Genomic DNA, 121896 nt, shown 5'->3' with positions numbered 1-121896 from the left:
CAACATGAATTGCTTTAACATAATTGAAGAATTTAGACAGTTATTTGTAGAACACAAACTTTCCTTACCTGTATTGGCTATAGTGTGATTCTGGTCCCATTAGTTTAAATGGCATGTCTACTGCATGATTTTCTTATAATGCGAGATCACACGGGAACAGAATTATCGCATTATATCAGAGCCAACTGGAAACTCAATGAGTATAGTGAAAAGTTTATAGGTCACCAATTCCAGCATCAACTTAGATACGAAGGTACCTAGGTACAGCTTCTTTAGTTAGTGTATCATACTTTGCAGATGAAGTGAAAGCCTGCAGAGGGATATAAATAGTCTCAGTGGGTAGGCAAGGATTTACAAATAGAGTACAATGTTGGTACATGTTAGGCTATCCATTTTGATAGGAATAACAGCAAAATGGACTGTTGTTTAAATGGTGAAAAGTTGCAGCATGCTGCTGTGCAGAGGGACCGGGATGTCCTTGTGCATGAATCACAAAAAGTTTGTTTGCAGGTGTAGCAATGTAGCAAAATTAAATATTGTCCTTCATTACTAGAGGGAGAGAGTATAAAAATTGGGAGGTTATACTGCAGCTGTACAGAGTGCTAGTGAGGCCACACCTAGAGTACTGTTTACAATTTTGGTCTCCTAACATGGGAAGGGATGTACTGGCACTGGAGGGGGTGCAAAGGACATTCACTAGGTTAATTCCAAAATTGAGAGGGTTGGCTTATGAGAAGGGATTGAGTAGACTGGGGCTGAAAAAGCGCAGCAGGTCAGGCAGCATCCAAGGAGCAGGAGAATCGATGTTTCGGGCATAAGCCCTTCTTCAGGAACTTCTGGGACTATACTCATTGGAATTTAGAAGAATGAGGAGAGACCTTATTGGAAAATGTAAAATTATGAACGGAATAGATAAGCTAGAAGCAGTGAGGTTGTTTCCATTGGCGGGTGAAACTAGAACTGGGAAGCATAGCCTTAGAATAAAGGGAACAGATTTAGGACTGAGTTGAGGAGGAACTTCTTCACCCAAGCCATTGTGAATTTGTGGAATGCCCTGCCCACTGAAACAGTGGAATGTTTTTAAGGGAAAGATGAATTGGTTTTTAACTAGTAAGGGAATTAAGGGTTATGGTAAACAGGTGGATTAGTGGAGTTTAATCCAAGAAAAGATTAGCCAAAATCTTACTGAATGGCAGAGCAGGCTCGATGGACCAAATGACCTACTCCTGCTCCTATTTCTTATGTTCTTATGAATGCTTTGATCAATCAGTGTCATCTTGCCAATTAATCAGCAGTCTTTTCTCTAACAGTACACATTGTTGCACCTTTTGAGATTTAATATTCTTGCATCTGTCCTGATGCATGCAAGACAAAAAGCTTTAATAGCATTTTATTTTTAACAGCAATGCACTGTTATTAATGCATAAAAACATTTAGCAATTCGGGGTTCTGAACTGTTAGTCCAGGTAGAACTGATAATTTCTGCATAAGTGTCAAAACATTGTTATATTTGAACTGTAAAAATTAAGAAAACTCATCACAGAGACTTGGGGCTGCTCTATCTCTACAAAGACTCTGTAATGAGATGATGTATGTTCTCAGTGGTCTCCACTTCTAAACTGATAATATGTAATTATTGACAGTTATTCAATGTTACATTGAGGACATAAGTTAAACTGGGGGAAATTATATAAAGAAGACGATCCTTCAGAAACAAAAAATGTACTAATTAATAGCTAACTAATTAATAATAACTAATAATCTAACTGAGGGATTGAAAGCAAACAAAGAGATCAAACTGGATTGTGCTTAACCAGACATCAATGTTACTAATTAGGAATACTCAAGGTAAAAATAACTGGAAAAGGAAGAAATGGTTTCAACGAGTACAGAGTAAAATCATCAAATCTGGAGTATTCTGAATTGCTGTAATATATACTGCTTTCCTGTGTTGGCTGCAGTTGCCTTTGATTCATCACTTTTATAAATAAAAACATAATCTGATCATGGACAGGAATTTGTCTTACTTGAACATTAATGAGGGAAAAATATTATTTGGGGAGGCAAAAATCTAGTGGTATTATTGCTGGAGTATTTAATCAGAGATCCTGAGTAATTTTCTGGTGATACAAGTTTAAATTCTACCATCGTGGAATTTGAGTTCAAGTTTTTTAAAAAGCAGTCTGGAATTATGAGCCTAATTACATGGTCAATTGTTGGAAAAGCCCATCTGATTCACCAAGGTCATTTTGGGAAGGAAATTTACCATCCTTACTCGGTCTGGCCAGCATATGACTCCAGACCCACAGAAATGACTCTTAACTACCCTCTGAGCAATTAGGGATGGGCAATAAATGTTGGCTTAGCTAGTGATAGTGGATTAGTGGTGCTGGAAGAGCACAGCAGTTCAGGCAGCATCCAAGGAGCTTCAAAATCAACGTTTCGGGCAAAAGTCCTTCATCAGGAATAAAGGCAGTGAGCCTGAAGCGTGGAGAGATAAGCTAGAGGAGGGTGGAAGTGGGGAGAGAGTAGCATAGAGTACAATGGTGAGTGGGGGAGGGGATGAAGGTGATAGGTTAGAGAGGAGAGGGTGGAGTGGATAGGTGGAAAAGGAGATGGGCAAGTAGGACAAGTCATGGGGACAGTGCTGAGCTGGAAGTTTGGAACTAGGGTGAGGTGGGGGAAGGGGAAATGACGAAACTGTTGAAGTCCACATTGATGCCCTGGGGTTGAAGTGTTCGGGGGCGGAAGATGAGGCGTTCTTCCTCCAGGCGTCTGGTGGTGAGGGAGCAGCAGTGAAGGAGGCCCAGGACCTCCATGTCCTCGGCAGAGTGGGAGGGGGAGTTGAAATGTTGGGCCACTGGGCGGTGTGGTTGATTGGTGCGGGTGTCCTGGAGATGGTCCCGAAAGCCCTCTGCTAGGAGGCGCCCAGTCTCCCCAACGTAGAGGAGACTGCATCGGGAGCAACGGATGTTCTGCAAGGATCTGTTTTGGGACCATTGCTGTTTGTCGTTTTTATAAATGACCTGGAGGAGGGGCTAGAAGGTTGGGTGAGCAAGTTTGCGGATGATACGAAAGTCGGTGGAGTTGTTGACAGTGAGGAAGGATGTGTCAGGTTACAGCGGGATATAGATAAGCTGCAGAGCTGGGCAGAAAGATGGCAAATGGAGTTTAATGTAGCTAATGTAGTGTGGAAGAGCAGAGGGATCTTGGTGTCCATGTACACAGATCTCTGAAAGTTGCCACCCAGGTAATAGTGCTGTGAAGAAGGCATATGGCGTACTGGCTTTTATTGGTAGAAGAACTGAGTTCCGGAGTCCTGAGGTCATGTTGCAGTTGTATAAGACTCTGGTGCGGCCTTATCTGGAGTATTGTGTGCCGTTTTGGTCGCCATACTATAGGAAGGATGTGAAGGCACTGGAACGGGTGCAGAGGAGGTTTACCAGGATGTTGCCTAGTATGGTAGGAAGATCGTATGAGGAAAGGCTGAGGCACTTGGGGTTGTTTGTATTGGAGAAAAGAAGGTTTAGGGGTGACTTGATAGAGGTGTACAAGATGATTAGGGATTTAGATAGGGTTGACAGTGAGAACCTTTTTCCACGTATGGAGTCAGCTATTACAAGGGGGCATAGCTTTAAATTAAGGGGTGGATGTTAGGGGTAGATTCTTTACTCAGCGAGTCGTGAGTTCATGGAATGCCCTGCCAGTAGCAGTGGTGGACTCTCCCTCTTTATGGGCATTTAAATGGGCATTGGATAGACATATGGAGGATAGTGGGCTAGTGTAGGTTAGGTGGGCTTGGATCGGCGCAATATCAAGGGCCAAAGGGCCTGTACTGCGCTATATTTTTCTATGTTCTATGTTCTATATCCTGTGAATGTTTAAAAAATGCTATCATGTTCTCCATGCATAAAACCAGAGATTTATGCATTTTACTGACTAATTCAATTACATTTTAATATATTTTATTTAAATTGCCAAATGTTCAAGCTGCCCCTTCCACAGAACAGTGCAGCAAGGAAGAGGTCCTTTGGCCCATCATATCTGAGCTGACCATATTGCATTATAAACTAATTCCATTTGCCTGCACATGCTCTAGATTCCTCTCTTCCCTGCCTGTTCATGTGTCTATCTAAATGCCTCTTAAATGTAGCTAAACCACAAAGCAAGGTGAAAAATCTGAATGACATAAGAGAATAGCTTGTTGCCCTACTTCGATACATTAAGTGCATGTTTTCCCTTTCTGTACAGAATCATAGGAAGATAAGAATACGTGTCGGCCATTCTGGTTATTGAACATATCCCTCCATTCAATATGATAATGGCTGATCCGCACTTCAATGTATTTTACCTGCCCATTCCCACAACCCTGTATATCACTGGTAATAAAATCCATCAATCTTTAAACAGACTCAAAGACGGTCTTCCACAGGCATTCCAGGCAGAGAATTCCAAAGCTTCACAACCTGAGTAAAACAAATTTTCCTCATCTTCAACCTCAGTAATATTCTAATAAAAGTGGACCAAAGACCTCAGTAGAATCAAGGTGAAATTAACCACCTATCCTCCTAATTATCAATGCCAGTGAAAAGAAGAAAAATGCTCTCCTCATCTCAGCAAAATAAAATTGGAGCTATGCACTGGATCTTTGCTGACAAAGAGTAGATTTGGCACTGGCCCAAACATTTATCATCTATCTTGTCCCATTACGTGCATCCTTCAGTCTTTCATTACCCTTGCTACTTCCCATTCACCTCATCCATCCCCTTCGTCTCCATTTCCCATCCACTCACAGTGGAGAAATGACTCATTCCATGCATTCTTATATTTAGTTCCTCTCTCTCCCCTCCATTCCTTTCACTTGATCTATTCCTCATTTCCCCTCTTTCCTGTCTCTCATCCTTGCTATCTGTCACCCACTACTGGATCTATTTGACCTCTACTTTTGACTGACTTAATCAGAATACTGAACATAATTTTCACTCCCTGGTTTTAACATCAGAGGACATCAAATAAAATGGAATCAAAATGAAAGTATAAATGGAACTTATTTTAATTTAGAATATTTACTGCATGAAGCAAAAACTTAGACATTATTATTTTGGTACACAACACAGTAATAATTTATAACTGCACTGGTAGGAAATGTAGCAATCAAGTGAGTTGAGTTTTGCTGGAGTCATCAGCACCCATGACCTCCCCCCACCCCCCCTCCCTCCCCCCCCCCGATGGAAGAGGTTTAGCCATATGTAGCAGTTGCAAAAAACTGTGTGTGTGTACTATATTGATGGAACACAACTTTTACCATGCACAAGTGCTGATAGACAATAACTGTCAGGATTCTGGATAAGGTTGCTTTTGCCTCTTTTAATATTTGGAAGACATGCACAAGAATTTTCATGCATAAGTGATCCAACTTCTTCTTGTTTGTTAAAAAAAAAACAACTGTTTAAAAGGAATACCACAACTTGCATTGCACAATATCTTTGTTCCACATAAAAACTCCCAATTTGGAAATGAAATTCAGGATAATATATTCTCAGAACACATGCATTGCAGGTTGCTATATTCCCAGCACAACTGAACAGCTAGGTAAGTTCAAATACCTCTTCAAATGCAATTGTTTTAACTTTAAAATTAAGTGTCTCTTCCTGATTTCACTCATCTTGATTTCAACACGTTAAAATCCATGATCTTTTCAGCTGAGATAAATAAGGACAGGTGACAAATGGATCACCTCTCAACCCACACACCATCATGACTTGGAAATGTATCATGGATCTTACGTCATTATCTTCTTTCCTAGAAGGACATGGTATATGTACTGTGGAAGTACAGATACCATGTGGACTTGTTGTGAGCAGCTCATTGGTATCAAAAATGATGCCTATCAGGCTGGAGGAATCAAACAAAAATTCCCAGCTTCATGTGGGCTTCCTTCTCCTTCCTTTGAAGTACAGTTTTCTACACTCCATAGAGGCTCAGAGTACAAGAGCAAGGAGGTAACGATGAACTTGCATCAGATACTGGTTAGTGCTTAACTGGTTAGTATTATGTACAATTATATAGTCCTCATATATTACAATAATTCTGTGAAGATTTTAAAGAGGGTGTACAACAGGTCTTTGAATGAATGGTTACAAGGCTGTGATACTCCAGTAATGAAGAAAAAATGGATTAGATTCGATTAGATACCCTACAGTATGGAAACAGGCCCTTCAGCCCAACAAGCTCACACCGACCCTCCGAAGAGCAACCCACCCAGATCCCATTCCCCTACCCTATATTTACCCTTGACTAATGCACCTAATGCTATGGGCAATTTAATATGGCCAATTCACCTGGCCTGCACATCTTTGGATTGTGGGAGAAAACTGTAGCACCCGGAGGAAACCCACGCAGACATGGGGAGAATGTGCAAACTCTACACAGACAGTCACCCAAGACAGGGATCAAACCTGGATCCCTGGTAATGTGAGTCAGCAGTGCTAACCACTGAGTCACTGTGCTGGAGAAGTTGAAAATATTTTCCCTTGAAGTGAGCAGGCTAAGGAGAAATTTGATTGATGTTTTTCAAAATCATGAGGGAACTGGATGATGTGAATGGAGATAACTGTTTCCACCTGAAAATGGGTGGAGAACCAAAGGGCACACTTTTAAAGTGCTGAGCAAAAACAGCAAAAGTGAGATGAGAAAAAAAATCTGTGGAATTTCGATATCTTACAGATAAGAGAGAGGCAAGAATGAACATTGGACTGTTGGAAAATGAACTTGAGGAGTAGTAATGTGAAACAAAGAAAGGGTGGAGGAAGTAAATAGGTACTTTGCATCAGTTTCACAGTGCACGAGAGCAGCAGCATACCAGAACTTCAATACAGTCAAGGGACAACGTGAACGTAGTTGCCATTACTCAGGAGAAGGTGCTGGGGAGTTATCTTAAATTGGATAAATAAGTCAAACCAGATGGACTACACCACAGACTTCTGAAGGATATGGCTGAAGAGTATGTTGACACATTGGTCGTGATCTTTCAGGAATCACTGGAGTCAGTGAGGGTCCCAAAAAACTGGAAATTAGCTGATGAACACCCTGTTTAAGAAAGGAAGAAGGCAGAAGACAGAAAACCTTAAAACATTTAGCCAGACCTTGATTGTTGCTAAGTGTTTAGAGTCCATTATTAAGGACGAGATTGTGGAATACTTAGAAATGCATGGTAAAAATCGAGCTGAGTCAGCATGACGTCATCAAGGGGAGATCATGCCTGACACATCAGCAAATTGGACAAAGGAGAGCTAGTAAACATGATTGATTTGGTTTTTGACAAGATGCTGCACAGGAGGTTGCGAAATAAAACAAGAGCCCATGTGTCAAGAATAAGACACTTGCATGGATGGAGCATTGGCTCACTGGCACAAGGCAGAGGATAAAAGGGTCTTTTCAGGTTGGTAGCTGGTGACTAGTTCAGGTTTGCAGAGACCACAACTTTTCATGTTATGCGTTAATGATCTGGATGAAGGAACTGAGGGCATTGTTGCTAAGTTTGCAGATGTCAGAAAGATATGTTGAGGGACAGATAGTGACAAAAAGTGTGGCGCTGGAAAAAGCACAGCAGGTCAGGTAGCATCTGAGGAGCATAAGAGTTGATGTTTCAGGCATAAGCCCTTCATCAGAAATAATGGATGTTCCTCAGATGCTGCCTGACCTGCTGTACTTTTTCCAGTGTCACACGTTTTGACTCTGACTCTCCAGCATCTGCAGTTCTCACTTTTTCTCGGTAGGAGAGATACTGTTGAGGAAGTGGGAAGGCTACAGAAGGACTTAACAGGCTAGGAGTGGCAGATGGAATACAGTGTTGGGATTGTGTGAGGCTATACACTTTAGCTGGCAGAATAGAGACATCGAGTATTTTCTAAATGGTGAAAGGCTTCTGAAATCTAAAGCACAAAGGGACTTGGAAATTCTAGTTTAGGATTCTCTTAAGGATAACATGTGGGTTCAGTTGGTACTTAGGAAGGCATATGAAATGTCAGCATACATTTCAATATGGGTAGAATACAAGATCAGAGGCGGACTGCTGAGGCTGTATAAGGTTCTGTTCAGACTGCATTTGGAATATTATGAGCTGTTTTGGACCCTTCTTAAACCCTTCCTATTTAAGAAAGGATGGGTTGCCCATCGAGGGGGTCCAGAGAAGGTTTACAAGAATAATCGCAAGAGTGAAGGGCTTGTCAATATGATGAGTGGTAAGACACCGCATGTGTACTCAATGGAGCTTAGAAAGATTAAACTTATTGAATCTGATTGAAACTTATAGCATACTGAGAGGCCTGGGAAAAGTGAATGTAGAGATGTTTCCATCAGAGGGAGAGCCTCAGAGTGAAGGGATGACCGTTAAGAACTGAGTTGGGGAGGACTTTCTTCAGCCAGAGGGTGGTTAATCTGTGGAATTTATTGCTGCAAAGGGCTGTGAAGGCGCAGTCACTGAGTATATTTAAGACAGAGATAGATAAGTTCTTGATTAGGATGGAAATCAAAGGTTACAGGGAGAAGGCAGGACAATGAGATTGAGAAACATATCAGCCATGATTGAATGGTGGAGCAAACTCAATAGGCTGAGGAAGGGCTTATGCCTGAAACATCGATTCTCCTGCTCCTCGGATGCTGCCTGGCCTGCTGTGTTTTTCCAGCACCACATTTTTCAACTCTGGTCTCCAGCATCTGCAGCCCTCACTTTCTCAATAGGCTGAATAGCCTAATTCTGCTCCTCTATCTTCTGGTCTTATACAATGTGTGGGACGGAAATGTCTTTCAAATGAGACACTTAATTATTTAGAAACTGCAGGTTCTGGGTAAAAGGCAGGAGACTGACAGTAAATTAAAATGCTCAGCATGCTGGGAGGAAATTGTTCACAAATTGCTTTCTCACAATCTTGAATGAGTTTTTTGAGGAAGTGCCAAGGATGACTGATGAAGGCAGAGTAGTTGTTATGGACTTTAGCACAGCCTTTGACAAGGTCCTTCATGGCAGGCTAATACAGAAGGTGAAGTCACATGGGACCTGTGATGAGTGGTAAGATGAATACAGAACTGGCTTGGTCATAGAAGACGGTGAATAGTGGTGGAAGTGTGTTTTTCTGACTGCAGATCTGTAACCAGTGGTATTGCACAGGGATCACTGCTCAGACACCTTGTGGTTTGCAATATGTACAAATGATTTAGAGGAGAATGTAGGTAGTCTGATCATTGAGTTTGCAGATGACACAAAGATTGGAGGAGCTGCGGATAGTGAGGAGGATTACCAGAGGATACAGCAGGATATAAATAGGCTGGAGACTTGGGTGAAGAAAGGCAGATGGAGTTTAATCCATACAAATGTGAGGTGATGAAATGAAGACAGTCTAATGCAGGAGGGAAGTATACATAAATGGCAAAACCCTTAGAAGTATTAACATACACAGGTGTTTTAGGTGTACAGGCCCACAATTCACTGAAAGTGGTGACATAAGTAGATAATATGTTCAATAATACATATGGCAAGCCTGTCTTCATCAGTTGGGGCACTTGAGTATAAAAATTGGCAAGTTGTGTTGCAGATGTATAGAATTTTAATTTGGCTACGTTTGGTTTATTACATACAATCAAGTTTATTACACTACCAGAAGAATGTAGAGGATTTGAAAAGGGTACTGAAAATGTTTACCAGGATATTGGCTGGTTTGGGGCGCATTATCTATGAGGAGAGATTGGTCAAACATGGTTCATTTTCACTTAGATGTCAGAGGCTAAGGAGTGACCTAATAAAAGTTTACAAAATTATGAGAAACATAGATAGAATGGATAATCAGAGTCTTTTTCCCAGGGTAGAAGTGCCAATTACTAAGGCATAGTTTTAAGTAAAAAAGGGGAATGTTTAAAAGAGCTGCGAGAGGCAAGTCTTTTCCACAGAGGATGTTAAGTACCTGGAATGCACTGCTAGTGAGGTAGTAGAAGCAGATACAATAGCATTATATAAAAAGTATCTTAACTGCTACACGAATAAGCAGGTAATACGGACTGCTTAGAGGAAAAAGCTTCATATTTTAAATTGGCATCACGTGTTGGTGCAGCCTTGGTGGACCAAAGAGCTTTTTCCTGTGTGGTACTGTTCTTTGTCAGAGTGTTGCGGAAATTAGATCTCTGAAAGTATTTAAAGAGAAGATAGATATATTTTTGAAATATCAAAATAAACACTATGAGGAGCTAAAAGAGGACCTGAGGCCTAGGCAGATCAACCATCATCTTAATGAGTGACAGAGTGGGCTTAATCAAGTTAAATTCCTCTTCCTGCTCTGATTTCTAATCCTATTTCAGACTTGAGTTCACAGGCTCACCATTTCTGAGTTCTTTTACTGTTGTGTGACACTGTTCCTTGATTATGTTGTCATCAAATTTCAAATCCCTGGCTAATGCCAGTTTTGAAATTATCGCAGGAAACTGTAGAACGAGGCTAAAAAAACTCTTGTACATCAAATTTCCAATGCAGACTTCTCTCAGCTCCATTCAGCACATCCTCAATTAGGCTGGCTGCTTCTTCATCAAATCTTGGAATAGTTTTAATGATATTGTGACAATTGGCTGCTTTCACAGCTTGCACCATATGTAGAAGCATGAACACAACTGTTTGATGATTATTCATTCATAAATAATTCTCTGAAAAAAGTATCACTGCTACATTTTCTGGAATGAAAAGAAACATGCGGAATGCACAGCAGGTCAAACAGTTACTGAAAGAAATAGACAGTTTGATGCCGCATGTTAAACCTCTCAACAGCCTGTGAGTTCTTCACAAGGTTTCATAAAATGACTAACCTTTTCACATGTCAGTACACTGAATATCTGGTGTGATTTAAACCAGGAACAGTAACATATGTTAAAACCTTTTCACATAAACACTTTGATAAAAAGAGGTGGTATTATTGACAAGATTCCAACAGTAAACCATAATGTGAGGTGAGAGGCAGATTTTGTTTCTGTGAATAATTAAGTTTATTTAAAATACAAAAGCTGCATGTGAAACAGTTGTGCTTTGTAACAAGGCAAAGTACGGAGTAGGAGGATTTAATTGGAATCTCAGCAGCAAAATTGGATAACAATATAATGCATTAGAAGAGCACTTTTGGGAGAAATGGCCACTTCAAAACCATAGGTCATGATTCATCATTGTACCAAGCATAACTGGCTGCTCAATAAACGCCACCAATTAAAATTGAAATATAATTGTAACAAAGTATGTCTTTCACTCAATCTTAGTTTGATGAACAGTATTTCAACGTCTTCCCCTTTGAAAATGGATTTCTTTTATTCATCTTTGGGATATGAAGGCTGTTGACAACATATGTATTTAACACTCATTCCTTATTTCCCTGGAGAATGTGATGTTCAGTTACCTTCTTGACATTACATTTAGTGCAGTCACACCAACACTAATGTTTAGATAGGAAGCCCAAGATATTGATATGTGAAAATGATTGAATGGCAATATTGTTCCAGTGAAGGATTGATTTGTAATGGTACTTCTAGGATGTGATGTTCCCATGCATCTGTTGCTTTAGTATTTCTAAGAGAGCACAGAATTGAAAGGTGGTTTGGAAGGATCCTTGGTGAGTTTCTGCTCTAAATCTGATGGCTGGTGCACACTACTGTCACTGTGAGATATTAGTGAAGGCAGAACGTTTAAGGGTGTGGATTTAGCTTCAGTGACCTGGTCTTACTCCTGTAATGTCAGAGTACACATTGAATCAGAGTTGGTTTACTGATATAGTAAATTGAAGGAAATGCCAGGCCATGAGGTTACAGGTTGAGGCTAAATACAATCTTGTTGCAGCTGATAGCCAATAGAGCCTTGAGAATGATTAGTATTGAACAGCTGGACCTACTCTGAATCCATCCTGTTCAGCATGGTGAAAGCATCACACAATACATTGAAGGTTGGCCTATCTCAAAAATAATGCCTTTTCTCCACAAGGACCGTGAGGTGATGATTCCCAACAATGTTGTTATGGACAGATGCATCTGCAACAGGTAGAATGTTGTGAACAAAGTTGAGCAGTTCTTTCCTTCATATTGTTTCTGAAACAGCTGCTGCCAACCAGTTTGGAAAATATGTCTTTCAAACTCAGCCACCTCAGTTGTTAGTCATGATACCAAGTTATGCTTCATGATGATCATTGAAGTAAATCACCCGAAGTGCTCTTATTACTTTCAGTATTTCTTCCAAATCGTGTTCAATATGGAGGAATATTGACTCATTAGTTAAGTGAGGATAGTGGCTGGTAATCCTCAGGTTTCTTTTTAGCATGCTTGACCTGATACCATAAGACTTCATGGGATTGAGAGGCAATGCTGTCTACAGTCAAAGCGACTCCCTCTTGGCTCAATACCACCGTGTCACCACATTTGGTACACCTGACTGGTGGTGTGACATGACTTATTTAATGATGGTAACAATATTGGTATAGGAACAGTCTTTGGGAAAATGCTCCCAAGTTTGATGTGTTTCCCAGACATTAGTGATGAGGACCTTGCAAAGTTTATTGTGTAGGTATGCTTTTGTCACTTCTGATCCCTGAGTTGACATCTGGAGATCCACTAGTTTTATTGTTCATCTACCATTCTGTACAGTTTGACGTAACTGAATGTTTTTAGAAAACTAATTAATGGGATGTGGGTATTGCAGGCTATATCAGTATTTATTACCCATCCCTGATTGCCTGAGAAAAGGTAGTAGTCAAGATTAGAGTGGTGCTGGAAAAGCACAGCAGGTCAGGCAGCATCCGAGGAGTAGAAAAATCGATGTTTTGGGCAAAAGCCTTTTGCCTGAAATGTTGATTTTCCTGCTCCTTGGATGCTGCCTGACCTGCTGTGCTTTTCCAGCACCACTCTAATCTTGACTCTGATCTTCAGCATCTGCAGCACTCACTTTCACCTGACAAAAAGTAGTAAACAGGCAGGAGGCTGGAAGAACACAGCAAGCCAGGCAGCATCAGGAGGTGGAGTCAACGTTTTGGGTGCAATCCTTCTTTGACTCCACCTCCTGATGTTGCTTGGCTTATTGTGTTCGTCCAGCCTGTCTACTTTGGATTCCAGAATTACAATTCTTTTGTCTCTGAGACAAGGTAGTGGCAGTCTGCCCTTTTAAAATGCTACATCCATGTGCTGTATGTACACTCAGTGTTAAGAAGGGTGTTCATAATTTGATCAAGTGGAAATGAAATAACATTGATATAGTTCCAAGTTATGATAGTGAGTCACTTGGAGGAGAATTGGCGGTGATGGAGTTCCTACTTGATTGCTGTTGTTCACAGTTTTTGATCATGGAAATGGAAGATGCTCTCAATGTGCCAGTGGATGGAGCAAAACTGAAGCTGGTCAACGATTCACCAGTCAAGCATGCTTGTATGGAAGGCTTTAAGCTTCTTAAGTGTCATTGACCCTGAACTCATACAAACATGTGGAGAGTATTCCATCACACCCCTACCTTGTGCCTTGTATATGATGATGAGGCACAGAGTCATCCAGAGATGAGTTATTCACTACAGAACTCCAAGCCTGACATCATCTTGTAACCGCAGCATTTATATGGCAGGTCCAGTTCAGTATCTGGCCAATGGTAACACCCAGGATGTGAATAGTGGGATTCAGTGATGGCAATGTCACCAAATGTCAAGGGTGACAGTTCATACCTAGCATTTGTTAATGGCATTAGACAACTACTGAAATATTACATTGGACAAACAGGCAGAGAACTAGCCACCAGGATACACGAACATCAACGAGCCACAAAAAGACAAGACCCACTACCACTTGTATCCTTACATACAGATGAGGAATGACACCACTTCACTTTGGGACAACACATGCATCCTAGGACAGGATTAGTGGAGACATGCACGAGGTGGCAAGGGGGGGTGGGGGGGGGAGAAAGAAGCTTTGAAAACTGGTGAATTCTATGTTAAGGTAAGCTCCCAAGGTGGGAGAAGAGATGTTTTTCATCCAGCTTGTGTGGCCTAATTTTGACAGTGGAGGCAGCCCAGGATATGTTGTCAGGGGAGTGGGTTGTGGGGGAAAGACTTGAAATGGTTGGCATCCAGAAGATGGGCTTAATTGGAGCATACAGACTCTAGGTGTTCAATGAACTGGTTCCCGAATTTGCGGTCGGTCTCTCCGATAGAGAGAGAGACTACACCGGGAGCAACAGATGCAATAAATCAGGTCAGAGGAAATGCAGGTGAATCTCTGCCAGACTTGGAAAGATTCTTTGGGGCCTTGGATGCTCAGAGAGAAGGTGTGTACCCCAATCTTTTACTTCTCTGAAACTACATTTTGAAAACAAACTTTGTTCGTTGTTTAATGTGATGCTAATCTTCTACCACTAGGAGGAAGACTTCCGAGTATTCATCAATTACGAGAAGGGATTAAACAAACTTTTATGTCTATTCTGGTTGAAGATCAGATCAATAATGGGAATGTTATCTATTTATTGTTATCACGTCTGTTACTTCTCCATTACAAATACTTTGCATGCTGATGCACAATCAAGTACAACCCATTATTATACATTGGAATTTAAACAAGCAAAGCAATTGAGTGATCAAATTGTACTGTACATTAACAACTTTTCTGAGAAATATTTTTTCTAATCATGGATGTTCATGCCCTTTAAGCAAAGTAAATGTTCAAAAACTGCTCTTATCAGGACTGAATAAGACAAATGTGTGCACCTCATGAGTAACTATTAATCTCTTCATTGCAATATTGCCCTACTGAATTAGTATGTGCCAAGATCCTGTTTATCTTTGCAACAATAACTTGCCTGGTAAAATTGATTAATCATAAATTAGGAGTAAACATTATACATGCTTTCAGCTACTTGAAAGACACTGACAAAACATTTGTCCACCATGCTTCAAGAAAAGGGAAGTATAATTTATTGCTGAATGAGAGAATCAGATAGTTTCAATTTTGGTTTCTAAAAATCTTAATAAATAGAAATACATTTTTTTGATTTGTACCATCAATAAACAAAAATTTATCAATGCCACACCAGCAGCTTAAACCAATGAAAATGCGTGAGCAGGCATGGTCTCCATAGCCCCAGCAGAGCATTGCACTGCTCGCATTAGAGAGATCCAACTGGTGATGGTTTAAGTCGAGAGCTTGATACTGGAAAAGCACAGCAGGTCAGGCAGCATCGGAAGAGCAGGAGAATCGACATTTCTGGCAGAAGCTCTTCAGCAGGTATTAGGCCTGAAACATCGATTCTCCTGCTCCTTCATTGCTGCCTGACCTGCTGTGCTTTTCCAGCACCATACTCTCAACTCTGATCTCCAGCATCTGCAGTCCTCACTTTCTCCCTGGTGATGGTTTAACCTGAGGGTCACCACACGTCAGGCAAAGGGTGATGTTGAGAAGGTGGGGCTTTCATGGTGATGTCTTAAATATTATTTAATATTAAAGTTTAATGTTATTCAACTTTCAAAAATTGATACAGATGGCAATTCATATTCAGTTAACATGATAATATCATAATTTGTAGTTTGTTTAAAAACATGACGTTTCAGAATTTTAACTTTTAGTCTCTCAGTAATCCACTTTTGATAAAGGAAATCTGCTATCAAAAGGAACTAAGGGTTGTTGCATTTTTGTATAAATTTACTGTCATATCATATTAGTACATGTTAATTCATTGTGATTAAAAACACTGGGAGTAAATGTCTCTATTGTGTCTGCTGCCAATCATAAAGTCTATTGGCGCAACATTGGATTACAATCTTGCAAAAATAAATCAAGTATGCATTTATATATATTTCATTATATTTGCTCTACACTATTAATAATAAAACAATCAAACGGTATCCAGATTTTTTTTTAAACAAAGCAATAATTTAAAGTGGAGGCCCAAAGAAATCAACATCGAGTGTTTGCAACTAATGCTGTTGCCACACAGCAACCTGCCATGTTGGAATTACTTATCAAAAAGCCTTTGAATATGCTGAATGCTCCATGTGAATTAGTTTCTCAGTTTCACAATAAACTTTAAGAATCTTGAGTCACTAATCAGTCCCTGCACCAGTCATCTATCCTGCATGATGCTCCATCACTGCAACCGGACTTGTTGTAGGTGGAAAACTTATGATATTAATTGATCATATGGATTACAAATCCAATCTGAAATCCCTTGATAAGACTGATCGTTTTATGACATGAAACTGTGTCTCTAAGCGAAAACAGGTTAAGTATTTTAGTTGTTGTCTAATGCCTTTAACTAACTGTCTTGATTGACAATGTGTGCTTAGTATGTTGTCTTTTGGAAAATTGCCAATGATATGAGCAGTAGTGATGGCATTGAAAGGCACCAGGAAAACACATTGGTATTTGGCATCACAACTCCATATAATAGCATCTATCTGTAGTAAATATGCTGTAGAGGATTTTAAAATTGATTACTTGGATTCTATTTATATTGGATTAGTAAATTGCCAGGTATTTTGTGTAGAATAAAAATGAACAGCTACATAACCAGCAGCTAAATCTCACAGTAGGCAGTGCAAATTATCTCACTATTCCTGGGCACAGATTGCCTACTTGGCAAGATATGGCATAGATTCTGAATGTCAGTTTCAGTGTTGCAGTATCACAAACCAATTGCTACAGAAATTATTTATAGCATAATAGTTAGCATTTTATTTACATGAAAATATGGGCATGCTAATCCAGACTGTGGGCTCAATGGTTCCTGCAGCTAATTATGTTAATATGAATGTATGATGACTTATTATTACTTGTACTCTCCAATGAACAACACAGTAAAATACAGTGAAAACTTCAACTGTCGCCACAATCTGGCACCATTCGAATACCTCAAGAATAAAAAGACAAAGCTGAAAGAAAGTTCATCTTTGTTCCTCCATGAGTCCTGAACCCTGAGCTGGCTGATTGATGACACCCATACCATCATTTGCACCAGACTCATCAACGTCCGAGTCGTCACTCTTCAGGTGCCATCTCTTCATAGCTGGGCCCACCCTGTCGGTCAGGTCCCATTCTGGACCCACACTCTTCCCGCAAAGATAAGCCCCCCCCACTCTGCTGCTACTATTACCACACTGAGAAACCAGGAGACCCGAACTATGGGACGAGCTGCCACTGCCATGCTGATAACCAGGAATCCTTGCTCCGAGCATACTGCAACCAGAAGTCCATGGATCTGCTGCCGCCTTGCTGTTGCTGAGAGTCCCTGCTTTGTGCCCACCACCAGGAGTCCTTTGCTCTGCTAAAGCCACAACCTTGCCACCACCTCAAGTCCCACTCTAAGCATACCACACCACTGCCACTTCAATCACCACGTCACCAATGCTTGGAGCCCCCACTCCAGGTTCACAACCAAGAGTCCCTGGCTTTTCTGCCAGGCTAGGCCACCGCTTTGCCACCTGTTCCCCTCCATGATGTTACTCTTACGCTGCTGACAGGAAGACAATGAAGAAAAAGATGACAAAAAAAGAGTTAGGGAGGAAGCAGCCATCTGGAACAGATGGGTCCAGGAGCCCAAACAGTGCCTACTTTGCCAATGCTGCCATCTTCAATATGACAGTGCTTCAAAGTGGCATTGATGAATGTTTTAAAGGCACTAAGGTTGGGATAATTCTAACACTGCTGCTGGATTAGGTGACAGTTCTCAGAAATTGTTTTCATTTCAACAAGTAATGTTTCATTTGTACTTCTCACTAAAATCCAAAGTTGTCTCTTGTTATAAGCCCTGTGGGGTCAAATGAACCATAATAACCAAAGCTATGAACTAAGAGTTAAACAACATTTCATTTCTTTCAACTTTCACATGAATTAGAATCAATGCAAATTAGTCATGAATTAGCTGGTAATTTCTCATCTGTTACAAAAAACAAATTACACTTGGAATAGAAAATATAGCAGAGTATCCAAGGAGAAAGACTATCCACTCCACCTATGACCTCAGCTTCACCACACTGTTCTTTTAAGTAGAATTGTAGTCTCTCTCCTGAACAATCCTCTGCAGATATCAGCTTCTGGGTTCCCTTAATGCATGCAATCTTACTTAAGTGGCATTCTTCCTTCTGGGACTTGGTCAACTCTTAGCCCTTTCTTCAATTGGTCTCTGTATTCTTATGTGCATGCCAAATGATGTCCATACTCCCATGTTCTTCTTATGACACTGCTTCCAGTGCAAGCATCCAACCTTTTCAAAACAATTACAAATTCTCCAGTCATTTTAAAGTAATTACAACTTCTCCTGTATCAAGGGATGTCACAGTGTTCAATGTGTCGACCGAATAATTATAACGTTTACTGCCAGTAAGTTGGAGAAATGCAAGACTTATGGCAAACTGTCCATTTTACACAGCAAATGGAATCTACACCCCAGACAAGAGCCAAGTTGGGTCTTATGGCAAACAGACAGTCTTACAACAGTTTGCAGTCTGTTTCTTTAAAAAGTATTACCTAGGCCAAAACAATAATAACACCCACCAACACAATCAAGGTGATCTGATCTTTCAGAAACAAAATCTTACATGTGGTAAACTGTGTGCGCATGTGGGGTCACCATGCAAGTTCCACCTACTTCTTGACCTTGACCCTCTCCTGAGGTGTGATGACCCTCTGATTAAACTCATCACCAGTCATCTCTCTTTCATGAGAGCAGCCCTATTGTCCTCTGGACTTTGCTACTAGCGCTGACTGTGTATCGAAAATGCCAGTCATTTACAGCAGAATGGTTTCCAGATGTGATTAGCTAATGCCACTGTTAATCATGTCTATTTTGGCTGGGAATAGGGTTGTCACAATATCAAGCAAACAAAACCCATTGCATGAAGCACGAAGTCAAATATAAATGTAGATATAGTTTAATATTGTTGTCTCCCCCCTAATCAGTGAGAACAAATTGTTGTGGATCATTTGGAATCAAGTAGCCATTTTCAAAATTTAAATAACTCATCAATTGATAATTCATAGAAAAATTGATGCATATTCCTTGAAATACAATGGTTCTATTTCAAAAATCTGTCTGTTAAGTAGTGAATGCACACACGAATATCTGCAATAGTTTGGAAACTGAAAGATTTAGTCATGAATGGCATGAATTCAGTTAATATTCACAACTTCCAAATTATACTTAAAAACCAACCTTAAAACTGGAGGCTTCCATGGTGGTCCAGCTGTTTTTATTTATGACTTCTGAGTTTTACTCTTTGCTATGGTTTGGATGGTTTTTTCAGCTCAACTCTCACTTTTTGATCCATAATCTGTCAGATTTTGCTTTCTCTGTCTATTTTAAGCTTGCACTCTTTTCATGCGCGTGTAACAGAATAAACCAAAATTAATAGAAAACAAAAGTGCCTATTTTCAGATAGATTTGATATCTGATAGCGTCAATATCTTTTATTGCTCTGTTTTTGAAAACCAATTTGGCTTTAAATAAAAATATTGAGTTTATACTAAGATGCTTACAATTAATTGATGAGGAACATGGTGGTGTTTAAAGAAAATGATTTAGAGCCTTAGCAGTTTAAAATAATGTTGGAAATCTGTAATGAATGGAGATAAATTGAAAAATAAATGAAAACTTGAAGAACTGCAGATGCTGTAGAACAGGAACAAAAATTAAAAGCCTGGAAAAGCTCAGCAGGTCTGGCAGCATCTGTGGGGAGATATGAGAGTTAACGTTTTGGGTCGAGTGACTGTTCCTCAGAATTTTCTGAGAAATGAGTTGAGTGGATTTTCGAAGATGAGATAGGTCTTCCTCACAAAAAAATCCAATTTACAGCTAGTTGGAGTTTTTAAGCATAAAACAAGAACACTGAAAGGAAACATCCATAAGATCAGCCTAATACTTTTATTTCTTGCAGCCTCTTTGACATAGAAAAATGTACCAATGAGCTCAACAAGTGCGCATTTGGACAAAGAAATTAGTTTTGAGGAGGGTCTGAAAGGAAGAGAGTGCTGGACATGATGAAAAATTGAGGCAATGAATTCTAGTATATGAGGTCCAAGTAAGGGGAAAAGAAAGTGGAGATATGCCAAAAGAACACGGAAATATTACGATGCAGGAGGCCATATAGCCCAGCGTGCCCATACAGTTCTATGATCTAGTGTTAATTTCCTGGCTTTTCTCCAAATCACTTGTACACCATGTCTGTCTAAATAATTATCCAAAGCTCTCTTGAATGCTTCAATGGAACTGCCTGCACACAGTCCCAGGCAGTGTGTCCCATACCTTAACTATTCACGGTGTGAAAAAGTTATTCCAGTATCACCCTAGCTTCATTCACACATCAGCTTAAATCTCTGCCATCATGTTCTTGTTTTTTTCTTTTAAAGTAGAAGCAGCTTCTCTTGATTTATACTGTCCTGCCCACTCACCTCCTCTCAGACTTCTCTCCAAGGAGAACTGCTTCATCTTCTTCAAACTATTCTCAGAAGATTATCATTTCCTGGAAGCATTCTTGTAAATCACTTCAGCACTTTTTCCAATGCATTCACAATTGTTAAGACATCAGCTACAGTATTGTGTACATGTGTCATACAAGTCTACAAACACTGTATGCTTTTCCATCCATTAACTGCCCTCTCCACCTACCCTGTCACCTTCAATTATCTCTGCAAATATACACTCTGATCCCCTGCTCCTGCACCACTTATAGAATTTCACATCTCAATTTTTAAAAAGTTCTTCCAAAGATGCATCATCGCACATTTTTCTTCATTGAACCACTTATCTGCCCACTTCACCAACTTGTCAATATCCTTTCGGAGTTCCACTGAATCTTCCTCACAGTTGACAATACATCCAAGTTTTGTCTCATCTGAAAATTAATAATACATATCAGGAACAGTGATGATCCAAATACCAAACTCTGGGGAACTCAATTACAAGCCTTCCACCAGCCTGAAAAATACTCATTAGCCATTACTCTGGGTTTCTATGATTTAGCCAATTTTGTATCCATTTTGCCACTGTTCCTTTTATACCATGTTTTCCCTGGCCAGTTTGTTGTGTAGTACTGTGTCAAACACCTTCTGGAATGTATCAGCAGCATTACCCCCTATTTGACACTTTATTATCTCTTCAAAGAAATAATAGATATTGACACTGGAGCAGTTTCTAAAATAAAGTGATAGACATTATGAGACAATAAGACTACGGGTGAATTTCAATACCTGGGTTAAACTTTAAGTCACTGAAAACCAATAGGTGTTGTTGGATAAGATATAGGCAGCAGAGATTTGGATGAGCTGGAACATATGTAATGTGGAGAATGAAAGGCCAGCCAGGAGAACATTGAAGTTGTCAAATTGAAAATTGAAAGTTACCAAAGCATTCACAAGAGCAATGGGATTAATGTTATTGTTATGCAAACAGGTGGTATTGTTTTGAAGAAATTATAGGGTCAGATACTTGCAAAAGGCAGTAGAATGGCCTCGAGCTATGGAGTTTGTGTTAGAGTATGAATACAATGATTTGTTCCTTAAGTGGTTTGCCATAGGAAACGGGAGACTTGGACCTGCATCATCAGCATTTTTGTGGAAGCTGACTCCTTACAGATGATGTCAATTAAGAGAAACCTTGTTTGTGAAGAAAAGGAGAAGGACAAAAGCAAATCCTTAAAACTTGAGGTAATAGTAGCCCCAGAAGCGGTTGGTAGAAACGTTACAGTGATGATTGAATAGGCAAGGTGTTAAGTAGCTGCGGGCTTCCACATCAAGCTGGACAAGAGAGAAACCTTGGTAGGAAATAGAACATTGAAACACACATTCTGAATTAGTGGACCTCATTGAAACACACAGACCAATCAGCATCTGGAAAGCAAAAAGACAAGTTAATCTATTCAATGGAACCCTTCGTTGGAGTATCTGTGACTGAATAACCAGGCCCGGTGTGTTAAACAAAGTTGTTCCGTAACCAATCGCAAGGCAGGCAAACAAGACTAAGATCATAAAGTAGCTCGGTGACAAAATACGGGCTTTAAAGAAGCAACGCGTTCGTTTTTGCAGTCAAGACTAACTAACTAACTTAACATTGTTTCACCTCCCCCGCAGTTCTACCTGTCTATTTTGTATGTTAACATGGATCTTTCATCGTCTCCTGATGCATGCTTTTAACTGTTGGTTCACAAGTGAAATAGAAGCAATGACATGTTAACACCAATCAGGCGTTTGAGGTAAAATTTAGAACCGCAACTATCGCTCATAAATGACAGGGGAAGAGGCTTAGTTTTAATATTTGAATGGATTTCGCAATCTCAAGTCGCAGCTCTGCAACGACTCTTCAGTTCTTTGATGTAAAGCCACTGAACTGCCCGCATTTGAGCCGGTGGGGATCAGGGGACGAGTTTGTGATGGCTTGGACGCGGCTATTCTCTCTCTCTCTCTCCAAGAGGCAGGAAAATTAGTGTGTGTGTGTTTGGAGGAGGGTGGGAGTGAGAGAGAAGGATGGACAGCTGAGAGAGACGGAGCTGGCAGGAGAGTGAGGCAATAAGGAGAGTGGGAGTGAGGATGTGAGAACAAGTGGGGATTGGTGGAGGAGAGGGTTTCGGATTGGGAGTAGGAGGAGAGGGTGACATGGGGTTAAAGTGAGGGGACACAGGGGAAGACAGAGGGATAGGGAGGAGATTGCCGAAGTCCTTGAGGAACATACTGCCCCCTCCCCATGTACCTGGACACGCAGTAAGGAGTATGAAGCTCACCTGAACTCCAAACAGGAGAAGTCTCCAAAACTCTTCCACTACTGGCCCCACCCCGTCCCATCATATCCAGGAAGTGAGGTAACAGTGCGGCTCCCACCCCCTCATTTCCGCTCGGCCGGGTAACCCCGGAAGCTGAGAGCGCCAGGCACCCACCAAGATGGCCGCGAAATCCGACGGTGTCGGGGTTACCGGTTTCGCCCAGCTGCACAACCTGGACGAATCGGTGACCGAGGGGGGTGACGAGCAGCAGCTGGACGGGGGGCCGGAAGCCAGCAGCTCATTCCACATCTGTCACTGCTGTAACACCTCATCGTGTTACTGGGGCTGCCGGAGCGCCTGCCTGAGGAGATCGCTGTGTAACCTGAAAGGGGGGGACCATCCCGTCTTGGACTGTCTCTGGATCGTTATCGCGCTGCTCGTCTTCTTCTCGGACGTAGGCACAGACCTCTGGCTGGCGGCCGACTATTACCTGAAGCAGGACTACTGGTGGTTCGGCTTGACGCTCTTCTTCGTGCTGGTGCCGTCCGTCCTGGTGCAGATCCTCAGCTTCAGGTGGTTCATGCAGGATTACGCCGGCGGGGGACTCGGGGGTGTGGAGGGACTGAGCAGCAGGCGATCCGGCGTCACCGGCTACAACCGCTGCTGCAGGACCTCGGTGTGGATCTGGCAGTCGGTCATTCACATCCTGCAGCTGGGACAAGTGTGGAGGTATTTGTGTGCGTGTGCGCGGGGGTGGGTGAGGGGTATTTAAAACAAAGCATCAAATGTGTACTTCTGGCGGGGGAGATGTCCTCAGATCTCATCGTCTAAATTGATGGAGGAGGGTCATGTCTCCCGAGTGAATGGGGAAAAAGGTAATGCAAGATTGCTTTGGAACATTGGTTGGACGTTCGTGTGCTGCAGCTGGAACAAGTACATCGGTACTGTGAAAGATGAGTGATGGATTTTTTTTTACTCTCATTGGAGATTTAGTCTGAAAAGTCACTGCAATTTCTTATCCGTCAAAAACGGTATTTGAGTTTAGAGTTACCGGTTCTCACCACAGGTACTGAACGTTCTGCAGTTAGCATAAAAATGGCGCAGCGGTGAGAATGAATCATAGAACATGAACGGTGGTTCTCATTCTGGCTTTTGGAATATTATGTGATGACTTCCACTTTAAAAAAATGCTCATTGATCCATGTGAGCTTAATCGAGTTTACCGTAAATGCGTATTAATAATAAATTCTGGTAGTGAGATGAGAATAAAGGTAATAAGAGTGCGTAATATTGCAACGGTCTCGGATTTGCCTTTGGAGAATGAAGCGATATTTTAAATATGACCGTTGCATATAACCATTTGAAAGGTGGCCATTGTGATTTAATAAAAAAAAGTATATTTGAGGAGGATTTTAATGGATTGAGCAAATGATTTCTCAATTATCACTGTTCATGTATTAACTTTAATAATTGCAGTAAGTTATTAGCATTAGTCATTAACAGCATACTGTTGGGACAAGAATAACAAACGAAAAAAGACGCAGTTTACTTGCTATTAATTTATTGAAGCGGAATGTACGATGCAGGCATTTGCAGCAGAGTTAGGTGGGGACATTACACACACAAGTTGGGGGATAAAAGGGAAATGTGTGAAACTGCATTCTGACTGATCTTTGGAAATACGTGGGTGGCACACCCATTGAGAATAAACTGAAGAGCACTGCCGTTGTTTTCTTGGAATATTTCACCATTTATGTGGAGAGAATGTGTGGGAAGAAAAAAATGACAAAATGTATTGAAACTGTTTCTTTGCAATAATCGAAGTGGAGGAGTGAGGTGATATCCACTTGTCATGTTACATTTGTATACAGTAGTGAGTGAAGGGGATTTTGGATAAATGCATGAGATTGTCAGACCCCTCACTTTTCTTTACCCAACTAAATTGCATTGAGTAGCAGTGCCCAGTGTAGAAATTGGTTACATGAGAATCATCCACAAGTGCAGTATCTGGATGGGCAGCTTAAACATCCTAATAAGGATTAAATTGAATATTATGGACTGACAATGTTATTTTTGCTGCAAAAAAGTAGTTTAGTTTTATGCAAATGTTACACATTTCATGTGTTATTTTGAAGTGAAGCTGCCTTTGATAAACATTCCTGTAGCTATGACTATTTGAGTGGAATTCATGACAATCATTGCTGTATATGGGCTATCAAAAGATTTTGAGAATACTGTATTTTCTACTTGACCACAGCATGTCAATGATGCTATTTGTAGCATGAATTTTGAGAAAGTGTTATCCTGTTTCTCCATCAGGAAATCTAAATATATGAACTCACCTTATTGCCATTCTTTTTTTTCCAAGTAAGTCACAGGTTCTTCTAGCCTGTGCAGATGGAAGTGGGTTATAGCATGGCTAAGTAAACAAACCATGGCACAAGAAAAGCTTGAGTGGGGAGATTAAATAGCATTGTAGTTGTTACTAGGGGCAGTATTGTCTAAGGGTATAGAGTTCTCTGGAGCCATGATGGAGAGTCCAGAGACTCTTGACTGCTTGATGGTGAGGTTTGGGACATCTGTTTGGAGACTAACTTTAGAATGGGAAGAGGAGGGTGCAATGGTCACGATCCGTGTAGGTAACAGAAAATAACCTGAGTTTGGAGGGTGTGGGGGGGCATGTGGAGTGTCTCTGCTGAAATCTTCAGAAGTAACTCCTCAAATGGCTATGTTATATCAGACACATCTACTTTTCTGCATGTAAGTTTGCTTGCTGAGCTGGAAGGTTCAGTTTCAGATGTTTCGTCACCATACTAGGTGACATCATCAGTGAGCTATCTTTCATAATCAGATCAAAGTTTTGATGCCATGTCGGTATGATTATTGAATTTGCATTCCACTCTTAGTGGTACTGCAGTCATCCTGTGCGGTAAGTGCAAACTACTGGGAAAATACTATGTTCTGTCCTTGGCCCTTTAAATATCCTGCTTCTAATATATATTGTGAATATCAACATTTTTGTTCATACTACATGACTGACGTGCTGATAGGGAGTAAGAAATGGTAATTTGTGTAATCACTTTCTTTATTGCTGCTTTGCATGTATGAATGTAACTTAACAGATCTAAACTGTTTTGATGGTTTTTATTTAAGAGTGCAATATTTGGCATTATCTTTTAAAACTTGTTTGAAAATATCATGCCATTTTTAAGTTAATGGTCTGCAGTTTCACATTTTGTATTACCATTTCTGGTGGACAATGATCCATAGCAAGGGCATTTGAAGTAAGTGGCTTGGTCTCACAGTCAATGAACTAGAGGCAGAGCTGCAGACACACAGACAAGTGAGACAGGTAATGAGCGAGAAGTTAGAAATGGAGGACTCACATTTCTTGCAATTGTGTAATGAAGTCGAGGTTTTTGCAGCTTATCTGAATGTAACTGGGGGCTGCTGGACTGCTGAGTCAAATATGCTACATGATGTTGCTCAAATCAGGACAGCAAATTGGAATATGGTGGTAAAGTAAAATCATAATGCTTCAGGTCCTGGAGATCAGAAATGCAAACAGTTTTGGGAAATTCAATAGATCTGGCAACATTTACCAGATCACCTGAATTTCCTTAGTGTTTGGATTTCAGGAATAAAGTGATATTAGGGGGATAGGCTGGCTCCAGAAAACAGAGTTCAGAAGACTCTGTTGCCTGCTTTGTGGCAGGATTTGCAATATACGGCTGGAGAGGCACTTGTATTTGTAAGGGGAAAATCCAATCATTGCTAGCCACATGGTACCAACAATGTGGATAGGTATAGGAAAATGGTTCTGCTTGATGAGTATGGGGGCTGAGGAGCTCAGGAGAAAGGTCATGATCTATGGTTTGCTAATTATGGCAATGGGTAATCAAAAATGTGTTATGATTCATGGGCTACTGGGAGTGTGGGAACTGGATCATTGGGATAGTCTTCACCTGAACCATGCTGGGCGCAAGCAAGGGATCAACGAGGAAAGATGAGATAAAAATAGAAGCCAAGGTAACAATAATGGAAATGATAATCAGAATGTGGCTGTAATGGACAGAAGAAATCTCAGCAGATATAGGTTGCAAAATTAGTAATAAGATAGAAAAAAAGGCTGTGTTTCTGAATGCCTGTAGTTTGGTAACAAAGTGGATAATTCGACAGTCCAAATGGATCTGATGCTCATTGTAGAGGTGTGGTTACCAGGATCTGGTTATTCAAGAATATGTTCAGCAGGACAGCAAATTAGGAAAATGTTGCAAAGTAGTTTTATTAGTGACAGAGACATGATTTTAGTCCTAAAGATCAAGATGTAGAATCATTTTTGTTAGACACAGTTAAGTTTGGAAGTCACTTGGGTGTAATTCATTGTCCCCTGAATAATACCTACACTGCATACAAGAAGAAATATTTGGGAGCTTGTGAGAAGGGTATGTTGATAGTCATGGATAATTTTAGTGTAATGGTTGGATGAGTCAGATTGTCAAATGTAATCTGGTACGTGAGTTCATGATGCTTCACAAAACTGTTCTGAAAACAATATGTTCTAGAGCTAAACAGGGAACACACCAACTTGTGCAACAAGACATCAATTAATTAATATAGGGGCAGTCGGGAGGATATGAAGACAGCTGGTTGAAATTAACCTGAAAATTAGATAGTTGGATAGTTCAAAGATGCAATTGGAGTTTTTTGATATATGTTATACTACTCTGGTGAAGTGTGAAAAACTGCGAAGAATGACTAAAAATACGTGAGGAAAAATGCAGAGAATGAGAGAAAGCTAGCGAGAATTATGAAAGCATTCAAAGTTCCTAAAGGTATTTAATAAGAAAAGAACAAGTAACACGAAGCCTCGTTTGGGAAATTACTAATGGAAAATAAGGAAATGGTGAATGAATCCAACACCTATTTTTCATTAATGGATGTAAATAACAACTGAAATGATTCTGAATCAAAGGGTCCGAGGGAAGCAGAACCCAGGAAAAGGTATGAAGAAGATTAAAAGGTGACAATTCCCAGGAAGATGACTTTATCCCAGAATTTTTAAAACAAAAATGGTTGCTGAGAAAGGAGGCATATGTAATAAATTTCAAATGTTACCAAGGTTCCTGAAATGTCCAATCGTACTTGAGAGGAGGGAGACAGAAAAACAGGTATCCCAGAACGAGATTCTCAAAAATTAGTGCTTTGGTGCAGCAGATGATTAGAAATGCAAATTTAATGTTGCAGGTTAATTTGATCTGTGATTAAAAACTCACTTCTGTGGTGACAAAAGGCATACATTGTCATTCAAAAATAAAGTGTAATTTTGTCCTTCTGTCTTTTGTCTGTAGGCTGGCTCATGATCGCAGATATTAATTAGGAGACAGTTAAGATTGAGAGGAGGTGTTTCCCTTGAAGTGGAAAATGTCGGTTGTATCATCCTGAATTGTTGGGACCTTTTAATATCTATTTCAGCTTATTTGCTGAAGGCTACTTTATGATGTCTATCTCACCTACTTTTTAACTTGGTAAAATTGTGAACCATGTCATTGTCACTTCATTCCATTGCTGCCTTCCTAACATCCACCTTGCAGAAGCATAACTGCTCCAGCCCTAATCCATATCTCTGTTATCCTTATATTAGCATGTTGCACTCATATTGTGTATTTTTTGCCTACATTGCCTACATTGACTCCTGATCAGGACATTGTATTGGTTTCAGCTTTATCAGAAAAGATAATACTTGCTCAGTACTGCATCAAATAAACAGACATGGTAGTGAGGCCTGAACAAACCTTTAGCATTGATGCTACTAACTGAGCCAGACTGTCACTTCAGAATGAGGTGGATAATTATTACACCTACAGAAGAGTTCTCGATGCTGCTTTGTGTCATTTGTTTGCACTCGCATCCCTCCTTTTTTTTTGTAGATAGTGTTCTCTTTAGTTTGTTTTGTATTTCTCAAAGGTCAGTCTTTTTTGATAATGGTGTGACATTGGTAGTTTTCCTGTCCTCTGGGAATTTTCCAGAATCTGAAGGATTCTTGGAAGATTACTGCTAGTGCATTCATTATTTTTGTAGCTACCTCCTGAAATATTCTATGATGCATCCCTTCAGGTACAGGGGGCCTTTTATTTTCCCTTTTTCTCTGGTGATGGTTATTGTATTTACTTCCAGTCTTCCTTTATTTTCCTTGGTTTTGTAGTGATTTTGTGCATTTTTCAGTGAAGGCTGGAGCAAAGTATTTGTCCAATCCCTCTTCTATTACTGGCACCCTATTATTATTTCCCTGGCCTTGTTCTCTTGGGGATCTATATTAACTTAGGCTTCTCTCTCCCTTTTTATGTATTGAAAGAAGCTCTGTCTGTGCACTTTGATATTACTTACAAGTTTATCCTCAAAGTTTATCTTCTCTCACTTTATTTTTTGATGTCTTTTGTTGGTTTTTAAAACTTTCTCAATTCTTCTGCTTACCGCTAGTCTTTGCCACAAAAGTTTACTTTCTATTTCAATATGATGCTGCTTTTTAACTTCCCTAGTTAACTGTTTTTGACTTATCCTCTTCCTAGAAATCATCTTTCTCACTGGGATATATCTATGTAAGCATGAACTGAATTCTTAACTATCTATTATTGTTCCTCAACAGTAATAGTTATCTGCTAAACTCCTGTCCCACTCTGCTATAGCCATCTCTGATCTCATTGCTTTTTAATTATCCTTATTTAAGCTTAACCTTTGCAAGCCTACATTTCCTCTCTCTCAAACATGCAATGATTGTTGGATTATCATTATTTTCCACAAAAATTTCAGCATGTAGCATGAGTGCCATGATTTTTGCCGAAGATGAGAGGTAGTTTCTTCTTTGGGATATTATGGTACATGACTGAGTGGAAGATTGGATTTTTCTTGACAGGGAAGTTTATGGACAGCTGTGTTGCAATAAGCATGTCCATCATGAGTCAATGAACAAATACAATCACTGTAACATATTGTGAACTCCTGTGATCTGCGATAAGCCTTGTTTTTGATCTTTGTGTTCTTGAGGTGCAGTATATGACATTAAGTTTGTTTTATTTGTCAAGGATGAGAAAATCCCTCCTCTTCTTTTTCACTGGGTAGTCCTACTGTACAAGTGTACTCTGGGGATAGATTTGACCAACTTGTTGCTGTCAAAGAGAGGGATCAAACCAGCAATTTAACAAGGCTGTTGAGCTTTTGCTACAGTCCATAGTTGAAAAGTAGAGTTAAATTTTCATCTTAAGCTCTGGGTAGATACCTCCATCTTAAGCTCTGTGTTTTCTCTCAACTTTGTGTTGTTTGAAACTATTTGTAGGTTTGGAATTGTCTTTATCACCTTAGATATGGCCTTTTTAGTTATTGAACCTATTGAAATTGAGGGTGGTTTATCTCTACAAAATTCTTGAGTTAGGTCCTACTGTTATATGCATTCCATCCCTTCTTTCAGCTGCTGCCTGACAAAGTTTCTCTTGACAGAACATTGGAAGAATCCCTCCCTTTAATTGTGGATGCTTTAGCCAAATGGCATGCATTGACTGAAATGGTTTGATGTCAGCTGCCCAAATACGGACCGTCAGTAGTGTTCACGTTTTTTCTCTGCTCTCAGCCCTAATACAAATTATTGTATAATTTTAATTCAAGCATGCATGGTTTGAGAAGTTGTTTAACTCTTAAAACTGAAGAGTATTTTAAATGTGGCTCTGTGTGGTTGAACTGTAACCTTGAGGCAATCTCCAAATAAGTACATGAATAAATGGCATTGTGTTTATTGTCATTTCATTTAAAATCAATTGTGAGCAATGATTGCTGTGCCTCAAGCTGGGTAGTACTTGTGTGGTAACTTCTGCAGAAAACTTGTATTTTTGGAATAAAATATAAATGCTAAGATGTTGATATTTTAGTTCTCTGGACAATTGTCTAACCAAATGAAATTGCAACACTGCTTAATTATTTCCTGGCATTTTGGCTGCAGTCGATGTAAATCAAACTCCAGCCTGCATTCTTGTCTTTGTTCAGCTTTCTGGTGAGCTCGCTTCTGCTCAATATAAGCATTTAATATATGAAAATATTAAACCGGAGTGGGAATTTGTTTTGCACAAGTACACAAATGGCTTGGTCTAATTTAAGTTAACCTGATAACAAAAGTAGTGTCCTGGAGGAATATAACAGGTCTGCAATGAGAAAAGAGTTAACATTGATTGCATTGACCCTTCAACTTAAAACATTTCATTCTGTTTGTTCATCACCAATGCTGCCAGTTTGTTGTGTTTCTCTAGCACTCTATTTTTGTTTTAGAATTGAAGTTCCCTGTGTTTATTTAAATCTACCTCGTATGAGTGTGGGAACAAAATGGTGCTTGTCTTCTGGTTTATTGAACTGATACCATGTTTTTCATTATGTAGCTGTTGAAATAATGGTTGATGTGTGGGTTCCATCCTATTTGCATTCTTGTGCAAACTGTACTGCCACACAAAAAAAAGACTGAACAGTTATCTTGTGGTCACTTCTAGGTGCAAAAGGCATCTGAATCCTGATTTTTATATCCATTGGATATAACAAAATGTTACTTTTGATAGATAGGGAGATGCTGCCATTTAGTGAGTCCTACTAAAGTTTTAGTTTTGGGTGTGTTGGATGATGGTCCTTGAATCAATTAAATTAAAAGAAACTTATAGAATACCTAGATTTTAAAGCTTGCCCTTCACAATTTCAGAGTGGGCTTTCGTAGTGGTGATAACATTCTTGTTAAGTTCAGATATTTATAATGCTTGAGCAAAGTACTGTTAATGGAACCCAAGTGAGGTGATCAGGTGAAAAATGTTGAACACTTCATTTGTTGACACATTATTGTGTTTTATTGATTAAGTATTTATTAATGAGTAATACTATGCTAAATGAGGGTCAGTTAGATCAATTGGCTTGTGATGTAGAGTGATGCCAATAGCATGGGTTCGATTCCCACACCAGTTGAGGTTACCGTGAAGGTCCTGCCTTCTCAACCTCGCCCCTCACCTGAGATATTCTGACCTTCGGATTGAACGTGCCATTAGTTGTCTTGAAAGAGAGAACAGCCCTATGGTCATAGTCATAGATATACAGCATGGAAACAGACCTTTTGGTCCAACTCGTCCATGCTGACCAGATATCCTAAACTAATCTAGCCCCATTTACCAGCACTTGGCCTATATCCCTCTAAACTCTTCTTATTCATATCCCATCTGGATGCCTTTTAAATGTCATAATTGCACTACTCTCCACCATTTCGTTTGGCAGCTCATTCAGTACACATCACACCCTCTGTGAAAAGGGTGCCCCTTAGGTCCCTTTCACATTTCTCCCCTGTCACCCTAAACCTATTAGTCACCTATTAAACCTGTCACCCTTTAGTTTTGAACTCTACAACTCAGGGTAAATAGACAAGGTCTTTTCCCCGAATCCATGCTCCTCATGATTGTATCAATCTCTATAAGGTCAACCCTCCGACTCCTTTGGGACTATGGGGACTTTACCTTTGTTAAATAATCTTAGTGACAGCAGTATTAGTGGATCTTCTGGTTTCCTTTCAAATCTGCATAGATTGCATATCAACACTTCATACTGGCTGGAACTGCACTTGACAACTCATCTAGATAGTTTAAGTCACCAGGAAATGAGAATTCATCTCCTGCATTGCTGTCAGCAGCATGAGAGAAACCTTTTCAGAGTCACCTTTGTTGTACCTTGGCACAGCTTATTTTTCCCATCCTTTTCCCTCCTTAAGTACTGATGCTTCCATAGCCATTCCAGAATGCAATTGCATATGTGACCACTCTGCTTGCTGAGATCATTCATGTAATGTGATACCTTCTTGGTATCCATTTCTACTATTGTAGCTTCATTTGTTTTTGTATTGGAAAACAGTTCAGTGGCAGGAACCTAGATTTGGGAACACAAATGCTTGCAGTTCAAAGAGTGAAAATAAGTGAACATTATCCCCCTCTCATTCCCTACTCATCGCCTTCCAAGCTACCTTCCATCCAGCCCCACCCCTCTTACTATTTATCTCTCAGGGCCCTTGGCCCCCCACACCCCACATTCCGAATGAAGGGCTTCTGCCTGAAATTCAAAATATCAAAAACGAGGAATTCCATTGAAATTCACAGAATACTGAGAGACATGGATGGAGTGGACTTTGATAACATGTCTATGATACTTCTTAGTTTCTCTACAGTTGCAAACAGGCATTTTCTACTAATTCAGGAAATTAGTGACTTCTGAATCAACGTAACTTCATATTGCTCTGATGACCAATAGTGTTAGGTAGTGTTAAGTAAGGGGTAGATGTAGATGTAGGGGTATGGGTGGGTTACGCTTCGGTGGGGCGGTGTGGACTTGTTGGGCCGAAGGGCCTGTTTCCACACTGTAAGTAATCTAATCTAATCTAATCTAATGACCAAGTTCATCAGAAAGTGGTCAGCATGTAGCATCCTTGACCCTGTGTGAAAAGGCGAGGGTGGATTCTGTCATGTGGTTCCCTGAGCATACTAATCAAAGTCATTTGGCAGAATACTTCCTGACCAGAACTTTCCAACTAGCACCAAGACCGAGCTTGGCTGGTGGTAAGATGGGCAGATCCATCATGAATGCTTAGTCCATGTACACTACTGCACACTGCCCTCAAAGCAGCTGCACTGGTGAAGAGACTGTCACACGTCTCTTGGTATGTGCCTTTGCAAAGAAGTTCTGGAGGGTTTTTAAGATGCATCCCGAGCAGCTCTGTAATGCAGGACTATGTGCTCTACGGGCTGTTCCCCAGGATGTACATCAAGTCAAATGTTGACTGCACCTGGAAGACCATCAACTTGATGAAAGATGCTCTTTGGTCAGCCCAGAGCTGGTTGGTCTTTGTGCGAAAACTTGACCTTGACTGAATATTGCAGAATGGGACATTCCAATGTCCCTGACTATGTTCTGTGAGATGCACAGAAGTCTGGGGCAACTGTTGCCTCGGTGCAAAGGGGAAAGACTTGTCTAGAATCCTTCTGTCAACATAGAATGAGAGTCTGATCAGTTATCAGATTCTCTGGGTGCTTCAAAATTAACATAAATAGTTTCCTGAATTAGGAGAAAATGCCTATTTGCAACTGTAGAGAAACTGAGAAGTATCATAAACATGTTATCAAAGTCCACTCCATCCATGTCTCTCAGTATTCTGTGAATTTCAATGAAATCCCCCCTCATTTTTGATATTTTGACATTTCAGACATAAGCCCTTCATCCGGAATGTGGAGTGTGGGGGAGCCAAGGGGACTGAGAGAGAAATAGTAAGAGGGTGGGGCTGGGTGGAAGGTAACTTGGAAGGCGATAGATGAAGTTGGCAGAGTGATGGTGTTAGGTCGGTGTGGAAGGTGCAGTGGATAGGTGGGAAGGAAGATGGACAGGTAGGATAGTTCAAGAGGGCACTGCTGAGTTGGAGAGTTGGATATAGGATAAGGGGAGGGGAGATGAGGGAACTGGTTAAGTTGGCATTGCTGTGTGGTTGGAGGCTCTCCCAAGTGGAAGAAAGTGTTCTTCTAAGCATCAGGTGGCTAGGATTTGGCAGTGGGAGGTGAAGTTGAGGTGGTCGGCCACAGGGCATTGGGGTTGCATAGCGCATATGTCCTGGAGGTGTTCTCTGAAATGTTCCCCACACACTCCAAACAACCGCACCATCCTGTGGATGACCACTTCAACTCCCCACTCCACTATGCAATTCGTGGACCGCCTCTGTCGCCAAATCCTAGCCACCCGACGCCTAGAGAAAGGACACCTTATCTTCTGCCTTGGGACACTCCAACCATATGGCGTCAATGTCAATTTCGCCAGTTTCCTTATTTCCCCTCCCCCCATTTTATCCCAGAAACAATCCCCTTCATATTTATCTCTCAGCCCCCTTGGCCCTCTCTCCCCATTCCTGATGAAGGGCTTATGCCGAAATGTTGATTCTCTCCTGCTCCTTGGGTACTACCTGATCTGTGCTATTCTAGCACCATGCTTTTTGATTCTGGTCTCCAGCATCTGCAGGTCTCGCTTTCTCCTCTTTTTCTTCTACTTGCATACACCTTTGCTTGAAACGAGTCATATACTGCACTCTTAATTCTTTTCTGGAGCCTTATTAGTATAGTGCTTCATGTTTATAGTTTATGCGTGCGTGTGATGATTTCTGAACATTTCTTGATGACAAAGCTGTGGTTGTAGTTGTGTCTTCAAAGTGTCTAACCTTTACAATAACATTTGCAGTTATTGTAATCAGATGTTATGACCCACATCTGGGTCAGGTGCGACCTGGACCAGGGCCTCCTGCAGTAACAGTTGTGAATGCCAGATAAATATCATTTATAAGACTGTATAATAGAGAAGCAGAATGAAGCCATTTGGCCCTGTTGAGGCTTCACCAATTGATCAGGGCTAATAAGTTTCTCAATCCCATTACCCTGCTTTATCCTCTCCGCACTTGATCTCCTGACCAATCAAGAACCTATCAATCTTTGCTTTAAATACATTTGGCCTCCACAGCCTTCTGCAGCAGTGAGTTCTGCCAATTCACCATGTGGCTGAAGAAATTTCTCTTCATCTCAGTTCTAAAGGCTTGTCTCTTCACTCTGAGGCTGTGCCCTCAGGTCCTAGTATCTCCTACTAGTGTAAATATGTTCTCAAACATCCACTCCATCCATGTATCTTAGTATTCTGTAAAGTTCAATGAAACTTCCCCCTCATCCTTCTAAACTCCATTGAGTGCAAACCCAATCTCCTCAACTGCTTCTCATATTGCAGGCCCCTCATTCTTGGGATCATTCTTAGAAACCTCTGCTGGATGCCTTCCAATGCCAGCTCATGCCTCCTTAGACATGGTGCCCAAAACTCTGCACATTATTCCAATTGTGGTCTGGCCAGAGCCTTATACAGCCTTACCATCTCTGCTCTTGTGTTCTTACCCTCTGAAAATGAATGCTGACCTTTCTTTGTCTTCCTAACTGCCAACTGAACCTACATATTAACCTTAAGAGAATCCTGAACTAGGTTTCCCAACTGCCTTTCTCCATTTAGAAAGTAGTGCCTCAATTCTGCCTGCCAAAGTGAACAGCCTAATGCTTTCCCACATTGTATTCCATCTGCCACTTTGTCCACTCTCCTAGTCTGTCGGAGTCTTTCTGCAGTTTCACTGCTTTCTCAATATTATCTATCTCTTTGCCTAGCTTCGTCACCTGCAGAATAAGCAACAGTTCCTTTGTTCAGGTCATCAATATATAATGTGAATAGTTGTGGTTACAACACAGGCTCCTGCAGAATCCACAAGTCATTGTCTGCCATCCTGAAAAAATACCCCTTTTATCCCTATTCTCTGCCTTCTGCTGGTCAGCCAGTCTTCTTCATGTTAGTACCTTGCCCTTAACACAGTTGGCTCTTTTCTTATTTAGCAGTCTCCTACGTGTCACCTTGTCAAAGGACTTCTGGAAATCCAAATAGATCATGTCCATTGGCTCTCCTTGGTCTAGCATCTAGGCACACATAATGATCAGATCCACATAGACTGCAGTGATTCTAGAAAGTGGCTCAGCAATCACTTTCTGATGGGCAATTTAAGAAGAGGCAATTAATGCTGGTCAACAAAATAATACATTTTGAAAAATCGAGGCATATATTCATTTGAGAGTCACCAACCCTGTAGAACAAGGAATGAATGCAGAATGTTACGAACAGCTTTATCAGAAGGTTGCAGTGTGCGCGATATATATTGTGGCATTGAAATACACTTCAATTTATTTTCAAGATTTCCTCTTAAAGCACGCATGCCAGTTAAATAACAGTGACAGTGCTGTCAGAGTAACCTTTTAAAAGGGGGTTTCCTTCATAAGGTTGGCAGCAAGTAATAACAACCACACTGAAAGCCTTTAAATGAAATGTTCATTCTTTTGACTCTCCCCATCCAGTCTGTCTTGTGCAGTTATCCGTGGAGGCTGAATCTTCCTGCAGTGTAAATGGGGTCACTGTTGCAAGGCAATGATGTCATTGTTGAAGTGTGAACATTACAAGGCAGGTAAATAATGAGTTTTGTACCTGATTTATATTGAGAAATGTATATGATTAAACAGTGAAACTGCCTTTTGTATTATTTTTGTAAGTATAAGGAAGTGAGAACGTTTACAGTCTGAAGTAAGCAATTACTCTTGTAGCATGTTTTGTAACAATCTGTGTCATGTCATATGGGGGTCATGTCAACAAAGGTTATTCTTATACATGAGTGCTCAAAGAGTTGGTTACTATTACTGCAATTAGTTTTAATTGCAGTAATTATGTGAATTAGGTGGCTCATGATATCCAGCTGTGACAAACATTGTTACTGTGGTAAATAACACATTGCAGGGCTTTTTCTCAGCTGACTAAAAATATTGTTTTGATTTCATGTGCATAAATGTGATGTCCGATTTTAATACGTTTTGAATTTTTAAATGAATGTACATGGATTCTGCATATTCTGGGATTTGGGTCAGCAGGATAGTTGAAAAAGTGACAGCCCAGTTATTTTCTTGTGTATGTGTAAATACAGGTCCAAATAAAGTACAAACTCCTGTCTTCTATGAATGCTGTAATCTTGCTTTTATTTGCCAGAACTATATCCTTTTTTGAGAATTTAGTTACAGATTTGTGCTGTACACTTCAGGCATTTATGTCGACTGTCATTAATTTGGCAATGAGATTTCTTTTACTATGTTTAGTATAAATGCAATTCTCTGCAGTAATTCAGAGGTTTGACAGTAGATGATAAAGAGAATGAAAGCAACCATTAAGGGGTGGGCCAAATGTAGACGCACAACTTTTTTAAGAACTGGGAGAGAGCTATGAAGATTGAAGTGTTTAGAGTGTAGAAAATACTGGTTGCCAGTGGTTCAACAGATCCTAAAATAGTAGTTGAGTGAATCATAATTTGGAAAGTCAAGGTAGGAAGGCTGATGAAATTCATAAAGAAGTTGAACTACAATTGAGAGAATTATCAATTTGGATTTTTGATCCAATGAAGGGCAGGAAATTGAACTTCAGTTTGAGTTGCATGCTGAGGTTCTGCATGAAGTATTGAGTCTGGGGGCAGTTGCATATAGATAAGTTATGTTGCAGCTTGTGGGAATCAAAGATGATGGTTTGCTTGCCTCAAGTGAGAATGTGTATAAGGTTTGAGCAGGCAGGGAAAGAGTTAAGTTTAGGGTTACATGGCAAAGGCTGAGCTAGCTTGACTTTTGACCAGATAAGGACCTGCAGTAAACAATGAGGTACTGGAGGCAAGGGTAGCAGGTTTAACAAGGTGAAAAATATCTATTGTGTAATGATTGTACCAGTCACCCAATAGGTATTGATGTTGCCTTATTTGGATAGTGATTATATAATTCCTTAAGAATCTGCTGCTTCTGCAGAGAAGACAGAGAACTCGTGTCCTTGAGTACATGGGCGATCACTCTCTCTCCAGGGCTCGGAATAAAGATGAAGAAGGTCAAGCCATACTGTGTCTCTGAGAGTTTGCTTCAACTGATACAGAAATGGGATAGTAATATTGTCAAATCAGGCAGGAGTCCAAACGAATAGTTGCCATCAGACGGTTTCAGTGATTGCCCAGAACACCATTATCTCGAGACGGACGGGCTCACTAGGTAAGATTTTAAATCTTGGAACCTCTCGATATTTCTGTGTCTCTGAAATGGTCCCCTCGTTCAACCGCTTTATATTCTACCAACTTCTTGAACCATAATTAGTTTAGTCGAGAGATGCAGTTTCATAAACGTACTGACAAGCAGGGGTTTGAGTCCCCTGGGTTTTAATTGGGGTTTTAGTCCCTGGACATATAGAGTAAGAAAAGGGGTTCGAGTCCCCGTGAGAAGTAAAATGAGAAAGAGTTTCGAGTCCCTTGGACTTAATTGGGGTTCAAGTTTCCGAGGTAAAAGAGGGTTAAAGTCCCATGTGTAAAAGGAGTTTGGAGTACTACAGACACGAGGTCTGAGGCTCAGAAGCATTAAACCAAAAGTTAGAAATGATGAACTTCAAAGAAAAGCATTTAAACAATATTTGGTGATACTTAAAGTTTGTTCCCCACACCTCCCCTGAGAAGTACTTTGAGGACAACATGGCGTCACTGGGAAATGGAGGAGAAAGTGGAGACGGTCTGCTTGGATCCTGATAGTGAAGAGCATTGACTACCGAGGAAGCTTTGTCCGATGTTTTGTTGAGGGAGTGTCAGTTTATGGGCTGTGGACTCGACTCTGCGTGCCCTTCTTCTGGGGGAAGGGAGTGGCTTGGACTGCGGCGCTGTGTGGTCCACTGTGAGGCTTTTCTCCTCGTATAAGTGTAATTTCATCGAGAGGATGCAAAAACAAAAGAGAAACATAGAAATTAAGGTTGTACTAATACTTGGGTCGAAAAAGGAAGTTTCAATGTAAATTATGCCATGCTTAGAGTTTTTGCTATTTAAATATTTTGGTTTGCTAAACTAATGGTTCAGAAAATGCTTTTAAGTGACTTTTGCATTGTTTGAATCAAGATCTCAATTCCCTGTGTTTTGTGGGCTATGCGATAGGGCATATTTTGTTTTTACATCAACATTATACAACATTAGGTCCTTTTTTAAAACAAAATCAAGCATTTGACTTTAAAACAAATTGCATGCCTTGAGCTGCTGATTTGTTTGAAATTCTACAATGTCTGTTTTTAAAAAAGTCATTGTCAGTGGTCATGCTTTAGCCAAATGAGAGTATTGTATTAAAATATCTTTGCTTTTTTGAAATGCAGTGTTCACATATAGAAGAGTGCATTTTAATTTTGATGTGTTACAATTTTAGAGAATATTAGAGCTTGAGGCCGAGTGGTTTAAGTTCTGTCAATTACTGTTAAGACCTCATTGGCCCGCTTCATATTGCAACTTCAGAGAATATTGATCTCAAGCAAAGTTGTACAGTTACTGGTCTGTAACCAGTATGATTCCAACTGTCTTATTTGGAAAGTTTCATTTGAAGAACATATTTTAATATATGCTGCATTTGTTTCCCACAACTGAGATTTAAATCCAAACTGAAACTGCCTCTTCAATGGCTAAAGCTCAGGAAACATTTTGCTGTTTTTTTGCTGTTCCAGATTTTTGAAATATTTTTCCTGACAGCTTTCACATTAGCCAAGTTTTAATTTGTCAAAGAAAAATCATTTTTGAATAACCTGAATGGGGTCCCCTGAGGGTTTGATTTTAGGGCCACTAATTGTTATTTGTAAATGACTGAATTGTTTAGGCTGTACAATTTAGAAGTTTATGTATTGTATAAAACTTGATAATGACATAAATAGTGAACAGAGTAACAGACTTCGAGAAGATTGAGAATGTTGAAAAAGGCAGACACAGTTTAGTCTTGTTAAATGTGTGACTGTCTTCATTCTTTGGCAAGGAAAGAATGAGAGAGGAAATCACAAATACTTTCAGCAGCTAACATCTTCGCTGAAGTTTCTCCATTCACAGGTAAAGCACACCTTCGGACCACCACCTGCTCCTCCACATCGTGATCCAACTAATTCAATCAGCTCCCCAGTCATGAATGTAAAAAGTGTAAAAGCTAACAACCGTGAGGAGGAGGTCTATGCACTTTTTTTTTGTCAGTGGCCTTCCTATGGACATTAACCCATGTGAACTTTACCTTTTCTATCTTTTAAGAGATATGAAGGTACACCTTCAAGCTAACATCAAAATACCCGTGATTTGGAGATGCCGGTGTTGGACTGGGGTGAACAAAGTTAAAAATCACACAACACCAGGTTATAGTCCAACAGGTTTAATTGGAAGCACACTCGCTTTCGGAGCGATGCTCCTTCATCAGGTGATTGTGGAGGGCTCGATCGTAACACAGAATTTATAGCAAAAATTTACAGTGTGTGTAACTGAAATTATACATTGAAGAATTGATTGTCTGTTAAGCCTTTCATCTGTTAGAATACAGTGATAGTTTCACTTCTTTCATGTGTAAATCACAAAACCCTTTTTTTAAAGTTGCATTCTCGGGTTAGCTGTTAACAATGGTGATAGCTAGACAATATGTTGAAAGTGTTAGCCCCCTGTGTTCTCTGTCTATGCCATGATGTTCTATGCTTTGGCATAGACAGAGAACACAGGGGGCCAACACCTTGGGCTTTTGCCCGAAACGTCGATTTTACTGCTCGTTGGATGCTGCCTGAACTGCTGTGCTTTTCCAGCACCACTAATTCAGAACCTTCAACATATTGTCGAGCTATCACCATTGTTAACAGCTAACCCGAGGATGCAACTTTAAAAAAAGGGTTTTGTGATTTACACATGAAAGAAGTGAAACTATCACTGTATTCTAACAGATGAAAGGCTTAACAGACAATCAATTTTTCAATGTATAATTTCAGTTACATCACACTGTAAATTTTTGCTATAAATTCTGTGTTACGATCGAGCCCTCCACTATCACCTGATGAAGGAGTGTCACTCCGAAAGCTAGTGTGCTTCCAATTAAACCTGTTGGACTGTAACCTGGTGCAGTGTGATTTTTTAACATCAAAATATCCAGTTGGCTTTGTTACATTTGACTGCAGAGCAGGAGCAGCAAAGAATGCAGCTTTCACCTACTCTGTTGCTGCAGCCGTAGGTACTGCACTTCATGCTCAGCTGCGCTGTTATCCTCCATCTGAAGCATCTCTGCAAGAATGGAAGTCTCCTCGGCCTCATTGAATATTTAATTGCCCTTATCCAAGAACTCAGATTTCTCCGTGGAATGGTGTGCAAAGACAGACTGGATTTTGTTTTCAGGTTGGAAGGAGATTTTGAATAATTAGCTGGTTTCCACTCTGTTTGAAGGGGGTGGAGTGATCACTAAGGACAGTGGATTGAAGAACTTTACTCGAGCATTGCTTTTCCATGTGGAGAGGATGCTATCTACTACATAGACTAGTAACTTTTGTTGTAATAATCGTACGCTGTGTGTCAATAACTTGCTTAAATACTGGCTGTCAGAATCTTATGAAAGCTGATTTTACCATCTAGGTGGTTAACATTGAATGATAAAAGGAGGGAATGAGAATGTGTATAAGGTATGAGCAGGTAGGGAAAGAGTTAAGTTTGGGGTTGCGTGACAAAAGGTCAGCTAGCATGACTTTGACTAGATAAGAACTTGCCATAAACAATGAGGTCTTGGGAGCAAGGGTAGTGTTTAACAAGGTGAAGACCATCTATTGTAATGCCAAATGGCTTAATCTTTACTGTTGATGCTTGCTGATTGTAACAGTCACCCTGTTAGGTGTCGCCTTATTTGGATGCTGCTCCCTGTAAGTGACTATATAATTCCTTAAGAATCTGCTGTTTCTGCAGATAAGACAGAGAACTCATGTCATTGTGTACATACACGATCACTCTCTCTCCAGGGTTCGGAATAAAGACAAAGAAGGTCGAACCATACTGTGTCTCTTGAGTTCGCTTTGACTGATACGGAAACTGGATGACTCAAGGAAAGTTTTTAGTTCTTTGGAAAATCTAGGTGGAATGTCAATGATGGATGTCAATGATGTTATATCTGGCGCTTTTTCTGTAGTTCTTGAACAATAAAATTTGTTTTCTGAAATCGGACATGGAACAGTCATTTTAAGAATAAAAACTTTAATATGCAACTTATTTCTGCAATAAAAGCAAAATATTATAGATGCTGTAAAATTAAAATCAAGAAAATGGTGGTCATGTTCAGGTTTGGAGTATCTGTGGGGAGAGAAACAAGTTACCACTTCGTCTTTGTAAACTTTCATCAAAGAGCTATAGAGATGTACAGCACGGAAACAGACCCTTCGGTTCAACCCGTCCATGCTGACCTGATATCCCAACCCAATCTAGTCCCACATACCAGCACCCGGTCCATTTCTCGCCAAACTGTTCCTATTCATATACCCATCCAAATGCCTCTTAAATGTTGCAATTGTGCCAGCCTCCACCACTTCCTCTGGCAGCTCATTCCATACATGTACCACCCTCTGTGTGAAAAAATTGCCCCTTAGGTCTCTTTTATATCTTTCCCCTTTCACCCTAAACCTATGCCCTCTAGTTCTGGATTCCCCGACTCCAGGGAAATAACTTTGCCTATTTACCCTATCCATGCCCCTCATAATTTTGTAAACCTCTATCAGGTCACCCCTCAGCTTCCGACGCTCCAGGGAAAACAGCCCCAGCCTGTTCAGCTTCTCCGTACAGCTCAAATTCTCTAACCCTGGTACATCCTTAAATCTTTTCTGAACCCTTTCAAGTTTCACAACATCTTTCCGATAGGAAGGAGACCAGAATTGCACGCAATATTGCAATAGTGGCCTAAGCAATGTCCTGTACAGCTGCAACATGACCTCCCAACTCCTGTACTCAATACTCTGACCAATAAAGGAAAGCATACCAAACACCACCTTCACTATCCTATCTACCTGTGACCCCACTTTCAAGGAGCTGTGAACCTGCACTCCAAGGCCTCTTTGTTCAGGAACACTCCCTAGGACCTTACCATTAAGTGTATAAGTCTTGCTAAGATTTGCTTTCCCAAAATGCAGCGCCTCACCTTTATCTGAATTAAATTGCATCTGCCACTTCTCAGCCCATTGGCCCATGTCAAGATCCTGTTGTAATCTGAGGTAACCCTCTTCGATGTCCACTACACCTCCAATTTTGGTGTCATCTGCAGACTTACTAATTGTACCTCTTGTGCTCACATCCACATCATTTATGTAAATGACAAAAAGTAGAGGACCCAGCACCGACCCCTGTGGCACTCCACTGGTCACAGGCCTCCAGTCTGAAAAACAACCCTCCGTCATCACCCTATGTCTTCAACCTTTGAGCCAGTTCTGTGTATTCTCCCTGTATTTCATGAGATCCAACCTTGCTAATCAGTCTCCCATGGGAAACCTTGTCGAAAGCCTTACTGAAGTCCATATAGATCACATCTACTGTTCATCCCTCATCAATTCTCTTTGCTACTTCTTAAAAAACTTAATCAAGTTTGTGAGACATGATTTCCCACGCACAAAGCCATGCTGACTATCCCTAATCAGCCCTTGTCTTTCCAAATACATGTACATCCTGTCACTCAGGATTCCCTCCAACAACTTGCCCACCACCGAGATCAGGCTCACTGGTCTATAGTTCCCTGACTTACCATCCTTCTTAAATAGTGACACCACGTTTGCCAACCTCCAGTCTTCTGGCACATCACCTGTAACTATTGATGATACAAATATCTCAGCAAGGGGCCCAGCAATCACTTCTCTAGCATCCCAGACCTGAAGTATAAGCTGTTTCTCTCACCAAAAATGTTGCCAGATTTGGCATTTGGCAAATTTTTGAAAATTACCACTTATTTGTGTTCCCTGTTCCTGGGATTATCTGTTCTTTTCCATTCCTACATAGTCTACAATTCATGTGGAATTAAGTTTGTAGTTGTAACTTCTGTTCATGAGATTGAGACAAAGGAAGACATCTTTTGAGATATTTCAGATAAAACCGATCCTCTGTAATGACCAACATGTGGATCATATCATGGGCCAGTCTAGTCCAAGCTAATGCAGTCTAAGTGATGCTATCAGTGTTATGGCTTTTCGAAAAGCTTTGGTGCATATTATGGGCAAGTGCGTTTGCCAATTACTCATCTACAACCACTTGATGAAGGAGCAGCGCTCCGAAAGCTAGTGCTTCCTGTTGGACTACAACCTGATGTTATGTGAATTTTAACTTTGTCCTACCCAGTCCAACACTGGCACCTCTGAGTCACGATCCCTCTCAATTTGAGTTCAGAACACCCACCTTAAATTCTTTCACTTCTGGCAATTAATTACATTATTGGTTTGAGTGCAAGCCTTATTTTTCTACATAATGCTGTCTATGTTGTGTTATAAAAATAGTTTTTTTTCAAAATAAGAGATTATTTCTCTGTATATTTTACATAGTTTTAAATGACATTTTGGCAAACGGCAAAGCCATCAGATAATGCATGTATCCAGCAAATTTACCATTTAAAAATAACAGTGCTCCATACTGTCTAATTGTTTCTGATGTATTTTCTCCCTTTTTTTTTGATACAAATTTTCTTTTAAAAATTAAGATTTTATCTCTGGTGAAATGCTGTATCAAGCAGGACAATGTTAAAAGCAACCATGTGAAACAGAACTTTTGGGTAAAGATAAATAATCCTATGGATAGTATCAGTTTGTCACATTCTTTGCTTTAGTTGGTCTCAATATTTACTCTGACCATTCAAGAAATGTGTTGGTAAATTGGAGTTAAGATGCTGATCTGATGTTCTTAGCTGCTCAGGTCAGAATCTTTGTTTCTGCTTTACATCTCCAGCTTCGGTTTATGAGTTCTTTTTAAAATAGATCCTGATTTGGTTACATCAGGTTAATTTGCTATTAACAATCTGACCAAAGCTGTGAAAAATACCGACAATTCATACGTTCATACTGATTTGATTTTCAAACACTATATTAGTATATTATTAATTTTTATACTTTGGACAATCTTAAAGCTTAATTTTTTTTGTTTCCACTTGTGAAATGTTTCCTTTTATAATGAGCAGATACTGCAATTTCAAATTGTTGATTGATATACCAATGGATATTTTATTATACTGTATGATAAAATGCAAACTGGCTTTAATATTTGATGTTTTATGTTTGTTAAAATTATATGAATACAAAGAAAATTTAATTTGATGTCTTTACTGAGCTTAACATATTACATTAATTGTGGATGATACTTAGGAAAGAAAACTACCAAAAAAAGATAGAAACTTACTCAGCCTTTTGAGAAATTGTCACCATGCTGAACTCTTTGTTATGGTTCCAAAGCTGACGGTTTTCAGAAAGTTAACTGTACAGACTAATGACTATTACTTAGCAGTTGAATTTCAAATGCCCTGCACTCCAGCATTCCTGGACTGAATCTTGCTCATGTATTAGCATCCCAAGAGATTGTATGAAATCTTGCTTATTTTATAGCATTGTTATATTGTAAAGCTGATGAAATATCAAGGACCTGTGAAATTGATGTAGATGCTTTGGATGCAACCATCTATTTTGTAATTATAGATTGCACAATTCTTAACAGAAAAACAATTTCACTTTTTGTATGTCATTGTTCTCTTGGAATTTTTGACATTTTTTGTTTTGTATTATCAAGAACCTTGGCTATTGTCAAAGTTGCTAAATATTAATCAATAAATTGGATTACAGCCAACGTTCTTTTGCTCTTTTGCCAATCTGTTGAAGTGTGATGTTCTTTGTTGCCTCAAATTGCACCACCCACTTCCATCAAACATGACACACTTCTGACTCCGGTTGGTTCTTTTATAATGCAATGCTTGCATTCTTGTGCAATCCTGCGTTATAGAAAAATCATACTTTAGAAACAGCGCTGAAAGTGTTGGCACTATAATTACATTTCAACCAAACACATATTTTAAAAGTTTGCGCTGTAGAAACAGTGTCCCTAATTCGTTAATTGTGTTACAGCAAATTTGCGTTGATGAAATGCGCATTATAACAGTATGTAAACTTAGTGTCATGGGGTCAAAGTGCTTTTTCTAAAAATTACCCAGGTTTCAAATAATAGGACTCATGAATGCAACAGTAGAGCTTTTGCAGCTTCATTGCTGGGTGTGAATGTGTCTTTTTAAAAAAAAACTTGCATCTTATTTAGATCTGACCAACATTTCTAATCTTGAAACCCAAGATTTGAATGGAGCTGTTTTTGTGAGGTGTGCTCAGGAGGGTTTCCTAACTCAGTACGTTGACAGGCCAACGAGGGGAGAGGCTATTCTAGACTTAGTGCTCGGAAATGAGCTGGGGCAGGTATCAGATCTTGTGGTGGGAGGGCATTTTCGTGATAGTGACCACAACTGCCTCACATTCTACATAGCTATGGAGAAGGAGAGGATTAGGAAAAATGAGAGTATATTTAATTGGGGAAGAGGAAACTATGATGCAATTAGATGTGAGTTAGGAAGCATGGATTGGGAGCAATTGTTCCATGGTAAAGGCACTATAGACATGTGGAGACTGTTTAAGAAACAGTTGTTGCAAGTGATGAATAAATATGTCTCTCTGAGACAGGCAAGAAGTGGTAAGATAAAGGAACCTTGGATGACGAGAGCGGTGGAGCTTCTTGTCAAAAGGCAGTCAGGCAGGTTTTTTTACTGCAAGACCGCTACATTTAAACTAAGTAGCGGGGGGAGGGGACAAACTGGATGTTTAAAAAGGAAATTAAAGGGAAAGTTCGAACAAGAGAAGTCGAGAAAGACAACTGTATCAATGAGGCAGAAAACTTGGAAAGGAATCATGCTGTAAGGTTGAGGGAAATAGGGGTTGATGGGAAGGGTGAGGGCAGTAACAAATTAAAAATACTATACATGAATGCACAAAGCATTAGACATAAGATAGATGAGCTTGAGGCTATTTTGGAAATTGGCAGATACGATATTGTGGGGATAACTGAGACGTGGCTTCAAGTGGACAGGGCCTGGGAAATGAATATTCAAGGCTACACGTGCTATCGTAAGGACAGACTGACGGGCAGAGGGGGTGGGGTGGCCTTGTTGGTAAGGGAGGATATTCAGTCCCTTGCGCGGGGGGACCTAGAGTCAGGGGATGTACAGTCAGTGTGGATAGAGCTGCGAAATACTAAGGGTAAAAAGACTCTCTTGGGATTCATCTACAGGCCCCCAAACAGTAGTCTCGATGTCAGATCTAAGTTGAATCAGGAGCTGAAATTGGTCTGTCGCAAAGATGTTACTACAGTTGTTATGGGGGATTTTAACATGTAGGTAGACTGGGAGAATCAGGATGGTATTGGACCTCAAGAAAGAGACTTTGTGGAGTGCCTCAGAGATGGATTCTTAAAGCAGCTGGTGCTGGAGTCGACCAGGGAGAAGGCAATTCTGGATCTGGTATTGTGTAACGAACCAGAATTGGTCAGAGACCTCGAAGTGAAGGAGCCATTGGGAAGTAGTGACCATAATACATTAAGCTTCAATCTGCAATTTGAGAGGGAGAGGGTACAGTCAGAAGTGACAGTACTTCTGTTAAATAAAGGGAACTATGGAGTTATGAGGGAGGAGCTGGCCAAAGTTCAATGGTGCAGTACCTTAGCAGGGATGACTGTGGAGGAACAATGGCGGATATTTCTGAGTATAATGCAGAAGTTGCAGGATCAGTTCATTCCTAAACGGAAAGAAAGATCCCAGGAGGAGGCATGGGCAGCCATGGCTGACGAGGGAAGTTAAGAAACATATAAAGTTAAAAGAGAAAAAGTATAACATAGCAAAGATAAGTGGGAAAACTGAGGACTGGGAAGCTTTCAAAGAGCAGCAGAGGATTACTAAGAAGGAAATACACAGAGGAAAAATGAAGTACGAAGGTATACTGGCCAATAATATAAAGGAGGATAGTAAAAGCTTTTTTAAGTATGTGAAAGGCAAAAAAATGGTTAGGACTAAAATTGGGCCCTTGAAGCCAGAAACAGGGGAATATATTACGAAGAACAAAGAAATGGCAGAAGAATTAAATGGGTACTTCAGATCTGTGTTCACTGGGGAAGACACAAGCAATCTCCCTGAGGTAACAGTGGCTGAAGGACCTGAACTTAAGGGGATTTATATTTGCCAGGATTTGGTGTTGGAGAGACTGTTAGGTCTGAAGGTTGATAAGTCCCCGGGGCCTGATGGTCTACATCCCAGGGTACGGAAGGAGGTGGCTGGAGAAATCGTGGATGCGTTGGTGATTATTTTCCAGAGTTCAATAGATTCGGGGTCGGTTCCTGAGGATTGGAGGGTGGCTAATGTTATACCACTTTTTAAGAAAGGTGGGAGAGAGAAAGCAGGAAATTATAGACCAGTTAGTCTGATCTCAGTGGTGGGAAAGATGCTGGAGTCTATTATAAAGGATGAAATTATGGCACATCTGGATAACAGTAACAGGATAGGTCAGAGTCAGCATGGATTTATAAAGGGGAAATCATGTTTGACTAATCTTCTTGAATTTTTTGAGGATGTAACTCTGAAGATGGACGAAGGAGATCAAGTAGATGTAGTGTACCCTGACTTTCAGAAAGCTTTTGATAAAGTCCCACACAGGAGGTTAGTGAGTAAAATTAGGGTGCATGGTATTGGGGGCAAAGTACTAGATTGGATTGAAAATTGGTTGGCTGATAGGAAACAAAGGGTAGTGATAAACGGCTCCATTTCGGAATGGCAGGCAGTGACCAGTGGGGTACCGCAGGGGTCCGTGCTGGGACCGCAGCTTTTTACAATATATGTTAATGATATAGAAGATGGTATCAGTAATATCATTAGCAAATTTGCTGATGATACAAAGCTGGGTGGCAGGGTGAAATGTGATGAGGATGTTAGGAGATTACAGGGTGACCTGGACAAGTGGGCAGACGCATGGCAGATGCAGTTAAATGTGGATAAATGTATGGTTATCCACTTTTGTGGCAAGAACAGGAAGGCAGATTACTACCTCAATGGAATCAATTTAGGTAAAGGGGCAGTACAGAAAGATCTGGATGTTCTTGTACACCATTCAATTAAGGCAAGCATGCAGGTATAGCAGGTAGTGAAGAAGGCTAATAGCATGCTGGCCTTCACAACAAGAGGAATTGAGTATAGAAGCAAAGAGGTGCTTTTGCAGCTGTACAGGGCCCTGGTGAGACCACACCTGGAGTAGTGTGTGCAGTTCTGGTTTCCAAATTTGAGGAAAGACATTCTGGCTACTGAGGGAGTGCAGCATGGGTTCATGAGGTCAATTTCTGGAATGGCGGGATTACCTTACACTGAAAGACTGAAGCGACTGGGCTTGTATACCCTTGAGTGTAGAAGACTGAGAGGGGATCTGATTGAGACATATAAGATTATGAAAGGATTGGACACTCTGGCAGCAGGAAACATGTTTCCGCTGATGGGTGAGTGCCGAACCTGGGACACAGCTTAAAAATACAGGGTAGACCATTTAGTACAGATGAGGAGAAACGTCTTCACCCAGAGAGTGGTGGCTGTGTGGAATGCTCTGCCCCAGAGGGCAGTGGAGGCCCAGTCTCTGGATTCATTTAAGAAAGAGTTGGATAGAGCTCTCAAAGTTGGTGGAATCAAGGGTTATGGAGATAAGGCAGGAAGAGGGTACTGATTAGGAATGATCAGCCATGATCATATTGAATGGCGGTGCAGGCTAGAAGGGCTGAATGGCCTACTCCTGCACTTATTGTCTATTGTCTAAAAGGAAAAAGGTAGCTTACATAAGGTGGAGGAAGCTAGGGTCAAGCTCAGCTCTACAGGATTACAGGCAGGTGAGGAAGGAGATTAAAAATGGTCTGAGGAGAGCCAGGAGGGGGCACGAGAAAGGTTTGGCAGAACAGATTAGGGAGAACAGAAAGGCATTTTACACTTATGTGAGGAATAAGAGAATGGTCAAAGAAAGAGTAGGGCCGATCAGGGATAGCATAGGGAATTTGTGTGTGGAGTCTGAGGAAGTAGGGGGAAGCCCAAAATGAGTTTTTTGCTTCTTTCTTTATGAAAGAAACAAACTTTGTAGTGAATGAAACCTTTGAAGAGCAGGTGTGCATGCTGAAATGGATAGAGATAGAGGAAGCTGATGTGCTGAAAATTTTGTCAAACATTAAGATTGACAAGTCGCCAGGCCTGGACCAGATTTGTCCTTGGCTGCTTTGGGAAACAAGAAATGCAATTGCTTCGCCACTTGCGAAGATCTTTTTATCCTCGCTCTCCACTGGAGTCGTACCTGAGGATTGGAGAGAGGCAAATGTAATTCCTATCTTCAAGAAAAGAAAAGAAATAGGGAAATCCCCGACAATTACAGACCAGTAAGTCTCACGTCTGTCGTCTGCAAGGTGTTGGAAAGGATTCTGAGGGATAAGATTTATGACCATCTGGAAGAGCATGGCTTGATTAAATGCAGTCAACACGGCTTTGTGAGGGGCAGGTCATGCCTCACAAACCTTATCGAGTTCTTTGAGGATGTGACTATATGGACTTCAGTAAGGCATTTGATAAGGTTCCCCATGGTAGGCTCATTCAGAAGGTCAGGAGGAATGGGCTTCAGGGGAACATAGTTGTCTGGATACAGAATTAGCTGGCCAACAGAAGACAGCAATTGGTAGTAGAAGGAAAATATTCTGCCTGGAAGTCAGTGTTGAGTGGTGTTCCACAGGGCTCTGTCCTTGGGCCTCTATTGTTTGTAATTTTTATTAATGACTTGGATGAGGGGATTGAAGGATGGGTCAGCAAGTTTGCAGATGAAACAAAGGTTGGAGGTGTCGTTGGCTGTTGTAGGCTGCAGCGGGACATTAACACGATGCAGATACGGGCTGAGAGGTGGCAGATGGAGTTCAACCTGGATAAATGCGAGGTGATGCATTTTGGAAGGTCGAATTTGAAAGCTGAGTACAGGATTAAGGATAGGATTCTTGGCAGTGTGGAGGAACAGAGGGATCTTGGTGTGCAGGTACATAGATCCCTTAAAATGGCTACCCAAGTGGTCAGGGTTGTTAAGAAAGCGTATGGTGTTTTGGCTTTCATTCACAGGGGTATTGAGTTTAAGAGTCGTGAGATCTTGTTGCAGTTCTATAAAACTTTGGTTAGACTGCATTTGGAATACTGTGTCCAGTTCTGGTTGCCCTATTATAGGAAAGATGTGGATGCTTTGGAGCGGGTTCAGAGGAGGTTTACCAGGATGCTGCCTGGACTGGAGGGCTTATCTTATGAAGACAGGTTGACTGAGCTCGGACTTTTTTCATTGGAGAAAAGGAGGAGAAGAGGGGACCTAATTGAGGTATACAAGATAAGAGGCATAGATAGAGTCGATAGCCAGAGATTATTTCCCAGGGCAGAAATGACTAACACAAGGGGTCATAGTTTTAAGCTGGTTGGAGGAAAGTATAGAGGGGATGTCAGAGGCGGGTTCTTTACACAGAGTTGTGAGAGCATGGAATGCGTTGCCAGCAGCAGTTGTGGAAGCAAGGTCATTGGGGACATTTAAGAGACTCCTGGACATGCATATGGTCACAGAAATTTGAGGGTGCATACATGAGGATCAGTGGTCAGCACAACATAGTGGGCTGAAGGGCCTGTTCTGTGCTGTACTGTTCTATGTTCTAAAACACTGCATATTTTGAAATGTAGTTATTTTTGTTCTACAAGGAATGTTGCAGTCTATGTGTTACCGTGTTTATGCAAAAATAGCAGAGCAATAGTGATCTGGTAAGCTGCTTTTCGGTGCTGGCTTTGGGATAAATCAGTACTGAACAGAATACTGCGAGAACTTTCCAGTTCCCCATGACATGGGATCTTTTGCATCCAGCGAGAGGTCAAGCAAAACTTCAGTTTAATGTCTCAGACATGGCAGTTTATTCAAATCTGTATATTAAAATTCATGCTATTTGTGCAATTTGTCTGTTCATTATACTTTTCTGTTCATGTTTCAATGAATTCAGTTGCATGTATTTATAGTGGGCTTATAAAGCATTGTTAGAGTAGAATGCAGGTCAAATAGTTCCCTTGTTTAGGTAGTCTAGAATGAGAAGGCATGATTTAAAAATAAGGACGGCTTTCGGAGCAAGATGGCAATTTTCTTTTTGTTCAGATTGTCGTGAATCTTTGAATTCTCTACCCAAGAGGCCTGGAAAAGTTCACTGAGTGTATTTAAAGTAGAGGCTGATGAATTTTTCATCAGTGGTATGAATGGTTATTGGGGTAGTTTTAGTAAAGATGCAGTCCTGCCACAAAATTTGAATAAACTGTCTGAAATTATTCCTCATTCCTTCTCATACATAGCAAAAACTGCCCTAATTGGAAATTTTTCATGTCCAAAATAAATAGTTAACCTAAAATATGGATATTGCTGTTCAGTTTATTCACTGCATTTGCTTTTTAATGCATTTACTTAAGTTTTATTTAAATATCTTAGTAGTGTTGGTCAGCATGGCCCCTGACTCCAATCTCCAGCATGTGCAGTCCTCATTTTCTCCTCGTTGTTATAATCTTATTGCAAAACCTCTTCCAAGGATGTTCACCTTGAAGACATTCTCCTCCTCCCTCCACAAGGATCTGTAAGTCTCTATCTGTCAGCCCATTTGCATGTCCTACCTCCAGCCTACCCAACCCACATTCCTGAAGAAGGGCTTCTGCCCGAAATGTCGACTCTCCTGCTCCTCAGATGCTGCCTGACCTGCTGTGCATTTCCAACGTCACACCTTTTGCCTCTGACTCCCTGCCTCTTGGCCTAAAGGACGTCCTCCTGGTGGACCGACGTGGCATCAGTAGAGAATTCCAATCTCAGGGTATCTAATGCAATCTCCCAGCCTCGAGGTGAAGCCCAGCAAAACCCAAAGTCAAGGTCCGATGTGGACTGGGTTTGAAGACTGTTGTTCTGAACTTTTTATTCCTTTTTTCCAATTTGTTCCTATGATCTGTCATGCTGGACTTTTTAATTTCATTATTGTTCATTTCTTTTTAGTAAGGACTTAAACTGAATAAATCTATACCTAGCTACCTTGTACTTCAGATGACACTGCAAATGGTGACTTGTAAAGTTTTCACTCTACTCGTTTGAGTACACGCGACATTAAAGCCAAGTCATTGAAGTGTTCAATCAGCCAGGATGGTAATAAATTGTGCAGCAGTCTTGACGTCTTGTTCCTATGTTCCTGACTTGACAAACTTGCACTCTACAGTCCAACAACAGTTTCAACAACCTGTCTGAAATTATGGCTGAATTCCTTTTGTATTTGGCATATATGGCCCCTATTGATTTGAAATTTCCCATGTCCAGAATAAACAGTTAAACTAAAAAATGTATATTGCAATTCACTGAATCTATCATTTGAGGCATTAATTAAAGTTTTATCTGAAGGCTTGGTTTCTTTCAAAAATCTGTACTTGGCTTTGATATTATTAATTTAGAATAAGGTATTTAAATTGAATTTGGATTGTTTAACATTCTTATTTTCCATGATGCTCTAGTACAATTCAATTAACTGCATACAGTGGTTATTTCTTTTCAGTTTTGCATCACTTCCTACTCAGTAACTTTCCTTTGAATAATATTGACAGCAGAAGGATGATTTGACAAATAAAATTAATTCCAATAACTATGTTTTGCACTTAATTTATCAGCAGTGTGATATGCTTGTTTAGTAACTATAATTGACTGACTATCATGTACTTTGGGATGTCCTTGTGTCCTGCAAAGTGGGGTGTATTTTTGTTGTCACTGGACATGTAATTGAGAGACTCCGACTAATGTTCTGGGGATATATGTTAGAATCCCATCACGACAGATAATCAAACTTAAATTCAGTTAATACATCATGTCCAGTGGTGACCAGGAAGTGATTCATGTTTTCAAAGAAGAAAAACATCTGATTCACTGTCCTTCAAAGAAGGAAATCTGGCCAACATGTGACTCCAGATCTACAATAATGTAATTGATGCGTAAATGCTCTCAAATAGTTAGCAAGCTATGTATTTAACTGCGACAATGCCTGATGAAAGGAATTAAACCAGGTGAATCACCCAGCATTTACAAAAGCACGGGACATGACAACAGCACAGATATCCTGCAAAGTCATCCTTTCCTAACATTTGGGACCTTATGACAAAATTGGGGAACTATTCAGAGAATATTCCTGATGAAGGGCTTTTGCCTGAGGTGTCGATTTTCCGGCTTCTCGGATGCTGCCTGACCTGCGCTTTTCTAGCGCTACTCTAATCGAGACTCTGGTTTCCAGCATCTGCAGTCCTTGTTTTTACCTATTTGATGGATTAGTCAAGCAACAGACTAAGATATTTCTCTCATTTATGATTACATGAGCATGACTCTGTCCCAGATACTGTCACCATCTCTGGCTATGTTCTGTCTGGCTGACGGATATGAGAATGCATACAGGGTGTACATAGGCAGGGAAAGAGTTAAGGTCTGAGTTTTGTGAAATAAGAGGGTTAGCTGAGCATGACTCAGATCAGATAAGAACTTACAGTTAACATTGGGGTGGTTGAGGCAAGGGTAATAGGTTAATAAGGTGGAAAAGCAGGCATTATGTAGAGCCATTTAACAATATTGGAAGACAGTGGGTTTTGAGAAGATTTGTAGCTCAGGTTGAGGTTCTGGATGTAGGTTTGTTCACTGAGCTGGAGGGTTCATTTTCAGATGTTACATTACTATCCTAGGTAGCATCGTCAGTGAGCCTCTGAATGAGGCACTGGTGATGTAGCTTGCTTTCTATTTATATGTTTGAGTTTCCTAGGGTCGATGACATAATTTCCTGTTCTTTTTCTCGGAGTGGTAAATGGGATCCAAATCAATGTGTTTGTTGATAGAGTTCTGGTTGGAATGCCGTGCTTCTCGGAATTCTCACATGTGTCTTTGTTTGACTTGACCTAGGATAGATGTGTTGTCCCAGTCGAAGTGGTGTCCTGCCCCATCTGTATGAAAAGATACTAGTGAGAGTGGATCGTGTCTTTTTGTGGCTAATTGATGTTCGTGGTAGCCTGGTGGCTAGTTTTCTGCCTGTTTGTCCAATGTAGTGTATGTTACAGTTCTTGCAAGGTATTATGTAAATGATATTAGTTTTTGCTTGTTGTCTGTATAGGGTCTTTCAAGTTCAATTGGTGCTATTTTCATGTGTTGGCAGGTTTGTGGGCTACCATGATGCCAAAGGGTCTGAGTAGTCTGGCAGTCATTTCAGAGATGTCTTTGATGTAGGGGAGAGTGGCTAGCGTGGTTAGTCTGGGTGTGTTTTGTCTGCTTGTTTGAGTTTGTTGCTCAGAAAATCAGCGGACTGTTCATTAGGTGCCTGTTCTTTTTGAATACACCGTATAGGTGATTTTCAGCTTCCAGCTCAGTGAGCAAACCTACATCCAGAATATTGGAAGCATTTGGTATGCAAGATCAGCTTGCAAGGGGTAAAGTATCCATTGTATGAATCCAGTTAATATGGTTAAGAATATTCATTGTATAACAGTAAAGGGGCTTCGTCTCTGCTATTGACACTTGCTGGTTGAATGGGTGACCATTATAATATGTATGTGGCCTTATCTGGATGCTCCTCCCTGTGAAATGACTATACAATTCATTAAGAATCTGCAATTTCAGAGGAGACCAGGAATCCATGTCCCTGCGCCCATGAGCGATTATTCTCTCTCGCTCCAGGGCCCGGAATAAAGATTGAAGTAAAACTATACTGTGGCTCTTAGCATTTTGTTTCGACTGGGGGGGAAATAGGGTGACAAACCCACTGGACGTGTGGTACAATGCAATGTAGTCAAGGTGGTGTTGCCATGGGGTTCCTCAATATTTGACTTCAGATCCCTAGGTATCAGGGAGACAGTGAGGGCTGTAGATGCTGGACCGTCAAAGTCTGGAGCTGGAAAAAGCATAGCAGGTCAAGCAGCATCAGAAGAACAGGGGAGTTGACGTTTCAGGTCTGAACTTTTGATGAAAGGTTCCAACCTGAAACGTCGACTCGTCACTCGATTTCCAAGGTATCAGGTCAAGCATGGACAAGGAAACAAGTTACTGATTATTGCAGACTGCCCTCTGTCTTGGCTGATGAATCAGTACTCCTCTGTATTGAATATCACTCTAAGCTACTCCCTATTCTGACTGTTATGAACTAGACCAGACCACTCAAAACATTGTTAAGCAGGTAGCCCTTGACCGAACTTTGCAATTTGTTTCGGTAAGTGTACAATGAAAATTATCTGGAGTAAGATAGCTAGGTTGACTACTAGATTTTAAAACAGACAAAAAAATATATTCACAAAATTACACAATGAAACACAAAGAACAGAATAAAGAACCCCTACAGAACTCAACCTATCCAGTTAGACTTAATTATGCTGTTCTGAATATACACAACAGCCCCAATAAAGAAACTCCCTTTAAAAACCAGTATACATGGAACATCTGCTTACAGATTGAAGTTGAAGGGCAGAAAAGACAGCGAGTTTCCACACAGCTCCCTGTTGAACTCCCAGTTTGAGACCAAATTAAAAACTGTTCAGCTCAGCTAGCTAAAGAGCTGACCACTCCCTTTTCATTATACAGGTCACTTATAAAACATGACCACTTTGGCCTGAAGTGTCATTTGTTTACATATGAATAGAAGGCCTTTCAAAATCCTTTTCATCTCTGTACCAAACCAGACTGATCAGAGTCTGACCTGGTTTATTGCCTTTCTGAAAAAAACCAAGAACATAGACTCCTTGAGCCAAGAAACAGCTTTTGGGGGAAAAAAAGGTACTTGGCTTTGTGACATGACTTGGAACTATTCTGCCCTTCCTTCACTATTGCTGGGTCAAAAACCTCAAACTGCCTCCTGATGAACAATGTTGTGGATGTACGTACACTAAATTGAGAGATATGGTTTAGGAAGGAACTTTACCACACTGAAGATGGTCAATAAATGCTGGCCCAGCTGGTTAGAAAACTAATTTTCAAGGGCACAGTCTGTACTTTGTGTGGTGAACTCAATGCCAATACCAAGGATGAAATGATAGCACCACTACTGAACCGGCTGCCTAAGTACGAAAGACTGTAGTGCTAGATGAGGCATACAGCTGGTGTACCAAAGAGAAAGTTATATTTGACATTGCCCTCTTCAATCTAGCTTTAGCAAAGATATCTGTCCATTATTGTGAGAAGATGAATTCCTGCCTTTAAATTGAGGATACTTTGGTATTGTGTGGCACTACTGTCCTGATGAATCGGATGGTTTGCAAACAGATCTAGCAACTTGAGACTGGGCACCTATGAAGTGCTCTTGGCTATCACCAGTCGCAAAATTTATACAGCCTGTAACTTCATGGCTTAGTGTATCACTCACTCTGCTAATATCATTCAGGCTAGGGATCTATCCTAGTTTGATTAAGCCATGCCAGGAGCAGCACCAAGCACATCTAAAGAGGAGATACCAGCTTGGTGAATTGACAACACCTGACTGCTTGCATGCCAAACAGTGTGGGCAGCATGACAAACCATTGTGAATGTTAGTGGACATTGAAGAACTCACTGAAGGAGGAGGCTGCACAAATGTCCTTATTCATTAATGATTGGGGAGTCCAGTACATCAGTACATGAGGTATGGCTGAAGTATTTCCAAATACCTTCAGCTACAAGTGCGAATTGAATCACTAGTTTTGGCTTTTCCCTGAGGTTCCCTGGCATGTCAATTCAATTTACTCCATGTGATATCAAGCAATGGCTGAAAGCACTGGATACTGCAAAGGCTCTGGGCCTTTACAACATTGCAGAACTAAATGTGTGCTTCTCAGCAACCTGTTCCAGTGCAGTTACAACCATGACATCTATGTGGCCAATTACCACCCTGCCAGTTTACTCTCAAGCATCAGTGAAATGATAGAAGGTATCATTTGATTAGAGTAATAGAAATGTACAGAATCCATGGAAGCAGACTGTTTGATCAGCATGGAAGAGATGGATCAGATATCCTAAATTAATCTAGTCCCGTTTCCAGCATTTGGCCTATATCACTCCAAAACCATTCCTATTCATATCCATCCAGATGCCTTTTAAATGTTGTAATTGTACCAATTCCTCCACTTCCTTTGGCAGCTCATTCCACAAACCCGCCACTCTCTGTGTGAAAATGTTGCCCTTTAGGGCACTTTTAAATCTTTCCCCTTAAAGGTGTACCCTCTAGTTTTGGACTCCCCAACCCTGGGAAAAGACTTTGCCTATTTACCCTATCCATGTCCTTCATGATTTTATAAACCTCTATAAGGTTTTATAAACCTCCATCAGCCTCCAATGCTCCAAGGAAAATAGCCCCAGTTCATTCAGCCTGTAGTTCAAACCCTCTAACTCCTTGCAAATATTTTCTGAACCCTTTCAAGTGTCACAACATCCTTCTGATAGGAGAGAGACCAGAATTGCACATACTCTTCCAAAGCTGCACCATGACCTCCCAACTCCTATACTCAGTGCACTTTGGCAAGCATGCCAAACCCCACCGTCACAATTAATACCACCTTCCCAATCCTGTGCACCTGTTGTGTCCCCTCCTGTCCTGTCTCTTCTCTTTCTCTCGCCCCCCCCCCAAAAAAAAAGCAAAACGCTCAGAGAGACAGTATAGTTTTACCTCCTTCATCTTTATTCGGGTCCTGGACAGAGGAAGAATGATCACCCGCGTGCACAGAGACATGAGATCACGGCCTTCTCTGAAACAGCAGTTTCTCAATGAACTAAATAGTCATTTTATAGGGAGGAGCATCCAGACAAGGCAACATACAAATTAATTGGGTGACCATTACAATCAAGAAGTATCAATGGCAGAGACCAAGCCCTTTACTGTTATACAGTGAATGTTCTTAATCTTGTTAACTGGATTCATACAATTGATACTTTCCCCTTGTTAGCTGACTTTGCATACTGAATGCTTCTAATATTGTTAAATGGCTCTATATGACTGCTTTTCCACCTTATTAACCCATTACTCTTGCCTCCAACACCCCATTGTTAACTGTAAGTTCTTATATGGTCTGAGCCATGCTCAGCTGAACCTCCTGTTTCACAAAACTCCGACCATAACTCTTTCCTTGCCTGCTTATACCCTATATACATTCTCACTGTGGCTCCACTTTCAAGGAAAAATGAATCTGCACTCCAAAGTCTCTTTGTTCAGTGCAACACTCCCTAGACTTTATCATTAAGTGTTTAAGTTCTGCCCTATTGTTCTTAAACAATGCAAAGTTAGCTTTTCTCCTCTCATATGGCTGTGTTCATTGTCAGACTTAAATAATTCAAAATTAGAACTGGCGTATGAAATATAGCCACCAGAAGGCAGCCATCACCTATAGATATAGTCCAGTCTAACCGAGACCTAAACTGTGCACAAACAGAAATTACTGAAGAAGCTCAGCAGGAGTGGCAGCTTCCACGGGAAGAAAGCAAAGCCAATGCTTTGTTATATCTCACTCAAATCCCTCATATGTTTTTCTCTTTGGGCTTTGTGTCCACACATTGTTGTTATCAAGTGGCACTTACTGAACAATAACATGTCCACTGATACTCAGTTGGGTTCTGTCAGGTCTTCCAGCTCTTGAGCTCGTTGCAGCTTTGATAAAAATGTGAACAAATGAGAGGGGAAGTGAGTCTAACTGTCTTTGACAGAAAGCTAACATTTAATTGAATATGTTGTCAACAAGGCAAGGGTGGGGAGGCACTGTCAAGCTGTTGATCAATCATTTCCATCTCAGGACTTTTCTCCAGGAGCTCCTCAAGGTGTTGACCTAGATCCAACCAACTTTTAAGGTTAGAAGTGGTGATCCTCACTGAGGATTGTGCAGTGTTCAGCATCATTTGCAATTCCCCAAATACTGAAGCAGTTTGTCTATTTGCACCAAGTTCTGAGCAGAGAAGCTACAATGAAGTGGAACTGACGGGTAGAACTTCCAAACACCTTGGGACAGAAAATTAGTGTGGGGGTTGTTTATAAATATCCAAGCTGGGATTGCCATTAAATAAGAAATTACAAATACAAGCAATAAAAATTTCGTTAGTGAGAGTGATGTAATTGGTTTTGAGATAAGTGTCCTGATTCAAAATAAAGGAAACTACGATGGTGTGAGCTGGTTACAATAAATTGGGGACATTTCCGTAAAGGGATAAATGTAAATAAGGAAGGGTAAACATTTTGAAGAGTGCATGGAGGAATTATAACAATTGTTTATTCCTGGAAAAGGTGACCTGACCATGGCTAACAAGGGAAATTAGGGATAGTATTAGATCCAATGAAGGGACAAAGAAATTTGTGCAAAAAGCAACAGATTTAAAGATTGGGAGCTGTTTAGATTTCTGCAAAGGAGGACAGAGGAATTGATTTAAGCAGCAGAAAAACATTGTGAAAACAAATGTCAGTCCTTTTCAGTGAGAAACAGGAGGCCTTATGATAGAAAACAAAGGTGGCAGACCAGTTAAGTACATATTTTGGTTTTGCCTTTACAAAGGAGAGAGATCATGCCTCAAAAATGTTGGGGAACACTAGTGAGAGATAGGAACTGAAGGAAATCAGTATCAGTTGAGAAATGGTGTTGGGGAAATTGATGAGATTAAAGGCAATAAAACCTAAGGGCATGGTTTAATTGAATTTCTGGAGTACTTAAGTGGTCCTAGATGTAATGGATGCATGGGTGGCCATCGTTCAAGATTCTATAGACTCGAGAACAGTTCCAATGGATTGCAGAGTAGCTATAGAGAAAACAGGGAATAATAGGCCAGTTAGCCTGACATCAGTAGTGGGGAAATTATTATAAAATATTTAGTAGACCACTTAGAAAACAGATACAGGATTGGACCGAGTCAGCGTGGATTTACAAAATGGACACTGTTTGACAAATCTACTGGAATTCTTTGAGGATGTAATTAGTAGAGTTGCTCAGGGAGTCAATGAATATGGTTTGTTTGGACTTTCAGAAGGCTTTTGATGAGATTAAGCATATAAAATTGAAGCTCATGGCACCAGGGGCTCGTGTATTGAGACAGATAGAAAGCTGTTTGGCAGACAGGAAACAGAGTTGGAACAAACTTTTTTTTTCTGAGTGGCAGGCAGTGATGAGTGAGTACCATAGGGATCATTGCTTGGACCACAGCTATTTGCAAAATGTATTTATTGTTGAGTAAGAGAACTGTATGTAATAAGTTTGCAAATGATACAAAACTGGGAAGAACAGTAAACTGTGACGAGGATGCAGGAATGCTTCAATGTGACTTGGACAAGCTGAAAAAGTGGACAGAGACATGACACGTAATGTATAATGTGGGTATATAGGGTAAAATAGAAGACAAATTATTATCTGAATTGCAATACATTGTATACTAGTTGCTGAAAGTAAACATGGATGTACAGCAGATGGTGAAAAGGCAAATGGTATGTTGGCTTTCAGAACAAGAGGATTCGAGTGCAGGAACAGGTCTTGTTGTAATGGTTACAGGGCTTTGGTGAAACCATATCTGGAGTATTGTGTGCAGTTTTGGTCTCCTTTTGAGGAAGGATGTTCTGGTTATTATGGGAATACAACCAAGTTTCACCAGACTGACTCTTGGACAGCAGGTTTGACATTAAGAGAGACTAGATTGGATAGGATTATATTCACTTGCTCAGAGGAATAAAGAGCATCTCATTGAAACCTATAAAAATCTGACGGGACTAGACATGGTAAGCTTTGGAGGGATGGCCCTGATGATTGGGGAGTCCAGAACCAGGGATTACAATTTAAGGATTAGTGTCGGATATTTAAAATTGAATGAGAATTTCTTTCACCCAGGGAGTGGTGAGACTGTGGAATTGTTTGCCGTGGAAAACAGTTGAGGCCAAAACACACTGTTTCCAGAAAAATTAGATATGTTCTTAAGGCTATTGTTCAAAGGGTATGGAGAGAAGATGGGAACAGGATACTGAGTTGGATAATCATCCATGATCATATTGAATGTCAGAATAGGCTCAAAGGGCTGAATAACCTACTACTGCTTTTATTTCCTGTGATAATGGGGACATTCACATTTGGATTAAAAATAAAATAACATTCATGTCTTTGAAGTACCAGGGAATGACTATTGCCAACAAGCGAAAATCTCACCATTGTACCTTGAGATTCAATGGTATTGCCATTGCTGAATCTCCCACTAGCAGAATCCTGGGGACTTCCATTGACCAGAAACTGAACCAAGAGCAGGTCAGGAACTATGGCTCCTACAGCAAGTAACTCTTCTCCCCTCTTTGAGGGACAGCTTAACAATCTGTTAAGCTCAAATCCGGACTGTGATGAAATATTCCCCACTTGCCTGAATGAGTGTAGCTCCAACAACACTAACATATCTTAGATAAACAAACTGGCTAGATTGATACCACATCCACGTTCACTTCCTCCACCACTGATGCACAGAGGCAGCGGAATGCACAAGGTCTACTAGATTCACTGCAGGTACTCACTAAAGCACCTTAGTAGATTCCAAATCCACCACCTCGAAAGATGGCACTAGATGCATGGGGCCATCACCAACAGTAAGTTCCTCTTCAATCCACGCACCATCTTGACTTGAAACTGTATTTCCATTTCTTTACTGTTGCAAGGTACATCTGAAACACTCTGACAGCACTCTGGATCTACCGATACCACAAAGACTGCAGCAGTTCTGAAAGCATGTCACCACAATTTTCTTGGGGCTATTAAGGATGAGCAATAAAATCATCTGATGCCTTGTGAGCCTAGCCAGCCGCATCCTCATCAAATGATTGAATCAAATATGTATGAAAATTTAATAATAACAATGCTGGAAGGACTCCAGATCTGACAACCAAATGTTCCCTCTAAGCTATGTGAGTACACAGCCTCTCCAAGGGTTTGCACATAGCAGTCAGCATGCCAACACAGCTGACACCATTGACTTCCAGTTCCAGAAGCTGCTGTCATGAATGGAACATGGCAGACCCCACAGAAGATGAATTAGCAGGAATGCCATTGAAAACATCTGTGAAGAGAAAAACACCATTGACAGTTCAAGTCTAAAGAATCGTCTTGGAGATTTTTTCATCCGATACAAGCCACAGTGCCATTTCACCTCTTCTCCTCATCCACTCTGGTTGCTTCTCACCCTGTGTTTTCACTGGGAAATGGGTATTTTGAAACATTGTTGAAGTGTTTCCTAAGCAAGACAAAATTAAGGTGCCAGAGTGTGATAGGACTTGTGGCAGTGAACCAGCCAACTTGTGTTTCTCAAGATCAAAGTTCTGACCAGCCTGAGAATTGTAAGGATCTCAGCAACCTGTGAAAAATAATCCAAGTTTTCCTGTGTCCATACCTATTTTCCACTGTTTTTGTACAATCGTGTGTTTGTAAAGGGAAGTTTGTAAGGGGATTAGTGTTTTAATTTGTAGTGTTAATGTGCTGAAGGTTTGTAACTTTTTACCTGTGGCTAAAGTCTAATTACTTGTAATAATCAGTAATTCTTGTTAAGTACAGAAACCTGATCCATGTTTTCTATCAATCTTGATCTGAAAATCAGGTAAATTGAAGAATTTTGAGTACTTATAAATTATTTTACGATATTTTAACTTTTGTGGTGACTCTGGAATAGTGTGGCTTTGATTCTAGTGCGCTATCCCAGTGGGTCATGACATGAGTATTTTTTTCACTGTACTTGCTGCTTATTTTAATATTGGATTAGTGGTGCTGGAAGAGCACAGCAGTTCAGGCAGCATCCAACGAGCAGCGAAATTGACGTTTTGGGCAAAAGTCCTTCATCAGGAATATGAAGGGCTTTTGCCCGAAACGTCGATTTCGCTGCTCGTTGGATGCTGCCTGAACTGCTGTGCTCTTCCAGCACCACTAATCCAGTATTTACTTTCCAGCATCTGCAGTCATTGTTTTTACCTCTTTTTAGCTTATTTTAATATGCAATGTGAGAATTATCAGTCTGCTCAGACTTGGGTAGAGCTGTTCATGATATATAAATTTGTGAGTCGATCCCAAATGACTAGATTTAGATTTTGGTTTCATTGTCATGTGTACTCAGTTTTTAAAAAAGTTCGACACTACAGTTGTATTTGCATAAAAGTTGAAGTGTCAACATTACAGTCCTTTCCTGAGCCATGGACCTGCAGATGCTCCACATTGGACTTCCCTGAATGGGCATGCATTCATTCTCACTGGGCCAAGATCTGTCCAGGCTTTGCTGCTGCTTGAAAGACTTTGGCCCTGGTCGCTCAGCCACTGTCCCTCATGGCCGATTGCTGCTGCTGCCATCCATCGTCGCTGGCTATCAATCGCCACTCGCCACCATCTAGGTTCGAGCTCAGCCACAGCCATACGCCGTTGCCGCCACTGCTTCCACTGCTCCAATTTTACAAATGCTCAAGGTCCAAACTTTAGTTTTTTGTGTTTGTATGTCTAGCTCCATATCTTGATATGAGAAACAGGATGTTAAAATCACTTAATAAATTAGTTAATACCATACCTCTATTTCATTTCTAAGTAAATTTAATTAAACATGAGCTGTGATGTTAACACCATAATAATTAACGCAGTTAGCACCAAATTAATGAATGCAGGAGTACACTTATTTGGGTTGTTGGATACAAATTTATGGGACTATGTCAGAGATTTGGAACATAGTTAACCACTTCTGAGAGTTACTAATCTCTTTAGTTGGGGCTAGCTGTTTCTAGCCTACAGGAAAAGGGGGAAAAATCTTTTTGATAATACCTCCGGTTTCCTCCCACAGTCCAAAGATGTGCAGGTCAGGTGAACTGGTCATGCTAAATTGCCCATAGTACATCAGTCAGAGGGAAATGAGTCTGGCTGGGTTACTTTTCGGAGAGTCGGTATGGACTGGTTGGGCCGAAGGACCTGTTTCCACACTGTTGGGAATCTAATCTAAGCTTGCACTATGTCAGAGCTGTGAATTTTACCTTCCAAACAGCAATATGTGGAATGTTCCAAAGTGCTTCAGAGTATGATTCAATTATCAGGAAAATATCTTAATGCTGAATTAATTGAAGATATTATCTCTCTGGATGCTTTCAGTTTTGTTTGATCTAAATCTGATTCCCAGCAAATGAGGTAATGTTGAACATGGTAAGAAGTCAGGTCTGTGATGTCCTGCTGAGTTATTACTGTTGCCTATCCGTTGCTCACAGCAAGTGCTTTCTTGCATATCCTGGTAGGACGCAAGGCTCCCATGAGCAGCAGTGAGCACTTGCCTAGTGAGATCTTAGAGCACCTAGATTCCTTCTCATTTATGATAATGATGATTAGTTGTACAATTGATGATTCAGAAACAATTTTTACGGCTCTGATACTTCCTGCCATTTGAATTTTTGCATTTTCTTGGAACTTTAATTAGTTGAAAATTAAAATTTTAGATTTGAATTTTTCCTCCCAAAAATGTTTTTGTTAATGAAGAAAGAAATATTTTCAGAATGTTTGCTATTTTGCAAGTTTAATGTTTCAAGTTGAATAGAGCAATGAAAATGTTTTTTTAACATTATGGAGCAAGCCACTTCACAGTCCATCAAACCACAGCTTAGTTTATGCCTAGAAATCATTGTTATTAGCATATAATAGCTGTCCAGGAGTGGGGTGGAGAGACAGCTGCACCAGGAACTGATGTGTCATCTAATTGATACATGAATTATAATTGAGGAACAAAATGTTTAAGGCATGAATTAGTGTATGTTTTTTTCACTCAGTACGGACGAGGACAAATTTAACTCGTTATTATGTTAAAAGAATATTAAGTCTAGATACTATGAAATCTACATTGATATTTTGGCCAAAATAAGGTGCACACATTATCTGCAGGAAAAGACTCCATTGAGGTCTTGGAATGTAGCTTGGAAGAGGTAAGGCCGGGATTATGGACAGATTTCAACAAGCTCGAACTAACAGTCAACTTTTTTTTGAACAAGGTGAGTTCTCCTAGTGTCTTTATCAACCTTTAGTCCTCAATCATTATCTGTTGCCTATCTTGCTTTAAAAAAAAATCCCTCCATGAAACAATGCAGACATTCTTTTGTTTTTTGTTTGTAGTATGCTTTGGGACTTCCAGTGGTTCTGAAATATTCAGTGTAAAGGGGAGGTGATGATCTTATGGTATTGTAGCTGGATTATTAATCCAGAGATCCAGGTAATGTTCTGGGGACTTGGGTTTGATAGTGGAATTTGAATTCAATAAGAATCTGGAATTAATAGTCAAATGATGACCACGAAGCTATGTTTGAATGGTGTAAAAAATCTAGCTGGTTTACAAATATCCTTAAGGGAAAAAAAAACAGCTGTCCTAGCTTAGTCTGACCTAAATCTAGCTCTAGACTCTCAGCAATGTGGTTGATTCTTAACTGCTGCCTGACCTAGCAAGCCACTCAGTTCAAAGGCAACTACAGCTGGGCAATAAAAGGTGGCCCACCCTGCAATACCCATATGCCATGGCTTTTTTTCCTTGCACGAGTAAGCTTCCCACTACTTACAATGATTGGTTAATTACGAGTTGAGTCACAGGTCAATGACCTAAGACTAATGTCTAAAGACTGCTTGGCAGCAGGAAGCATCCCACTTTTGTGGTTTGGAGAAATGGAAGAGCTTCAGCAGGCACTTCAAAGCACTGGCAAAACCATATGTGCCTTTGAGGATCCTTCAAATTTGATAGGAAAAAATGTGGCCTAACAACAGCATCCTCACTCAAGCCACTTTGCTGGTGCTAACCACTCAAAGTCCTCTCCACTGAATGGGATGTATCACTCATGTGCTTGCCAAAGACTCCCAAAGCAATTGGTCATCTTGGACCACAGTTGGAGCAAGTGACTCAGAACATTTGAAATTCTGAAGGGACAATCTCTAAGCATCTCCTCTTGTGGCCACCAACTTGATGGCCTGCAGCCCATTCAATTCACTCGATTTAGCATAATAAATGGCTAAGCACAGTAGATACAGAAGTTATGGAAGACACTGGTAGCTCAGTTGCAATGCTGAAGATCAGTCTTGTTGAACACCTGTCCTTTAGAACATTTCAGCATCCTGGAGGCTTCAATTAACTAGAAATGAAACTGGACCATCTATGTACATACTGTGGCTCCATAAGCGGGACAGACGCTTGAAATTCTGTTGGGTGTAGCCTAGCTTCTGGCTATCATTACTTGTCTATCATCTGCAAAGCACGTGACAGGACTGTGATGGAATGCTTCTCACTCACCTGTTTGAGTGCTGTCACAAAGTGACTCCAAGAGGCTTGAAGCCATACTGGAAAAGTAGCCTGCTTGATTGATATCCCACCTTCAAAATTCACTGTCACCATAGCTGTTACATCGTGGTAGCAGTGGCTGACATCTGCAAGAAGTGCTGCATCAAGGCTCCTCCAACTGCACCTTCCAAACCATAATTTTGACCATCTAGAAATGCCAGGGCTGCAGTTGTCTGGGAACATGGCCACTTGTAAATTTCCCTCTGAGTGCAAGCTAATTTGACTTGAAACTATATCGCTGTTCCTTCAGTGGCCTGACAATAAAATACTAGAAGTCCTTTTCTAATAACACTAGCCCCGAGTAGTATTTCATTTAAGCTGCACAACAGTGCAGCTGTTTAATGGTTCTGCATGCGCCAATTGATTTTACTGTGCATTGGCTTCCAATTCCAGGGGTCAATGCTGCACGTAGACCTTGGAAAACCATGCAGCAGAAAAAGTCATGAAAGCGAATGTAGGTCTTTCTATCCAAGGACTACAGTGGTTAGCTCACCATCACACTCTCCAGGACAATTGGGGATTGCTCAGCCAGCAATGCCCATGTTTCATGTAGATTTTAAAAACAAAAGGTGTGATGCTGACCCAACTCTGCCAGCATTATTGTAATACAGGTATTTAATTATTTGACAATGTAAGGATTAAAAAAGTTTTATTGTGCCCTGTTCACCAAAACCAGGATAAATTCATATCAGTCAGTTATGATTCTGCCTAAATCATCCACGTGTTGGAAATAATTATCAGTGGTGCTAACAGGCAGAATTTGCTCACCAAATTCAGTTTTTCCTCCACTCTAAACACTTGGTTACTGGCCTCATTCTGATATTTTGGCCAAAAATAGACATGACAGCTATATTCCTATGAAATACAAGTGACGAGCCTTGTTATTAAGGTGATATTGAGAAGGTGTGACATCAAGTACCCTGGTAATGTGGAAATCAATTGAAGTTATTAGAAATACTCGACTGTGATTTGGGTCATATCTGGCAGAATAAAAAATCAGTGTCGCTTTTCTATCAAAACGACACAGCTAGTGTTCCTTAACATTCTTAATTTAACTATGCAGATGCTTCATCAACAAAAAAATTGTCTCTTCCAGCATAAGGTCAGAAGTGAGGATGTTTGTTGAAAGCAGCGCCATTCATTTCCTCATCTTAAAGCAGTCCATGCCAACATAAGGTAACATTGCAAAAACAGTCTATCATTTCTTTACATGCATGTTTTCAGTTGTGCACACCATCCATTCCTTCCATTCGCCCACACTCCTGCTTTGTTGTCTGTTATGTCTCTCTTGTTCTTATCAATGTATCTTAGATAAACCATGTGTCCTGATACTACAATGGTTTGTTGACTCTTCCGCTCTTGAAACTCATCTCCATGGCTTTGTATTCAGGTACAGCCAATACATAGTCACTACAGATTTACGAGCCATTGTCTCCAGGTGGAAACAACCTGTACCTGCTTCCTTGCAAAAGGCTTCCCATTCTCTTTTAAAACCAAGCAACCAAGCTTGTTGGCTGAGTTCAGAACAAATTGTACGACTTCCTTTATTTTTCTATTTTGCCTGAAATTGGAGAGTTTCAAAATGTGTTAATTTTATAAATTTTTCATATTGGTAACAAGAGCGATAGTGCAACGTGAGAATAGTGGAGTTGAAGTTCAGCCATGATCATATTCAACGCTGGAACAGCTTTAGTGACTATGGCCTGTTCCTCCTCCTCCTTTCCTGAAAGCCTCCACCAAACTCTAAGCACAGTTCAGGGTTAGTTTAACCTTCTATCACCTCCACTGCTGATTAAATCACCATGGTTGCAGTTTAATTCTTCTTTCTATTCAGATATATGATTGATTTCTTTAATTTTTTTAGTACAGTTGTACAGCACAATAATTTAAAAGGGGGCTGATTTATACCTAGTCTGCATATGAAGGAATGTAGGATATATGGTAACTACTTTTCATTCACGATGCATTCATAAACAACAAAATTATGATAACCAGAGTTTTTCTAATGATACTGACTGAATGAGATATTGGCAGGGCACTTTGGAGGAACCTTTTGCATTTTTGCCCTCAAATATTCATGTTCACTGAAGAAGACATTATTGTTTGACACACGGTGCAAATTGATAATGATGTTGATAGATGTTACAATGACTAAATACCAGTGTAACACTAGAAATGATTTTATTAAGGATTTCAGTGTGTTAATCCTTTGTTTCCCAAATTCTGAAATACTGAACTAATCAGTTTATTGCATTTAAGGTGCTTGACACTGAGATGAATAGAAATAGGCGGTGGGCAAGTTGTTGGAGGGAATCCTGAGGGACAGGATTTAAATGTATTTGGATAGGCAAGGCCTGATTAGGGATAGTCAACATGGCTTTGTGCGTGGGATATCTTGTTTTTTTGAGGAAGTAATGAAAAGGATTGAAGAGGGCAGAGCAGTGGACATGATCAATATGGACTCCAGAAAGGTGTTCGACAAGGTTCCTTATGATGGACTGATCAAATGGGCCAAAGGGCTGAGGAGTGGCAGGTGGCGTTTAATTTAGATACATGTGAGGTGCTGCATTTTGGAACGACAAATCAGGGCAGGACTTATACATGTAATGGTAAGGTCCTGGGGAATGTTGCTGAACAAAGAGACCTTGGAGAGCAGGTTCATAGTTCCTTGAAGGTAGAGTCGCAGGTAGATAGGATAGTGAAGAAGGTATTTGGTATGCTTTCCTTTATTGGTCAGAGTACTGAGTACAGGTGTTGGGAGTTCATGTTGTGGCTGTACAGGACATTGTTTTGTCCACTTTTGGAATGTTGTGTGCAATTCTGGTCTTCCTTCTATAAGAAGGATAATGTGAAACTTGAACGGGTTCAGAAATGATTTACCAGAATGTTGTCAGGGTTGGAGGGTTTAAGCTATAGGGAGATGCTAAATAGACTGCGGTTGTTTTCTCTGGCGTGTCAGAGACCAAGGGATGACCTTAGAGAGGTTCATAAAATCATGAGAGGCATGGATCGGGTAAATAGATCAGATGTTCTCCCTGTGGTTGGGGGAGTCCAGAGCTCGGGGGCATAGGTTTTTAGGGTATGAGGGGAAAGATTTAAAAGGGACCTTAGGGACAATGTTTTCATGCAGAGGGTGGTATGTGTATGGAATGAACTACCAGAGGTGGAACCTGGTACAATTACAACATTTAGAAGGCTTCTGGATGGGTATATGAATAGGAAGGGTTTAGAGGGATATGGGCCAAATGCTGGCAAATGGGACTAGAATAATTTAGGCTATCTGGTCGTTATGGACGAGTTGGACCGAAGGGTCTGTTTCCGTGCTATACATCTCTATGACTCTATGACAATGCAGTGAATTTAGTTGTTAGACTGAAAGCGGATTTGATTGTAGAAGCTAATATAATTTAACAGATAGACAGTTTTCTGAAGCAAGTTTCTGTGTGAGTTCAGTCCTTCATTCTGTGTGTGAAAGCTACCTGAACTTGAGCTTCTCCCACAGCAAAATAAGTGGTTTCATGTTTCTCCACCAAAGCAAATTATCTTTTTTTGGATACTGAGTGATGGTATTTTCTTGTAGCTTCACTTTTCACAACTGATATTTAGATTACTTAGTGTGGAAACAGGCCCTTCGGCCCAACAAGTCCACACTGACCCCGCCCAAAGAGCAACGCACCCAGACCCATTCCCCTACAATTACCCCTTCACCTAACACTACGGGCAATTTAGCATGGCCAATTTACCTTACCTGCACATTTTTGGACTGTGGGAGGAAACCGGAGTAAACCCACACAGACACTGGGAGAACTCCACAATACAGTTGCTTGAGGTAGGAATTGAACCTGGGTCTCTTGTGCTGTGAGGCATCAGTGCTAATCACTGTGCCACTGTGCCACCGTGCCGCCCACCGATGATATTCTTCATCAACATGCTGGTTATGAACAGGCAATTTTCCTTGAATACTTAGAGGTGGTTTTCAATTTTAAAAAGAAGTTTTCCAGAAACTTTTTTTAATATGCCACGCAATGCACAGAAATATTAGCACTGGAAGAAGCTAGTTAATATGGACTCTGCTCAATCTAGGTCCTTCTCAGGAGCTGACTACAAAAAGGTTTGACATGCAGGGCTTGTATGAGGCAGTGGTAGTGCCCCTACCTTCAGGCCAAATGGTCTAAGTTCCTGAGGAAGGGCTCCTGCCCAAAACGTCTATTTTCCTGCTGCTCGGATGCTGCCTGACCGGCTGTGCTCTTCCAGCACCACACTTTTTGACTCTGATTTCCAGCATCTGCAGTCCTCACCTTCTCCTGTTTTGTGTTGCACCAGTGCAAAGTTGTTGCATGTTGCACACTTATATATATTTTATTTTCCAAAATAGTGTCTCGCTTATTGAGGGTCACAACCCCAACCAGGGTCACAAGCTGAAGTTTTGGAGGTGAGAGTGGCTATTGATATCTGAGCTGTGGAGCTCTGACTAGGCTAGAACGATTGCAATCCTGCACTAATGAACTCTCTTAATTATCATTGAGGGATCAGTTAGCTCAGTTGGTTGGACAGACTGTTTTGACTCAGAGTGATGTTCAATTCCACACTGTTTGAGATAACCATGAAGGACTCTCCTCCTCAACCTGTTCTCTTACTGTAAGTGTGGTGACCCTCCGGTTAAACCACCACCAGTCATCTGTATCTCTAATAAGAGAACAGCCCTACAGTCTAGTAGGATAGTAACAACTTTACCTTGATTTTTCACTAAAGTGTTGCAACAATTGTCTAGTCCGAAAATAGGGTCATTGTGTGGAAAATGTTGGGAAGCACTGTTCCAGAAACTCAGAATAATCCTTATTGTGCGCAAAATGTTGGAGCTTCAGTGCGTTATTTCTGTAGCACTCTGTGGCTGATCTTGTTCAGCAGCTAAGTGTAGTGTCGCAGTAAAAGTGGCATCCTAGATGCATGTGCTCAATTAGTTGCTCTTAATGTTTTATAAATAACGCCAGGCCCTCCAACCCTGTGCTGATCATTCTGCCCAAACTAAATTTAAATAAAAACCTTCTGCACTTTATTTGATCCATATCCCTTTATCCCCTACCTATTCATGTCTCTTAAATATCACCAATGTGCCTGCTTTCACCACCTGTTCTAACATTGCGTTCTAGACTCCTACCATCTCTGCGTGAAAAACGTCCCTTGCACATTTCCCTTAAACTTTCCCCCTCTCACCTTGAACCTGTGCCCCCTTGCAACTGAAACTTCAAGCCTGGGAAAAAGCCTGTGATTATCCACCCTATCTATGCCCCTCATAATTTTGTAGATCTCTATTAGGTCTCCTCTCAGCCGCCATCTTTCTGATGAAAACAATCCCAGTCTTTTTAACATTTCCTCATAACCAAGGCCATGACCAGGCAATATTCTGGTGAATATTCTCTGTACTATCTCCAAAGCTTCCACATTCTTCTGGTAGTATGGTGACCAAAGATGCGCGCACGTACTCCAAATGTGACCTAACAAAGTTTTTATATAGTTGCAACATGGTTTGCCAACTCTTGTACTCCATGTTCTGGCTGATGAAGACAAGCATGCCATTCGCTTTCTTAATCACCTTGGCCAACTGTGTTGCCACCTTTGGGAACTGTGAACCTGCGTGTCCAAATCCATCTATATGTTAATGTTCCTAAGGGTTCTGCCATTAACAGTATAATTCTCACCTAAATTTAATTCCCCAACATGTATCACCGCTCATTTTTTTGGATTACACTCCATCTGCCATCTCTGTGCTCAAGTAGCCAATCTATCTATATTCGGTTGTATCCTTTCACAATTTTTGGCACTAACAGCAATCCACCAATCTTCATGTCATCTGCAAACTTTTCCTAATCGGATCACCCACATTTTTCTCCAGATCGTTTATATATTCTACAAAGAACAGAGGACCTAAGACTGATCCTGTAGTTGCAGAATACCTGTAGTTGCAGAATACCTGTAGTTGCAGAATACCTGTAGTTACTGGTCTCCATTTTGAAAAACACCCTTTCACCGCTATCCTCTGTCATCTATGATCGAGCCAGTTTTGTACCTATCTAGCCAGCCCACCCCAAATCCCATAGGATTTTAGTTCTTGTAGTATTCTACCGTTGGGACTTTATCAAATGCCTTAGGTAAGTCCAAATAAACTACATCCACAGCCCATTCCTTCATCAGTTATCTTTGTCATCTCTTCAATAAAATTTCATCAAGTTGATGATATATGATCTTCCCTGTTCAAAATCATGCTGTCTATCACTAACTGGTCAATTTTCTTGCAAATGTGCAAACATCTTGTCCCTCAGTATCTTTAAGAGCTTTCCCACCACATACGTCAGACTCACTAAATCTATGATTTCCTGGATTATCCCTGCTTCCTTTCTAATCAAGATTACAGCTTTGGTTAATCTCCAGTCCTCTGGTTAAAGAGGATGTGAAGATATCTGCTAATGCCACAGCTATTTCTTCCCTTGCCTCTCGCAGAAACCTGGGATAGATTCCCATCAGGCCCTGGGGACTTGTCTACCTTAATGCAATTTAAGATACCCAAAACTTCCTCCAAATATATTGACATTCCCAAAAGTATTCGTACACTGATCTGTGACCTCAACATTAGTCATGACCTTCTCCTTTGTAAATACCAATACAAAGTACTCATTAAGGATCTCTCCCACTTCCTGTGGCTCCACACATAATACGAATAATAAAATTACATAGCACGTCCTATCGCAAGAGAGAAAGGAAACCTTTCAACATAGCTGTCTTGACTGGATTTGACATTGATGGATGTTGGGCAGAAAAACAACCCATTTATTAGCCACTATATAAGAGTTTGTGTGGCAACAGAGTGGCTTAGGCAAACTAAAATTTAAAAAGGGTCTATTAGAGTAAGCCTTTCAGCTAAGTAGTTTGGCCTTGTGTGTCCCTGAAGTTGTTGATCAAGTGTTTTCTAAAAACTCCCCAAATGCTCTATTCAAACTATTTTTCAATTTTCAGTAAAAGAGCCAATAGTTTTCCTTTGCTAAACTTGGAACTCGAGTTAAAAGTGGCCATTGGAAGAGTTACTTCTGTCCTGTTTGTTAAATTATTGCTCCATTCTTGTTAGAAACAAAGAGATCTTTTTAATTATGACAATGTTTGACAATATTATTCAAAATAGCTAAATATGTTTACTTCTGCACACTGCATTTTTAGATATTCTGTTCAGTGAACTAAGACAAATTGAAGTTAGTAGTGAGAGAATCAAAGAGAGCATGAAATTAGTAGGTGACCCTTTGAAATCAGAGTTACCTTTTGATTTGGAGTTTTGGGCTTGCAACCAAGAAATGATATCAATTTCAAAGTTTGGGAGAAGATGTGTAGCTCGGGTGCTCGTTGTTGTGGTTCTGTTCACCGAGCTGGGAATTTGTGTTGCAGACATTTCGTCCCCTGTCTAGGTGACATCCTCAGTGCTTGGGAGCTTCCTGTGAAGCGCTTCTGTGATGTTTCCTCCGGCATTTATAGTGATTTGTATCTGCCGCTTCCGGTTGTCAGTTCCAGCTGTCTGCTGCAGTGGCCGGTATATTGGGTCCAGGTCGATGTGCTTATTGATTGAATCTGTGGATGAGTGCCATGCCTCTAGGAATTCCCTGGCTGTTCACTGTTTGGCTTGTCCTATAATAGTAGTGTTGTCCCAGTCCAATCATGCTGCTTGTCATCTGAGTGTGTGGCTACTAAGGATAGCTGGTCATGTCGTTTCGTGGCTAATTGGTGTTCATGGATGCGGATCGTTAGCTGTCTTCCTGTTTGTCCTATGTAGTGTTTTGTGCAGTCCTTGAATGGGATTTTGTACACTACATTGGTTTTGCTCATGCTGGGTATCGGGTCCTTCGTCCTGGTGAATTGTTGTCTGAGAGTGGCTGTTGGTTTGTGTGCTGTTATGAGTCCTAGTGGTCGCAGTAGTCTGGCTGTCAGTTCAGAAATGTTTTTGATGTGTGGTAGTGTGGCCAGTCCTTTGGGTTGTGGCATGCCCTCATTCCATTGTCTTTCCCTTAGGCATCTGTTGATGAAATTGCGTGGGTATCCGTTTTTGGCGAATACATTGTATAGGTGTTCTTCTTCCTCTTTTTGCAGTTCTGGTGTACTGCAGTGTGTTGTGGCCTTTTTGAACAGTGTCTTGATACAACTTCTTTTGTGTGTGTTGGGGTGGTTGCTTTCATAGTTTAGGACTTGGTCTGTGTGTGTGGCTTTCCTGTATACCTTTGTGGTGAATTCTCTGTTCGGTGTTCTCTGTACCATCACGTCTAGGAATGGGAGATGGTTGTCCTTTTCTTCCCCTCTGGTGAATCGGATTCCTGTGAGCGTGGCGTTGACGATCCGGTGTGTGTTCTCTATTTCTGTGTTTTTAACTCATCCACAGATTCAATCAATAAGCACATCGACCTGGACCCAATATACCGGCCACTGCAGCGGACAGCTGGAACTGACAACTGGAAGCGGCAGATTCAAGCCACTATAAATGCCGGAGGAAAGATCACAGAAGCGCTTCGCAGGAGGATCCCAAGCACTGAGGATGTCACCTAGACAGGGGACGAAACATCTGAAACACACATTCCCAGCTCGGCGAACAGAAACACAACAATGATATCAATTTGTCTGATATTGATAGCTAGAACTTTCTCAGCAGAAAGGGGAAGAATGACACCTGCTTAAGGATAGGCACTTGGGAAAGTGGGTTGGTAGGTTTGAAGTAAAAGATGTCTAAGTTAACAAATAAGCTGAGGTTAAAAACACAGCCTGCAGCATGAACCTGAAGCAATGGAATCTGAGTTTTTATTATATTTAATTAGTTGTAGTCAAATCACCAACATGACAAAATATGTCTAATTAATGAACTGTTGTGTCAAGTTTTTTCAAGTTAGCGAGAACTCTTGTTAAGTATTTTATTTCACTTGTTCTCCCTGTTATGATTGCATTGTTTGAAGTGATGATTATCTTTCGTAATATACTATATCAGAGATTGAAGGATCATGTTATCGAGCTTTATAAAAACATGAGGGCCATGAATAGGATAAATAGTCAAGGTCTTTTCCCTGGGGTGGGGAAGTCCAGAACTAGAGGGCGTAGGTTTAAGGTGAGACAGGGAAGGTATAAAAGGGAGTGAAGAGGCAGCTTTTTCACACACTGGGTGGTGTGTGTATGGAATGAGCTGCCAGAGGAAGTGATGGAGGCTGGTACAATTACAGCATTTAAAAGGCATCTGGATGGCTATATGAATAGGACCGGTTTTGAGGAATATGGGCCAAGTGCTGGCAAATGGGACTAGATTAGGGTAGCATCTCTGATCGGCATGGATGAGTTGGACCAAAGGGTCTGTTTCTGTACTGTACATCTCTATGACCCTATGAATGGTTATGACAGTGTTTTATACAGTGTGGGTTTGCCATGTACAGTGTTTTTCCGTTTGATATATATGTGTATTTCCACTCTGAACCATAATATAATGAAAATAAAAGGTCTGAATAGATATGAAAATGTATTTTTCCTCACCGCACTCAAGTTTCATTGTGTCCAATCATGCAGGAATTATGATGGGATTCTGAATGAATATTTGGTCTTTGTCTTCATTTTCAAAGGCATTAAGAGAATTGGCAAGTTACAAGGTAAAGAGGTAGACAATTGGACTGACTAACTATAGGTACGACTGAAAAAAAGATTATCATGGTAAAATTGGAAAAGGCACTGAGCTCTAGTTTTAAGCATTGTGAAGTGCTGAGGGGTTAGAGAGAAAATAGCAGAAGCTCTGAGAACAATCTTTTAAATATCTGTGGATATGGACATAGTGACAAGTTCAATTTCAGATAGCAAATCTGCTCAGAAGTTGAGAAAGTTTAAAACTTGATAATTATAGATCAGCTATTCTAACAATGGAGTTAAGTTCTAGAGATCAAAAATACTGGATAGAATTCAAATGCTTTACAGAGGGTCCCCAATTTACAAATGTCAATCTTAGGAATGCTTGTACTTGCCTCACGTGCACCTTTAAATATTGGAACATATTTCCTGTACTTATGAACTGCTACTTTTATGTTGTCCTGCATTGGGTTCAGACTTGCATATAGATCAACTTGTGAACATACTGAGAATTGGAACTCGTTTGCAACGCAGAGGTTGCCCATGTGTTCATTTAGGACAGCTAGCATGACTTGTAATAAACAAAGCTGTGACTGGCAAAATCAGAGTTCTTTTTGCAAATCATAAAAGGTGTTAATAAAGGAAATGCAATGGATGTTGTCTGCATTGAATTTCAAAAACATATGGTGCTATGTAGTTTTTAATATTTATTTGAAAATTTTAAGTGGCGTGCAGAAGACATTCATAGGCTATAGTTAATGCACAAAAGAAATGAAGTTTTGATCAGATTGAATGGTAGCACAATGATTATGCTTCTGAACAAGTAATCCAGACGCCTGGGCTCGTAATCTTGTTACATAAGTTTAAATCCATCAGCTGGAGACTATGAATTCACTTTCTCAATCAATTGGAAAGGCAATTCATTCATAACCTTGAGGTAAAGAAATCTCCTAATCTGGCCTGGTTGAGATGTGACTCAAGACTGCACACAATGTATCTTTCTCTTAATCACCCTCAAAAAGATCTGGCAAGTTATTCATTCAAGGACATTTAAAATTAGCCTTGTTAGCAACGCACACATCCCACAATACTTGGTTGGTATTGCAAGCTGAGAACTAGGCTGAATATAGAAACTTCAAAGAGGAATTGGAAAAAGATTGAGAAACAGAGGATGTGCCTGAACATAAAAAGAAATCCAAAAACTTTTGTAGGCATACAAATAGCAAAAGGTAGTCAAAGGATCTGAATGTTTTGCTTTTCCTTGGTAAAAGGAGCTGGAGAGTCAATTAGGGATCAAAAGATGGATTTGTGCATAAAGACAGTATAGTTAAGGTACTTAATGCCTACTTTGCATTTATGTTTACTGAGGAAAAACATGTAGTTCATATCATTAAAATGAATGATGAGGTAGTTGAGTCACCGGCTGGACTAAAATTTGTTCAAGAGGTATTAGGAAGGCTGGCTGCACTTAACATTGATGTCACCAGGGCCAGGTTAGACATATCTTTGAGTACTGAGTGAAGCAGCAGTGGAATTTGTAGAAGCACAAGCCAATGATGTTGCATTCATGACATTGATACAACAGTTTTGGTCCCACCAGAATTGCTCAACTTCCAATCTCATTGTCATTTTGGTCCAAACAGAGACAAAAGAGTTGAACTTGAGGGGTCAGCTGAGAGTTGCCACTGTTTTTTGACCTAATATCCAAGAATCCTAGGCAAAGTTGGAGTTTCACAGTGATCAGGGGAAAGGTTCTCCAGTGATTGAAATCATACCTAATGTAAAGGAAGATGGTTGTTACAAGCTTAATCACTTCAATGCTCAAATATTGCTACAAGAGTTTTGCAGAGTAATGCCCTAGGCCCAGCCAGCTTCAGTAGATACTGCTGATGGCACAACCTTCAGTATCATTTCTGATTTTTCAGAGATGAAAGCAGTCCATGTTCACCTACAGCCAGACCTGCAAAACATGCTGGCTTGGGTTGATAAGTAATATTTAAGCCAGCCACGCAATGACTGTCTTCAGTAAACAAAAATTTGAATATCTCACCTTGACATTTATTGACACAAGCATTGCTGAATCCCCCCACTGTCAATATTATGGGATTATAATTGACCAGAAACTGAATTTGACTAACTTCATAAACATAGTGGCTGCAGGAACATTGGAGGCTGAGAATTCTGCAATGAATTATTTATCTCCTGACGATGTAAAGCCTACCCACCATGCACAGGGTACATTACAGAGTATGATGGAATACCCCCACTTGGTTTGTGAATACAGCTCCAACAAAACTCAGGAAGTTCATCATCCAGGACAAAGCAGCTTGCTTGATCGGCACTTCATCTACCACCTCACATATTAACTCATTCCACATAGAATCATAGAGAGGAACTGCATGGAAACAGACCCTTTGGTCCAACTCTCCCATGCCGACCAGATATCCCAACATCAATCTCGTCCCACCTGCCAGTACCCGGCCCATATCCCTCCAAACCCTTCCTATTCATACACCCATCCAGATGTCTTTTAAATATTGCAATTGTACTAGCCTCCACCACTTCCTCTGGCAGCTTATTCCATACACTTATCACCCTCTGCGTGAGAAAGTTTGCCCCTTAGGTCTCTTCTACATCTTTCCCCTCTCACCCTAAACCTATGCCCTGTAGTTCTGGACTCCCCCTACCTCAGGAAAGCGACATTGTCTATTTATCCTATCCTTTTCTCTCTGGAGAGGAGGAGGAAGAGAGGTGATCTCATCAAGGTGTACAAGATAATGAGAGGCTTGATAGAGTCAATAGTCAGAGGCTTTTCCCCAGCAGAGTCATCAGGGACATTTAAGTGACTGCTGGACATGCACCTGGATAGCAGTGAATTAAGGGGTGTGTAGAGTAAGTTATTTTATTTTACATTAGGATCAATCCTCGGCACAATGTCGTGGGCCAAATGGCCTGTTCTGTGCTGTACTTTTCTATGTTCTGTCTACGCCCCTCATGATTTTATAAATTCCTATAAGGTCACCCCTCAGCCTCTGACGCTGCAGGGAAAACAGCCCCAGTCTATTCAACCTCTTAAAGCTCAAATCCTGCAACCCTGGCAACATCCTTGAAAAGATTCAGAAAAGATTTACAAGTTTCACAACATCCTTCGGGCAGTAGTATGTACCATCTATAAGATGCACCACAGCAGCTCTGCAAGGCTGTTTCAACATCATTTTACAAACCTATGGCCCCTACTATGTAGAATAACAAGATGTTCATTGTATAGAAACACCACTATGTGCAAGCTTCCTGCCAAACTTCGCACAATTCTGATTTGGAGCTCTGTCACTATTTTTTCATTGTCACTTCAGCAAAATCCTAGAATTCCTTTCTGAGCAGCGCAGTGTTTGGGTACATATATCAGTTAGACTGCAGTGGTTCAAGAAAATGAATCACGATCACCTCCATGTGGACGATTTGTGATGAACAGCAAATGCTAGCCCTTGATGCCCACGTCCCATGAAAGAACATATTTCACAAAAGAACAGGAGAGATCTACTCTAAAAGCAAGGAAACCTTCATAATGCATTGGTTTATTCTCAACTGAAGTATTATATCTTCTGGAAATTTATGAAGGCATCCTAATTGCAGGATGAGTGATGTCAGTTATGTGCATGGACTTATGTTGTTGAGGTGGTGGTTAAATAATGGTTGATGGAAAATTTGACAGAAGTGTTCAAAGTCATGAGGGGTGCTGGACAGAGTAGTTGGGGAGAAATTGTTCTCATTGATGGAAGAGTTGAGAACCAGATGACACCTACTTAAAATGGTTAGCAAACCAACTGGAAATAACATGAAGAAGAACTGTTCCACATACTTAGCAAATGGTTATAGTCTGGAATGTTATGAAGACCGGTACAACAGTAGCTTTCAAAAGAAAATTAGATAGTAATTTGGAGAGAACTTTTAAAAGACGAAAGGTGAAATAACTTAACCATGCTATGATTCAGATTCTGTTCAGTTCCAAACTTTCTGTCCATTCGAAGAATGGTGTCCAATCCATTTAAATAAAAGGAGGTAGTGTGTTGTTTGTTTTTTAATGCCTTCTGACAGATTAAAGGACAGATTTGCTTGCAGTTTAGATTTTTATTGTGACGTATCTGAAATGGATTAAAGTCCATGTCTGTCAGCTTGTTTGAGATGACCATAAATTTTTAGAATGAGCTTTTATCTTTGGTTGACTGGCTTACAGTTTAAAGTGGGGAAAAATTAAGGTCTGCAGATGCTGGAGATCAGAGTCTAAGAATGTAGTAGTGGAAAAGAATGGCCGGTCAAGCAGCATCCGAGGAGCAGGAGAGTTGACGTTTTGAGCATAAGCTGACGAACAGTTTATGCTCAACATGTCAACTCTCTGGCTCCTTGACTGGCTGTGCTTTTCCACCATTACACTCTTAGAGTTTAAGGTCCCTAGCCAACAGAGAATGTGGAGTACGTTTGACTCCCTTGCAGCAGTTCACCACATTGGAAGGAACTGTCTACCTTCCAAATGTAGTATTTGTTGAAAACACATGGGAGTATCTATACTTAATGTTTTGAAATCTGTTGACGGGCATTGTAATATTGACTTCTCACTTACACTAACTCTTATTCATTTCATTGAATCATGCAGCAAAAGGTGAAGGGAATGTGACCCATCGTTTTTATACAGCTCTTGAAAAAGCAATTATGCCTTATCTATTGGGTTTTGTCCATAACCTGGTAAATTCCTCATCTTCAAGTACCTATCTGATTCTCTATTAAAAATATTTATGGAAACTGCTACTGCCATCGTTTCACATAGCATGTTTCTAATCCTGACAATTTGGAGTGAAATTATTTCTACTTATCTCCTTTCCAGATTTTTTGTCAGTTATTTTAAATTGATCTTCTCCATCTATTTTACGAAATCTATCTGCATCTTGACAAGCTCTACTAAGTCATCATTAGTCTTCTTTGTCCAAAGGAGAGCAGCCCTAACTTCTCCCACACTCTGCTCGTGACTTAAGCCACACATCCATGATAACCGGCTGGTAACCCTCTGTCTTTGTTTTAAAGTGTGATGCCCAGAATTGTCCACAATTCTTCACCTGAGGCCTAAACTGTGATTTATTATGTTTTTTTTTGTTTTTAGATCTTGTAATTTATAATACTAAAAACTCATTGACACGTTTTGAGAATTTGTGAATGGGGGCACTGTAGTGATCTACAGTTGTCAAAATCATGACCATTTTTCTTGTTAAAAGAAGTTATCTTTTAGTTTATTGGCTGGAGCCTTAGTTTATTGGTGTGTATGTTCAGTCCACCAACTGAAGATGAAGAGAAATGCAAAGTGACAGTCCATTAAATCAGAATGTAGTAGCTAGGGTTCTCTGTTAGAGGCTTAGATCTTATTGTTGTTCATCAAGGTACCAGAAAGATGAAGACAAAACTTCAATAGAAGGTAGGTTAGGTCTTTGAAGCTGAATCTATGTCAAGTCTTTATTGTTTAACCCAAACACACAATGATGACCTTGCTATTGCATTTGCTCTGCCAAAGTCAAAACCCCAGAAAAAAAGATTGTAATTAATTTTAAAGTGACTGTAGGAACATAAATTAGTTATTGTGCAATATGTATCAAAGAAATATTCATTTTGTAAGAAGAATAAGAGATGGAGATTTTGCATCCAATTTATTCTTTTTCCTTATGGAAAACAAGTAGGTTTCCACAAAGCATCTGCCAAAGCAGCAGAGTTCAGGTCAGTAGCTTAATAGAATGTGGAATTGAGGTCAAATTCCATAAATTGCCTTTCATTGCTCCATTTAATTGGCTGACAAAAGTAAAATTCCTAATGCAGGAGAGGATTGTTTGATGTCATGGAAATTGAGACAGTTGATATTTGCATGTTGGAGTAATGAATTTAACAGGATGCAGTCAAAAATGTGGAGGATAATTTGATTGTTCAACTTAATTGCTCTTGTAATTTGAAGTAGAATTCTTATTTCTAATCTAAAACTTTTGGTTGTAGATTAGGCATTAATTTAGTATTGCCTCATCTTAAAAGTTCTGTCCTCAATACAAATTACTTTATTGTGCATGTTTTTATTTGGATGGATCATTCCAACAGAAGATGGATTTTGTTTGATAACTGGAAGAGAAAAGCCACCTTTTGATGGTCAGCTGCTTTAACAGAAAGAAACTAAAGGCAGATTCTTGACAGTCAAGCTCATGTGCAGGAGAAAATGAGGACTGCAGATGCTGGAGATCAGAGCTGAAAATGTGTTGCTGGAAAAGCGCAGCAGGTCCGGCAGCATCCAAGGAGCAGGAGAATCGACGTTTCGGGCATGAGCCCTTCTTCTGAAGAAGGGCTCATGCCCGAAACGTCGATTCTCCTGCTCCTTGGATGCTGCTGACCTGCTGCACTTTTCCAGCAAGGGGTAAGTGCATTGAATTTTTCAATGCTTGCTTTTTAAAGTAACAGCTGCCTGATAGTGTCCCTCTGATGATGCCACCTATTTGCTTCAACTTCATTATTGTTTGGAAACCACCAGTCAGCTCTGGAGTCAACTGCTTGCAACAAGTAATTCAGTTTATTGAAGAATAAAATCATTGTGTAGCAATGCTGTAAGTGGCATCCTTTGATCAATGAATAAGAGTCACAAGAGGGATACTGGGAAACAAGAACATGTATGGAGGCACAAGTTGGTTAAACTGATTTGATTCACAGAAAGGGAACGACCCTCATTTCTAAAAAGGAAATATTTCTTGTCAGAGAGCCTTGTAGAATGACTGACTAGGTGCATTGCACAAATTCAGTACACAGTAGATATTATTTTTATATTCAGTATTAAGAAGGCATCATAAATCTCATTTGAATAAATGCAAAAATCTTTGGATCCTGGAAATCTGAATCTAATTTCTTTTACCTGTAATACTTGTATAAAATAATTGACAATCAAGCTTGAATCTCTATCTTGATCAGTTACTTCTAGTGGTAACTGAACATATTTAATTTTCCCTGAAGTAATACTCACTTGGATAAATGGAAACTAATTAAGGAAAGCAAGCACAAGTGTATGTATGGTAGATTATGTTTAATTAATTTGCTGAGATCTTTGACGATGTAAAAGTGAGGGAGTGGTGAGGGCATTGCTGAGTATATGTTGTGCATGGACTTCCAAAAAACATTTGTTAAAGTGATATGCAGCAGACTTGTGGGAAAAATTAGAGCTGATGGAACAAAACGGACAATTGCAACATGGATATGAAATTGGCTGAGTGACAGGAAATAGATTAGTGGTAAATAGGTGTTTATTGGATGGAGGACATTGGTCTTCCTGATTTATATTTGGGACCTTGACTTTAATTTTCAGGGCACAAATTTAAAATTTGTGGATGATAGAAAGCTTGAAAGTGTTGTGAATCATCAAAATGATTGTGTAGAACATCAAAAAGACAAGTTGGTGGAATGGGCAGACAAGTAGCAGATACAGTTTTATGAAGAGAAGTATGAAGTGTTTCATGTTTGTAAGTAGAACATAAAAAGGCATAAAATGAAGGATACTAATTTTAATAGGGTTCAGGAACCTGTTTGTAAATGGGCATAAATCATTGAAGGTGGCAAGGCAAGTTGACAGTGTTTAAGCCATTATTGATAAAGCTTCAGATGCCATATAAATCTTTAAAGTATAAAAGCAAGAGTGTGTTGTGTTTATATGGAAATTTGATTTGGTTACAACTACATTATTGCATCCTGTCCTGGGTGCCACATTTTAGGAAGGGTATAAAGGCATTAGAGAAGGTGGAAAAAATACACTAGAATAATTGTAGAGATAAGGAACTTCACTTAGAATCATCTGCATGGATAGAACATTTGAAATAAATGTCCAGTGCAAGTAGGCAGCTCAGATAAGCTGCCCTAAGTTGATTTTTAGGGTTAGAGATAGTTATTGCCTGGCAAATGTGAAGCTTGAATGCTCCTTGCTGTTTATCTGCCAGGTTTGGTGGTTGTCCAGGATTATTGGACTGCTTCAGTATCCACTTTGTTATGAATGGTGCTGAACACTGTTCAATCATCAACGGAAGTGTCCCCAATTCTGACATAATGATTGAGGAAAGGTTGTTGATGAAGCAGCTGAAGGCCTTGGACATTATGCTGAGGAGCTTCTGCAAAGATGTCTTGGGGCTGAGGTGATTGACCTCCAACAAAAACAAACAACATTACTTGTATTACTACATCCAGTGGTGAAATTTCTTGCGATTCCCATTGACATAGTTTTGCTTGGGCTCCTTGATGCCCTACGAGATCATATATTGTGTTGATGTCCAGGGCAGTTTTTCTTTGCTCATCTTTGGAATTTAGCCCTTTTTCCATGTTTGGACCAAAGTTGTAATTAGGTCAGGCATGAATGACCCAGTTACACCTTAACTGATCATCAGTCAGCAGGTCAGGCGGAATCAGACCTGCTGAGCTTTTCCAGCATTATGTTTTTGTTTCTGATTTACAGCATTTGCAGTTTTTTTCAGTTTTTATCAGTAAATAGGTATTTGTTGAGCTTATTAAGTATTGCTTGATAACACTGTTGGTTACATCTCCCATCACTTATGATATAGTAAACCAATAGTAATAATTGGCCAGGTTGGATTTGTCCTGCTCTTTAGGACAGGACAGACCTGTTAATTTTCCACATTGTTGGCTTGATACCAATATTCTAACGGCACTAGAACTACTTGGCTAGAGTGGCCTGTTCACAAATTCATATTGTAATGATACTTTCATCATTGTGGCTTTGAGAGTATACTGGATGCAGGCTGAATCAAATTAATTCCAGAGAGAATTAGATTTGATCTGAAAAGGAATAATGTGCAGCTTTGGGAAGATGGGGAATGGTATTGGTGAAGTGCTCTTTGAGAGAGCTGACACAGATGTAAAGGGCTGAGTGCTTCCAGTACTATACTGATTCTGTGATCTGTTAGTTCTTAAAACCATTCTTTGGCAATATGTTTAACAAAAAGTGTACATGGTAGGGTAGTAACTATCCAAATAGTTATAAGTGGAGATATTAGTGATTGCTTAGTAGTAACAATAATATTAACATTCCAGTAGTGCATGAATATAGTGTCAATCAAGTTGTTGTCAAAACCATTAACAGGTGGCTAGACGTTCAATGACTTAGTTTTCTAATACTCAGGCACACCAGTTTAGAAACTCAAGTATTAAATATAGCATTTGTGTCCAGAATTATAGTGGAGGAAAGCAAGTTGACATGACTGTTATTTACAATAATTATCATTTTAAATCGTCATTATACCTTAAAGTGAGTTAATGTTACAGCAATTGTACCTATTCACGCTGCAAACAATATTCAAGAATCTTAACCATGACTTCCTCTTCGCTACTTAGGAATGATGTCTTGGTGTTGATCTGGGGTGGGCAAAGTTAAAAATCTCACAACACCAGGTTATAGTCCAACAGTTTATTTGGAAGTATGAGCTTTCAGACCGCTGCTCCAAATAAATCTGTTGGACAATAATCTGGTGTTGTGATTTTTAACTACTGAGGAATGATTAGGCTGTTTTTGGCAAACCACTGAGCCACCTCTGGGTGGAACTCCCCTGATATCCTTTCTATCAGAATATTGGGGTTTCTGCCAGAAGCTGTTCCAAATTTCACCCAATTTCCAGACTATAAAAGCCAATGGTGAATTCAATCTGTAGTGTTTAGATACAAAATATCTAATGGTGAAGGTTTGATAGCAATGTAATGTCTACACCAATATGGGTGTAGGCTGTCTGTATAGCAGTTCCATGAAAGTACCTCATGTTCTTCTTAAGATTTGAGGCCTTTGGAGATGAGCATTTCACTTAATGCCATTTGCTGAACATTTGACCTCTTGAGTTTCAAGGAGGAATGTGGAGATGGGGAGCTGGGTCAGCATGGAATAAGTATAAACATACCAGGAAGTTTAGATTCTTGCTGTAAGCTGGTCATTTAAGGTTTCTAAAAAGACTGAAGCATTTTAATAGCGAATGGCTCCATTTTTAGCCATTATTGCTAAAATTAATTTTGCCAAAAGTTGGTCTTGTAGGATAATTTTAATGCCATTTCCTGGCCTCTATTTAATGCTGGCAATTATATTAACAGCTTTTTTGAAATCTTAGAATTAGTAGAAGTATAATGGAATAATGTTAAGATTTGGATGACAAGTAAAGATGATCGTGGGCAATACAGAGGTCGAAAATAATAACTGTACTTGGCTTCTGGTAATAAATGAAAATCTCCATTTGCCTGAAGCTCCTGCTTATGTGTTTCATCCAAATCCTTACTTGTATTTTGCTTGAGGCACAGAATGATTAATGTTACTATTGGCCCAAAAAAAGAGAAAAAAAAATCCTGGTTTTAGATTTTGTTGCTGGGTAACCAATGCCTGGAGCTAGAGAGAAAGAATGTATTTTTTTAAAATAAGGTCCTCAATCCCCTTCAATAATTCCCCTCAATCTGTTCAGATCTTTCTTTGTGCCTGTAATTGGATTGAGAGTGTAATTGTGAATAGATTCCCAGTGTAGTCTGGAGAAATCCAATCAAGATATTTTTGAGGTGATAGATCAAATGACTATACTTTCTGCAGCCCACTTTCTGTGTAATCTTAATTTCATTCTTGCATTCTTCCACTTTCCTGTTCTATTATTGCCCATATTCAACAGTCCATTCTGTTATTCCTGCCACTGCTGGATTAGAACCACTGACAGACAGAATCTCTCCTCCCATTGCAGCAATTCAAAGAATCATTTACTCTATGTTGTTCCTCATTTTTGAAATCTTCTGCCCTCCCAACCCTCCCTTCCCACTGCACTTTTGCATGCAAGCACAGGATATGTTTTTTATAAAACGAGTTCCAGGTTTTTCTAACAATGAAAGAATGCCAATACAGTTCTGATTTAATGATGTGTAGCTTTGGAAGGAATTTGCAGGTGGTGGTTGGCTTTCCTTGCTCTTCAAGCTTGTAGGTGTCTTGGTGAATTTCTGCTGTGCACTTTGAATGTGATCCACATTGCTGCTGTGCACCCAGTAGTGAAGAGAGAGAATGTTTTAAACTGCTGGATGGGATGCTGATTGGACAGGTGTTGAGTTTCTTGCGTGCTGTTAGAGAAACGTTCATGCAGGCATGTGGAAAGTATTTTACTGCAGTCGTGTCTTGTGTCATTTTCACGGTGAGTGGGTTTTGAGAAATTGAGAGCTTGGTATTTGCAACAGAATTCCTAACTTCTGAACTACTCTTGTAGCTATAATATTTATATGGTTGGTTCAGTTCATTAGTTGAGGGTATTAATGCTGTTGAACATCATGGGGTGATGGCTTTCTTGTTGGAGGTAATTAAGCGTAGTCATTGCCACCTCACTTCTATAATTCAGCTCATTTGGCCATTTTGGATCAATTCAGCTCATTTGGCCATTTGAGATCAAAGAGGTAATGAAGAATGAAGCTGATTTTTTCCCTTAGCAGAACCCAAACTGAATATCAGTGAGTAGGATTTTGCTGAATATAGTACCATTTAGTAACACTATCAAAAGCATCTTCTGCAATTTTCCTGATGGTTAAGAGTAAACTGATATGGCAGGGATTGGTTTCATTTGTCAAGTTTTATCACATTGTTAGGTAGATTGGTTTGGCTATGACCACAGCTAGTTCTGGAGTAAAAACTTCAATACTAGAACTGGGATGTTGTCAGGGTCCATAGCTTTTGTAATATCTGATGTCTTTGGCTGTTTCTTGATATCTTGTGGAGTGAATCAGATCATCTGAACACAGGCATTTGTGAAGCTTGAGATCTCAAGAGGAGGTTATTGATAAACATCCATTTGGGTCTTCTGGCTGAAGCTATTTCAGCTTCATCTTTTTGTGGTGAGGTACAGGACGATCCATTATTGGATATGGGGCTAATTGTTTCGCTACCTTCTCTTCTGGTTACTTCTTTGTCCAATGCTATTATGACTCGATGTGGCAGAACTGCCGAATCTTAATTTGGCCTGTTTAATATGAGATTGTTTGCTGTTTCATCTGTTTAGCATCCATGCAGGTTTGCATGTTATTTTTTAAGTTTGCCTGGTGCTGCTCCTGGCGTGCTTTTCTACATCTTTTCATGAACCAGAGTTGAATCCCTGTGTGGAGAAAGTGAGGACTGCAGATGCTGGAGATCAGAGCTGAAAATGTGTTGCTGGAAAAGCGCAGCAGGTCAGGCAGCATCCAAGGAACAGGAGAATCGACGTTTCAGGCATCAGCCCTTCTTCAGGAATCCCTGTGTGCTACGTTTTTCTGTCATTCTATTGACAGCATTTGCTTTGTTGGAAAATGTAAAGCTGTGAAACTTGGTAAATTCAGTTTTCTGTTTCCATAGTTTGAAAATATTTGGTGTGCAATTACCAATTTGATTTAATGGTAATGCTGTTTACTAAATGATCTTGTTTTTGCAAATCATTTTATGTAAGGCCATTTTATCCACTTTTATAAAGAACTTTGCATTGCTTATTTTTTTTTCTAAATAAAGCAAATCCAAACATTCACATAACAGGCACCCATATGAATTATTATTTGTTTCTTCAACACTGATAAACTGTGGGCACATATGGGTTGAGAACATGATCTTGGAACTTGGGCTTTGTTATGAGAGGCATCAAGTGCAACAAGAAACAGGTATAAAACAATGCCTATAAAACAATGCTTCAACGTTAGTTGGAGTATTATGCTCAATATAGAGTACAATATTTTAGGAAGAATGTGAATGTTTAAGGGGGTGGAGCAAAAAGTTTAGAATAGTTCCAGGGGTGAGGGCCTTCACTTTCTTGGATGGATTGGAGAAGCTGCAGCTCTTTTTGGAGAAGGTTGAGAAGAGATTCATTGGAGATGTTCAAAATTACAATGTGGCTTGAATCCGCAATTTTCTGCCTGAAGGGATGGTGGCAGCAGATTGGATAATGCTTTTTAAAAAGGGGTTGGATAAGCTGCTGAAGATAGAATGTTTGCAAGGTGATGGGAGAATAGTGAAAGACTGGAACAAGTTAAATTTCTGTTGTAGAAATGGCATAACAGATCACATGGCCATCTTCTTTGTTATTACCATTCTATATCTGCATGATTTTGCAAGAATGTTTCACTGCAAGCTTAAAACAATTCTGCATCCGAAGCATATTAGTAAATCTCCAGTTCCAAACTTGGGTCAGTAGAATTTGTCACTTCAACAATTCTGTTGTTATTCTTCATCTGTCTGCTTATGTTTTTCAAAAAGATTTTAAGCAAAGACTGATGATAAAACTCAAAAACATTCTTCAGGTTAATTTGTACAGTGCCAACACAAGCAAAATGATTTGAATATAAAATACACAATGAATTTAATTAGGTTTTTAAAAAAACGGACAAAGGAAGAGTGCAGCAAGCCATCAGTTTATCTTTGTTCATTTTTGAGTTTTTTCCTCAAATTAAACAAATTAATTTTGAATTATTTTAACTTGTCAGGCAAACAGCAGGATTATGATTAACGAAACTTATGTTTTGTTATGTGCCTCATAAATTAGGACTCTATCTATATCCCCACAACTCAAGTAGCACTAAATTCAATATTTGCACAGTCCTGGATTTTGCTATCCTCGGTTGTGATGCCCATTCCTTCCCATTCTCCTCTTTGCTGACAGAGGACAGAAATTTATCATATTTGTACACATTCTCATCTTAATTTCATCAAAAGTCATTTTGGTTTTTGATTCTGGCATCTTTCCCAAATGCTGACAAACTCCAGATCTCCACTCAAGTGCTATCAATGGCAAGGCTGCCTGACCCAAGTAACTCATGCTCTTCTTGGTGCTGCTGTAGGCCGGGTATCATCTCCAGTCAATACATCGTGGATTCTGATTTGCTAAGGACCTTCAGCATTAAAATATCATGGTTTTAAAAAATTAATTCTGTAGGTAAACAATGTTTATCTAGAGAAAATCATTCCTTGAAATTTTGTGAAAGTAATAGAAGGGTTGTCAATCATCATTCCAAAAAGCCTGATACTTAAAGCATCACTCAGAAATCATGGATTTTTACATGTGCACTGGAAATCCATGGTCCCAGTGTTATCATTCAAATTAAATAAAACCTTGATGTTAACAAAACTGCGTTTTGAGTCATTGAGAGCGCGTCCACAATTTTTTTCCCCACTGATGTAGCTCCTGTGTAATTTAAACCTGAACCTAGAGTGGGGTATGACTGACTTTAGAGTGAAGAGTGAAAAACTTGGGGAACTTTTTGTCTGCTGCATTTCAGCGTCTGTTCAGTCCTTGACATTCAAATTGCAATGCACACATTTCGGGTGAAATTATTGGTGATCTTTCTGTGTCTATGCACTACTCTCATATTTCAAAATTAGATTTGTATGTCAGATGCTATGGACTGTGAACTCCAATTGAAGGAAACATGCAGGTAACTTTAGTTTCATCAAATGTTCTGATGTATGTGTGCATGATTAAGTCATTTTTTGACTAGGTTAAGTGTAACCTAATTTAAGCATATTTTTAAAAATAACCTGTTTTGTTGCATTAAGATAATGTCTATATTTTAGGCTGGCCTTGTTTTTTTTTATAAAGAAACTTGTATAGATTGCATTGATATTTAATATGAATATTTTGTTCATACTTTCCTAGGTGTTTTTAACACCAGCATGGCTAATATAATAGATTAACTGTGTACAGAATACGTGGTGCAGACCTCACTTTAAAATAATTAAAATCAAAACCTTGTCAAGACTGATTTTCTCAAAGAAACATAGCATGTGGTTAGTTTTACAGGCTTTGTTTCATTGTGATTTGTTCGAATATATTACCTATGATTTGATCCTCCATTCTATGAAGGCCTGTTGCCTTCTTTCATTTTAATTATAGCAGCTGATGTTCTGTTAGTACAGTGTTACGCTGCTTTATGATGCTATTCATTGAGGCACTAGTTTTTGCATGTGCATAAATCAGCCATATCTATTTCTGCATGCACAACAAGGCTAACCTATCTTGGACATACTTAGCCAGTTCCTGTCTATTGAGCCTAGGCTTGTCCGTTGTTAAAATCTTTTGAAGGTGTTTTAAAAAGTGTGACTTTAAAATGGCTTTCCTATTTGATGTCTTGTTTTTTGTAAGCATCTTCTATCTAGTGCGGCACAGTTGCTCAGCAGTTAGCACTACCTCACAGTACCAGGGACCCGTGTTCAATTCCAGTCTTGGATGACTCTGTGTGGAGTTTGCACATTCTCCCCATGTGTGTGGGTTTCTTCTAGGTGCTCCGGTTTCCTCCCACCATCCAAAGAGGTTAAGTGAATTGGCAATGCTAAATTGCCCAGTGTGTTCAGGGATGTGTAGGTTAGGTGCATTAGTCAGGGGTAAAATGTAGAGTAATGGGGTAGGAGAATGGGTTTGGCTGGGTTGCTTTTCGGAGGGTCAGTGTGGACTTGGTGGTCCAAAGGTCCTGTTTCCACACTAGGAATTCTATGATCTTCATCAGTGCTTTGGCTTCACCTTTGTATGTCAGAAATAGGATGTGTTAAGTAATGCATTATTGAGTGATTCTTGCAAGGATAGTTGTGCACTTCTGTTGCTTTTAAAACAGTAAATGTTTTGCTGTAGAGTTTTTACGTCATGATTAGTGCAAGTATTTGATGTTGAATTTTAGATTATCTATCCAATTTATAGGTATTACAGTGGTCAAATCTTTGCCTGCTTCTGAAAATGAGGGCTTCCTATGTAAATATTTGAAGTCAGAATCCTACCTGTGAAGTGGTTGCAATTATTGACAAGTAAATAATATCTGGGAATGGGTTTCTGATGTTTCCCTCTCAACTTCTTCAGTAACCATTTAAATAGAGTGCATTCTGGTATATTGTACCCTTGCACTATGGAAAATTGCGCTGTAGAAGATCCCTCCAGAAAATTGCTAGACATGTTCAGTAGAAAGTTAGCATTATCCAAACAATGACCACAATTTGTCAATCACATTATAGCCAATTTGCATCAACAAAACACATTTTATACCAGAGTGACCTGTATCTTTTCATCACAACTAGAATTCACAGTATTGGTTTTGGCCTTAGAAAAGAAGCAAGAGTTAACCTGTGTGATCCAGATAAAAAAGACAAACACATGACCAGTCAATGTATGCCTGGTTGGGAGCTTAATCAGCTAAAATTGACATTTAACAATTCCTGTTGCATCTCCATGCCAACTATAGTCTGTCTAATCAGCACTCTCTTCTAGTACTATATGAACTGATGCTCCATTTCTAAGTTTGGTTTCTTGGATTGCTGTCCTGATAAGTGCACGGCAAAACATTCAACTTTTAGCAATGGGAAAACAGCATCTTCAAATAAATTAAATTAAGTATCTTTTGAAGAGTGAAGTGATTACTTTTTCAGTAGAAATCCAGATGTGAGAATTGACTTGCGATAAGTATCAGAAGCCAATGTTAAAAACACATTTCAGTGTCTTCCGTTCTTATTTTACAATATTTAATTTCAGAAAGGTCAATGCTGCTATTGTAAAATGTATTATACAGCCAAAGAAATTGTCACCTGAATTATTTTGCAGTTGCTTTAATGTGCAACAATAAAGGGAAATATCAAGAACTGACTTGGGAACTGTACTTTTACATTTTGTTGCCTTGCCTTAAATAGGTGTGACTAACAGAAATTCAGCATTTTTTTAACTCTGAAGTTAATTTTTAAAAAAAGCCTTCTTTATTTAATGCTTTATTCAATATAAAACTTGCATTTATTGCAGCTTTTACTTCTTATTTAATCTAATTTAACTTAAGATTTACCTCTTCATTTAACTTCACTATACCTTAATTCACATTTAACCCTAACTCTTACTTTAAGTTTGTCTTGAATTAACTACAACCATGATTCAAATGAAGGGGGGCCAACTTTGTTCTTCGTGTGGAGCTTGCCTCGTGATTCTTTGTTCTCTCTGAAGGTTCCTACAAGGCATGTACTTTTCAAATGTTTTGGAGGTTTCTCCTCAGAAAGTTTTTGTTCTTTTAACTGAGCTGAAAATATGCTCCGTTTCCAGAAAGATCTCTGGCATTCAGACAATGAATTGATCAAAGCTTGATCATATTGTTCAATCCCAGCAATGGAGTTTATGAGTAAATGTTTGGGAGCCATAAGTTTTGACATTCTATACTGCATATAAGGTAGGCTGGTGCTAATATGCTTCAACATATCACGGCACTTGCCTTAATTGTTCGACACAGGAAGTGACAGGTCATGGCAGAGTTTAAGCTAGCTGGATCAAATTTTCCAGCGTGCTTGACTGTAGCTCTTAACCAGTTCTGTAATTATTTCTGCTGCTGGCCACCTGACCACAAGCTGTTAACAAACAGCTATGAAGATTGTTTGGCCTCAAAACTGAGGCCCAGAATTGTAGCCTGGCTATTGTATGCTGATCATTCATTTGTGCACAGTGGGAATGGCATTTAACCTTGAAATTGTGCACTAATTATCCCCATGGGAGAACAGCACTTTGTTATCCCACACAAAGTGCATCCTACTCCAGCAAGGTTCAGAGCAAAGGCAGCTCATTGTTTGAATTATTTTGACACTTGTTTTGGTTACTTTCATCCTATTGACGTAAGTGTGGTAGCTCAGAAGGAAGGGAAATCTCATTTTGTTAAAATTCCTCAGAAGCGCTTAGTGCTTACTTTCTGTCCAGTGTGTATAATCCCATTGTGATCATATTGGTAGCGCCATCTTTGTAACAGGCATCTGTCACTGCTGCTGCTTTGCTGGGCAGTGGCATAGTGCTGTTCCTGTACGTGCAAGAAACAGTGGTATTGATGATAAACTCAGCCAAATCAAAATCAGTCGTGCTTTCATGTTTGCAATGTTCACTAAAATATGGCAGAATGGTAATGAAATAATTGCATTGTTCTGAGGAATTTTGAACAAGAATAAAACCGAAAGAGATGAAGGTGTTTCTTGTTTCATTTCCTCAGCCCCCTAACATATTTCAATGTTTTCTATTGTTCTCTGTTGTGCTTTTTGTGTTGATCAGCTGATGTTTAATAATGAGACCTGGTTTGCAAATTATGTAACACTTCTGACACCTCCTAGATGCCCCAAAATAATTTACAGCCAATACATTTTAAACTGTCTTGTTATTGATTTATTTATTGTCACGTGTATGTTGCAACAAAATACAGTGAGAGGTGTTGCATAGTGTTGCACCATTCTCCAGTGCCATCTTAAAATATAGAAAAATAAACCAGAATATAGTCGGAAAACGAATAAATAAAGAAAAATGTTCAATTTTATAGTCCTCCTTGCCAAATGCTCCGCCCAGGCCTGGTGGCCAGACACAAATCCCCTTCATCACGTCGCTGCCACTGGAACAAAAGTCTGCCACTTTTCAGTAGCAACTGTCCTCCAACAACGACTTCACCATTGAGTCCTTTTCCGGCCTTGCCAATGCCAATGCAGATGCCACCAGATATCATACCAAACTTGACTCCGTTGCTGCTGTAAGTCCATTTCGTGCCCACTTTGTTGATGCAGTCATTGCTGATGCCACCAGGTTTTGTACTAGACCCAAACTTGCCTCCGCCACCTCCATGAATCCCCGCTTGATGCAGGTATCGCTGGGAGCCCAGACTCATCTCCATCTCGGCAGCAATGAGTCAGTGGCAGGCACACCTCATCAGAAGCTGCCAGGATCCCAAACTATCCTCCGCTGCCTCCACAAATCTGCACTGCTCGGCCTATTTGCCGATACCAATGGATGCCTTTGCTGCATTGATGCTGAGAGAATGTTTCTTGATGGAGATTCCTTTCGCTGTGAAGAAGAAGTCCTTCATGTTGCAGAGCCAAGGCCAGGGCCAGATCCTGATCACACCAAACTGGCAGACACTCATTCCTATTAACAGAGTGAGATCACATCAGAGGTCCCCCCCCCCCCCACTCTCCCGCTCTCTCTCCCGATCTCTCTCTCTCTCTCTCTCTTCCTGTCTTGCTCAGCTCCTGCTATTGTGTCCTGGACTACTTGAAGCATAGCCCAGAAATTGAATCTCAGATTATTATCCTGTATGAGGATTATTGTTGCTTTTGGTAGTTATTTTGAATAGCCTTGGATCTCTCAGGAGTTAGCTATTTTGATGAAAGGTACAGTGTTAATTTGATATCAATGTATTCAGTTGGGATGTTGAGGAATATGTTACATTTTACACATATGTATGACATATATTTTATGCATTTCCCTGAAATTAGAAGATCACTTCTTTCCTCAAATATGGTAGTCTTTGCACTTACAAGTGTGATTCTTTTTATTAACAATAAAGCTGATGAGCAGAATGTTGTCAGAAGCTGCTTGGATGCAAATTCAAAATTTTGTGTTGCTCATTTGGTTAGTTTTTGACAATGATATTTGTAAGTTTTACAGGGTTGCTTATGGAGCAGAAAGTGTAGTAAATTCAAAACTATTATTTACAGATGTTGCTGTATTTTTAAGAGATGCTACCAATTATCATGGTTCATCAATTATTTTTCTGTGGCAGTTGATCGGAGAAATGAAGGCAGCGATATAATGATCAGTGTCTCTAGTCTAAAAGAAGCTGAAGTCAGTCTCTGGAATGCCCAACAGGAAGAGATGAACATTACATAATGAATGGTAATAGAGAAGTCACTAAGTAAAAGAAGAGGCTATTAGGTGATATTTTTCTCTGGCAACTTCACAACTGTGTGCTTGGCTTTTCCAATTTCTCATTAAAATATTGTATTGTTATTGCTAGTATACTGGACACCAATTTGAAGCATAAACCAGAAGTTGAATCTCAGATCTTCTTCTCCTGTATGGATTATTGTTGTCTTGAGTAGTTATTTTGCCTGTAGACCATTGAGGAAGTTCTCCATTCTCTACAACCTTACAGTCGCCTAAAGTTGTCCAGTAAACCACACCTGTCATGTTAATTTTAATGAATTTTAAATTTCAACCAGTGACTTTCTGAATGGCCTTGGATATCTCTGGAGTCATGTTAGCTTTTTCAGGTGGAAGCTACAATCTTAATTTGGTAAGATGTATTTGGTTGGGATATTAAGGCTGAACACACTTTTAAGAAAGCTGAATTAACCACTGTGGTGGCAAGTTCATTTATGAAGCACTATGTGGATTCTGGGTTTGCATAACACTTTCTGATGAGTCTTGTTCTTACTTGCGATATTTTATGTGTGGTAAAGTATCACATCCTACATGGGTTGGTACATCAATCACTTTGTTTCAGCAGCACTTACAATGTTGCCAACCACATATCAGCTAATCACAATACAGTCATGATTTGGAGGCTGGAGAGCTTGCATGGTCTTTTCTAACCAGTTGCTTGGTGTCTAGAGGTTGAAAAAGGACGGAGATATTAATCTGGTAGTTGGCAAAGTTTCATTGAAAGTTAACTATTATAATACCTTTTAATATTAATGTGGGGTAGCAATGTAATTAAATTGCTTAACATTGGAAACCTTTTTAAAAGTAGACTATTTTTATCTCTTCTGTTTACAGTTGATCACTAAATTTATTTAAAATGGGCCTTTGAAACCAGTGAGACCTTGAATTTGGGAATGAAAGTTGAAGGTAGAGGTTTCTGTTTATTAATGTGGCCACACTGACAGCATAGAACAGATTTAGTTGACCAAAACTAGGGAAAGTGGTTGTGGATATTTTCTGATAGTGATATTTTTCACTTTTGAGCATGTATTTTTGTGAGTTGCTTCCTTCAAGAAACATTGTGTAAATTAAGTATTTTCACTCATACATCTTAGTTTTAACATTATTTTTGTTTTAATTTGTCTTTTTTTAAATGTTTCCTATGCTGATTTCATTTTAATTAATGTTTTTGTTTTTTCCTTTTCTCTCCTTTCAGGTTTTACAGAGTTTCACTGATGTCCACTCATAAGAACATGGTCACCATTTTTGTATTAAAAATAGAAGTATTACAGGTTTTGCAAGAAGTTCAATGGAAAATGAGTTAAATAGGTGCTTGACTTCTGTAGTTATAATTGAGGGTGTAAATAATTACCATTCAGAAGTTGGAAGTATTTCATTTTCTACAAGTAAAAGATCTAATGTTCCATAAATGTGACAAATTGCCTTTATCTATTAGCATTGTGTACTGACATTAGATTAGATTCCCTACAGTGTGGAAACAGGCCCTTCGGCCCAACAAGTCCACACCGACCCTCCGAAGAGTAACCCACCCCCTTATGACTAATGCTCCTGACAACTGTGGTCAATTTACCATGGCCAATTCACCTGACCTGCACATCTTTGGACTGTGGGAGGAAACCGGAGCACCCGGAGGAAACCCACGCAGACACGGGGAGAATGTGCAAACTCCACACAGACAGTCGTCCGAGGCTGGACTCGAACCTGGGACCCTGGCGCTGTGAGGCAGCAGTGCTAGCCACTGAGCCACTGTGCCACCCCCATTATTCATTTGGCCATTTTAGAATTTTCATGTTGATGACTTGTATTTTTCAGCTGTATTGTGCAAATTTTAAATCAGTTGCCAAAATTGAAGAGAACAGTTAACAAGTTGCCAAAATAGCCTAAATTTAAGATCTCTAGAACTTGGTATTGCATAGAATTTTGATCATTTCATAGATTTTGATCTTTTGTGTTCCTTTTTTTAACTGCTTGCAGTTCTATAGATCAGGCAAACAGGACAGTTAATTAGAAGATGTGTTTCCTTTTGGAAGGAATTTTAGAAGGCAGTTGAGTAATTTTTTTTAAATGAAAACATGGCAGTCAGATGGATTTCTTCCCATTTGCAGCACCACTGAGGGAGAACCTATCCACATGTGACCCAAATTGCCATGATGTCAGTTGAAATAGTGGTGTATGGACTTACCTTCTTCCATAAAGAGATCTTGATTGATTTTAAAGCATGGAAAAATTAATTTGAGAGAAAGTATCATCTGTGACCCTTTCTTAGTTGTATAAACATCATATGGAGAAAAGTATGTTAATATGTGAAGTTGAATAAAAATTGACTTGACTGTTGTAAAGTTATGACTGCTTAAAAAAATTTTGTATATTATAGTTATCTTGGATGTCATCAAGTTGTACATATTTTAGCGCAACTTTATGAAGTAATCTGCCGATTGGCCATAATGGTCTGAAAATGTCTGATCTCAGAACCTTGCATTCTGAAGGCTTGTGTGGCACAGTGTTAGTGTCCTAACCACTTGGTCAAGTGGCCTTGGTTCAAGTCCACCTACCCCAGTGATATGTCATTTTATATCAGAACAGATAGATTAGAAGTACACACACAAGTCATCTGTATCATTTAATAGTCATCTATATCACTTGTTTCAAAACAAAACTTGAACAGTTTGACTTTTCTGAGTTTGATCATCTGTTTGTAAAAGAAGAAAGATCTGTACAAGATTTGCTAATTCCCAAATATTTTGACAATTCGTTTAATCATAAGATTAAAATATTGAAGATATTCAACTTTGACCATCCAATGGTATGCAATGGTAGCCACTTTTGAAAATAAGTTATCTGTTGCTGTCCAAATGTAAAACTTAATAGCATGTTTTCAAAGTTGACAGTTTCAAGAAAAAAAAATGAGTAAATTCAATTTTGGATTGTCAGTTGGTCAAGGATAGAACATTGGAGCCTACTAATTACTTAAAATGTTATTATTTATAATGACACACATTGCACTTTCAATAAAATAAAATACTTTATTTCTGCTCCTATCTCATGTCCATTCCTTGAATGTAATTATCACCCAATTGATAGAGGATTAACAGATTATGTACTCCAATTTTTTTTCCTTCCAGCTTTTCCCATGTTTTCTGGGTTTGTTATAATTCTGGCCAATCACCTTAGAGTCAACTTGTTGGATTTGGCAACTGTTTTTACAGTTGAATGCCCTTCCTACTTTCCATGTATCCTGTGCTGGTAACCATAGTTTTTTTGAAAAGCAGTTGCTTATGCTCTTAACTCTTACCATAAGCACATTGGAAGACTTTCCAGATTGATGATTAACTTGTTTCTTTGTGTTGTGACATACCTTCCATAGCCATCAAAGTTTGAAGAGGGACTTGAATGTGGACCTTCTGGCCCAGTGGTAGGGATGCATCCTGTGTGCCTCAGAGCCTTTTGAAATAATTTTATTTTTACTTTTTCTGTGCAGTCTCTGCCTATTAATAGAATCATAGCTGATCTTCCACATTAACACTATCTTCCCATCCAATCCTGTATCTTTTGGTTCCATCAGTATCCAAAAATTCATCGGTCTGTTTTTGCAGCTATGGGGATAGAGAATTCCTAAGAGCGACTGCACTTTGAGTGAAGGATCTTTTTGTGTTTGTCTTAACTGGCCAATCTCCTCGTTTGAGATGGTTATCCTTATTTTTATTAGTTTCACAATCTCCTCATTAAGTCACTTGTTCCTTTTAGCAGGATTTTTAACTGCCGATAAGAAGGTGGGCAAATTGTTTTCACAGCTTTTAAGGCTTTTGCTTTGTGTTATCATTTTGTCACCTGATGACATCATTGGCTGACAAATTCCAAGTGCATGACAATCAACTACACACCAACTCATTCCGAAGACAGTATGTGTCTATCTTGAAGTAAAGGATAAACAGCACCTCACTGAGCTGGAGGTTATGAACCCAATGAGAAAATACTCCTGGTGCCTTTGACGTTTCTGACACCATCTATTCCAAGTGAAACATGTCTGAGAAAATTGATGTTTCTCCTGCAGTCAGTTTATGTCCAAAGTATTGGTTCTGGTTTAATTTATGTCTGCGGAGAGCACATTGTCAGAGCGAGAAACATAGGCTTTTATTTAGGGGATGTAATCCTGTCCAACTGGGTAACTTGCAAATTGATAGATTTCCCAAAAATAAGTGCCTTTATTGTCTTCCATATCGGGTTTCATTTGATTATTTCATGGAAGTGTTTACTTAGCAGCATGTAGTTTCTGGTGAGATACATCAGTTTCTAAATGTTTTCTCCAGCTACTTTGCACAAATTTTCTTTTCATTTTATATTCTTTACCTTTGGATCGATCATCGAAGTTTAATTAAAATAACATTTTAACCAATCTACTATATTGCACATTGCTGCTTGTCTTCTGATTCTGCTTGGTTTGATCTTAGTCATGTGCCCGCCATGTAGTATCATATTGAAGACTTTTGAAATTCCAAATATCCCAGCTAATACATTATCATTATTTTCTCTTCCTATTACTTTTTCAAATAATTCAAAAGACTTGTCTCTGCCGTTCTGTTTGGAAATTTATGCTTACAATTCTTTTGCTCGTGGTTTCTGCTCTTTTTCTATTTGATCTTTGAATCAATATGAATGTTAAGCTAGCTGATTCACAGTTTCCTCGACTTGCTCTACTTGTAACATTCTGGCATGTTTGTTTTTCTAATTACATTTATATATGTAATAGTTGCTGTGATTTTCTTCCTGAGCTTTGACATGTATAGATGAAGTTTATCTCAAGTTTGATCAGTTTAACAATTAGTTTTCCCCACATCCTTTTTATCCTAAATGTATTTGCATCTGTTTTCATACGAAAGAGCTGCAAACTCAACTGCCTGATTCTCTGCTCTCACTGACCTTCACATCCAGTCTTCTCCTCTGAGACATTCGTCCAACTTCCTCTTTGTTCTTTTCATATGATCCAATATTGTACTCACACTTGCCTTTACATTCTGGCTCATTAACAATTGTTACAATTTTCAGTATTTCTCTTTATGATAATGCATTACTCTTGAGGAAGAGTAATAGAGGCTTCATTATGATTCCTGAAGAAGGGCTTATGCCTGAAACGTCGATTCTCCTGCTCCTTGGATGCTGCCTGACCTGCTGCACTTTTCCAGCAACACATTTTCAGCTTCATTATGGATGATTGAATTGACATTAGCACAGACATTAAAAAAAACACTTTGGAAGCATTTCACTCTCCTATTTAAAAAATGTCACAATGCTTAGCAATAGGTTTTACTTTTTGCCTTTTTCAAGCAGCTGTATAAATGTCAAGGCCTTTGTCTTCAAGTTATGCCGTTAGCCTCTCTGGTTCAGCATTCTCTCCTGTTTGGGAGTTTTGAGAAGATTTGTAGCTCAGGTTGAAGTTCCAGATGTAATTTCGCTTGCTGAGCTGGAAGGTTAGTTTTCAGATGTTTCGTCACCATACTAGGTAACATCAGTGAGGCAAAAGTGAGGACTGCAGATGCTGGAGATTAGAGTCGAGAGTGTGGTGCTGGAAAAGCACAGCAGGTCAGGCAGCATCTGAGCAGGAAAACTGATGTTCCAGGCAAAAGCCCTTCATCAGAAATGAGTGATGGTAGCACCGGGGAAGCACTGATGATATTTGTGAAGGAAACCTCAACACAAATAGAAAGCGGGTCATAATACCAGTGCTTCACTGGAGGCTCACTGATGTTACCTAGTATGGTGACAAAACGTCTGAAAACGAACCTTGCAGCTCAGTGAGCAATCTTATATTCATGTTTTGTGCTTTTCATTTAAAAACCTCATTTTTTTCCTCTGCGTTTTCTTTTCTCTCTTAACCTTTGCACCCAGTGATAACTTCAGTCATTTCAATCTAAAGTACTTGTCACAGTTTTCTTTTTAAACATTTTACCAATTACACTGCAGCAGTTGCTCCACTGTCAACTTAATCACCTCCTCATATTTGTTTTTGATGACTTAGTTCCCTGCAGTATAATCACTGACGTATAGAGTCATAGAGATGTACAGCATGGAAACAAACTCTTCAGTCTAACCCGTCCGTGCCAACCAGATATCCCAACCCAATCTAGTCCCACCTGCCAGCACCCGGCTCATATCCCTCCAAACCCTTCCTATTCATATACCCATCCAAATACCTCTTAAATGCTGCAATTGTACCAGCCTCCACCACATCCTGTGGCAGCTCATTCCATACACGTACCACCCTTGGCGTGAAAAAGTTGCCCCTTACATCTCTTTTATATATTTCCCCTCTCACCCTAAACCTATGCCCTGTAGTTCTGGACTCCCTGACCCCAGGGAAAAGACTTTGTCTATTTATCCTATCCATGCCCCTCATAATTTTGTAAACCTCTATAAGGTTACCCCTCAGCCTCCGACGCTCCAGGGAAAACAGCCCCATCCTGTTCAGCGTCTCCCTATAGCTCAAATCCTCCAACCCTGGCAACATCCTTGTAAATCTTTTCTGAACCCTTTCAAGTTTCACAACATCTTTCCGATAGGAAGGAGACCAGAATTGCATGCAATATTCCAACAGTGGTCTAACCAATGTCCTGTACAGCTGTAACATGACCTCTCAACTCCTGTACTCAATACTCTGACCAATAAAGGAAAGCATACCAAACGCCGCCTTCACTATCCTGTCTACCTGTGACTCCACTTTCAAGGAGCTGTGAACCTGCACTCCAAGGTCTCTTTTTTTCAGCAACACTCCCTTGGATCTTACCATTAAGTGTATAAGTCCTGCTAGGATTTGCTTTCCCAAAATGCAGCACCTCGCATTTATCTGAATTGAACTCCATCTGCCACTTCTCAGCCCATTGGCCCATCTGGTCCAGATCGTGATGTAACCTGAGGTAACCCTCTTCGCTGTCCACTACATCTCCAATTTTGGTGTCATCTGCAAACTTACTAACTGTACCTTATTCTCGTATCCAAATCATTTATGTAAATGACAAAAAGTAGAAGGCCCAACACCGATCCTTGTGGCACTCCACTGGTCACAGGCCTCCAGTCTGAAAAACAACCCTCCACCAACACCCTCTGTCTTCTACCTTTGAGCCAGTTCTGTATCCAAATGGCTAGTTATCCCTGTATTCCATGAGATCTAACCTTGCTAATCAGTCTCCCGTGGGGAACCTTGTCGAATGCCTTACTGAAGTCCATATAGATCACACCTACTGCTCTGCCCTCATCAATCATCTTTGGTACTTCTTCAAAACACTCAATCAAGTTTGTGAGACATGATTTCCCACGCACAAAGCCATGTTGACTATCCCTAATCAGCCCTTGCCTTTCCAAAGACATGTGCATCCTGTCCCTCAGGATTCCTTCCAACAACTTGCCCACCACCGAGGTCAGGCTCACTGGTCTATAGTTCCCTGGCTTGGCTTTACCGCCCTTCTTAAACAGTGGCACCACGTTTGCCAACCTCCAGTCTTCCGGCACCTCACCTGTGACTATCGATGATACAAATATCTCAGCAAGAGGCCCTGCAATCATTTCTCTAGCTTCCCACAGAGTTCTCGGATACACCTGATCAGGTCCTGGGGATTTATCCAGCTTTAACTGTTTCAAGACATCCGGCACTTCCTCTTCTGTAATCTGGACATTTTGCAAGCTGTCACTATCTATTTCCCTACAGTCTATATCTTCCATATCCTTTTCCACAGTAAATACTGATGCAAAATATTCATTTCGTATCTCCCCCATTTTGTGTGGCTCCACACAAAGGCCGCTTTGCTGATCTTTTGAGGGGCCCTATTCTCTCCGTAGTTACCCTTTTGTCCTTAATATATTTGTAAAAACCCTTTGGATTCTCCTTAATTCGATTTGCCAAAACTATCTCATGTCCCCTTTTTGCCCTCCTGATTTCCCTCTTAAGTGTATTCCTACTTCCTTTACATGCTTCTAAAGATTCACTTGATCTATCCTGTCTATACCTGACATATGCTTCCTTCTTTTTCTCAAACAAACCCTCAATTTCTTTTGTCATCCAGCATTTCCTATACCTACCAGCCTTTCCTTTCACCCAAACAGGAATATACTTTCTCTGGATTCTTGTTATCTCATTTCTGAAGGCTTCCCATTTTCCAGTTATCCCTTTACCTGCGAACATCTGCCTCCAATCAGCTTTTGAAAATTCTTGCATAATTCCGTCAAAATTGGCCTTTCTCCAATTTAGAACTTCAACTTTTAGATCTGGTGTATCCTTTTCCATCACTATTTTAAAACTAATGGAATTATGGTCGCTGGCCCCGAAGTGCTCCCCCACTGACACCCTGCCTTATTTCCCAACAGCAGGTCAAGTTTTGCACCTTCTCTAGTAGGTACATCCACATACTGAATCAGAAAATTGTCTTCTATGCACTTAAGAAATTCCTCTCCATCTAAGTCCCAGTCGATGGCAGTCCCAGTCAATGTTTGGAAAGTTAAAATCCCCAACCATAACCACACTATTATTCTTACAGATAGCTGAGATCTCCTTACAAGTTTGTTTCTCAATTTCCCTCTGACTATTGGGGGGTCTATAATACAATCCCAATAAGGTGATCATTCCTTTCTTATTTCTCAGTTTCACCCAAATAACTTCCCTGGATGTATTTCCGAGAATATCTTCCCTCAGCACAGCTATATTGCTATCCCTTATCAAAAATGCCACTCCCCCTCCTCTCTCGCATCCCTTTCTATCCTTCCTGTAGCATTTTGCACCCTTCCTGTTCACACAGTGCAGCCTCTTCCTCCCTTAGTCATGAAACAAAATTGGCATGTATCTGGCCAAACCAATTGCAGCATCTAACATATCCATGCTTCATTGTCCCTATATACTATTACAGAATAATTCTGAAATGCAAGCTTATCGATGACTAGCTGGCAACTCAATCTGCCTCCTGTTTCTACCCTATCATTTGTACATTTTTCCTGAATGTTTTTATCCCTATATAACTCTAATTTTCCAGCCACTCTAGAATTTATATTTATATGGTTTATCCTCTATCTCTCTTGTCTTCCCTGGAAAGTTTTTGTTATCCATAAGATCAATCACTTGTTTCCTTACCCCTTTCTTACTCAATTCCTTAATCACTCAACCTCTGCCTTCAAATGCTGGGAGTCTATACATATCCATTGATCAAAGTCTTGACATTTCAAACAGGAGTTTGTTGTCTTTTCTTTAGAGCCATATCCAGAGATCTCCTAGAATCCACCGTCTGACATCTCCACTTGCTCATCTTCAGACTGCCCCCGAGTGATGTCATCTGTTGTCATGCACTCGAACTAATAATGTTCAGCATTATTCCTTTGAGGCCATTGTCTAATACATTTTGCCAACCATCTGAAAGGATCTGAATTAACTGAATTTGCAATTCAACATTGAGGAAGTAAAAGTTATTGTCTTCAGTCCTTGCCGTAAACTCCACTTCCTTGCCTTCAGCTGAATCAGACCATTTGTAGCTTTGTCATCCTGTTCAGTCCTGAATAAGCTTTTAAACTCCACATTCTCTCTCCATATCATTTATGCACTGTCATAATTAAGTCTGTCTGACATTGAAGCCCTTGAAGCCTTTATGTTCAGACATTCGTACTCTAATGCTCATCTTCAATCTTTTTAACATTCCATAAACATTCAGTTTTTGCCAAACTCTTCCTGTATTCTTTTCCAAATTGATCATATTGCTTGATTCCACATCCTTGTTTACTTTGGTATTTCATGCTTTTTCCATACTTTGCTTTGCAATTCTACTCGTGTTTCCTCCACCTTTTTCTTCCTTTCCTGGTATTGCATTGTGTTCCTCACATCTATGAAGTGCGTTGCAGCTTTTGTTTAAACAAAGCAATAACTGTCCGTTACACCTCATTATTACAACGTAATTCTCTTATCTGACACTGGATGACAATAAAATGAAAGAACTTGTACCTAGATTTTGAGCCTGATCAGTGCGACAGATTAGGACAAGTAAACCCTCATTGAAAATAGAGGGAATGAACGTGAACATTTAAAAGGGAGAGTGGCTGGGAGATGTTTGGGGTGTCTTTGGAGCTAAGACATGAACACCTTAAATAAGTACAGTGAAAAGATCAAGATTTGGGGTTTTATTGTGCCTTCTGGGCATTGTTGAATGTTAATTGCACAAGTTTGATTTTCCAGGAAGAAGCTTCTCAGAATGGACAACAAATGGCAAAGATGGAGCTTCACGTTAATGGATTGCTGTAGATGTTAAATTACAGGAAGGCCAATATCAAAATGTATACAAATAATAGGCATTCATTTTCAGGTTGGAAGTCAGGAGCATGTTCTTGAAAATGTTACTTTCATATTCAGGCATCACATTAGAAGAGAAAACAGTATGGAATTGTTCAGATTTTGGAAAATGAATAGATTGGGCTATTGTGCTGAATGCTGTGAAATAAAGAAAAAAATTGCTTTTCTTCATATTCTTGTATTTGAAAATTTCAGTTGTGCAACAAAAGAAAAATGAGCCTAACAGAAGCTGGTAAGCAAAAGTAGAAATTAACAAGGTTAAAGAAAAACAAAAGTTGGCAATACTGCTGTCAGTGGACTTTAATTGGTATTTCCAAAACATGCTATGTATATTGTGATCTGGTGTTGGTTGCACACAAATAAAAATCATGTTGTGTCAGAAAATCTGATGAGTTAACTGAAACTCTTATAAAAGAATATTTTAGAAAATCCTGTTCACTGCTCCTCAGTTCATATCTGTATTTTTAGGTTTTTTTTGTGCATGCATCACTATAATTGCCTCATATTTGAAGGTAGGTGCTGTTATATGTTCCATCTTTAGTACACGAAACCAAACAATTCTCTTGAATCTTTATAGTACTAAAACAGTTTGCAGTGAGTCAAAATTGGCAAACTCTTTCTAAATTAAGATTCGTTTCAGAGGACTCGAATGGAGCAGCGGAATGGAATTTTGATACTTAAGGTAAATTCCAAAATTGCTGTTTTAATTCTTCCAGGTAGTTTACATGCAAGTTTGAAGCATCAAAATTCAATTTTAATTTTCTTAACTTTCATTACCTTGCTTATGAAAAGTTATCATGTTTAGCTGCGAAGAGCTGAAACGCTCAGTGTGACCCGAGTTAGCTGAATTCAAACTGGAACAATAGAGGTACTACACTGGCCTCATCACCTCAAGTTAAGGGAGAATACCAGTTGGTTCAATCTAGTTTGTATAGAGGTTTCCCTGGGGGCAGCAAATTTGCTGCCGAGTACCTTTAACCAATGCTTTGTTTTATGTTTTAGATTATGTAAGTTAAATTAAATTATGCAATGATTCTATCAAGTGAGAGACAATATTTGGCATCTTTTGAAAGCAATCATATTTGGTGCAGCACAGTGGCTGTAGTTAGTGTTGCTGCCTCACAGCACCAAGGTTTGATTTCACTCTTGCATCTTTGTGGAGTTTACACATTGACCCTGTGCCTGTGTGGGTTTTCTCCATGTGCTCTGGTTTCCTCCGACCATCCAAAGATATGCTGGTTAGGTGGATTATGCTAAATTGTCCATACTGTCCAGGGATGTGCAGGCTAGTTGGATTAGCCATGGGAAATGCAGGATTACAGAGATAGGTTGGTGGGATGCTTTTCTGAGGGTCAGTGTGGAATCGATAGATTGAACGGCCTGTTTCCTCACTGTAGAGATATTATGATTCTATATTTTCACTTCCAAAAAGAGTACTTAATTTTTCAGGGGAATCTTTGAGATAACATGAAAGCAGATTTCTTTGTGCAAGAGTTCCTGTTTCTCTTGATAGAGTTTTTCAATCTGTTACCAGAAAATAATGTGCTTTCCATTTGAAAAATATTGGCAGACAGATTATTATTAGTAGCTGCTGCTTAGTTTTCCTCCACACATGTGAGGTCGGAATTGTTGAAGAAAGAAAGAAGTCTGGGTAATCTCAAGTTATTTAGTCCTTCCCATTGAAGATTGCATTTCCAGATTTGTTCTTCTGAGACTGCTGTATTGTGGAGTCAAGTACTGAAAGAGCATGTTATTTTTGTCTTTTCAAAATTCTGAACTGCAATTCGAACTATTTTTAAAAATTGATTTCCCAGGATGGCTGCATAATTTCACAGCATTTGATACTTAGTGTAAACTTAGTTTTTGTGGATGTGGGTTCCTGCCCAAGTAGTTGTTCACAAGAGAAACTGAATGGTTCTCAGCTGATTGAGCAGGTTGAAACTGGAAACAAGTTACAGGTACAGAGAGAAAGACACAGAAGTATATGTTCTTGTTATTCTCTACAAAAACAAAGCCTGTCCTCTGCAGTATTTTTAAAAATCAGTTTAACTGTTTAACTGTAAAGAAAGCCAGTTATTTTACATGCAGGTTTTGAGAACTTGGACTTCTGAATTCATACTCGGAGATATTTTCCAGGTGAATCACTCACTCTGTATATCTTAGAAACCAGTGGAAGCTTCCAAAGAAATAACATGAAATCCCAAGATTCTGGCTAGCCAAAGTAGGAATATCTCATCATTGAAATCAGGATGACTGATTTTTCAGTTTGTTTTTTCTACCCCCTTGTATTAAAGGGGGTGTTTATGACGGGATGCCAATGGTTTACATCTGTTTATTTGTAGCTATTGTCTAATTACTTATAAATAATCATTCTTGTTTCGTGCAGAAACCAGATCTATGCTTTCTACCAATCTTGATCTGAAACTCGGGTAAATTGGAACACTCTATGGGACTTAAATATAACTTTAACATTTGATACAACTCTGGGAACAGTAGGGCTTGATTTGCAGTACACTACCCCAGTAAGTCATGACAAGGTTTGGGGCTCATTTGGATTGGTTTGAAAACAGGCAATGTGTTGTATAAGGGTGAGTTTATAAGGGATGACTTTGAATTATTAATCTTGTGGGTCAGTGGTTTATATCTCTTTGTGGATATAATTTAGTTGCTTTTGTAATAATTCTTGCTTAATACAGAAACATGGTCCATGCTTTCTATCAACCTTGGGCTCGAAGCCAGATAAATTAGGGTCCTGTGCATACTTTAAATAAAAATGTCAACATTTAGTTTAGCTCAGAGAATAGAGGGGTATGACTTATAGCTGGCTACCCCAGTATATTGTAAGAGGGCACACAGCAGTGCCTGCAATACTGCCCTTTTCAGAAAGTTAACTTATTCCAATTTGGTTAGTATTGGATAGGGAAGGTCAGAAGCTTTAAGGAGAAAGAAGGTTGAAGACTAAGACAAGAGTTCTATTTTATAGGAGCTTTCGTACTTCCATTAAAGAAGATGCTGTAATGCTGCATTTAAAATGTTTTGTTGCTACCTGGTCAACTGAAACTGGAGCAGGCTATGAATGGCATCTACTGCGAGGAAGGCTGTACATGAATGACCAGTGCTTCAAACTAGTGCTTGATTCTGTATTCTTTTGACAGACATCTTGCTGTGTTTTAAAAAATAAATGAAGAAAGTAAGTCTGTTACAAGCAAACCATTGAAATCTTCACCCATAGACCCTGCTTCTGCACACAACCATGGTCCTGTTTACAGTCCCTTGACCAACACCTCAGATTGGCTTCATTTGTCTTCTATCTCAGCTGCTGATTGTCAGATTGCTGAACAAATGCTATCTCACTCCATTTTACATACACAAGCCAGCATTGCCACAATCTATTTATGGCACTAAAGTCAGTTCTCTTAATAAATACAATTTTTTTTTCCCAAGTTTTTTTGCCTTATTGCACTCTGAACTTTGTCAATGTTGTTCAAATGCCAGAGTCTTCTGATAATGTGATTTGCTTTTAATAAATTCCCTTGATGGATATCTACATTGTGTTTTATATCTTATTATGCTTTTCCAGAATTTGTTACTGCCATTTTGCTTGAAGGCTTCAGTTTCAGCAGGAAAAACCTATGTGCATCTCTTCACGTCTTGCTTCATAATCTAGAAATGTGTCTTGGATATTTTTCCAAGGATTTTTTTATAGCTAATAGAATTATAACCCTGTCTAAGCATGCCAGAGAATCTTTCAGCAGTACCTTTTGCCGAGTTCTCTGGTTCAAGCAAATGTTGATGTATCCTTTCTATTTTAAATGATTTATTTAAAGACCTTTATTTTGTTTATTTCACATTTTGATAATTTCAGTGACAAAAGTGAAATCTGCCTAATTTGGAATGCAATCTTGTGTGTTTATCAAAACTGGTGACAGCTTTATTGTATACCTATTCTACAAAGTAGCAAACTTGATGAATCTGACATGATTTTCTGAGAGGGGGTGGCTCAGTGATTAGCAGTATTGTCTCATCAAGCCAGGGAGCAGGATTCAATTCCAGCATTGGTTGCCTGCCTGTGTCGGTTTCCTCAAACTGCTTCAGTTTCCTTCCAATAGAGAGATGTGCAGGTTAAGTGGATTGGCCATGTTAAATTGCCCATAGTACCTAGGGATGTGCAGACTACGTGGATTTGCCATGGTGAAATACATGACTGGGATTGGGGGATGGGTCTGGGTGGGATGCTCCTCAGAGGGTCGGTGTGGACTCTGGGCTGAATGGCCTGCTTCCAAACTATAGGGATTCGATGATTCTATGACTCGATACTGAACCTTCCAGTATCCTTTTCATTGAGTTTCATGGAGGGTAACTATGCATGAGACCTAGAATTTTCTTGTTCGATCATCTCAAACATACCTGATTAAATATGCACCATACCCCAAAGGTGTGTGCCTTATCTGATTCTAGCCCTATTCTGCCACTCACTGTTGCTGAAAAAACTTACCGTTGCTGCAATATCCCAGAAATGCAGGTACCTTGGTGTTGATGCCATCTTGCAGCTTCAACTAGCCAAGTGCTGGCTGTCCAGAGCTGCCCTGCACTTTCAACATAGTTGCGCAGAAACCATTAATCAACATTTCTCCCAGCATGCATGTAGCATGACTGACACTTCCTTGCACATAAAACTGCACATTCCCAACATGGTCTTTAAGCACCTAGTCTCACTGGTCTGTCATCACTTCCTATTTTATGAACTCCTCTAGGTGTCGAATATTTTAGAACATCAGTTTTTATTAACAAAAACCAAAGTAAACAGAAATCAAAATTTCCCAACTGGCGTTAAATTATCTCTTGTTGAGCAAAATGTGTTTTTATAGTCAATAAGTGGTCACTAAACTGAGCTCATGTTTGTCACCAGTTCCAATAATGAAGTCTTACCTACCTTATTGTGCTTGATTTGGCTCTTCTTTCTATTGCACATGATATTCTTTAAGCTCAATGACCTTATCCTCAAGATTGCTCTCAGTTTCACAATTCCTCAGTGTTCAACACCTTCTCTCTTTGTCCTGCATAACTGCATCAAGCACAGCATGTTGTGAATACAAGATGTATTTTTTCTGGAAGACTGAATAGTCTTCCAGTCTTTCGGACAAGTTTAAGCAGCTATACTTCAACTTCAGGAGCCCTGCCATCTGCTCCACCGTGGCTGTGATTGAAGAATGTTTTTTTTATATGACTGCTGCACCTCAAATAGCGGGTTGCATGATCAAGTCATAAACCATGATTGCAGACAGTATCAATGCCCTCAAACACAGCAGGTACAAAATTGTTCTTTGAAGAAAGTGGAATCTGTCTCAAGGCTTCTTTGAAGGAATCAATCATAAGCAATCATGTGCAAGTTCTCTGCAGCCATCACCTTAATGGCGATCAGAATAGGATACCCACTGATTCCCAAAAAATAGGATAGCCAAAAAAACTGCAGATGTGGAGTTGAAGACTTATACCCAAAACCTCTACTTCTCCACCCCTTGATGCTGCCTGGCTTGTTGTGTTCTTCCAGCTTCCTGCTTGTCTACTTTGGATTCCAGCAGCAGCAGTTTTTCTTTGTCACGAACTGCTGGCTGCAGGAGTGGTACCGGTGACCTGAGGGAATCAGTGGCTATCCTATTCTGGTTGTCGTCAAGGTAATGTCTGTTTGTCTAATTAGCATAATTTGTGACAGCATCTCAGGAATTCCTAAACCTGTGCCAACATTGCGCTTCACTCATCCAAAGGAATTGGCACTGAGGATAAAAGGCTTCTTTGTCTGCGACACATTCTTACAAACTCATCAGCTTATAAACTAGTGGTGGAAGCTGTTTAGCTTCCGCTGGTTCAGGGTTTGCTTGATTATCCCTGCTCCATCTTCCTTCATCCTTGTTACATAGCAGCATCTGCAATGATGACACCTGGTATAGCTGTCCGTCAGTTACACTGGAAATGAACCTGTGTCAGGGACAAAAGATGTTTTTGACAATGAGAACAATCAGCAGTTATGCCACTTATAAAATGCAATGCTCACCTCTTGAGTCAGATGTATTCTGACAATGAGGGCCATGGAATTACTTGTTTTGCTAATTTGACATGAGACCTTATTTTGGTGTGTGTTGTACTGGTCTGGCTGGAGAGAGAGTAGTGGAGTGAAAGTGCTGCAGGAAGACTAATTAAGTCAGTCATACAGCACGGAACAGACTCTTCAGTCCAACCAGTCTGTGCCAACCATAATCTCAAACTAAACAAGTCCCACCTGCCTGCACTTGGTCCATATCCCTCCAAATATTACTTATCTAAATCTCTTTTAAACATTGTAACTGTACCTGCATCCACCACTTCCTCTGGAAGTTCATTCCACACACGAACTACTGTCAGTTTAAAAAAAGCATTGTCCCTCATATCACGACAAAAAGCATCTTTGCAGAGAACAGTTTAAGTGAAGAGTTAATCAGTTCCATGGTTCTTTGCACACTAGGTTATCTTGCCTTAGCTATGTGGTGAACTGCAGGTGCTACTTGTATGATCACCTGTGATTACTTCTGTTCCACAGAGATACCTATCTGCAATTTGTAAGGACCAGTGACACGAATAACATTGCCTGTGACTAGCATTTGAGCCTTTCCTGAAGAAGGGCTCATGCCTGAAACGTCGATTCTCCTGCTCCTTGGATGCTGCCTGACCTGCTGCGCTTTTCCAGCAACACAATTTCAGCACTAGCATTTGAGCCCCAAGTATTTGTACATTGCATACATTTCACATCCACGATGATCTGATTGCAATTGAAATGAACGGAGACTCTGTCAGTGAATGAGAGATGCCTCTTAAAGGGCCTTTTGATATTCCCATTTTTGGGCATCAAACTGATGCTAGCTCAACCAATTTTGGGGTTGGTTCCAGCTATTTTATATTTGTAGATTTCTTTAAGCAATCAGCAATCATGGAAAGCAATGTGAGTACAAGGTTTGGTCTGGTTGTCAGGTGTTCTTCACCCCTTGAGCCTCTATGTCCCTTTCTAACTTTAGCTCCTTTTACAATCCATCTTGACCAAACCCTTACATATGCCCACCCACCACCTTAAACTGAGTTTCCAACTGTCCTCCCTACCCCTACAAGCATCACTACACCTTGCAGGAATGTATAGTTGCTTTAAACAACGTATTGGTTCTTTAAAGACTCTTCTTGCCTATGCAGCATCACTGCTTTTAATGCATTTTTTCACCCTAACTCAGCCAATTTGTGCCTCATGCTTTTATAATTTCCCTTATTTAAATAGTTCAATCTGAAGAATATTTTCAACCATAAATGTAAAATTCTATTATATAATGGTCATTCATCCCTAAAGGTTCTTTACAAGCGTATCCATTAGCCTTTTCTCATGACATAATGCTTGATCTAAAATAGCCTGTCTTTTTTTGTTGGCTCTTCACTAAGCTGTTCAAGGAAATCATCCCTAAAACACTTCAGAAACCTGTTCTCACCAGCCTTTGTGTTCAACTGAGTCACCCAGTCTATGTGCAGATTGAAGTCAAGCATGATGATTGATTTATATCATGCTCCATACTATCATTATTATTTTTGCTGCCTTTCAATAACAGTTCTATTTTCAAAACAAAGCAGAGCTGAGTACACCTTGAATGCAGAACAATGTGGAGTTTGCACATTCTCCCCGTGTCTGTGTGGGTTTCCTCTGGGTGCTCCAGTTTCCTCCCACAGTCCAAAAATGTGCACGTTAGGTGAATTGGCCATGCTAAATTGCCCGTAGTGTTAGGTGAAGGGGTAAATGTAGGCGAATGGGTCTGGGTGGGTTGCTTTTAGCGGGTCGGTGTGGACTTGTTGGGCCGAAGAGCCTGTTTCCACACTGTAAGTAATCCAATCTAAATAAAAACCCCAACCATTGTCTGCTGCTGCTTGCTGTTTCTTAGTTCCACCCAAATAGATTCCAGACATTATTCTTCAGATCTGAAGATTCTCCTTACTAATGAAGTGACCAGTTCTTATTATCAGCATTGTCCCATCTTTTGTTGCTTGTCTGTCTTTTTTAAATGCTGAATATCCTTTTGAATATTCAGTTCCTGGTCCTGGTCCTGGCCCTGGTCAATATGTAACTATGTTTTTGTAATGGCAATTAGATCATAATGATTATATTTCAACTTATACCTTTTAAATCATCTATCTTGTAACAAATACTGTGCATGAAGTGCCCTTAACTTTATTTTATTGATTTTGTTCGGCATTCAAGGTGTACTCAGCTCTGCTTTGTTTTGAACATAGAACTGGGATAGGCCCTTCGCCCACCAAGTCTATGTTGACCATTATGCTATTCTAAATGAATTCCATCTGCCTGTACATGGCTCTAATTTCTCTGTTCTCTGCCTATTCATGTGTCTTGTGTAAACACCGCTTAAACTTTGGTATTGTATCTCCTCCTACAACTTTCTGTGGCAGTGCGTTCCAGGCAGCTACTAACCTCTGTGGAGAAAAAACAAAGTTTGGTTTTGCATATCTCCTTTAAACCATCACCCTCTAACCTTAAACCTGCGCTCTGTAGCATTTGACATTTCCATTCTGGGCAAAAGGCACCAGCTATCTACCCTATTCTGCCTCTCATAATTTTATATACTTCTGCCAGGATGCCTGTCAGTCTCTGACACTCCAGCAAAAACAAATAATCCAAGTTTGTTCAACCTGTCCTTTTATAGCTAATTCACTCCAATCTAGGCAACACTCTGGTAAATCTCTTCTGCATCCTCGCCAAAGACTCCACATCCGAGAGGGTAGTACAGCGCATAATACTTCAAATGTGTCCTACCTAAAGTCTTATGTAGTTGTAATGTGAATTGCTAACTTTTATATTCGATGCCCTGAACATTGAAGGAAAGCATGTTGTATGCCTTCTTTACCACCTTATCTACTTGTGTTGCTACTTTCTGGGAGTTATGGACTTGCACTCTGAAATCGCTCTCTTAAGAGTCTGGCCATTTACAAAATACTTTGCTCTTGCGTTTGACCTCCTAAAATACATCATCTCGTATTTGTCCAGATTAAACACCATATGCTATGACTCTATTCAAGTTTCCAGCTGATCTATATCCTGTTGCATCTTTCTTCACTATCCACAACTCCATCGATCTTGGTGCCATCTGCAAACTTTATAATCAGAGCAGTGACATTCTCATCCAAATCATTTTTATACATTGCCAGCAATAGAGATCCCAGCACTGATCCTTGGAGGATACCTGTCACAGACCTTCAGTCAGAAAAACATTCCTCCATAACTATTCTCTCTCTCCTATGGCCAAGCCAATTTTGTATTCCTTGCGATTTGGTCTTCTAGACCAACCTACCATGAGAAAGGAACCTTATCAAATGTTTTAATAGAAGCCCATGTAGACAACATTCACTACCTTTTCCTCATCAATTATCTCATTTTCTCAGAAAAATCAAGTTTGTGAGACAAGACGTCTCTTGCAAAAAAAAACATGCTGATAACCCAAATAAGTCTGTTCTTCAAATGCAAGTAAATCCTGTCCCTCAGAATCTTCTCCAATAATTTCCCTACCACTGATGCAAACCTCACGGGTCTGTAATGACCTGGATTATCCCTGTTGCGCTTCATGAGCAAAGGAACAACTTTGGCTGTTCTCCAGTCTTCCAGGACTTCACCTGTGATTAAAGAGAATACAAAGATCTCTATCAAAGGCCCAGCAGTCTCCCACCTTGTCTTCATTATCCCGTGATAGGCCCCATCAGGCCTGGCTACTTACCTACCTTAATATATTTCAGGACACCCAACACAACCACCTTAATATTAACATGTTCCAGAGTATCAACAAACCACTCTCTTAAACTCACCGTCATCCATGTCTTTCTCTTTGGTGAAAACAATTGTGAGGTACTCATTAAGGACCTCACCCAATTTATTTGGCTCCAAACATAAATTCCCTCCTTTATCTTGAATAGACCTATTCTTGCCCAAGTTATAGAATGTAAAATGTTACAATGCAGTACAGGCTCTTCGGCCCTCTATGTTGCACCAACGTGTGGAACCAATCTGAAGCCCATCTAACCTACACTATTGCATTCACATCCATATGCCTATCCAATGACCATCTAAAAGCCCTTAAGTGAGTCCACTACTGTTGCAGTCAGTGCATTCCACGCCCATACTACTCTTGAGTTAAGAAACTACCTCTGACATCTGTCCTATATCTATCACCCCTCAGTTCAAAGCTATGTCCCCTCATGCTAGCTGTTGCCATTTGAGGAAAAAGGTTCTCACTGTCCAACTTATCTAAGCCTCTGATTATCTTTTATGTCTCAATTAAGTCACCTCTCAATCTTCTTCTCTTTAGTGAAACAGCCTCAAGTCCCTCAGCCTTTCCTCATAAGACCTTCCCTCCAGACCAGGCAACATCCTAGTAAATCTCCTCTGAACCCTTTCCAAAGCTCCACATCCTTCCTATATTCCTGTATGCAATATTCCAAATGTGGCCGCACCAGAGTTTTGTACAGATGCAGCATGATCTTGTGGCTCCGAAACTCAATCCCTCTACCAATATAAGCTAACACACTGTATGCCTTTTTAACAACCTTATCAACCTGGGTGGCAGATTTCAAGGATCTGGACACCGTGATCTCTCTGCTCATCTACACTATCACTATTAGCACAAAGCTGTGCATTCCTATTGCTCCTTCCAAACTGAATCACCTCAGACTTTTCCAAATTAAACTCCATTTGCCAGTTCTCAGCCCAGCCCTGCAGCTTGTCTATGTCTCTCTGTAACCTACAACATCCAGTGTTACTATTTACAACTCTGCCAACCTTAGTGTCATCCGCAAATTTACTCACCCATCCTTTTTTGCCTTCATCCAGGTCATGTATAAAAATGACAAACCCAAAACAGATCCTTGCGTGACACTACTAGTAACTGAACTCCAAGATGAATATTTCCCATCAACCATCACCCTCTGTCTTCTTTCAGCTGGCCAATTTCTGATCCAAACCACTAAATCTCCCTCAATCTCATGCCTCCATATTTTGTGCAATAGCTTACAATGGGGAACCTTATCAAACATCTTTATTGGAATCCAAATACACCACATCAACTGATTTACCCTCATCCACATGTTTGGTCACCTTCTCAAAGAACTTAGTAAGGTTTGTGAGGCATGACCCATCCTTCTCAAAACTGTGTTGACTATCCCTAATCAAATTAATACTTTCTAGATGATTATAAATCCTATCTCTTATAACCTTTTCCAACACTTTACCCATAACTGAAGTAAGACTCACTGGTCTATAATTTCCAGTGTTGTCTCCTCTCCTTGAACAAGGGAAAAACATTTGCTATCCTCCAGTCTTCTGGCACTATTCCTGTAGACAATGACATAAAGATCAAAGCCAAAGGTTTGGCATTCTCCTCCCTGGCTTCCCAGATAATTCGAGGATAAATCCCATCAGGCCCAGGGGACTTATCTATTTCTACACTTTCCAGAATTGCAGGTCAAGAAGGCGGTGCTGAGTCTGAGGGTTGGGACTGAGATAAGGTGGGGGGAGGGGAAATGAGGAAGCTGGGGAAATCTGCATTCATCCCTTGTGGTTGGAGGGTTCCTCCTCCAACAGTCGTGTTGCCATGGTCTGGCGATGGAGGCGGCCAAGGACCTGCATGTCCTTGGCGGAGTGGGAGGGAGAGTTAAAGTGTTCAGCCACGGTGCGGTTGGGTTGGTTGGTGCGGGTGTCCCAGAGGTGTTCTCTGAAACGTTCCGCAAGTAGGCAGCCTGTCTCCCCAATGTAGAGGAGGCCACATCGGGTGCAGTGGATGCAGTAAATGATGTGTGTGGAGGTGCAGGCGAATTTGTGATGGATATGGAAGGATCCCTTGGGGCCTTGGAGGGAAGTGAGGGGGGAGGTGTGAGCGCAAATTTTGCATTTGTTGCAGTTGCAGGGAAAGGTGCCGGGAGTGCAGGTTGGGTTGGTGGGTGGTGTGGACCTGATGAGGGAGTCGCGGAGGGAGTGGTCTTTCTGGAACGCTGATAGGGGAGGGGAGGGAAATATATCCTTGGTGGGGTCTGTTTGGAGGTGGTGGAAATGACGAAAGATGATACGATGTATCGAAGGTTGGTGGGGTGGTAGGTGAGGACCAGTGGGGTTATGTCCTGGTGGCAATTGGAGGGGCAGGGTTCAAGGACGGAGGAGCGGGAAGTGGAGAAGATGTAGTGGAGAGCATCGTCAACCACGTCTGAGGGGAAATTGCGGTCTTTGAAGGAGGAGGCCACCTGGGTTGTTCGGTATTGGAATTGGTCTTCCTGGGAGCAGATGCGGCGGAGGCAAAGGAATTGGGAATATGGGATGGCGTTTTTACAGGGGCAGGGTGGGAGGAGGTGTAATCTAGGTAGCTGTGGGAGTCTGTCGGTTTATAGTAAATGTCCGTGTTGAGTCGGTCGCCCAAGATAGAATTGGAGAGGTCTAGGAAGGGGAGGGAGGAGTCTGAGATGGTCCAGGTAAATTTGAAGTCGGGTGGAAGGTGTTAGTAAAGTGGATGAACTGTTCAACCTCCTCGTGGGAGCACGAGGTAGCGCCGATACAGTCATTCATTAGCGGAGGAAAAGGTGGGGGTGGTGTCAGTGTAGCTGTGGAAGATGGACTGTTCCACATATCCAACGAAGAGGCAGGCATAGCTGGGGCCCATGCGGGTGCCCATAGCTACTCCTTTGGTTTGGAGGAAGTGGGAGGATTGGAAAGAAAAGTTGTTCAGAGTGAGGACCAGTTCTGTCAGTCGAAGGAGGGTGTCAGTGGAAGGGTACTGGTTGGGTCGGCGGGAAAGGAAGAAGCGGAGGGCTTTAATTCCTTCATGATGGGGGATGGAGGTGTATAGGGACTGGATGTCCATGGTGAAGATAAGACGTTGGGGGCCGAGGAATCGAAAATCATGGAGGAGGTGGAGGGCATGGGTGGTGTCCCGAACCTAGGTGGGGAGTTCTTGGACTAAGAGGGACAGGGCCGTGTCGAGGTATGCAGAGATGAGTTTGGTGGGGAAGGAGCAGGCTGAAACAATGGGTCGGCCAGGGCAGTCAGGTTTGTGGATTTTGGGCAGGAGGTAGTAACGGGCGGTGTGTGGTTGTGGGACGATGAGGTTGGAGGTGGTGGATGGGAGATCCCCTGAGTTGATGAGGTTATGGATGGTCTGGGAGATGATGGTTTGGTGGTGGGAGGTGGGGTCATGGTCACTGGGGCAGTAGGACACTTAAACTCCCCCTCCCACTCCGCCAAGGACATGCAAGTCCTTGGCCTCCTCCATCGCCAGACCATAGCAACACGACGGTTGGAGGAAGAGCGCCTCCATCTCTAGGAACCCTTCAGCCACAAGGGATGAATGCAGATTTCTCCAGCTTTCTCATTTCCCCTTCCCCCACCTTATCTCAGTCCCAACCCTCGGACTCAGCATCACCTTCTTGACCTGCAATCTTCTTTCTGACCTCTCCGCCCCCACCCCCACTCCAGCCTATCACCCTCACCTTAACCTCCTTCCACCTATCGCATTCCCCAAGTCCCTCCTCCCTACCTTTTATCTTAGCCTGCTTGGCACACCCTCCTCATTCCTGAAGAAGGGCTTATGCCCAAAACGTCGATTCTCCTGCTCCTTGGATGCTGCCTGACCTGCTGCGCTTTTCCAGCAACACATTTTTTCATTGTAACTGAGCCATCACATCTTATCCTAACATAAGCCGCCCTCTTCCTCTTGATAAGAGAATCAACTTCCTTAGTAAATCACGCCTCCTGTGCTCAACAGCTTCCTCCCTGCCTGACAGGTACATACCTTTAATTAGCTTGTCCTTGAATAAGCTGCACATTTCAATTGTGCCCATCTCTTGCTGTTTCCTTCCCTATCCTATGCAACTTAAATCTTGGCTAATTGCATCATAATTGCCTTTCCCCAGCTATAACCTGTAGTATATCCTTATCCCTTTGCTTCGCTAAAGTAAACATAACCGAATTGTGGTAACTATCACCAAAGTGCTCACCTACCTCCAAATATAACATCTGGCCGGGTTCATTACCCAGTACCAAATCTAATGTGGCCTCTGCCCTTATTGGCCTGTCTACATACTGTGTCAGGAAACTCTCCTGCACACATTGGACAAAAATTGACCGATCTTGATTACTCAAACTATAGTATTCCCAGTCAATATTTGGAAAGTTAAAGTCCCCCATAACAACTATCCTGTCACCCTCGTTCCTATTGAAGATCATCTTTGCTATCATATCCTCTACATCTCTTGAACTATTTGGAGGCCAAGAGAAAGCTCCCAACATGGTAACCTCTCCTTTCCTGTTTCTTATCTCAGCCCAAACTACCTCAGTAGGTGGGTTTTTATATCTTTCCATGATCTGCTTACATATTTGTTGCTATATTTCCCACTGGGTATTAGAAGGCCTAAAGTATAAACTACAATTAGGTTTATGCAATCTTCTATTCTCCCCAGCAGTTTTTCTACTTCCCATAACCAACTTTATTTCCTTCCATATTTGTTTGCCCATCCGGTTCCCAACCCCTGACAAATTGATTTAAACCAAGTCCAACAGCAGTAGCAGATCATCCTC

At 40.2% G+C, this 121896-nt stretch overlaps 1 protein-coding gene across 7 annotated transcripts; it reads left to right on the top strand.

Moving 5' to 3' along the window:
* The first annotated feature begins 22886 nt into the window (after positions 1-22886).
* On the top strand, positions 22887-99990 carry LOC140463425 (XK-related protein 6-like). 7 transcript variants are annotated; one of them, XR_011954678.1, is made up of 3 exons: positions 22887-23465; positions 36704-36810; positions 98154-99990. XR_011954678.1 is itself a non-coding variant. In XM_072557346.1 (3 exons), the coding sequence occupies exons 1-2, from the start codon at positions 22915-22917 to the stop codon at positions 68777-68779; spliced, it is 630 nt and encodes a 209-aa protein (XP_072413447.1). In that variant the 5' UTR covers positions 22887-22914; the 3' UTR covers position 68780; positions 98154-99990. The 7 variants fall into 7 exon arrangements, 5 of the variants coding, with proteins under 5 accessions (XP_072413447.1, XP_072413456.1, XP_072413438.1 ...); XR_011954679.1 differs by lacking the exon at positions 98154-99990 and adding an exon at positions 42180-46007; XM_072557346.1 differs by lacking the exon at positions 36704-36810 and adding an exon at positions 68701-68780.
* The last annotated feature ends 21906 nt before the right edge of the window (positions 99991-121896 follow it).

This window comes from Chiloscyllium punctatum, chromosome 3 (assembly GCF_047496795.1).
Source record: "Chiloscyllium punctatum isolate Juve2018m chromosome 3, sChiPun1.3, whole genome shotgun sequence".
Classification (NCBI taxonomy): domain Eukaryota; kingdom Metazoa; phylum Chordata; class Chondrichthyes; order Orectolobiformes; family Hemiscylliidae; genus Chiloscyllium; species Chiloscyllium punctatum.
The sequence above is the reverse complement of the archived record's forward strand: the minus strand, read 5'-3'. Positions and strand labels throughout refer to the sequence as shown.

What these genes read in the sequence shown, in the direction of transcription:
- LOC140463425 (XM_072557337.1), top strand. Translation starts at nt 22,915, where the DNA reads ATGGCCGCGAAATCCGACGGTGTCGGGGTTACCGGTTTCGCCCAGCTG. An exon ending in CAGCTGGGACAAGTGTGGAG is followed by an intron (nt 23,466 to 98,153) that starts GTATTTGTGTGC and finishes CTCTCCTTTCAG; the next exon opens with GTTTTACAGAGTTTCACTGA.